Source organism: Guillardia theta (genome assembly GCF_000315625.1).
Source record: "Guillardia theta CCMP2712 unplaced genomic scaffold GUITHscaffold_18, whole genome shotgun sequence".
Taxonomy (NCBI): Eukaryota; class Cryptophyceae; order Pyrenomonadales; family Geminigeraceae; genus Guillardia; species Guillardia theta.
In genome coordinates, this window is record NW_005434656.1 from 303,204 (window position 1) to 431,456 (window position 128,253).

Sequence of the window (128,253 nt, forward strand, 5' to 3'; positions counted from 1 at the left end):
TTGATCATACGAGTCAGCCAGGCATTGGACGGACTGTACGCCATCTTCACAAAATCTCACTGAATGGATCTATTTTCAGCCTGACAACAGCCAAACATGGACGCTTCAACCTTATAGTGATGATCTCATTGTCTTGCAGGACTAGTATTGTGCCAGGAATGTAGGTTATCTTGGATCGACACAAGGCAATTTGACCCCGGCCCGGTGAGTCTGTTCTCTCTGTTGAACCATATCAAGTTTATTTCACCATGTTTGGCTGCCATCGCCAAAAAACTTTCAATACGTCACATCACTGCCTTTTGCGTGAGATGCGTGCTTACAAACAATTCATTGTTGACGTCTGCAGCCTGCAAACTTCGGGCTTTAAGTGTCATTAAGGGCTCTAAAATACAAGGCCTAAACTTCTACTATGATACAAATGAGACGGCAAGGAATAATTCTGTTGCGTATTATTGTGCCCTTTACCTGTATTTGATTCATCATCAACGCCCAACCGATCCGCCAGGTTTCAAGACAGCTCGATAGGGAATGGTAGGTAGTCATGTAAAACCATCGTGCTGCATTTTTCGCCTCGAATTCAATCTGCGCTCATCTCCATCATGTGGCCGCGCTCATCTCCATCATGTGACCGCGCTCATCTCCATCATGTGGCCGCGCTCATCTCCATCATGTGGCCGCGCTCATCTCCATCATGTGGCCGCGCTCATCTCCATCATGTGGCCGCGCTCATCTCCATCATGTGGCCGCGCTCATCTCCATCATGTGGCCGCGCTCATCTCCATCATGTGGCCGCGCTCATCTGTATCATCGGAGGGATCGCTCTCTGAGGCCGGCCTGCTCAACAATAATAAATGTACCAGATATTAACCTAAATCAGGGCTGAGATGTCATGTTCCCTTATATCGCAACGTTTGGGATTGTTGCCAGTCAACCTCTGACCCTAACTCCTGCAAGATAGAGCGGTTCGTATTGTTGCGTAGTTGCTAGAAACTTTTTCTCCTCTGCCAAATATCTGCTGACCAACCGTTGGTAAAGCTTCAACTTTTCGCATTGTTGCTAGCACGGTGTTGACTCCTTTGCACCTAGAATCCTCTCAAATAATCGATTCATCGCGTCGTTTCGGATTGTTGCCCCTCCTCCCTCGACTTCTTAGCTCCTAGTGTAAGGGTTGAAACCGGCTATAGGTTAACGTAGATTGGTCCGTCATGTTCACATGCTTGCATCGTTTCGGATTGTTGCCCCTCCTCCCTCGACTTCTTAGCTCCTAGTGTAAGGGTTGAATCTGATGCAGATAAACGTAGATTGGTCCGTCATGTTCACATGCTTGCATCGTTTCGGATTGTTGCCCCCTCCCCCTCGACTTCTTAGCTCCTAGTGTAAGGGTTGAAACCGGCTATAGGTTAACGTAGATTGGTCCGTCATGTTCACATGCTTGCATCGTTTCGGATTGTTGCCCCTCCTCCCTCGACTTCTTAGCTCCTAGTGTAAGGCACGGGGGAGGAACTCCCAATAAAAGGGTCTAGTACCGGTATTTTTATGATATTTTGGGGGTACCTTTTCAGGAGGGGGTGGGTGAGTTTGCAGGAAATCGCAATGGCAGCAAGGCGGCGACCAGGTTTAAGGATGATTTACTCAGCCTGTGCAATGATGACAATCGTGAAACCACCATAGCCTTTCAGGAAATTGTAAAATCTATATCATGGTATCAATCATTTGAATTGCATCGTAGCAGTGTTTAATATTTTCCACAATACGTATCTCTCTTTTTTCTACTTGCAGCCAGCAATGCTACGCAATCCCCGGAACCGTTGCATATTACCTGTTAATCCTTCATCCCATTGCCCTGATTTAGCATATACTCGCTTTCGATTGTTCTTCTGCGTACTATTGTCTGGCTCCACATCATGATCAGATCCATCCCGTGCATTGAAAGCTTCACGGTCGTGCGGTTTGCTCAGGACAATTCGCTTCTTCGAATGCTCGTACACAAAAGGCAGGTTTGGATCCACCTTTTTAGATAATTCTATGCATGCCTGATTGAATTTTCTCAGAAAATCCTTCTTGTTCAGATGGCCGATCAAGGACCACAGATTCTCTACACTATCCGTGCAGAGAGTTCGTGAATTGAAGTCATAGTCTCTATCACCCAGCGCATGATTCTTATCCCTCACATACTGTTGTACTTGCAGATGAGTATCAATTGCAACTATGAAGCCTTCAAATGTTACAGATGATAGTCCCTTGACATGTTTTTGGCTGACACTGGTCCAGTCGATGCCTTCCAATAGCCATCTTCGACCCTCTTGAACGAGACGTATCCTCTCTGAAACTTTCAGCCCTCTTTCATCGAATGCTTTGTGCAGGCCAGACATGGCCTCTGCCATTCTTGCTGTCGCTTCATGTCCTTCTGCCCTTAGTAGACTGATGGCCTTGTCACTGAACATCTTCAGCATGATATCCACCGATTGTGGATCGGCGGTCCCGTCGACTTCCATCTGAGTCATCCAAGCAGGATTCTTCTTGGCGATATCACTGTAAGCTTTATGCCATATCTGGGCTTCCGTAGAAGACGATTGAGACTTCCCTGATCCAATGGAATGCCTGACATTCTTCAACAAGTGATTGATGCACGGCGAGAAAAACAACAACTTGTTCGTAATTGGAGAGAGGACGGGATTGGATAACCATTCGTCGAATTTAAAGCGGATCTTGTGTTCATCAAAGTCATTTAGTCCATCAGCTATTCTTCGCTCCATCTCCCAAGGAGTGAATGTTTCCCCCCCCCTCTTCATTGTGCTTGGCCAATGAAAGAACTTCTTCATATCCGTACCGTCTGCAAAATATTTGAAACCTGCAAAACATCTCTTTCAGGGTCGCTCTGGGCCTCTTGCTCGTGTGGCATCGTAGCGTCTTCTCCTTCTGAACTTGCCATATGGCCTGGTTCTGTCGTAACTGCAAAACAAACTGTTTGATTTCTCTCATTTCAGCAACATCCATGTGTACAATTCCTTGCTGAGGTGTGATGGGCAATGACGACAAGTCATCACCATCGTACTCATCTGGATGGTCCAATGTGCACTCACTCTCAATGTCGTGCTCTGAAATTGGAGGTTCGAACTTGAATATCCCCGAAATGTATGCTGAAATAGATGTACATAAATGTCTATATTCCATACTGGTTGCAGTCTTGTTAATGGCCTTCACTTCCTGAATGAATGTACTTGGCTTGTCTTGGTAGAAATAACGATATATACAGGCGAACTCCCCATCGAAAGACCACACATTGAAGTTCACGCCTCTCTTCCAAGCTTCATTGGTGACAGCTAAAAAAATATCCTTTCCATCTTTGGAACACAAACTTTTATGGGCAAAGCCGATGTAAACAGGCGCAGGAGGCATATGCTTTTGTCCATCCTGTGCAACAACACATATTGCATCTTCTGCTAGTTCGGCGATCGCCGTCTTGTAGTACAAGTCATTGTATACATTTAATTCATCTTGAATTGAACGCTGCTCGTCCTCGCTTGGTGTGGCGGTACTGATGTAGTTGTTCAGACGATCAATCAGTTGCGGCACTTGAGTTTGGATCTGACTACATCCCTCAATGACCCCGGCCATGTACAATTGATGTGGCGTAAACCTGACTTCATTAGAGACATTCCTTCTCGTATCTGCGTTGTTGCTAATCATTTTTGCAACATACTTATCACGAATTTTCTTGTAGTCCCGTTCAGTCGTTGATTTCCTTTCATTGATGTGATCCAAGTCAGTTTTCAATAAGCCTATCACATGCTCCCGAATCGATTCAGCGGTTGTTCCCTCCAAACAAAGCTGTGCCAACCGTCTCTGTCGCATCTCAAGCCGTTCACACAAATCCATTGTTTTCCCCGTGACTCCACCTAAATCTGCTTCGCAGTCTTCGAACTGTTTACAAAACCCAGCATTGATCATCGTCTTGTCCATCGCCAACACATGAATACCATCTACAAGGTTAAAATTCATTTCACCGTAATCATGCAAAACCTCGCTGCAGATTCTTGACTTGTTTAGATCACGTGTCTTCATGTCTGCACTCTGCAGCTTATGAAGAGTAGATATGGACGGTAGAGGCAAGTTATGCAAAGCCTGATCAGAATGGAAGTTTCTCGTATACTTGTTCCCTGGACCTGACAGTAAACGGAACGTACTCCCGTCGCAAGCATTGAGAATTGTTGATGCGAAACTCAAAACCTCCGGAGAGAATCTCATGCCCCTCGAATCTTTCGCTCTGAAGCTCTGTTGACACCAATCCATGACGAGGTAAGGCATGATTCTATGTGTGCTTTTGAAAGCTTGGATGTCGTTTCTGGCAAAGATTACTAACTCCGAAAGTATATCCGGCAATCCAGCAGAATGCAGATTTGAAACAGCATTTTCGAATTTACATATCGCAGATAGCTCATGCTCTGTATTCTTGTCATGTGTTTGACACAGAGAGTCGTGTTCACTCAAAATCCTTCTAATCATGTCACATCGGGTGTGGCTGTCAAGGGTTCTAAAAGTTTCAAGGACTGTCTGAATGAACAGTTCGGATTGCGCCTTGGCATGTTTGTTTGGAAGACTCTCACTTGTGTCAACATGTTCATCCGACATTCTTGCATACCTGTACAATGAACGTCAGGTCACTGGCATGGAAAGAAAGCAACATCTCAGACTTACTTCACAAAGTAATCGTGTATAGTAGTTTGCAATGAATTCAAATTCTCGAAGTGAGCAGTAGACCATTCTTCCATGCGAGAAAGAAGGTTTCGATTCTTCCTGTGAACGTTGCCAATACGTGTACGAAGTCGATTCAAGTGCTCATAAATGGCCTTTGTGCCTCCATGTGATTTGCCAGATGCTTGTTGTTCGAAAACCTGCATGTAGTGCTGGAGAAAACATCTCGAAAATCCTTCTGATGTAGGCCCATAGACATCTCCGAGGACCTTTAGTTTGTTCTGGACTTCATACAAGGATACAGAACGAAGACTCCACTTGAGGTAATGGGTCACTGAAACTAAAAGATTCTCGTCTTCACACTCCACAGATAAAGTTGAATGGCCATGACATTGCAAGAAATCCAACAGCTTGAAAACCAAGGCATCATCCCATTGAGAGAGCAGGATCTGCTCAAGATCATTGCAATCCTTGTTTTTTTTCAACCCTCCAAATCATCCTTGTCTATAGTGATGTGTTTAATAAATTGTATCCACGTCGATGTATCACCCAGGGTGTTTTCATTCCTATATGCAATATTCTCGTAGACCCACATCCAATTGACAAAGATCGGGGTTCTGTATTCATCTCCAAGGTTATCTGTCTCTTCTTTGTAGGTTTTTAGTAGAATCTGTTTCACCTTTTCGTAGGCCTCGCTAGGTTCCTTTTTATTGTTTGCATATTGATCCAAATCACATTCGGTTGGATATTCTTCCAAATCTGTTTCGGTAACTTGGGACAGTGCATCCGATGACGCATCAATAGATTCCGTTACACCCGTGTCTGTCTCGGTGGACACGGATTCCGTTTCATCGTATTCACGCGTCAGGCTCTTGAACCTCCTTTCGAGGTCTGATATGCTGATTTCTCTATTGAAAGACGGTGTGCTCTGATCTGCGTCCTCGACAAGTTTCATCCCCCTGTCCAACCTCTTCTTGTGCGCCATAAAGTGTACCTTGACATGTCTGATGTTCTTCATGCAGGATATGAGGAAGGGGACGATGCTGTCTGGATCGCTGTGGTCTATGCTGATGTTCGAACAACCCTCAATGTACTTTGCCACAAGCTTCTCCATCATCACCTTCCTAAGGCACTCATCGGACAAGTTCTTGATGGGTTCGGCCTTGGGTTGTGAGCACATTCTCTCCGCCTGTTTCCATTCCTGTGGGGTGATGGAGAATGCGGATCTTGCCTTTACATCCTTTCCAAGCACGCGGAAGGGCATCTTGAACGTGCCAAGAACCTTGATCTCCTTCACATGCCCCTCCAATGCAGCCCTATCAACGTGACTTATGTCTAGCGATGGTGCTTTCTCAATCGCACTCCTCAACCCCGCCTCCATGCTGTTGCTTTTCCTATCATTCATCGCTCTTGTTAAGGGATACGGCGATGGATTTAAATGACAAGACAATGTCTACAATCATGAACCTACCTACGCTCTGGTATCTGTACTGTAAGCAACCTAGACATGCAAAAGGGGTCCTGATTGATCCTGACTATGTGGTCCACATCGTGTGGCACGCTCATCCGAAGTTGATCAAACTTAGAGATCACGCTCTTTTCAAACCCCACCCATTGGATGGAGTATACCGGGTTCAACCTCTTTGTATCGCACTTGGAAAGCAGTAGCTTGTAACGTTCAAATGGATGCGTGTCGAACAGGTAAACAGATTCCATCAAGACTGCATCGAATATCAAGATCTTGGGAATGTACTTGTCGATCGTGACTTGATCCTCCGTATAGTGTGCCAGTACGCATGAATCCATGGGGAGTGCGTTATTAAGCATTATGTCGGCCTGTGAAAGGTAAACCTTGCCGTGCAGGCCAATGAGAGTGAATCCATTCTTGTCCGTGTATAGGCTGAATGTGACCCGATTCTTTGGTAACCAAGTTGCAGTGTGTTCCTTTCTATCGTCTTCACATCGTTTAAAAGGCTTGTTATCGATCTCAATAACCCTTGTCAACTCCAACGGGATATTGAATATGTGCGACATTTCTGCAAGGCACATGTTCACAATAAACCGATCCAACATGCCTGAATCCATGTGTGAAAGTCGAAAGCTGTCATGCAAGCCTTTGTTTATATCAAAACCAAAAAAAAACAACAGCTGTATTTAAGCGAATCATGACGAAACATTGTTTGAGAAAGTCGAGATGTCGGATAGCTCCTGGCCTATACAGACCTTTAAAGTCTTATCGTTGTTGACGAACCTTATCGCCCCCATCTTGAAGTCGTTGGGTATCTTCTTTCCTCAAATCGAGGTGTTGAAGAACTGCAGTCCATCGGCAGTTAAGACATGGAACTTCTTTGCATGCCGTCGTGGTATCACCGGTGGTTTTTCACTTTCCAGTATCTTCTTCTCGACACTGGAGGGTTATAGCTACCATGCAAGTGCCGTGTACGGTATTCACTTCGCCGCAATACTTTCATTGCTTTTCTTCCTTTACATGACAAGGGATGCTGACAAACTCCTTGATGTCTGCTACAACATCAACTTCATCAACGTAGTCAATGCGTTATTTGTCATTTTTGACATGTATTTTGGCTATGACCACGAAGTAGGGATTCAGAGTTCTTTCTTTGGATTTATCGTGTGTGATTTAATATGCCAGATTATCATCACTGCACTGATCGTTTACGTACTCCGTGAAGTTGCCCCAGATCTGGGGAGTTTGAAATCGGATAACCCCAACAAGCAATATTACATCAACACTTTCCTGTACCGGATGGGACCAAACCCTTCTTTATGGATGCTGGTGAACGCCATTAGCATGCAATTGGTTTACTTGTGTACCGGGCATGATGTATCGTTGCTTATACTTCGCATGGTATGTGTCGCTCTGTGCTACCTATCCATGTTCAAGTTCAGGATGTTCTTTTTCTATATGCAATATTCAGGTCATCAATCCGAGTACGTTTCCCTCATGCACTGGCGAGATGTCGTCAAAGCATTCAAAAATACCACCAAACATTTCAATATCATAATGGAAGATGATTTCAGGAAGGATAGGATTGAAAAGTTCTTCGGTAATATAAATTCGCCTTTCTACGTGATCATCAATGCAAATATAACTACAGCCAATTGCACCGTTCTGAATCCTGATGAGATGATCCTCATGGCCATGTACTGGGATAATATGGAACAGTTCAGGAAAACGTTCCAAGACGCGGAATTATTCATCCAAGGACTTAAGACTGGAACTGCTGCAAACGGTGGGAGGGGGTTCATTATAAAGACGCGTGAGAAAATTGAAGAGAAGAATAAGTCAAACATAATCTATTACCCAACTGAATTCACACATATGCATACCGTGCGTGAGTTTCAGCTCAAAAAGGTTCCGACGACGTTTGACTATGAAAAGCATGGGGATAGTATCAAAAAATCTCCGACTGTACTCAACTACATGTTCATTGCGCAAATGATGGGATCGGAACAGACTCGAAAGATAAGGAGTAGCAAAGGTGCAATCTGAGTGTAAGAAAACACCCAGATCCTTGAGTTATCAATAAACGTCCGAATCTAACACATACGTGCCTAAAAACTATTTGAATATAATGTTCATTGAACGAGACAAAGTAGATATAGATGTCAGTGAAGCTGTTATTATCAAATCAGCTAGATATTGTGAAGCATGATGATCAGATTATAGTGGAGAACGTTGCGAGTGTCATCCTGAGTCTTGGGAAAGAGTATGCCTTCCATGACTTTGACATAAAGAAACACGATAGTGGATATGTTATGAGTGTAAAGACATCCCCGCACGCAAGCATATCCCTTGTAGACATGCAACTTATCAAAGACTGCAACCCAATAAGGGTTCAAGACGTGTACGTGAATGTTATCGAAGGTGTGATTCGTGTGAATGTGATCATATTGAATTCAGGCATACCCGTTGTGATCACGGATACCGACGTGATAAGGGTCAAGAAGAGGAAGATATGGAATATATTTCAGCGGGCATAGTCTATTCATTACAATCTGTCCACCTTTAAGGCTGGGTTGTGACGTATAGATTTGGGCGGTGTTTTAGATCGAAATCGTTCAATGACCTCTACAACCTCCATCTTCATGTTCCTCCATGGGCAAGGGCATAGATCGTCCACTGCACATGGCTTTCTTTGCAACGGGCAGTAAATGCATCTTTTGGATTTAGGGTATACCCTACCAAAGACGTTCTGAACGCTTCTGCTTATCTTTTCGTAGGGTGACATGCCTTGCTATCGAGGGGTCGTTGCGGTCTTAGTACTTTATATCGACACTAGTAAAACCCATGACATCTATCTCCTTATTGGTCAAATTACGTATGCACATCTTAATAAGATTTTCAACCTCGGTGATGAACTTACACTTTATCTTAAAATAGCATTTCAGGTGGGCCTCGATGGGCAGCAGGTGCTGTAGCTCGTGTATCTTGGGTAGGAGTATAACGTTTTGCATGGTGATGCCCATTCTCATCAGGTATACGATCCCTATGAAGAGCACGTTTTTCTTGAACATCCCAAGCTGTGTACTGAACTTCTGTGACAACATATTCAAGAATCGGACAATGTATTCTGAAGCGGTGGAAGCAACGGATCTGCGCATCTCTTCGTCCCATTCGGGATAACAGATCCTTATCTTGCTACATTGGTGCAACATGTTGGTGACTATGTTGCAAAGCCTCGGTACTTTTCCTGGATTATTGATCTTGAAATCTTTTAAAAGTTTCCACATCACTTGCCTGTGCTTGAGCATCATTCTATTCTTTTCGTTCATGTAACTCTTCTTACAAACATCGGATGACAATATCCATACAAGGCATTTATTCACTTCATCGAAACTGTAAAGACTATCCTCCACTGTTTTCTGTGACATGACCTTGTTGTAAAAGTCCCTGTTGCTCACGTTTGAGACCAAGATGTCTTCATCTAGCATCATATTATCCATGAATTCATCCATTGGGAACACCTTCTGTTTGACACAACACCCTGTAATGAAGCATACACGGCTATCGTTCTCATCGATAAGGTCACAGCTACTTTCATCTTTGCAATTATGGACTTCACCACATTCCAAGCATCCTGCAAGATCCATATCGAATATGTCCCAATGGCTGCACTTGTGTCCACAAAGACCCCTGGGTATAACGAATGGGCATCTTATCATCCTCCATATCCTAACCCTGTGGTCAAGTTCTACCCTCTTCTTGTAATACTTGCTATCCGCTTTGGGTCTGAATTGAAACGCGGGCTTAAGATTCGTTACACTCATACTGCAATGCCCCCCTTCGGTAGATTAGTTTTTATTGTTTAAAATCACAAATCAAAAAAGGATTGCTCTTTAAATCACCCGGTTGTCATGATCCTTCTCTTTTTACCACACCTCCTTCTACTTTCCCTGGATCTATCATAGTTGACACAGGCACGGGCGAGGTCCTTGATGTCGATCACAAACTTCATGATGTACCTTGGGAGCATGTGTTTCATGCATAAGTAGAGCTGTATGTGAACCCCGTACTTTGCGTTCAATACCACCACCCTCTCAAGGTTTGATGTCTTCCCACACCTTATACACTCCTTGCAGCATGCCCTTCCATTCTTGATTAGGGTAGAGTTTGTGTCCGATGCCTCGAACTTGAAGTAACTTGACTTGCTCGACTTCCTATTCTTTATGTCATTGTAATAACCACCATGGTCACTGCTCGACATTTTGAGTATGGAGCTGAGTGAAGTCCCTATCCTTGGGTTCGAATAATGATTGGCGAACTCACATGGCTTCGTGAACTCATTTCCGGTATGGTTCCATCTCTTGAAGGTGCCGCAACATGGGCAGAGTATGTAGCTAGCGCCCTGTATGACGAGTATCTTGCCAAGCATGTTGACGCTTATGATAGAGTTATGAAGCCCACAGGAAGCACAGCGCAACTGGTTGGTCTGCATACATAGTCTGAGTTTCGATGAGACGGTAAAGCCATTGAGTTTGTTGCAGCACTTCATGCAGATGTGGACCTTCATCATGTTCTCCATTTGGAAATGGTCCGAGCTATATCTCTTTAGTATTGCAGAGCATTGCATCGCTGTAAGGTTACATGGAAGCGGATACACCTTACATCTAGAATGCAAGTGGTCTATGATGTTGAATTCTTCCACGGTTATGTTCGGGTTGTCACGGTGATAGATTTTCCAGAGCAGGCCATTGATATTCACAGGGTTCATGGATTTTGCTGCATCGAAGAGATGGTCCATATCATCCGTAATTCTCCTCCATTTTACCACGACCTCCTTGGATGGTGCATGTCTGCCAGACCTGAACTTACATGTCCTGACACATCGATCCACACACACAGTGGCGACTTCATCCAATCTATCCCACGTCCAATCTCCACTCTGTAGGGTCTCTTGTCGGAATGCATCGGCGACATTGGGACAGATGTCAAAAAACGTCTGCATGCCTTGTACAGAACAAATGATCTCCTTCTCCGACACTATGAATGTGTTGCATGCATACCAGACGTACTCCATGATCGACAACTTTAAAAGATTGAGGTTTGAATAGATGAACCTTGCCTGCTCTTGTAATGGTCTTGTCATCATCGATCTTAACTCACTCGCGCATCGCACCCTCTGTTCGAATGATGGCCTCTTCGCAGTATTGGGATACAAGCCAAGCAGGAGCCCGTGCATTATGTTGACTAGAACAGGTGTAGAAGGGTCAACAAAAAGCTCCTCTGCAAGAAAGGCGACCCTGTTCCTCTTCAAGCACGGGATACTGTTGCATATCACATTCAATATGAGGTTTGACTTCCAGTCCTTCTGTATGAGACTTTGTGATATGAATCTTCCGATATCTGGTAGGGTGGAATGGTGGTAGGTGATACTAGGATGTAGCAACCTTGCATCGTTTGGTATGCGGTTGTATAGATCTGGGAACTTCTTGGCGATCCAACAAGATATCAGGCTTCTATCAATCATCACTTGTGCATCGCGGATCCCGTGCTTAAGGTCTTCGTGTGTCTTCCTGATGTAATGATCCAGCACCGGATCTTCTGGCCTGAATAGCGTTTGAATAGCTAAATCGCAACGTTTCGACATCTCGGTAAAAGCCGACGACCCGCCCGCAGACAGGGCGTTCCACACCGCGTTAACATGGCGTGAGCATGCTCGCCCGACCTCCTTGTCGTGTACCTTGGCCTCCCCATCTGACTGACAACATGACGTCAACACCCATCCTGTCAGAAAAGACTCGTGCAAGTATGCAAGCATGAGCGTACCCTGACTCTTTATAATCGGTTCTCGTCGCTCGTTGAACATCACTGAAACAGCAATATTTTGATGATGACTGCTTCCCTGTTGTGTGCTCAATGAGGACAATGGCTCTGAGATTCTGAATGACATCGTTTACTTGAACATATGGCCACATACAGAACGTTTTCACAGTAACATACATAGGTTGAAGAAAAAGCAGAGGTAAAGCGGAAATTGCAACGGGCAAACGTCGCTGCTTTCTGAGAATCAGTGTGTCAAGCTATGCAGATTCCAGTGAATTGCTCATTGGAAAGCGTGCATTGGAACCGCAAATCCTAAATGGAAGACCCAGACATCGAGAACATTCGCTGGAAGTGACGAAGTTCATGCAATAAAAGACTACCGTTTCATGTTGTTGATGTTCTGCATGACTGCATCAGGCATACCACATGAGAGAATCATGCAATATACGTGATGCTGGAACCTCATACAAGTGTAGCATGACCTTTGCATGCGAATCCGATCTTCATTCTGTCCTCATTGCATGTCTACCTCATGAACTTGAATGCATCGGTGGAACAAATTCCTAACAGTTCAAAAAAAGAGTGGGTTGTGGTACAAATTGATAACTGGAGTCTTGAACTGGGATCACCTATGGATTTAACCTAGATCTTAACCCCTTTCTCCAGGTTAACTAAAGTGGGCACACTACGCTACGCTATTCAGAAGGTCATCCATAAAACCCCTAGTGTAAGGGTTGAAACTGATGCAGATGAACGTAGATTGGTCCGTCATGTTCAACTTTCAAGGACATATAGGACACGGTTCCGACTTCAAACTGAAGCCTAAAAGTTCCCCCCGCCGCCGGCCGCGCGGCGCGCGCCGGCCGCGGCCCGACTCGCGACTCCGGCCTGAGTCTTTACTCAAAGTTAAGTTGGCCAGTCCGACGGTCCGACCGGTCACTCGCCCAGGGCGCCCGGCGCCGGGGACTCGACTGAGTCGGAGGGCCCGGCTTTAAGCCGGGCCGCGGCAGCCAAGTTAAGTGTGAAGGTGATGCCGATCAGTTAAGTTGGGGGACAGCACTGCACAGTAAAAGGGCTCGTACTGTTTTTAACTTAAATTTGAGTAAAGTTTTAGTACAGTGATGCGACTTTGCCTAGTTTACATCTTTCGGAGGGCTCCAAGTTTTACGCCCCCAGGCGGGACGGTCGCATTTCAACTTTTTTGAAAAACAATAAAAACGAGCATAAAACAATCGACAGAAGGGGGACGTTTAATACAGCTCAATAAATACCGGAAATCTGCATTAAACAAAGGTGATCGGGAAGCTCGCATGTGTGGAATGAATGTTGACTGAAACTGCGATTGACAATAAAGAATAGATAATGTCGATATTCTATTGGACATTTGTAGTAAGCAATAAAAAGTTCACATCCCCGCAACTTGTAGATTCCTCATTCCAGGGGAACGTGAGTAGAAGCGGCATGGTACCGAGCTCTTGTTCACGGAGCGCTTGCTGTCCCCTCCTCGTCTCGAGCTTGCTTACTATCTCGTTCTTGATCTCGCCTGTCAGGGCTGAGCTGTCCATTGTGGGTGCAGGATGGGGGCGTACAGGGACGATGAGTCTGAAAGTGGCCCTGGACAAGTTGGGGTACAAGACCTACCATATGATCGAGATCATCGAGCACAATTCCCATCATCTTGACCTGTGGATCGAACTTGCTGAGCTCCATTCCCAAGGCAAGCCTTACAAGCATGTCATCCACACCATCTTCGAGAACTACACCGCGGCTGTGGACTTTCCTGCTGCTGCGTGGTGGAAGGAGATTCTGGAGACCTTTCCGAATTCAAAGGTCATCCTCAGTACAAGAGACCCTGAAAGATGGTACAACTCTGCTAAGGAGACCATCTTTCAGGCGCTATGGCACCACAGGATCCTTGGGCTGTTTGTTCCTCTCTCGCGCAAGTTCACTGTCATGGTGCCATCCCTGTGGGACAAGGTTCTGGGAAAAGGGAGGCGGCCGACAGACTCCAAGGAGGAGACGATCAAAGCATATCTCCAGGACGCGGAAAGATTCAGAAAGTTGAATCTGCCCAAGAGGAGGAAGTTGGAGATCGCAGTCGGCAAGGAAGGTTGGAAGCCTTTGTGCGATTTCCTAGAGATTTCGCCGGGGTCATGTCCCACTGAGCCTTTCCCTCGGCTGAACGATCAGGCCGAGTTCAAGATGAGAGCTCTCCTCCCTTTGCGCACTGTTGCTGTCATGGTGCTGCTGTCTCCTGTCGGACTTGCCTGCCTTGTATGGTGCTTCTTCTTCAGGTCCAAAGGCAAGTCGGGCAAGAAGGAGTGAACTCACCAAGGTTTTTCATCTCCTAGTGCGTCTCAACGATCGAATGCATATGGGGAGCTTTATCGTTTTATGAGGAAAGAGATTTCTGTGAGAAAGGAGATGAGGTTAATTAAAGATGATCGAAAGAACTTCCAGGGTTTTCTTCCTTAACTGACGTGACCCCTTCCTAGCACATGGCATGTCCAGTCGCTCTGGGGAAAGGGATGACGTCTCCTGCAGTGCATGGGGGAGTCAATCTCGATTCTTCCACATATGGTCTGGCTCACGTATGTTCTCCAGGCCCGTGGCAAACTGCACGAGGCGGTCAAAGCCCAGCCCATAACCTGGAGGGGCACGGTGAGACGCTCCCAACCTTGGGAGGGAGGGAGAGAGAGGGGGGGGGGGAGGGGGAGAGAGAGAGAGTCTGTCTGGTGAGAGAGAGCATGAGTCCTGGTCGAGATCGTCTCACCAGCATGCGGCACCCCCCCAAATCTTCGAAGGTCGTTGTACCACTCGAGCGATGAGCCGTCGAGGCCCAGCTCCTCTATGCGCCCGAGAAGTCGGTCGATCCGCTCCTCCCTCTGGCTTCCTCCCACCATCTCTCCACATCGCGGGAAGAGAATGTCCATGGCAGCCACCGTCTTGCAGCAGCTCGTCAGTGGGAAGCGAAGGCTTGCGAGGAGGAACCTACCTTGTCATCGTCGTTGAGCCGCATGTAAAATGCCTTAATGTCCATCGGATAGTCTGCATCTCAGTCACAGAATGACATGCTGTGATTATATTCTTCACCATACACGATGACCGGCCCACCAAAATGCTCCTCACACAAGTATTTTTCGTGCTCGGTAGCAAGATCGTTCCCCCACTCGGCTGGCATTTCGAATTTTTTGCCACTCTGTCGAATCACCGTGAGCGATTCATCCTAGGAGGTTGTATGCCTTATTCACCCTCTGCAACAAGTCGATAGCATCGCCATACGCCAACCGAACGAAAGGTTTTTCTATGATGTCCCTTGATCATAGTTACATGTTCTAGTCACAACCTTGTGCAAAAAGTACCGGATCTGTCCAGTCAATGAGACGTTGGAGAATCCCTTCATGCCCTGAGCACGAAAAGTAAGCAGTCTCCTTGAATAACTCTCCTGCACCTTTTGGCATGCGTTGTCAAAAAAGTTCAGATCCTGCTCGTTCCTCTGGACATTCTTGATAAGGCTCATCGAGACTGAGGGTTGCATAACACTACCAGCATCAACTCCTTCAGCACAAACTTCAGCAGGCCCTCAGCATTCTCCATTACGTCCTACAATGACGTGAGGTAAATCAAAGGAGAGGCACGAGATTTACTTGGAGGTTGGAGAAAGCCATTTCAGGCTCGATCATCCAAAATTCGGCAAGGTGCCTGAAAGTTGGAATCCATCATGAGCGCGATTGTTCCATATATGGTTGGTTGCCTCTTTGTATGTGATTCTTCAGCCCGAAAAGTTGGTCCAAAGGTGTACACATTTCCCAGGGCACAAGCATAGGCTTCTGCCTGAGAGCAATCAGAGTGGTTGAGGCGCATGCAAACTGTGATACCTGAAGCTGACCAGATACCGTCAAGAACGTTGGCCTCTTGAAGAAATCTTGATTGTAATCCCAGGATCGATTTTCAGGGGTGTAACATGTGTCTGCCTGCATGCAGCCGCTTAGCGCCTTGTCCACTCATAACGAAGGAAATTCAGTCGACCCACCTTAGACATCAAAGTAGATACAGAGAAGAGCTCTCCTGCATTGCAACCACCAGGTCACAGACACTCCGATGAATGTCAAACCCCACCAGCTCCTTCACAATTTGATGTTGTGATCAACGGCGTGTGCTGCCATCAGGACTTGTCAACTTGGTCGTCGTTCCAACACAACTCGGCTCACCACATATTGGAACCCGTGCTCCTGAAAGTATTTATGCACAGAGAAAGCCAGAGTGCTGCAAGAGAAATTGGTTCATCACTGGCTCATCTCAAACAAATTAGCTGCCATCAACCTGCGGATCCTCGAAGCAGCTCCGTAGGTGTTGGATCGAGGTCGGAGATGTGGGATCGTACGAAGGAAGTCGAGGGGCAGCCTGGCCTGTTGCAGCCTCCTTCAGCCCGGACAGACGCACAGAGGAAGCTGCTACCTTTGCTAGTGGATAGGAGTCAGGAGAGCAGCTACCCAGCAGCTGAAGCCCTTCTGCCTGTACCTCAACACTCTGGCCGCTACCGGGGCTTTCGACGAGTTTCCCTGTCACTCTCCAGGAAGTGTGCGCGTGAGTGTTCTTGACGAGCTCTTGCCATCCTTCAGTATTTGGGTCGGCAAACACCTGAAGGCTCTTGAAGCAAGATCCGTCGTTGAGCTCCAGGAATGCGAATTTGCCCGACCCTTGCAAACGGATTGTCCTGGCCCAGCCACAAACAACAAGACGAGTGCCGATAAGGAGAGATTCACTCGCGAAAACGTCCTTGATGAGGAATCTCTGCATGAAACCTCGGGGAACTGGAGGCGAGGAACCAGAATCTCCCCCTGCTCGCACTGATCCGTCCTCACCACCCCTGAGGCGTAGACTTCCAACCTTGGCATTGTAGGGACTGGAAGGGTTCAGAAAGAGAGCATGACCAGTGGAGGTAGGAGAGACAGACGAGCAGACACGAGTGAAGGAGAGACAGACGTACAACAAGGGCAGGACAAGGAGGAAGCAAGCATGCGTCGCAGTTCCCATCGTTCCGCCCCTGGAGTGCATGCTGCGCTTTTCGGGCCTGCCTCAGGTGGCCGCCCGGGCTCCGGAGATTCGCCCCTGCCCGGCCGGGCCCGGCACGGCTCAGTTCGGAACTTGCCGCTGCCGCAGTGCCTGAGTACGGTGATTGTCTTCCGGGAATGATTTCACTTCTGAACCCCTTCTTTACTCAAAGTCTGAACAGTCTTGACAGTGTCAGGTACAAGCCTTCTCGACTCTCCTGATTGTCCTCGTTCAGTTGCTAATTGAAGCCTTTGAAGCTCTATTATTTATTTCGTAGTCGCCCCATTGATGCTGCATGACAGTCTACGAACAGAACTCCGTAGATGATCCGTACTGAAGTTACGAATCTGATCCAAGAAGTTTGCCACCCCCTCCTTGAGAGATCGCTTCCTCGTTCCCTTCCTCTCGCCTCTCTCCTGCCATTCACCTTGCATCTCATCAGGCAGGCAAGCCTCTGCTTGAATCCTCATTGCACCAGTGGTCGCAGATTTTTCTCCTTCCGAGCAAGCTGCTGCTGGATTGAAGCAAGCTTCAGTTGCTCCTGCTCTGTGTTACCTACATGATATTGTCTGGGAGAGTCTCAGACTCGCATGCTGTGATCTCCCCATGAGCCAGGACTGTCAACGTGGTTTCCTCCTCCTTGAACAGTGATTGCTCCGCATCTTCTTCTCCTCTGTACTGCTGTAACTCGTGGACGTCGTTAGGCGTCTCGTTCTGGTTGTAATACAATCCTCGGCCCTCACTGTCTTTGTACTCCTTCCAGCTGACCAGATTGCGGGCGCTTGTTGCCTTGTAAAACTCGCCCTGGCTGTGATCATGAGCTCTCATGCCCGGCAGAGGGATAGAGAAGGCGCTCGTCATGGTGACGTCATCATCCGAGACGATCTTGAGGCAATGATCAAAGCCCAAGTGTGACGTTGTCTGAAGGAGCTCTGTGTTCTGTGTAGAGAAGGGCAACGCCATGTCCGGGTCGAGCTGACGTAGAGACGACGTCTGGTCATCCTGACTTGTCCGTTGCTGAGTTTGGTTGAAAAGCGAGAAGTGGCGAAAACCAAATACCCCCAGCCCGAACGTGAGCAATGAGAGTGAGGCAGCAAAGATCATGCCATCTGTCAGCATTCTTTGAGATTTCTCTGGAGTCGTTGAAGCAGAAATTATCATGATCAGTGATGTGTCATTGAACGAGGCCATGGCTGTCCCGTTCAACGAGGCAATCGCAGTCCCGTTCGACGTAGCAAAAGCTGTTGAGGAATTGTACTCAATAGATGCATTGGGAATTGGAAGATGAGATGACGTCCGGGTAACAACACAAGATGATAAGTTTGAATCTGGAAACGAGCCTGTAGGACACGCCGTACACGAAGTCGAGCCCGCGCTGCCCTGCACATACCCTGCTGGACACTCCATACACTGAGACGACCCGGTCGTGTTCTGATAGGCGCAAAGTCAGCAAGCAGCAAGCTAGCAGGTGGCAGACGCCTTGCTTTGACCTGATACGAGCCTGCAGGACACGCCGTACACGAAGTCGAGCCCGCGCTGCCCTGCACATACCCTGCTGGACACTCCATACACTGAGACGACCCGGTCGTGTTCTGATAGGCGCAAAGTCAGCAAGCAGCAAGCTAGCAGGTGGCAGACGCCTTGCTTTGACCTGATACGAGCCTGCAGGACACGCCGTACACGAAGTCGAGCCCGCGCTGCCCTGCACATACCCTGCTGGACACTCCATACACTGAGACGACCCGGTCGTGTTCTGATAGGCGCATAGTCAGCAAGCAGCAAGCTAGCAGGTGGCAGACGCCTTGCTTTGACCTGATACGAGCCTGCAGGACACGCCGTACACGAAGTCGAGCCCGCGCTGCCCTGCACATACCCTGCTGGACACTCCATACACTGAGACGACCCGGTCGTGTTCTGATAGGCGCAAAGTCAGCAAGCAGCAAGCTAGCAGGTGGCAGACGCCTTGCTTTGACCTGATACGAGCCTGCAGGACACGCCGTACACGAAGTCGAGCCCGCGCTGCCCTGCACATACCCTGCTGGACACTCCATACACTGAGACGACCCGGTCGTGTTCTGATAGGCGCAAAGTCAGCAAGCAGCAAGCTAGCAGGTGGCAGACGCCTTGCTTTGACCTGATACGAGCCTGCAGGACACGCCGTACACGAAGTCGAGCCCGCGCTGCCCTGCACATACCCTGCTGGACACTCCATACACTGAGACGACCCGGTCGTGTTCTGATAGGCGCAAAGTCAGCAAGCAGCAAGCTAGCAGGTGGCAGACGCCTTGCTTTGACCTGATACGAGCCTGCAGGACACGCCGTACACGAAGTCGAGCCCGCGCTGCCCTGCACATACCCTGCTGGACACTCCATACACTGAGACGACCCGGTCGTGTTCTGATAGGCGCAAAGTCAGCAAGCAGCAAGCTAGCAGGTGGCAGACGCCTTGCTTTGACCTGATACGAGCCTGCAGGACACGCCGTACACGAAAGTCGAGCCCGCGCTGCCCTGCACATACCCTGCTGGACACTCCATACACTGAGACGACCCGGTCGTGTTCTGATAGGGCGCAAAGTCAGCAAGCAGCAAGCTAGCAGGTGGCAGACGCCTTGCTTTGACCTGATACGAGCCTGCAGGACACGCCCGTACACGAAGTCGAGCCCGCGCTGCCCTGCACATACCCTGCTGGACACTCCATACACTGAGACGACCCGGTCGCGTTCTGATAGGCGCCCCAAAGTTCGGTGGTTTTCAGCAAAAGGGCAGCCAAAAAGCTAAAGCAAAGGTGGCAGACGCCTTGCTTTGGGTGGCAGACCGCCCTGTGATACGAGCCTGCAAGGAACACCTGCCGGGCCACGCCGTACACGAAGTCGAGCCCGCGCTGCCCTGCACATACCCCTGCTGGACACTCCATACACTGAGACGACCCGGTCGTGTTCTGATAGGCGCAAAGTCAGCAAGCAGCAAGCTAGCAGGTGGCAGACGCCTTGCTTTGACCTGATACGAGCCTGCAGGACACGCCGTACACGAAGTCGAGCCCGCGCTGCCCTGCACATACCCTGCTGGACACTCCATACACTGAGACGACCCGGTCGTGTTCTGATAGGCGCAAAGTCAGCAAGCAGCAAGCTAGCAGGTGGCAGACGCCTTGCTTTGACCTGATACGAGCCTGCAGGACACGCCGTACACGAAGTCGAGCCCGCGCTGCCCTGCACATACCCTGCTGGACACTCCATACACTGAGACGACCCGGTCGTGTTCTGATAGGCGCAAAGTCAGCAAGCAGCAAGCTAGCAGGTGGCAGACGCCTTGCTTTGACCTGATACGAGCCTGCAGGACACGCCGTACACGAAGTCGAGCCCGCGCTGCCCTGCACATACCCTGCTGGACACTCCATACACTGAGACGACCCGGTCGTGTTCTGATAGGCGCAAAGTCAGCAAGCAGCAAGCTAGCAGGTGGCAGACGCCTTGCTTTGACCTGATACGAGCCTGCAGGACACGCCGTACACGAAGTCGAGCCCGCGCTGCCCTGCACATACCCTGCTGGACACTCCATACACTGAGACGACCCGGTCGTGTTCTGATAGGCGCATAGTCAGCAAGCAGCAAGCTAGCAGGTGGCAGACGCCTTGCTTTGACCTGATACGAGCCTGCAGGACACGCCGTACACGAAGTCGAGCCCGCGCTGCCCTGCACATACCCTGCTGGACACTCCATACACTGAGACGACCCGGTCGTGTTCTGATAGGCGCAAAGTCAGCAAGCAGCAAGCTAGCAGGTGGCAGACGCCTTGCTTTGACCTGATACGAGCCTGCAGGACACGCCGTACACGAAGTCGAGCCCGCGCTGCCCTGCACATACCCTGCTGGACACTCCATACACTGAGACGACCCGGTCGTGTTCTGATAGGCGCAAAGTCAGCAAGCAGCAAGCTAGCAGGTGGCAGACGCCTTGCTTTGACCTGATACGAGCCTGCAGGACACGCCGTACACGAAGTCGAGCCCGCGCTGCCCTGCACATACCCTGCTGGACACTCCATACACTGAGACGACCCGGTCGTGTTCTGATAGGCGCAAAGTCAGCAAGCAGCAAGCTAGCAGGTGGCAGACGCCTTGCTTTGACCTGATACGAGCCTGCAGGACACGCCGTACACGAAGTCGAGCCCGCGCTGCCCTGCACATACCCCTGCTGGACACTTCCATACACTGAGACGACCCGGTCGTGTTCTGATAGGCGAAAAGTCAGCAAGCAGCAAGCTAGCAGGTGGCAGACGCCTTGCTTTGACCTGATACGAGCCTGCAGGACACGCCGTACACGAAGTCGAGCCCGCGCTGCCCTGCACATACCCTGCTGGACACTCCATACACTGAGACGACCCGGTCGTGTTCTGATAGGCGCAAAGTCAGCAAGCAGCAAGCTAGCAGGTGGCAGACGCCTTGCTTTGACCTGATACGAGCCTGCAGGACACGCCGTACACGAAGTCGAGCCCGCGCTGCCCTGCACATACCCTGCTGGACACTCCATACACTGAGACGACCCGGTCGTGTTCTGATAGGCGCAAAGTCAGCAAGCAGCAAGCTAGCAGGTGGCAGACGCCTTGCTTTGACCTGATACGAGCCTGCAGGACACGCCGTACACGAAGTCGAGCCCGCGCTGCCCTGCACATACCCTGCTGGACACTCCATACACTGAGACGACCCGGTCGTGTTCTGATAGGCGCAAAGTCAGCAAGCAGCAAGCTAGCAGGTGGCAGACGCCTTGCTTTGACCTGATACGAGCCTGCAGGACACGCCGTACACGAAGTCGAGCCCGCGCTGCCCTGCACATACCCTGCTGGACACTCCATACACTGAGACGACCCGGTCGTGTTCTGATAGGCGCAAAGTCAGCAAGCAGCAAGCTAGCAGGTGGCAGACGCCTTGCTTTGACCTGATACGAGCCTGCAGGACACGCCGTACACGAAGTCGAGCCCGCGCTGCCCTGCACATACCCTGCTGGACACTCCATACACTGAGACGACCCGGTCGTGTTCTGATAGGCGCAAAGTCAGCAAGCAGCAAGCTAGCAGGTGGCAGACGCCTTGCTTTGACCTGATACGAGCCTGCAGGACACGCCGTACACGAAGTCGAGCCCGCGCTGCCCTGCACATACCCTGCTGGACACTCCATACACTGAGACGACCCGGTCGTGTTCTGATAGGCGCAAAGTCAGCAAGCAGCAAGCTAGCAGGTGGCAGACGCCTTGCTTTGACCTGATACGAGCCTGCAGGACACGCCGTACACGAAGTCGAGCCCGCGCTGCCCTGCACATACCCTGCTGGACACTCCATACACTGAGACGACCCGGTCGTGTTCTGATAGGCGCAAAGTCAGCAAGCAGCAAGCTAGCAGGTGGCAGACGCCTTGCTTTGACCTGATACGAGCCTGCAGGACACGCCGTACACGAAGTCGAGCCCGCGCTGCCCTGCACATACCCTGCTGGACACTCCATACACTGAGACGACCCGGTCGTGTTCTGATAGGCGCAAAGTCAGCAAGCAGCAAGCTAGCAGGTGGCAGACGCCTTGCTTTGACCTGATACGAGCCTGCAGGACACGCCGTACACGAAGTCGAGCCCGCGCTGCCCTGCACATACCCTGCTGGACACTCCATACACTGAGACGACCCGGTCGTGTTCTGATAGGCGCAAAGTCAGCAAGCAGCAAGCTAGCAGGTGGCAGACGCCTTGCTTTGACCTGATACGAGCCTGCAGGACACGCCGTACACGAAGTCGAGCCCGCGCTGCCCTGCACATACCCTGCTGGACACTCCATACACTGAGACGACCCGGTCGTGTTCTGATAGGCGCAAAGTCAGCAAGCAGCAAGCTAGCAGGTGGCAGACGCCTTGCTTTGACCTGATACGAGCCTGCAGGACACGCCGTACACGAAGTCGAGCCCGCGCTGCCCTGCACATACCCTGCTGGACACTCCATACACTGAGACGACCCGGTCGTGTTCTGATAGGCGCAAAGTCAGCAAGCAGCAAGCTAGCAGGTGGCAGACGCCTTGCTTTGACCTGATACGAGCCTGCAGGACACGCCGTACACGAAGTCGAGCCCGCGCTGCCCTGCACATACCCTGCTGGACACTCCATACACTGAGACGACCCGGTCGTGTTCTGATAGGCGCAAAGTCAGCAAGCAGCAAGCTAGCAGGTGGCAGACGCCTTGCTTTGACCTGATACGAGCCTGCAGGACACGCCGTACACGAAGTCGAGCCCGCGCTGCCCTGCACATACCCTGCTGGACACTCCATACACTGAGACGACCCGGTCGTGTTCTGATAGGCGCAAAGTCAGCAAGCAGCAAGCTAGCAGTGGCAGACGCCTTGCTTTGACCTGATACGAGCCTGCAGGACACGCCGTACACGAAGTCGAGCCCGCGCTGCCCTGCACATACCCTGCTGGACACTCCATACACTGAGACGACCCGGTCGTGTTCTGATAGGCGCAAAGTCAGCAAGCAGCAAGCTAGCAGGTGGCAGACGCCTTGCTTTGACCTGATACGAGCCTGCAGGACACGCCGTACACGAAGTCGAGCCCGCGCTGCCCTGCACATACCCTGCTGGACACTCCATACACTGAGACGACCCGGTCGTGTTCTGATAGGCGCAAAGTCAGCAAGCAGCAAGCTAGCAGGTGGCAGACGCCTTGCTTTGACCTGATACGAGCCTGCAGGACACGCCGTACACGAAGTCGAGCCCGCGCTGCCCTGCACATACCCTGCTGGACACTCCATACACTGAGACGACCCGGTCGTGTTCTGATAGGCGCAAAGTCAGCAAGCAGCAAGCTAGCAGGTGGCAGACGCCTTGCTTTGACCTGATACGAGCCTGCAGGACACGCCGTACACGAAGTCGAGCCCGCGCTGCCCTGCACATACCCTGCTGGACACTCCATACACTGAGACGACCCGGTCGTGTTCTGATAGGCGCAAAGTCAGCAAGCAGCAAGCTAGCAGGTGGCAGACGCCTTGCTTTGACCTGATACGAGCCTGCAGGACACGCCGTACACGAAGTCGAGCCCGCGCTGCCCTGCACATACCCTGCTGGACACTCCATACACTGAGACGACCCGGTCGTGTTCTGATAGGCGCAAAGTCAGCAAGCAGCAAGCTAGCAGGTGGCAGACGCCTTGCTTTGACCTGATACGAGCCTGCAGGACACGCCGTACACGAAGTCGAGCCCGCGCTGCCCTGCACATACCCTGCTGGACACTCCATACACTGAGACGACCCGGTCGTGTTCTGATAGGCGCAAAGTCAGCAAGCAGCAAGCTAGCAGGTGGCAGACGCCTTGCTTTGACCTGATACGAGCCTGCAGGACACGCCGTACACGAAGTCGAGCCCGCGCTGCCCTGCACATACCCTGCTGGACACTCCATACACTGAGACGACCCGGTCGTGTTCTGATAGGCGCAAAGTCAGCAAGCAGCAAGCTAGCAGGTGGCAGACGCCTTGCTTTGACCTGATACGAGCCTGCAGGACACGCCGTACACGAAGTCGAGCCCGCGCTGCCCTGCACATACCCTGCTGGACACTCCATACACTGAGACGACCCGGTCGTGTTCTGATAGGCGCAAAGTCAGCAAGCAGCAAGCTAGCAGGTGGCAGACGCCTTGCTTTGACCTGATACGAGCCTGCAGGACACGCCGTACACGAAGTCGAGCCCGCGCTGCCCTGCACATACCCTGCTGGACACTCCATACACTGAGACGACCCGGTCGTGTTCTGATAGGCGCAAAGTCAGCAAGCAGCAAGCTAGCAGGTGGCAGACGCCTTGCTTTGACCTGATACGAGCCTGCAGGACACGCCGTACACGAAGTCGAGCCCGCGCTGCCCTGCACATACCCTGCTGGACACTCCATACACTGAGACGACCCGGTCGTGTTCTGATAGGCGCAAAGTCAGCAAGCAGCAAGCTAGCAGGTGGCAGACGCCTTGCTTTGACCTGATACGAGCCTGCAGGACACGCCGTACACGAAGTCGAGCCCGCGCTGCCCTGCACATACCCTGCTGGACACTCCATACACTGAGACGACCCGGTCGTGTTCTGATAGGCGCAAAGTCAGCAAGCAGCAAGCTAGCAGGTGGCAGACGCCTTGCTTTGACCTGATACGAGCCTGCAGGACACGCCGTACACGAAGTCGAGCCCGCGCTGCCCTGCACATACCCTGCTGGACACTCCATACACTGAGACGACCCGGTCGTGTTCTGGTAGGCGCAAAGTCAGCAAGCAGCAAGCTAGCAGGTGGCAGACGCCTTGCTTTGACCTGATACGAGCCTGTAGGACACGCCGTACACGAAGTCGAGCCCGCGCTGCCCTGCACATACCCTGCTGGACACTCCATACACTGAGACGACCCGGTCGTGTTCTGACAGGCGCAAAGTCAGCAAGCAGCAAGCTAGCAGGTGGCAGACGCCTTGCTTTTGACCCTGATACGAGCCTGCAGGGACACGCCGTACACGAAAGTCGAGCCCCGCGCTGCCCTGCACATACCCTGCTGGACACTCCATAACACTGAGACGACCCGTCGTGTTCTGATAGGCGCAAAGTCAGCAAAGCAGCAAGCTAGCAGGTGGCAGACGCCTTGCTTTTGACACTGTATACGGAGGCACTGCAAGGATCACGCACGGTACAACAGAAGTCGGGAGCACCGCGCGTGCCACTGCACATACCCTGCTGGGACACTCCATACACTGAGACGACCCGGTCGTGTTCTGATAGGCGCAAAGTCAGCAAGCAGCAAGCTAGCAGGTGGCAGACGCCTTGCTTTGACCTGATACGAGCATGCAGGACACGCCGTACACGATGTCGAGCCCGCGCTGCCCTGCACATACCCTGCTGGACACTCCATACACTCAGACGACCCGGTCGTGTTCTGATAGGCGCAAAGTCAGCAAGCAGCAAGCTAGCAGGTGTCAGACGCATTGCTTTGACCTGATACGAGCCTGCAGGACACGCCGTACACGAAGTCGAGCCCGCGCTGCCCTGCACATACCCTGCTGGACACTCCATACACTGAGACGACCCGGTCGTGTTCTGATAGGCGCAAAGTCAGCAAGCAGCAAGCTAGCATGTGGCAGACGCCTTGCTTTGACCTGATACGAGCCTGCAGGACACGCCGTACACGAAGTCGAGCCCGCGCTGCCCTGCACATACCCTGCTGGACACTCCATACACTGAGACGACCCGGTCGTGTTCTGATAGGCGCAAAGTCAGCAAGCAGCAAGCTAGCAGGTGGCAGACGCCTTGCTTTGACCTGATACGAGCCTGCAGGACACGCCGTACACGAAGTCGAGCCCGCGCTGCCCTGCACATACCCTGCTGGACACTCCATACACTGAGACGACCCGGTCGTGTTCTGATAGGCGCAAAGTCAGCAAGCAGCAAGCTAGCAGGTGGCAGACGCCTTGCTTTGACCTGATACGAGCCTGCAGGACACGCCGTACACGAAGTCGAGCCCGCGCTGCCCTGCACATACCCTGCTGGACACTCCATACACTGAGACGACCCGGTCGTGTTCTGATAGGCGCAAAGTCAGCAAGCAGCAAGCTAGCAGGTGGCAGACGCCTTGCTTTGACCTGATACGAGCCTGCAGGACACGCCGTACACGAAGTCGAGCCCGCGCTGCCCTGCACATACCCTGCTGGACACTCCATACACTGAGACGACCCGGTCGTGTTCTGATAGGCGCAAAGTCAGCAAGCAGCAAGCTAGCAGGTGGCAGACGCCTTGCTTTGACCTGATACGAGCCTGCAGGACACGCCGTACACGAAGTCGAGCCCGCGCTGCCCTGCACATACCCTGCTGGACACTCCATACACTGAGACGACCCGGTCGTGTTCTGATAGGCGCATAGTCAGCAAGCAGCAAGCTAGCAGGTGGCAGACGCCTTGCTTTGACCTGATACGAGCCTGCAGGACACGCCGTACACGAAGTCGAGCCCGCGCTGCCCTGCACATACCCTGCTGGACACTCCATACACTGAGACGACCCGGTCGTGTTCTGATAGGCGCAAAGTCAGCAAGCAGCAAGCTAGCAGGTGGCAGACGCCTTGCTTTGACCTGATACGAGCCTGCAGGACACGCCGTACACGAAGTCGAGCCCGCGCTGCCCTGCACATACCCTGCTGGACACTCCATACACTGAGACGACCCGGTCGTGTTCTGATAGGCGCAAAGTCAGCAAGCAGCAAGCTAGCAGGTGGCAGACGCCTTGCTTTGACCTGATACGAGCCTGCAGGACACGCCGTACACGAAGTCGAGCCCGCGCTGCCCTGCACATACCCTGCTGGACACTCCATACACTGAGACGACCCGGTCGTGTTCTGATAGGCGCAAAGTCAGCAAGCAGCAAGCTAGCAGGTGGCAGACGCCTTGCTTTGACCTGATACGAGCCTGCAGGACACGCCGTACACGAAGTCGAGCCCGCGCTGCCCTGCACATACCCTGCTGGACACTCCATACACTGAGACGACCCGGTCGTGTTCTGATAGGCGCATAGTCAGCAAGCAGCAAGCTAGCAGGTGGCAGACGCCTTGCTTTGACCTGATACGAGCCTGCAGGACACGCCGTACACGAAGTCGAGCCCGCGCTGCCCTGCACATACCCTGCTGGACACTCCATACACTGAGACGACCCGGTCGTGTTCTGATAGGCGCAAAGTCAGCAAGCAGCAAGCTAGCAGGTGGCAGACGCCTTGCTTTGACCTGATACGAGCCTGCAGGACACGCCGTACACGAAGTCGAGCCCGCGCTGCCCTGCACATACCCTGCTGGACACTCCATACACTGAGACGACCCGGTCGTGTTCTGATAGGCGCAAAGTCAGCAAGCAGCAAGCTAGCAGGTGGCAGACGCCTTGCTTTGACCTGATACGAGCCTGCAGGACACGCCGTACACGAAGTCGAGCCCGCGCTGCCCTGCACATACCCTGCTGGACACTCCATACACTGAGACGACCCGGTCGTGTTCTGATAGGCGCAAAGTCAGCAAGCAGCAAGCTAGCAGGTGGCAGACGCCTTGCTTTGACCTGATACGAGCCTGCAGGACACGCCGTACACGAAGTCGAGCCCGCGCTGCCCTGCACATACCATGCTGGACACTCCATACACTGAGACGACCCGGTCGTGTTCTGATAGGCGCAAAGTCAGCAAGCAGCAAGCTAGCAGGTGGCAGACGCCTTGCTTTGACCTGATACGAGCCTGCAGGACACGCCGTACACGAAGTCGAGCCCGCGCTGCCCTGCACATACCCTGCTGGACACTCCATACACTGAGACGACCCGGTCGTGTTCTGATAGGCGCAAAGTCAGCAAGCAGCAAGCTAGCAGGTGGCAGACGCCTTGCTTTGACCTGATACGAGCCTGCAGGACACGCCGTACACGAAGTCGAGCCCGCGCTGCCCTGCACATACCCTGCTGGACACTCCATACACTGAGACGACCCGGTCGTGTTCTGATAGGCGCAAAGTCAGCAAGCAGCAAGCTAGCAGGTGGCAGACGCCTTGCTTTGACCTGATACGAGCCTGCAGGACACGCCGTACACGAAGTCGAGCCCGCGCTGCCCTGCACATACCCTGCTGGACACTCCATACACTGAGACGACCCGGTCGTGTTCTGATAGGCGCAAAGTCAGCAAGCAGCAAGCTAGCAGGTGGCAGACGCCTTGCTTTGACCTGATACGAGCCTGCAGGACACGCCGTACACGAAGTCGAGCCCGCGCTGCCCTGCACATACCTTCACAGAATAGCCTGACCATCGTGAGACGACCCGGTCGTGTTCTGATAGGCGCAAAGTCAGCAAGCAGCAAGCTAGCAGGTGGCAGACGCCTTGCTTTGACCTGATACGAGCCTGCAGGACACGCCGTACACGAAGTCGAGCCCGCGCTGCCCTGCACATACCCTGCTGGACACTCCATACACTGAGACGACCCGGTCGTGTTCTGGTAGGCGCAAAGTCAGCAAGCAGCAAGCTAGCAGGTGGCAGACGCCTTGCTTTGACCTGATACGAGCCTGTAGGACACGCCGTACACGAAGTCGAGCCCGCGCTGCCCTGCACATACCCTGCTGGACACTCCATACACTGAGACGACCCGGTCGTGTTCTGACAGGCGCAAAGTCAGCAAGCAGCAAGCTAGCAGGTGGCAGACGCCTTGCTTTGACCTGATACGAGCCTGCAGGACACGCCGTACACGAAGTCGAGCCCGCGCTGCCCTGCACATACCCTGCTGGACACTCCATACACTGAGACGACCCGGTCGTGTTCTGATAGGCGCAAAGTCAGCAAGCAGCAAGCTAGCAGGTGGCAGACGCCTTGCTTTGACCTGATACGAGCCTGCCGGACAGGACTCGCACTGGAGAGGGGCCAAGCCATTTCTGCGTGAGAAGGTCCCTGGAGAGCATCCATCGCACATATAGGTGCCGGTGGTGCCGTCGGGACAGCCTTGAAAGTCAAATAACATCTGCTTGTTCGTGAACAGAGGAAGTAGAGTCTGCGGATCGAACTGCCTGATCTCAACCGCCAGCTCTCCTCTGGTCAAAGCCGTGAGCGAGCTTGCTGCAAGAAACAAAATCGGAGAGGACAGATTGAGGCTGGGAGGGCCGATCCACGTCCAGTTGGAGGAGACCCTGCCGCTCAGCTCAAGCGCCTGCGTGACATTGAGCAGGTTCGATCGCGTCGCGATCAGGCCGGCGGTCGCCGAGTTAGTCAGCTCGAATGAGAGCGAGATGAGGCTCGTGCTCGTTGACCTGAAGGAGCCGACGACGTTGAGACTCATGTTCTCCCCAAACGTCAGCCGTCCTCCTAGATCCACGTCTCCCACGATGCTGCCGCCCGGAAAGAGAGAACCTTGTACAATGCTCACATTGCCCAGCAGCTGCCCCCCGCAGAGATTGAGGACAGCGGCTTCTCCGACCTGGACGAAGCCTCCACGGAGCGACAACACTCCTCCGCAAGCGACGCAAGACCCGACGTTGCGGAACGGAGCCTCGCTCACTAGCTCCTGGCCTGCAGCCACCGGACCGAAGGAGAAGCTGTGAGAGATCACCGTGCCGTTGCCCAGGAAGGTAGACGTGTTGGCTATCGAGATCGCCCCGAGGAACGTACACTCACCGACACACCTCAAGCTCGTGTAGGAGAATGATACATCACAGCCATGGGTTGAGTCCGCCATCGACGCCTGGACGACATTCTTCATCTCCAGACTACAAACGGAAGTGTTGGACGACAGCGAGATCCAGGATGTTCCAGGAAGGAGGTCAAGCTCAGCGTATCCTGACAACGTGAAGCTTGGACTCCCACCATACCCAGGTGAAGCAGCTACTCGCACACTGGCACTCATGGCGTTATTGACGATTGTGGCAACGACACCTGATTGCTGCATGAAGGAAGCCGTGGAGGACAAGGCGAGCGACAAGGAGCTTGACTGGATGATGATGACTCGCCCAGAGTTTTGTACGGAGCTGAAGGCGCTTGCCGTCATGACGAGCTCGCCCGCATTGGTCAGGAGGAGGCTCGACGCTTGATCCTGCAGTCTTGTCTCTGTAAGGCTTACTACGCCTTGAGCCTGATTTGAGATGATAGTCTGGCTCGCAAACGCCATGCTGAGCAACGCTACATTCCCGGCGTTGCTCAGAGTCAGCGACGAGATGCTACAGGCAGTCGACCCGTCAGATCCAAAGACCCCTCCGCTCAAGACGGATATCGAGGAAGCAGACACGCCTGCTCCCTTGAGGGATCCGGCGAAAAGATCTGTCGCCCCCATCGTCACAGTACATCCAGCTTTGACCTGGAAGAGCTGGGCAATGGTGGTGGGCCCATGGACAAAGAGCTTGATGGAGCTGCCGCATGATCCTGCAAGAAGCACGCTGTTGATCGACTGGAGATACACAGAGCCGCTGCCTTGCATCGTGTTAGAGACGAAGTTGTAACTGTTGGTCACGTTTAAGGAGCCGTCTACGCCCAGCAGCCCTGTGTTGGTTCCACCACCCGCGAATACCACCGTGCAGGGAGCGTCGATCTGAACGGTGCCTGAGTTGTTGAAGGCAGACATAAACCTCATGTAGTACTTGGTCGAGGAGCCATCGTTGGAGAAAGTGATGGTCCCCGTAACATCATTCTTCCAACTACTGTAGGCGGCAGGGATGAAATTGGAGATTTGAAGATACAGCTTGTTGCTGTTGACCAGGTTCCCTGACATGTAGACGCTTTGGCCTCCGTTGATTTGCATGCTGCCGGAGTTCTTGATATTCATGGTGAGGTAGACTGTGTCCAGGGCGCTCAAGGGCTTGAGCAAAAACGTGCTGTGCCCGGCGACAGTCAGAGTTCCTGTAGGTGCACAGGATGCGCAGCTTGAGCTTCCGATGTTGGAGCCGTAGCAGACGAGCTGCGACTGAAAGGAGGTCGTGACCTGCTGACTTGCAGCGATGTTGAGTGCTAGTGCAGTGAGCGCAATGTAGTTCCCGACCGTGATAGTCTGCACGGTGAGCGACGGCTTATCTTGCAAGCTAGAAGCTTTGACGAACCACAGCTGCAGCGGAGAAGAAGGGATTGGCGCGGAGATTGACAGAGACAGCGTGATCGATCCAACAGTCACAGACGCGTTGCTGAAGGTCACATTGCAGTTACTGGCCAGCTGGAACTGCGCGTCGTCACTGCTTCCCGGCATGTAGTCCCAGCAGTTGGGATCGAACCAGTCTCCGTTGCAGCAGCTCCAGACGGAGCACGTAGCCAGTCGTGCGCAGAGCGCAAGAAGTACACAGCAGAGGGCGCAGGGTCGCATCAGACTGTTCCCTTGAGGCTAGGGCAGAGAGAGGAGGACGCGGGAGGAGAAGGCAGGGGAGGCAAGGAAACAATCGAGAGGAGGAGGAGGAGAGGGGAGGGAGAGAGAAGGGGAGCGACAAGATGTAAAAAGACACCGAGGCAGTCAGGACCGGCTTGACCGTGGCTATGACGTTGGGTAGAAACGCAAGCGCTCTCCAGCAAAGATGAAGAGACGGAATAAAAGGATCGCGAGAAGGGAGGACAAGAGCAAGGCTTATCAGAAAGGTCCGGGGAGGCGCTAATGCCGTGACAGCATGCAGAGAGGAGTCCTGGTATCTGCTGCCATGGGCTGGGCTCGACAGCTTGCGGCTGCTGCTTGGCTGCTTGGGGGAGCGGGGGAGCATGGTTTGACCGCCCCTCCCACAACAAACTTTGCGGAGGTGGCGAGTGCCCAGTCTGACCGCCACTCGGCGTTATCGGCCCCGGGGCCCGGAGGAATATATTACAGCCTGAGGCGGAGCCGTTTTCATTGCCTTGACAACGGTTGAAACGTTTTGACTGCCGCAGGACATGACGACCTTGCCAAGCAGGAACAAGCAACGAGACCACTGACTGCTCAGGGCAGTGCAGAAGACATGTTCTTGAGGCACAAGATGGATTGCTCATTTCTGATATTGAAGTTCTGAAAGGTTGCACCATCCTCCTCCAGCACGGCAGATGTTTGACCTTCCAACGGAGGTGGACGCAAGGAAGACAAATTCTTCTCGCAAAACGCTTCCTCTCTATTTTCCTCATAGATTTCTTGAGGCGTGTGACGATTTTGCGGCGACTTCTCGCTCCAATGCTAAAGTTGCAAAAGACCTGAAGGATGGAGTAGGTGTATACAATAGAAATTCCTTTGCAGACAGTGTATCAGCTGATCACATTGCAATAAGTTCAAATTCTTTAGAGAACATCAGTAAGCGACATGCATTATTGTCTGTGGAGCACTTGGTATCTCCAAGAAAGAAGTTGGTACTGCCAGGATTGAAAACGAGAAGCACCTTAGCAACCCCACAACAAGCTCCTTTCACTGTAAGAAATTCGACAGAATCAGGGCGGCATGGTGATCTCGCTTTGTCAAATCAAATTCCACGGAGTATAGTCTATGCTTTGATCAAAGAAAACGAAAGGCTCAAGAGCGAGATTCTTGAATATACCAAAAGAGACTCCGGGAACAGAGATTCCGGCAAGGGAGACGTTGCACAGGAGTCAAGAGCCTCTATGTCACTCCCTCTTCCACAAGAACCAGCTGAAGATGAGCGCCCATCGAAAATCACTGTCGACGCCAGTGATGAAGGCAGCTCGACAGATCTTCAACAGGATGATGTTACTTCAAAGGCCAGTCAGGCCCCGCTTTCTGCAAAAATGGTTTTTGCTTCATCAATACTGGCAAACAGCTTTCGCGAGAGAATCAAGTACGGAGCGAATGAGGGAGGTCGTATTAGTGACACGATCGTAACGAATCTCCTGCTGGACAGCGCTGATAAACAGGTCGATTCTCTGTTATTATGCATGACAACTATCTGAAGTTCTGTAATCCTCCAGATCCATTTGCCGAATCCCTTGTCCAAACTTGATTCTGCTTTTCATCGCGAATTCGATAGGATACATCGAAGCTGTCAAACATATGCTTACGAAATAGATGAGGAAAGTTTGAAGGAGTCATCATTCAATGAGAAACGCGTGGCTGAAATGCTACAAGCAACAAGCATGCTGCTTGCAAAGGCAAGGACGCAAGAGACCATTATGAAACAGCGGGAGCTGGAAGCAGAGCTGGAAGATCAAAAAAGAATAGCCCGTGCTCAAGAATCAATGGGAGAGGTTGGGAGCACGGCTGTAATGGAGACTTCAGCTTTGATTTCCATGATGAACGAGGCAATTTTTGTTATGCAAGGCGTTGTGAATAAGAGGAATCAGGCAATAGAAAGCGCAAATCATACAGCGGGAGAGTTAAGTCAATTAGCAAAAGAAAACAAGACATTAAGGCAAACCATCAAGAAAATGGAGAAAAAGGATCTTGAGGCGAAACGAGTGGATGCTACTAATATGGCCAAGATTAGCGCACTACAGAGCAAATGTAATTCTCTCGAGGCTGCTCTCAACAAGTTGACTGAAGAACACAAGAACTTAGAATCAATCGTTCGGAGCTCGCAAAATGACAGTGCTGCGAAACTAGCTGAGCAGAAGGCGATGCTCGAATTGGAATTCGAGCAGAAGATGACCAAACTACGTAACAGATCCATGCAAGCAACCTCTGAGATGGTGGAAGAGAATGCAACTCTCAACAGACGCATACAAATGCTGGAGAAGGAGATCGAAAGACTGACGGACGAGAATAAGAGCTTGAAGTCCAGAACATACAACAATGATTTCGATGAAAAAGAGATTCTGGTTTTCTCACCCAGTAAATCTGCTTCAGGTAACATTCTTTGCTCGAAAATCTTGTCAACACGATTGGATGTTCCGTGATAACTTGCTTTTGCAGTTCATGGGGTTCAGGAAGATTTAAGGGTCTTCCCTGATTCTACCTAAGAGTTCTAATCATCCTCTATCCAATGAACCTGGTATCTAGAATGCAAGGATGCTTCAGCAATACCGAACCGATTGGTGACAATTTATGTACAGATGTTCTCAAGAGGAAATACCAGTGAACAATCTATCCTAGCCATTGACTACTTGATGGCTAAATCCATATTCCCACAGGCGTCCAAATACGACCTGTATGCAGAAACCGAATTCCACATAAGCACGCCACAGCCCGAAAGCTCAACCACTGAAACTCGAATACATTCTATTTCGTAATTCAACCATGCCCACAAGGCTTTCTGTATCCACACAGTGCTAACTCTTGTTTGATACCTTCTCAATCTTTGATGTACTCGATCTCCTCCGCCTTATCTAGTTGTTTTCTTTCTTCACTTCCTCCTCCTCCTCCTCCTCCTCTGCTCCTCCTCCTCCTCCTCCTCCAACTTTGTCTGATGCGGTTTCCATCCATTTCCCAACAAAGCACGCCTCGGCTCAGTAGTGTGGGTCAAAGCGAGGATTGATTATCAAAGTAAAGTTGGCTGGAAGGGTTCTGGACCACCCCTACACCAGAATAACAACATGTCTCCGGAAATCTTGGTAGGCAGCCCCAAGGGTGGTAGCAAGATGTTGGGGTAACTAGATTTCAGACTGAAACCTAAAATTTGAAATATGAGAGAAAATTCAAATTTGAATATTTCAACCTGTAGAAAAATTTCGCCAACTTTCAGGAGAACAAGCGTGCCACGTGCCCCCATCGCAGAGGCAATGCTAATGCTCGATAACGGAGTGGGCGAGAGGGGGGCGAGGGGGGGACGAGAAGGGAGGGGCAGATAGCAGGTCCATGCGGATGTGTAGTCAACTACTTGCCATTGTTTTGGCGCACAATTCATGATAATACGTCTCATGAGCTCCGTGTGAAATAGCATGGCTGTTTCGGCTGAATCATGTTGCAAATTGGTTTCGGTTCAAGAAGGATAGTTCGTCGTTATGAAGATATCGTACAGTTTTTCCTCACAAGGCTGAGCATTGCGCACAGATATTCCGATGGTTTCCATTGGTCTTGCTGCCGTAATCAGGCGAATCCCTGCCGCAGCCACCATCACGGTTTGAGCAGAGTTGCTGTTTGTTATGTCCTGTCTGATTTGGGAACGTCATTAGGGGCGCGCATCTTGGTTGAAAGGCAGACTTCCTGTTTCTTCAGTGAATGTGATCTCAAGGACCTTTGCTACTTATGAGCGCACCAAGGTAAACACTGGTTGGGCGAACACAATCTCCCTGATCCGAGTTTCAGCCCCACTTGAACATTGGTACCATCGGTCACGTCGATCATGGCAAGACAACGCTCACAGCAGCAATCACGAGAGTCATGGCCGAACAGAACAAGACAGTGAAGGCTATGGCTTTTGATGACATTGACAAGTGATGCAGCTGTGACCATGAAATCGAATGACCCGCATTCCAGGGCACCAGAGGAGAAGGCTCGTGGTATCACCATTGAAGCTGCACATGTGGAGTATGAGACCGAGAAGAGACATTACGCTCATGTCGACTGCCCTGGACACGCTGACTATGTCAAAAACATGATCACTGGAGCTGCTCAGGTCTGTAGTATTACTTTGAAATGTTTCTGGCAATGATTTTTCTGTGTCCAGATGGAAGGCGCCATTTTGGTGGTTTCAGCACCAGATGGACCCATGCCACAGGTTCTTTGATTGAGTTCAGTCTAATTAGAATTTGACAAGAGTGCAGACGAGGGAGCATATTCTTCTCGCTCGTCAAGTTGGAGTTCCTGCAATGGTTGTTTTCCTGAACAAGTGCGATGCTGTGGACGACCCGGAGTTGATAGATCTTGTCGAAATGGTTTGATTTGATCATTGCATTCGTATCTCGCTGACAGACTCTCGGTATGTAGGAAGTGAGGGAACTCCTTACCTTCTACAAGTTTCCCGGAGACGAGATCCCCATCGTCCGCGGCTCTGCCTTGCACGCCTTGAATGGAACTGAACCCTCCCTGGGCAAGGATAAGATTGTCGAGCTCATGAAGGCAGTTGATGATTACATCCCGGAACCTGCTCGCGACATGGACAAGCCATTCCTCATGCCGGTAACATCTCAGTAGATTTATGCAGACCGATTTTGAATTCGCTCGTATGCCACAATAACTTGACTTTGCCAGGTTGAGGATATTTTCAGTATTGCGGGTCGTGGTACTGTTGTGACCGGCAGAATTGAAACTGGTACAATCAAGGTTGGTGAAGACATTGAAATCATCGGTATCAAGAATCCAGTCAAAACAACATGCATCGGTAATGTCTCAATTTTTGTTTTGGCTTCTTTTCCTTTTCCTAACAGTTGCATCCAGGGGTTGAAATGTTCAAGAAAGAGCTTGGTCAGGGACAGGCTGGCGATAACTGTGGAGTTTTGCTTCGTGGTATTAAGCGTGAAGATGTCACCAGAGGGCAGGTGAAGTGTTGCTTTTGTTGCTATCCGATGCTTTTCTAAATTCCTGAAATAGGTTTTGGCCAAACCTGGAAGTGCAAAGACTGCAACGAAATTCAGTGCGGAAATCTACTGCCTGTCAAAGGAGGAAGGAGGTCGCCACACTCCCTTCTTCAAGAAGTACAAGCCCCAGTTCTTCTTTCGTACTGCAGACGTCACTGGCACCATCATTCTTCCGGATGATATCCAGATGGTTATGCCTGGCGACAATGTCAGCTGTACTGTTGAACTTATCTGCCCGATTGTCATGGAGAAGGTCTCTCAGCAATCGATTGTTGTTTCTGCGATTAACTTTCTGGATCGCAGGGTTTGCAGTTTGCTATCAGAGAAGGTGGCAAGACGGTGGGTGCCGGAGTTGTATCGGAAATTTTAGCATAAGCACAGACTTCCACATACGTCTTAGGAAGACTATGGTTCTGAAACGCGTCAGCTGAGTCGTTCCTTGAGCAATGTTTCAGAAATGAAATATACATGTCGACCAGACACAAATCCGTGAAAATTTCACTTGCGCACTCTCTTTACTGATTCAAGTTTGTGAGATTGCCGTCATCAGTTTTGCGAATGATAAAGCACCATGAAACCATCTACACATTTGAAACTTGAGAACGAGCATTTTGAAATAAAGAAAACGATTCCAAATACAGGTTCGAAAAACAGCACTCGCGGCTTTCGAGCAATGACCTGAGGCGAGCTTGGAGAACCAGAAAAAGTTTGTGGGAGGGGCGGTCAAACCATGCTCCCCCGCTCCCCCAAGCAGCCAAGCAGCAGCCGCAAGCTGTCGAGCCTAGCCCATGGCAGCAGATACCAAGACTCCTCTCTGCATGCTGTCACGGCATTAGTGACTCCCCGGACCTTTCTGATAAGCCTTGCTCTTGTCCTCCCTTCTCGCGATCCTTTCCTTCCCGCTCTTCCTCTTTGCTGGAGAGTGCTTGCGTTTCTACCCAACGTCATAGCCACGGTCAAGCCGGTCCTGACTGCCTCGGTGTCTTTTTACATCTTGTCGCTCCCCTTCTCTCTCCCTCCCCTCTCCTCCTCCCCCTCTCGATTGTTTCCTTGCCTCCCCTGCCTTCTCCTCCCGCGTCCTCCTCTCTCTGCCCTAGCCTCAAGGGAACAGTCTGATGCGACCCTGCGCCCTCTGCTGTGTACTTCTTGCGCTCTGCGCACGACTGGCTACGTGCTCCGTCTGGAGCTGCTGCAACGGAGACTGGTTCGATCCCAACTGCTGGGACTACATGCCGGGAAGCAGTGACGACGCGCAGTTCCAGCTGGCCAGTAACTGCAATGTGACCTTCAGCAACGCGTCTGTGACTGTTGGATCGATCACGCTGTCTCTGTCAATCTCCGCGCCAATCCCTTCTTCTCCGCTGCAGCTGTGGTTCGTCAAAGCTTCCAGCTTGCAAGATAAGCCGTCGCTCACCGTGCAGACTATCACAGTCGGGAACTACATTGCGCTCACTGCACTAGCGCTCAACATCGCTGCAAGTCAGCAGGTCACGACCTCCTTTCAGTCGCAGCTCGTCTGCTACGGCTCCAACATCGGAAGCTCAAGCTGCGCATCCTGTGCACCTACAGGAACTCTGACTGTCGCTGGGCACAGCACGTTTTTGCTCAAGCCCTTGAGCGCCCTGGACACAGTCTACCTCACCATGAATATCAAGAACTCCGGCAGCATGCAAATCAACGGAGGCCAAAGCGTCTACATGTCAGGGAACCTGGTCAACAGCAACAAGCTGTATCTTCAAACCTCCAATTTCATCCCTGCCGCCTACAGTAGTTGGAAGAATGATGTTACGGGGACCATCACTTTCTCCAACGATGGCTCCTCGACCAAGTACTACATGAGGTTTATGTCTGCCTTCAACAACTCAGGCACCGTTCAGATCGACGCTCCCTGCACGGTGGTATTCGCGGGTGGGGGAACCAACACAGGGCTTCTGGGCGTAGACGGCTCCTTAAACGTGACCAACAGTTACAACTTCGTCTCTAACACGATGCAAGGCAGCGGCTCTGTGTATCTCCAGTCGATCAACAGCGTGCTTCTTGCAGGATCATGCGGCAGCTCCATCAAGCTCTTTGTCCATGGGCCCACCACCATTGCCCAGCTCTTCCAGGTCAAAGCTGGATGTACTGTGACGATGGGGGCGACAGATCTTTTCGCCGGATCCCTCAAGGGAGCAGGCGTGTCTGCTTCCTCGATATCCGTCTTGAGCGGAGGGGTCTTTGGATCTGACGGGTCGACTGCCTGTAGCATCTCGTCGCTGACTCTGAGCAACGCCGGGAATGTAGCGTTGCTCAGCATGGCGTTTGCGAGCCAGACTATCATCTCAAATCAGGCTCAAGGTGTAGTAAGCCTGACAGAGACAAGACTGCAGGATCAAGCGTCGAGCCTCCTCCTGACCAATGCGGGCGAGCTCGTCATGACGGCAAGCGCCTTCAGCTCCGTACAAAACTCTGGGCGAGTCATCATCATCCAGTCAAGCTCCTTGTCGCTCGCCTTGTCCTCCACGGCTTCCTTCATGCAGCAATCAGGTGTCGTTGCCACAATCGTCAATAACGCCATGAGTGCCAGTGTGCGAGTAGCTGCTTCACCTGGGTATGGTGGGAGTCCAAGCTTCACGTTGTCAGGATACGCTGAGCTTGACCTCCTTCCTGGAACATCCTGGATCTCGCTGTCGTCCAACACTTCCGTTTGTAGTCTGGAGATGAAGAATGTCGTCCAGGCGTCGATGGCGGACTCAACCCATGGCTGTGATGTATCATTCTCCTACACGAGCTTGAGGTGTGTCGGTGAGTGTACGTTCCTCGGGGCGATCTCGATAGCCAACACGTCTACCTTCCTGGGCAACGGCACGGTGATCTCGCACAGCTTCTCCTTCGGTCCGGTGGCTGCAGGCCAGGAGCTAGTGAGCGAGGCTCCGTTCCGCAACGTCGGGTCTTGCGTCGCTTGCGGAGGAGTGTTGACGCTCCGTGGAGGCTTCGTCCAGGTCGGAGAAGCCGCTGTCCTCAATCTCTGCGGGGGGCAGCTGCTGGGCAATGTGAGCATTGTACAAGGTTCTCTCTTTCCGGGCGGCAGCATCGTGGGAGACGTGGATCTAGGAGGACGGCTGACGTTTGGGGAGAACATGAGTCTCAACGTCGTCGGCTCCTTCAGGTCAACGAGCACGAGCCTCATCTCGCTCTCATTCGAGCTGACTAACTCGGCGACCGCCGGCCTGATCGCGACGCGATCGAACCTGCTCAATGTCACGCAGGCGCTTGAGCTGAGCGGCAGGGTCTCCTCCAACTGGACGTGGATCGGCCCTGCCAGCCTCAATCTGTCCTCTCCGATTTTGTTTCTTGCAGCAAGCTCGCTCACGGCTTTGACCAGAGGAGAGCTGGCGGTTGAGATCAGGCAGTTCGATCCGCAGACTCTGCTTCCTCTGTTCACGGACAAGCAGATGTTGTTTGACTTTCAAGGCTGTCCCGACGGCACCACCGGCACCTACATGTGCGACGGATGCTCTCCAGGGACCTTCTCACGCAGAAATGGCTTCGCCCCTCTCCAGTGCGAGTCCTGTCCGGCAGGCTCGTATCAGGTCAAAACAAGGCGTCTGCCACCTGCTAGCTTGCTGCTTGCTGACTTTGTGCCTTGCAGTCCAACGCTGGTCAGGGGAGCTGCAGCCCGTGCATGCAGGGGCAGTATCAGAACACGACCGGGTCGTTTCAGTGTATGGAGTGTCCAGCAGGGTATGTGCAGGCCAGCACGGGCTCGACTTCGTGTACGGCGTGTCCTGCAGGCTCGTACCCAGATTCTGGTTCGATTCACTGTTTATCCTGTCCAGCAGGACATCATTATGTTTCACCAGGAGTTTGCCGATCAAATGTTCCGGAGAATATGGTCAATCAATCTCAAGTCATCAATAGCAATACGACTATCCTTCTCACTAATGTGTCCCACGATTTGCTAAATTTGTCTGTTACCTTGAACATGTCGAATGAGCTTGAAAGGGTCTCGCCAGTGTCTTCGCGTCCTCTCTCTCCCTCGACTTCGCCTTCACAGCAAACAGTTCATGCGTTTTCTGATGGAATGATCTTTGCTGCTACATTTTCTCTGCTTGGTTTTGGCCTCGGATTGTTTGGTCTTTGCAAACTAAGAACGTTCGGAAGATGCAGAAAAAAACGGCCCTCAGCAAGGCAGGATGACCAGACGTCACCTCTACGTCAGTTCGACCTGGACAAGGCCTTGCTCTTCTCTACACAGAACACAGAGCTCCTTCAGACAACGTCACACTTGGGCTTTGATCATTGCCTCAAGATCGTCTCGGATGATGACGTCACCATGACGAGCGCCTTCTCTATCCCCCTGCCGGGCATGAGAGCTCATGATAACAGCCAGGGCAAGTGCTACAAGGCAACAAGCGCCGGCCATCTGGTCAGCTGGAAGGAGTACAAAGACAGTGAGGGCCGAGGATTGTATTACAACCAGAACGAGACGCCTAACGACGTCCACGAGTTACAGCAGTACAGAGGAGAAGAAGATGCGGAGCAAACACTGTTCAAGGAGGAGGAAACCATGTTGACAGTCCTTGCTCATGGGGAGATCACAGCATACGAATCTGAGACAGATACCAAAGAACAATCACATTCAGATGATGAGAGCGAGGGCCATATCGACCTAGATGTCGACGAAGAAGATGAAAGACAGCAGGAGGGATCTGCTCATGATTTTGAGGGAAAATCAGAGAAGGACAATGAGGAGTTTTCCGAGGGCGAAAGCAAGAAAGAGAGCGAGTTTGACGAGGAAAATCAGAGTGAATTACGAGGAACCCTCGAAGATCACGAAAAAAACCAGGAACAATACACGATCGAACAATATCAGTTTGATGTTGTCTCGACTTCCGCAGCAAGCATACGGGAGCATGAAGACTGTGCAGCGGAGGAGAGCCGAGAGGGCCACGAGCAGACCTTCGGCTCCGATGACCTTCGAGTCAACATTTTAGACGCGAGTGAGAAGAAGGCAACGAGGAAGCGATCTCTCAAGGAGGGGGTGGCAAACTTCTTGGATCAGATTCGTAACTTCAGTAAGGATCATCTACGGAGTTCTGTCCGCAGACTGTCGAGGAGCAACAAGGGTGAGAGCGAGCAAATCAACCGCAACAGCTCGGTAAAGGGTCCAGCACCGACCAACCAACCTAGGAGGCAACTCAACGTGGCGGCCTTGGCAGGTTTGCAGGCAGGTGAGGCATTTTTGACGGGAAAGTTCGGTATCTGACAGTACGTGCAGCGCTATCTCGGGCAGCGAAGGCTTCCGGCAATGAAGACAACAAGGATGCCGAGTGGACCAGTGACGATGAAGGTTAGCAATTCGCACCAACCGTGAGTGAAGAAGTCTCTTCTCCCAGTGTGCAAGGCAAAACCAGTCCTTTATTGTCGGCTGCTGGCTGTTAAGCCCCCCCTGTCTCCCGCCTTATCCTTCGAATCAGCTGGCGGAAGTCTTCACTCTCACGGTTCATTCGTGCCGTTTGCACCTTTAGGTCTTGGCAACAAGTCACAGAAAAGTCGGAGATGCCGATGAAGAGCGTCACCTTCAGAGATCTTGCGGATGTTTGACTCAGTCGCGGCGTCTGTCCGTTCAGGGGACAACCTCTGAGAAATTCGTGAGTGTCGCTGGTGTCAAAACAAGAAGTCTCTCACCAAGGAAGGTTCCAACGGCCGCACAAAGAAAGTGCCTGTTCCTCCTCCTCTTCTGAATCCTGCTGCTTCTCGCCTCCTGCCCATCCACATGGGACCATAACCATCATGTTGGAAACGACTGAGTGTCTGCCTCTCATCCAGCAGTCTCTGCTGGAGGTTCTGGCCATCGGCCGCCAGTCGCTGAGCGAGATTGACATAGTAGCGCGAAAGCCTTCGCATGTTCTCCTGACGCTGTGAAAGCACTCGACCCCTCAAGCCGGCCAGCTTGCGACGAGCTCCCTCCTCCAACTCAGAAGCTTTTTGCTTGAGGCTGTGGATCTGAGCGGAGGTCTGGTCCTGCATACTCACTTGGGAAGGGGAAGCGGACGAAGAGTCTTGCAAGGAGGTGGAGGAGGCGTTGGCTTGTGTCAAGTTCAAGAGGAGGGACTCCTCAGCGATAGCTGTGAGTAAATGCTTCAGAGTACGAGAGTCCTCAATCACTTGCTCCTTCTTCAGCTTCACTTGATCCTCCGCTTGAGCTCTGAGAGCCCCCTTACGCGCATCCTCTCTGCTCTGGCTCGCAGCTTCTTCGCTGCAAGCTTCCCCGCAATCTTCTGGTCGGCTCCCTCGCTTCATCATCTGAGGATCTTGAAGCTTCCATGCCTCTTCCAAGGGCTCTGCTCTTTGACCTTCGGCTCCTCGTCCCCAAAGGGCTCCAAGAAAGTCCACCCAGCTTCTCCTTCCTGGCCTCTGGCTGGCGCTGCCTTCTTGTTGATCCCCAACCCCAGCCCGTAGCCGTTCGAGTAAGCGCGCGGCTTGCCGACCAGCGGGGAGACCCACTGGCGTTCCTCAGCAGGTCCTGAGGCATCTTGCGAGTGGACGGGGATGGAGTTGATCCTGTCCTCCGGGTGGGAAGCTTTCCCGCTTAAGATGTCTTCGAAGTTGGAATGAGATCCCCCGCCAGCACCTGTAGTGCCAGTAGAGCTAGTGATGCTCGTCTCTTGGTGGAGAGCCTGCTGCAGCTGCTCCTTTCCGTGCGCGATGTCTTTTGGTTTCTCCTCCTGTTTTCATCGGGGAATCAGATTGGGCATCGACAACAGCAAAAAGTGGTACAATTTTCAGACGCTCAAAGCCGGCATGCCTTTCTCCATGTCCACCTTCCTGCCTTGCGGCGAGACGATCGATCTGGGGAGAGCCCAAAGTCACGTACGCAGCGCTCGGGATCCTCTTTCACCTCGTCGTGCAGCTCTGACTTGATCGCCCGCGTGATGGAGTTCTGGTCCTCCCCCGACGGCAATTGAAGGTGAAACTTCAAGTCCAGGGTGCCGATCCTGCCACAAACATCAGCTGGACTCTTGACAACTTCACAAGGGCCACCTGCTGTCCTTCCCTACTGCTAGCAAGCGCCGTCTAGGAGAGAACCCTCCATCCTTGCGGAGAAAACTGTCGAGACGAGGTTCCTCTGGAGCGACCCCGTACACGAACTCGCGCGACCTACAGATTGGAGGAGAGATTAATTACCGAGCGTTGGCAATAAATCTTTCACGATTACCTGTCCCTCCTGATTGGTTCTTTGCGCTTCACAACATGACGAGCAGGAGAAAAGTCAAAGGATTCCAACTTCACTCTCAACGCGTCGGCAGGCTGTAGGAATGTAAGACAAGCACTGAGAAAGCCTTCATTCATCGACCTTCTTCGTGGCCTTCGCCACTGCCTTCCGCAAGATCTCGTCCAGCTGCTGCCGGGTGATGCCATTCATCGCAACTCCTTCCAGGGAGAGAGAGACATCCACATGCTTGTCAGACGCTCCTGCCTGCTGGGCCTTCACATGAGCTAGTGGTGCAGCAGAGGCTTTTACATCTGAAATCATCCCGTCAGCCTCATGCTGGTGCGAAAGAAGCATGTCCACCTGAAGGAGCCGTCCTGTGAGCTGACTTCTCTGGGGGAGAGCCCGAATGCACCTTTCCGTGCTCACTTGAAACTACCTTCTTCACATCTGCCTTGTCCTGGCTGCAAGTCGAGCAGCTTCTAGAGCACATGACTGACATCCACTGGTTGTTCGAGGCGCATTGACCTCGCCTTGCCCAGAAACTGCAGCAGCTCTCTCCCCCGCAGCTCTCCTTGTGATGATCCTTGCAGCCTCCGTCGAGAATCTCTTCGCTCCTGACGAGAATGCTCTTCTCCGAAGCAGCAGCTTTCTGCAGCTGGAAAGCATTCATCATGCCCGAGGAAGCAGCACAGCATGCAAGACCTCATCTCGGAGTCGGAGCGCTTCTTGAGCAACCCTGTGCAGCTGCGAAAAGTCCTCGTCATCTATGTCCACGTCCTTGTACGCGCTCATCTTCTGTGCCTTGTGGAGCGAGCCCCACATCTTGTTGCGGATAGTGTCCAGAGTGTGTACCTGGCTGTCCAGCTGCTTTATCCCCTCAGATACTTTCCTGGAGATGATGGAGGGATGCAGCATCTCTCTCCCACCGCCTGTTCCTTGCAACGATACTTCACCTCGGCCATGAAAGCCGCTGAATGGCAGCAGCAGCAGCGCGCAGCCGCAACAAGCAAGGGCGAGTATACTGTACAGAAAAGCTTGCTTCCCGGGCTTTGCACTCGCAAGCCACGAGGGAGAGGGAGAATCCATGGGATGCTCACTTCTACTTCTCTGCCATACCGCACTCAGTGATGCACACAATGAAACGGTTCAATGCCGTCCTCTCATTTCAATGTTCACAACCACAGCCTCCTTACAAGTTCACTGCCCGAGTTGCTCTACCCACATCCGAACTATCTTTCTTCAAAAAATCTCATTCATTCTGCACGCATCATAAGGCAACCCATAAAAGAGGAGAAAAGTCCAACTGACACACTGAAATTGGAGAGAAAGGGATTCTACATTGACCAAGCTTCAATCAATATTCGTTATCCTCATCTTCTTCATGCTTGCTTCATCTTCTCTTTAAAGCTCACACCTTTTAATAACATCCCCGTCTCAGCCTCCTTCCCCTTCAATTCTTCCATCTCCCTCCCCTCCCCCTATCTCTTCCTTCCTCCCTCGTCCTCCCTCTTCACTCTCCCCCCACTCCCCCGCTTCCTCCCGCGCTCAGCAGCCCCATGAAAATGATGGCCCAAGAGTCACTGGGCCTCATCCCCGTATGTCCCAGTGGAATGTATTGACTATTTTACCAGTATTATTGACTATAGAAATGTTGTAATCAAGATTTGCCTTGACTACCCCTACCCCTGATTTCATCTTGGACTTGGAAGTACCCGGTCCATTTACCAAAAACTATCCCATGAAAGACCGGGTCTGCGAAAGATGGGAAAGAATCCACCCCTTCTCCAAACAACATGTAATGGAGCGACCCCGTTCCGAGGTTTAGCCACAGAGGTTTAATTATGGTGAAATATTTGATAAACTTACTGTTATTATTCAAAATAAAATAAATTAAAATTTCAACAATATGTTATCGATAACGATGAGACCCTGAAGGAGAAAAATTGTGCGCTAAGGGGGTGGCCATGGCATTTCAGCAACAGCAGGAGAGGGAGTAGGAGGGCTAGGAGGAAGAGGTGGAGTTAGGAGACAGATCAGGTGACAAGAAAGATTCTAGAAGTATCTGGAATGCAGGATCATAGGAAGAATGGAGAGGGGAAAATTGGCATGAACGACGACGCAACAGTGATTAGTTGTATCGCCACATGAAATGATTTATAATGAGGAAGATGGCAGGGCAAAAGAAGCAGGCGGCACAATGCCAAACAACGCAGGATTATTCTGAACAATCGTTCACTTCGTTAGTAATGACGTCTGAATGTTTTATTCAAATGATGATTTAGAACTCAATTCGGCTTTCTCCTCCTTGGACTAACTGTCTTCGTGCTTCTTTGCAGATTATTCCTTGCCAAGAGACATGACAGAACGACTAAGGACAGCCCTGCTCTTGTCTTTTGTCTGCTTGTTTAGCGTTTCTTGCGCAAGCCCCACTTCGATGTTACACCCTGGTCTTCTCCTCCAGCCACAGTTTGACGAGGTTTTGCTTTTCCATCTGCCCACACAGATCGGAGAACACTACAACCCGTATGAAGGGAAGGCGCTTCCTAGCGAGCACTTTGTGAACAGACCGATCTACTCGCCGATCAACAGGAAGCTGCAGCAAGACATCACCAACGTGCTCGACGACGAGCCGTCATCCCTGCACTGCCATGCTGGGAACTGGATCAACAAGCATCCTGACGACATCCCCAACCTTGAGCTGGAGCCCATCGGATACTCCCGTCGCTGGTTGGGGGAAGAGAGGATGGGAGGGGGATGGTCGAGCGACATGTGCCCTCTGTCGGGGGACAGGTGAGGAGGTTCGCATGCTCTACATGATTCGCTTAGATGGTTGCAGGCACGCCCTGTGCGACAAGTTGAACAAGCTCAGCCTGCAGGAGCCCAGGTGAGAGAGCGTGCTGCTGTGAGGTCTCGAGTGCCTGAGCCGCCTCGTACAGTGAAGCGGATGAGGACGAGGACATGGTCGTGAGAAGAGATGCCGAGGGCAATGTGCATCTCATGCCTCGCAAGAAATAGAAGCTTGATCGAAGACTATCGACATTCGTCTCGAAAGATACTGAAAGCATCCTTGACACGCCGATCGACGCCCCGCCGGCATCGTCGGGTGTCACTCAAGAAAATTTTCCTACCTCCCTTCGTTGATGACTCGATCTTTAAGTCTTAATGTATTTTCATTTCAGTTCGAAAAGGCTTCTCATTGCCTCTTTGCACATCAAACATGGTCAGCCTCAGTCACGCGTGAGAGTTGGAGATGCAGTCGTCGACGCTACTCCCCACCGCGTTGAGGAATATCCTCACGATCTCCGAAACACTGTCGCAAAGCATCACAGCAGGCAGCACGTCGACGGCATTTCCCTCACCTCAGTGGCGCAGCCAACATCTCAACCGACTCCTTGAACTTCATCTCGAACACGTGAGCTGACTGCAGGCCCTGGAAGACTGAAAGTAAGCCGAGAGAATAGAGGCGACTCGTCACCCGGTCCTGTCCGACCTTGTTGAGGCCGAGGATCTCGTAGTGGGGCTGAAGGCGAGGATACCCTTCGAAGCCGTCCCAGGATGTCACCGTCAACAGCAACTCTGGGCCCATCTTCTCTTCTCCAGCTTTACATGTGAACAAGATGTCGAAACCCACGGTCAAGTTGTCATGGCATCTGGTCGAATTTGTCAGGCACAGAAGTGTCAAGACTGAGCATTGCCTGGAAAACTTCGCCGAGAGGAAAGGAGAAAAATCCTTTAGGAGCGCATCAACCTGTTCAAAATATCAACACCATCCATCAAAATGCTGAGATCAAGTGACAACCTCGGTCCACATCTTGTCAAGACATGACAGGTGTTGTCCTAACCCGTGAACTACGTTCTTCTGCACCGGGAACAAGTTAAGAATTGTTGCTCAAGGGAGGCTGAATTGACCAGCCACTGCCCAGGCGTATGGGGTGTTGCCGTTCCCTTCTCGTACTTCGTCCCACCCTTCTGAACCAGGGCACTAACATCCACCTACGTTGATTCACATCAGTTTCCAGCAAGATGAGTGAGAGATTGAGACCAAACAATCCGGAGAGACAGAAACAACAAGCGGAAGTTGCCGAAGGCATGTGATCCTGTTCGCCTGTCACATCGAGAGGGGCGCGAGCAAGAGATCTACTTGCAGTCCCACGGGAGAGGATCTTTCTTGTCGATATCGCGGAAAATTCTCAGTACGGCAGTGTGCTGCTGAGACGTTCCATCCCCGCTACGCGATTTTTCCTACAGCAGCATAATGAGACCTGAAACTTTACACGAGATATTCTGACCTTCTGTCGGATCATGCATTCAGAATAGCATCGATCAACTTGGTCGAGATCAGCGTCGACGAGAGGTTCCGGGTCAAGAAATACGGCATCTCGGACAGTCTGCACAAAAACATTCACAAACCTTCGCCAGTGAAAGATGTACCCTCACAAAAGCAGCTAACTTCAGCTGCTCGAGGGCTGCCTCGAGGGACAAGGGCATTTGAATGTTTGGAACCTGTCAACATCTCAACATTTGTAGCATTCGAAAATTTGCGATAATTACCACACTGAGAAAATCTGTGTGCTCGCTATCATTGGGTATGTCCTGGTCGACGTATCCCTTGCTCTTGGCGGTCAGCACTGTGATTCATGTCAGGATCATCAAATTCATACGGCACCGCAGCACTTACTGGGGGCAGACTCGATGTGGCTTTCCCGAACTGAGGGTACACAGTCCACGCCTGTACAAGACATCATACACTAGAACTTGACTGGGAGAGAGGAAGGGGAGGAGAGAGTCGATCGGAATGCGGACGAAAATTGTGGGGGATCGATGAACCGATTTTACCTGAGCTGCAAAAGGGACGAACTCTGCCGGAGTGAACGACTTGTGTAAGCAATTGGTCGCCCTGTTCGTTTTCACTTGTCTTCTCCTTCTCCTCAACCAGAATCTTCCTTCTTTTCGTGACTCGCTGTCATAAGAAAAAGTTCAGTCCGTTTCAGGTCAAAAGCACTCAAACAAGTTTTGACATACCTGTGTTTCATTAGCAAACTCATCTGTCAAAGCATTTTGCAAATCTTCATTAAGCAGAACCTGAATTCTTGTGAATGAAACATATTCATGTAAGAGGTGTGTGATGTATTACAAGCTCTGGAGGCAGAGGAGGCTATTGGTTGAAATAGTCAGGCCCAACAGCAGCTTATTGAAAACAACTCACCACAAGTGAGGGAACTTCATTTTCGACACTCCACGCAAGATCCTGCAACAAGATCAGGCAAACATCTTCTTATAGATCAACATTTTGCACCGTTACAACGATTGGCCTCTCCTTGCACAACTTTCGAAACTTTTCCACCGCTCTTGCCCCAACCTGAGGCAAATTTTGAATCCATCCTTTGCAAGGATCAAGTTTACAATGTTACCTGTTGTGTTCTATCGTTTTGTTTTTCCAGTGTCTCTTTCGAGACAAGAGATCGACCTGATTTGTCCACCAGTCAACCAAGACCCACTGTCTCAACAGCAAACTTTTACCAGAGCTTGTACTTCTGCTGGAAAGTCGGATGCGCTCAAGGTGTTCATCAACTTTGTTCAGTTGATCTATGTCAAACGGGCCCTGAAACCATCCGCCGTCAACTGCGAACCCTGACACAGCGAAGGCTTACCCTGTCTTTCGCTTGTGCCAGGGACCTGAAGGTTGCGATGACTTGTCTCGTGGATGTTGAGTCTGCGGGGTTTTGAATTCTATCTTCTTGCTGTCTGGCAAGTAAAACAGCTGCTGATGTTTCTTTTCCATGTAGAGAATCTGGAAACCAAGACTGGTTTATTTGCCTTTCAAGGCACACGTTTTCCTCACCTTTTGAATGAACTTGGATCGTGCATCCGAGGACTGGCTTGACTGATTTGTACTTCCACGAGATTCTTCAAGAGCATGCAGATCTCCAGATGTTTGAATTTGCGATCTGAGTGCCTTTCTCTCCAGTTCTTTCCTCTGGGTTATGACGTTCAAATCTCGCTGAAGCAACGAAATGTATTCAGTCTTGCTCGACGAACATTCATAAACTCCATGTTCGACCACCCCTGCTCTGTAAGCAAGTTTTGCTTCACTCTCAGTTGGCCAGAAGTGTCTAAACTTGGTGACAATAACTCTCAGAGCATTCTTGCGCGTCTTTATAGTCTCTTCCGAGTCTGCTCTCCATGGCATGCTTGCTCCAGATGAGCTTCTAGATTGACTTGAAGATCCACCTTGCGAATGCGAGGCATTCTGGGACGACGCGTGTGGAGCTTGAGGTGCATTCGTTGCTGCATTCGTTGCTGCATTAGGAGCATTGGCAGCTCCTTGAGCTCCGCCCGCTGATGCTGTTTGGCTCTGATTCGCTCCAGCGGCTGTGCCAACTCCTGGAACTGGAGCAGTTGCAGGAGGCATAGGGGGCACGCGCTGAAGGTTGTTTAGCTATCTATCCTTGATGGCACCCGCAGGGCATCAAATGCATGAAATCATCAAATCTGCGATCAGACAATCAACTCTAACATTCTTCAAATTCACAAGGCGATTACATTGAAGATGGGCTGAAAGCTATATACAAGGAACGTTTGATCAAAACAGGACCAACCACTCTCTCACACCAGGTTCTGACATGAACGGAAGAAAGTCAGAAAATCTTGATACAATTTCAGAGGGTTAGTATTCGAGGTTCATGGCTCGCGAATCAGGCATAGATCAGATGAGGACATGATTGAGAGGATCAGTCTTGCTCAGACATGTCATCTGCGGAGTGAGGACAAGGCAAGGGAGGAGAGAGACGGGAAGAGAACACAAGGCAAGGGAGGGGAGAGGGCAGGGAGGGGGCGGAGCGACTGGCGCCCGCTTGCATTCAACTTGAGAGCGCGCGGAGGCGACTGTGAGAGGGGAGGGGAAAGGGAGGGGTGGTATCCAAATCGGGGGGTGGGGTGATGATCACCAAGGTGTATATGGAAAAGGGTGAGTAGTTTTCTTCTAAATTGTCATAAGACCCATGGGTGGGTCATTTGCAAATCTACTGCGGTATGGGTAGGGTGGTCAGATGAAGTGGGAACTTGAACCACGAACTGAGTGACTCCGAGAGTCACTGCCGCCGGCCCGGGTCCGATCCGATCGGACGCGCGGCCCCGGCGGCCGACGGCGGGCCCGGGCCTGGCCGGGCCCGGTGACCGGACGGTGCGCCGGCGGCGCGGACGGCGATAGGAGTGCGACCGCCCAGCCGCAGAGCCACTCAAACTTCCAGTTCAAGCCTCGGTAGTACGGCGGCCCGGCCCGCCGGGACTCAGTGACTCCCGGTCCGTCACTGAGTCAGCCGGGCGGCCTGCCGGCCCGGGGGCTCCAGCTGAGGGGCCTCTGTTCGGGCTGAGTGAATTTGAGTCACCTGCCGCCGGGGGGCACCCTCGGTGATCGCCGAGTCACAGTCAGTGTGCGGAACACTGCTTGGGCACAGTATGCGGCCCCTCGTCAGGCTAACAATTGTCACGTGTGTGCATCGCAACTGGCGTCAAGCGAAGGCTGGTCCCTTTATTGTACTTTCACACGCGGCGTTACTAGATACGACACGGAGATCAGAAACGTTTGTGTTGGAGTCTTCGACGAACTCTTGAGCTTGTCAGCTCTTCACTTTGAGCACAACATGATCCAAAGTCTTCCAGCTGGAGTGTTCGACGGGCTTTTGAGCCTGACAGTTTTGTCACTTGACACGACAGCATTTGCTTCTAACTGGCAAGACGACGAGTCTTTCAGGGGCCCTCACTGCATCAAGTTACTCTTTGTAATAATTCCAACCAAAGGTGATTCCCGTTCGAGCAGCCATATGTCCCGGAACATGACCAGATTGACCTTGTTGTCACTTGAAAGTTTGACGAAGCTTTCTTTCAAGACAACATCTCGACAGTCTTTCGGACCCAGGGATTCTAGAATGTGCTATGGAGACGCCTTGCCTTTACCAGCAACATCGTCTGAAAACTCGACCGAGACTACCGCAGCGGCCCCTGCAGACTTGTGCGCCTTGAACGCAACTTGGGAGTTCTTGTCAACAACGAGCTTTCGTCAGCTTATCCAGGAGGAGAGACCTCTTCCATCACAGGTAGGCACCTCTCTTCCCCCTCCCGCAGGGGATGCGTCTCTTGTCAGGAGCTGCGAATTCGGGCATCCATGTGCGACGATACAACAAGTCTACGAACTAACTTCAGGATGGAGGAAGAGGCTGACATTCATATGGCAGAGGAGGAACGAGTTACTAGTCGACGCATATTGCTTCATCTACAATAAGATCCAGTGAGAGCCACTTTCTGCTCTTGGAACACACCATTGGAATAGCGTCAGAACTGAGACGATTATGATCCAGAACGAGTCAAAGTCTTATTGCTACCTGTGCATTGCGTGCATTTTTAATGAGAGAGAAAACGGGACTGCAAAACAAGCAAGAATCGAGCAAGAGGGTTTGACGATTCTCGTAGATCACCCTTGTCAACGCTGTACATGATGAGACCCCGTGAACGCCCTCTCCTCACGGACAAAGTCATCGCAGCTACTCGCCAGTGCGACGTCTGTTCCTATACGTGTTTCATATCTTTACAACCTCTGTTATTCTATGTGTTTCATATCTTTACAATCTCCCTAGTTTGCCTGTGACGTCTGTCGGCCGTTACTCATACCGCATCCACTTGGTCTCTCACGCAGCCGCTGTCTCTCTCGTCGCGCTCCTCTCAGTCGACCTCCTCCCTCGTCCCTTCAGCCGTCGCTCGTCACGTCCAGCTTGCTCCTCCCCGTCCTCTGCCTCGCGGCTGATCGCTCGGCGATCAGCGATGGGAGGGGGTCGAGCCGGCGCTTCTGCGTCTGCTCATGGCAGCGAGCGGTCAGGGTCTCCTCGCGCGCGCAGCCTGTCGACCTCTTGGGGCAGCGGCTGCATCGGCATCGGTACCGAGGCTCTCTCGAAGACGATCCGGTAGGCGGGATACGCGCTGGCGCTGTGCTGGAGGAGGCGTGAGGGGGTGGAGGGGCTGCCGGGAGGGGGGAGGGATGGGAGGTACCGGGATGACGAAGATGGAGGGGTCGTGGAGGGTATCGACCATGCTGTGAAAGTGCTGCCCGGGGCTGCCTGCTCGCGTGACACGTGAGAAAGAAGCCAAGACGGGTACAGGAGGTGCACAACCAGGAGGAGGAGGAGGCAGGGGCAGGGGTAGAGGAAGGGGCAGGGGTACAAGGCAGGAATACGGGCAGGGGCCGGGCGCAAGGCTGCCGTACCGGTCGGGTCGACCGGGGGCACAGCACACCAGGAGTGTCCTTGCGCGTATCGTCCCAGCACAACCTGCCACCAGCCGCATCGCTCAGCCCCCCGTCCGCGAGACGTCAGAGGGCTTGACGCACGCGCGCTAGCAGCATGGAGCAGGGCTGATTGGCTCTCGTGTAGCCGCAGTAGGACAGCGAGTACCTGCGATGGCACGAGCCTCTCACTCCCTCGGTGTTCGCGTCTCGGACTCGGTCGCCTCCTCTTGCTCACCTCGCGTCTCTCGCAAAGTAGGAGCCTGCCCCGTACACCCTCCCGTTGCTTGAGCCTGCTCGCGGGGCGTGAGAGGACGCATGGCTGCTCGCTGCCGGTGTGCCTGAGAGGGTGACCATGAAGCCCTCGCTCATGATGGCGGACTCAGCGTCCTTGTTCTCCCTGCAGCCCCTCGGGCGTCACGCAGCTCGTCTTGTCGGCCCCTCCTCGCCCTCACCTGGTCCCGTCTCGAGGCTGTACCCCGTGAAAGCCCCAGCGCTCCATGGAGGCGGCACTCCACGCCAGCCCTCGTCTCTCCACGTCGCTGCGCATGCGATCTCTCTGATGCGCCTGGTCAGTGCCGTCGCCGACAGCTCGCGGGCCCACCTGCGCTTGGTAGAGGCGGCGGAGACCGGAGTTGCGCACGCGGCTGATGCTGGCGATCCTGAATCTGCGACACGTCGTCGCTGTCAGTCGCTGGTCCGCCCTCGGCGGGCCCTGAGGCCGGGCGTACAGGTACTGGGAGACAGTGGCGTGGAAGAGGTCGGACACCATCTGGTATTCCTCGCTCTCCCCCGCGAGCTCCTCCGTCAGCTGCTCCTCGTCGCTGAGCTGCGTCAGCCGCGCTGCGGAGAGACGAGACGGGAGCCTACCTGTCCGACTTCCACAGCCTTCGCGGGTCCCCACAAGCACCCAAGCCCAGCAGAGTCACTCGCGTGCCTTACAGGCCTCTCGCGCTCTCGCGGCGTCTCTTCCTCCTCGCTCACCAGGGATGTCCGGTCACCGGCGTCTCGCCATCGTACTCAACCTCGTGAGCCCGGCCGTCGAAGGTCTGCAGGGTGCCGGAGAGAGGCATGTCCTTGGCAAAGCTGCCTTGGAAGATACGGCAGACGTGCTCGCTCTCGTCCAGACACTCGTACACTCCCTGCCAACGTCCCCACTCGTCACGCGTCCTCGAGCCCCTTCCTCCTTGCCTCCTCCCGTCACCTCGCCGTCCATCATGTCTTCCCTCCAGCTCCCGCTGTACTGCCAGCTTCGCGCTCTGTAGAGTCCTTGACCTGAGCGACGCTCGTCACGGCTGGGCGTCGCGGCCTGACGGGGAGCGGCTCCCTCACCATGGCGCTGATCGTGGACGTAGTCGCCCTCGTAGGAGGAGCCGTCGGGCCAGCGGTAGGTTCCGTGACCATGCCGCTGGCTGCCGCTGATCCCTCCTGCCGCGTCTCTCCGTCAGGTCGCGCTGCCAGCACGTGCTCACGGGGGTCACCGTGATAGCTCGACCCGTCCGGCCATATCGCTGTCCCTACGCCTTCCATCACCCCGTCGGTGAACCGTCCCGTCATCCTGCGGGGAGGTCAGCCTTGGCCTTGGAGGCAGCCTCGCCGTGTCGCTCGCTTGCTCGACGACTCACGTCAGTCCCGACGGGAAGTACATGCTCCCCTCTCCTGTGAAGGGTCGCTCCCCTTGCTCCCCCTCCCAGCATCTCCCGTCTGGCCAGATTTGCCTGCGCAGGCGGCATGAGGCATGGGGCATGAGGGGAGGAGGATGGCGTGCCTGACGCGAGCGTGGGGGAGCTTCTCGGAGAAGACGAAGGAAGGAGAGAGGAGGAGCTCGAGGTTGTCAACGTTGACTGCTGTCGTATCCACAACCAACATTCGCTGCCACAGGTGACGGCAAAGTTCCTTATGGAGGGGTTTCCGATCATATCAGTACCGGTGGTTTGAGAGTGATCATGACGGGTAGCACGATCTGTTTGTGGGATGCTCCCATCAGTTCACCACCCCCTGTTACACACTCGATTTAACCGGTACTTGCCCCTCACCCGCAAAAGCCTTCATAAATGCCCCTACCCGATTTCATGCCACATCGAAACCAAAGGTGAACCCCCACTACCTCCTCCCCTCCCCCTCCCCCTCCCCCTCCCCCTTTCCCCTGCATCTCTTCCTCATCTTGTGAGCGACCTGCCTCTTCCCCTTCCCTTCTCAGATCTCGTTGTTCCATAGCAACTTCTCCCCGTCATGAACCCGCTGACTTTCATGATGAGAGTGTACGTCAGCGAATGTTGGTTGTGGATACGACAGCAGTCAACGTTGACAACCTCGAGCTCCTCCTCTCTCCTTCCTTCGTCTTCTCCGAGAAGCTCCCCCACGCTCGCGTCAGGCACGCCATCCTCCTCCCCTCATGCCCCATGCCTCATGCCGCCTGCGCAGGCAAATCTGGCCAGACGGGAGATGCTGGGAGGGGGAGCAAGGGGAGCGACCCTTCACAGGAGAGGGGAGCATGTACTTCCCGTCGGGACTGACGTGAGTCGTCGAGCAAGCGAGCGACACGGCGAGGCTGCCTCCAAGGCCAAGGCTGACCTCCCCGCAGGATGACGGGACGGTTCACCGACGGGGTGATGGAAGGCGTAGGGACGGCGATATGGCCGGACGGGTCGAGCTATCACGGTGACCCCCATGAGCATGTGCTGGCAGCGCGACCTGACGGAGAGACGCGGCAGGAGGGATCAGCGGCAGCCAGCGGCATGGTCACGGAACCTACCGCTGGCCCGACGGCTCCTCCTACGAGGGCGACTACGTCCACGATCAGCGCCATGGTGAGGGAGCCGCTCCCCGTCAGGCCGCGACCCCCAGCCGTGACGAGCGTCGCTCAGGTCAAGGACTCTACAGAGCGCGAAGCTGGCAGTACAGCGGGAGCTGGAGGGAAGACATGATGGACGGCGAGGTGACGGGAGGAGGAAAGGAGGAAGGGGCTCGAGGACGCGTGACGAGTGGGGGTGTTGGCAGGGAGTGTACGAGTGTCTGGACGAGAGCGAGCACGTCTGCCGTATCTTCCAAGGCAGCTTTGCCAAGGACATGCCTCTCTCCGGCACCCTGCAGACCTCCGACGGCCGGGCTCTCGAGGTTGAGTACGATGGCGAGACGCCGGTGACCGGACATCCCTGGTGAGCGAGGAGGAAGAGACGCCGCGAGAGTGCGAGAGGCCTGTAAGGCACGCGAGTGACTCTGCTGGGCTTGGGTGCTTGTGGGGACCCGCGAAGGCTGTGGAAGTCGGACAGGTAGGCTCCCGTCTCGTCTCTCCGCAGCTGACGCAGCTCAGCGACGAGGAGCAGCTGACGGAGGAGCTCGCGGGGGAGAGCGAGGAATACCAGATGGTGTCCGACCTCTTCCACGCCACTGTCTCCCAGTACCTGTACGCCCGGCCTCAGGGCCCGCCGAGGGCGGACCAGCGACTGACAGCGACGACGTGTCGCAGATTCAGGATCGCCAGCATCAGCCGCGTGCGCAACTCCGGTCTCCGCCGCCTCTACCAAGCGCAGGTGGGCCCGCGAGCTGTCGGCGACGGCTCTGACCAGGCGCATCAGAGAGATCGCATGCGCAGCGACGTGGAGAGACGAGGGCTGGCGTGGAGTGCCGCCTCCATGGAGCGCTGGGGCTTTCACGGGGTACAGCCTCGAGACGGGACCAGGTGAGGGCGAGGAGGGGCCGACAAGACGAGCTGCGTGACGCCCGAGGGGCTGCAGGGAGAACAAGGACGCTGAGTCCGCCATCATGAGCGAGGGCTTCATGGTCACCCTCTCAGGCACACCGGCAGCGAGCAGCCATACGTCCTCTCACGCCCCGCGAGCAGGCTCAAGCAACGGGAGGGTGTACGGGGCAGGCTCCTACTTTGCGAGAGACGCGAGGTGAGCAAGAGGAGGCGACTGAGTCCGAGACGCGAACACCGAGGGAGTGAGAGGCTCGTGCCATCGCAGGTACTCGCTGTCCTACTGCGGCTACACGAGAGCCAATCAGCCCTGCTCCATGCTGCTAGCGCGCGTGCGTCAAGCCCTCTGACGTCTCGCGGACGGGGGGCTGAGCGATGCGGCTGGTGGCAGGTTGTGCTGGGACGATACGCGCAAGGACACTCCTGGTGTGCTGTGCCCCCGGTCGACCCGACCGGTACGGCAGCCTTGCGCCAGGCCCCTGCCCGTATTCCTGCCTTGTACCCCTGCCCCTTCCTCTACCCCTGCCCCTGCCTCCTCCTCCTCCTGGTTGTGCACCTCCTGTACCCGTCTTGGCTTCTTTCTCACGTGTCACGCGAGCAGGCAGCCCCGGGCAGCACTTTCACAGCATGGTCGATACCCTCCACGACCCCTCCATCTTCGTCATCCCGGTACCTCCCCTCCCTCCCCCCTCCCGGCAGCCCCTCCACCCCCTCACGCCTCCTCCAGCACAGCGCCAGCGCGTATCCCGCCTACCGGATCGTCTTCGAGAGAGCCTCGGTACCGATGCCGATGCAGCCGCTGCCCCGAGAGGTCGAGAGGCTGCGCGCGCGAGGAGACCCTGACCGCTCGCTGCCATGAGCAGACGCAGAAGCGCCGGCTCGACCCCCTCCCATCGCTGATCGCCGAGCGATCAGCCGCGAGGCAGAGGACGGGGAGGAGCAAGCTGGACGTGACGAGCGACGGCTGAAGGGACGAGGGAGGAGGTCGACTGAGAGGAGCGCGACGAGAGAGACAGCGGCTGCGTGAGAGACCAAGTGGATGCGGTATGAGTAACGGCCGACAGACGTCACGGGCAAACTAGGGAGATTGTAAAGATATGAAACACATAGAATAACAGAGGTTATAAAGATATGAAACACGTATAGGAACAGAGGTTGTAAAGAAATGAAACACGTATAGGAACAGACGTCGCACTGGCGAGCAGCTGCGATGACTTTGTCCGTGAGGAGAGGGCGTTCACGGGGTCTCATCATGTACAGCGTTGACAAGGGTGATCTACGAGAATCGTCAAACCCTCTCGTCTGATGCTCGTTCCTTCACACATCTTTCCTTTCTGTGTCCTTTCTTCTCTCCCTTCCTCCTTGTCAGCCCTTTCATCCTCTTGTTCTAGCTTGCCTCTTTCCCGTTTTTTCGTCACCTCGTTGTTCCAGTCCTCTTCCTATCCATCTCAAAGCACTAGTCCTCTGCCCCTCTTCTCTCTGCTCCTCCTCTCCTCTCCTCCCTACCTGATGGATCGAGCTCCTCCTTCGTTCATCATTGCAGAGCACCTCTACTACAACCACGCTGGAGCTCGGCCGTCTCTGAGCAAGAGGACATCAGGGCCAGCAGACGGTAGACATCAACACGAACCTCTCGGAGGTTTTCTGACGAGTTTTCTTCCACACCGACTTTTCTCCTGCTTGAGAACCAGGAGATTCCTTTCTTGGCTTCCTTCTCGTTCTCGCCGCCTTCCTTCTTCGTCTTTCCCTCCTTGTCATTCTTCTTCTTGTCCTCCTCCTCGTCGTCCTCCACCTGAAGGTCCTGCACCTGATCTGTGACCGCCTGTTCTTGTGATAGCTTGCTCAACAAGCCCTGCAAGAGATGTCGCCTCAGTCGAGGGACAGGATCGACTTTAGACTCACTGTGATAAGTTTCATGGCAGAGGCCACTTGCCCGACGAGACTGGAGATGAGCATCGGGACGAGAGAGAGGAGCGAGAGGGCGAGGAACGACTTGTCAAGGGAAGGTTGAGATAGAAGTCCTTGTGTGTAGGAGCAGATCACGGCTGCGATTCCCAATCTTGCCATGCTCGCCTTCAGGGACACGCGCGTCAGTGACAGGGAGAGAGCAATAGGGGAGATGAAGCAAAGAGAGAGGGAGAGAAGGAGAGAGGGCGAGGAGAGAGGGAGGGAAGAGAGGGAGGGGATGGATTGATGGAGTGAGTGAGTGAGTGAGTGAGTGAGTGAGTGAGTGAGTGAGTGAGTGAGTGAGTGAGTGAGTGAGTGAGTGAGTGAGTGAGTGAGTGAGTGAGTGAGTGAGTGAGTGAGTGAGTGAGTGAGTGAGTGAGTGAGGGAGGGAGGGAGAACGAGAGAGAGGGAGGGAGGGAGGGACTTGAGAGGGAGGGACGGAGGAGTTCAGGAGCGGAACCTCGAGCTGCTTGATGAACTCGAACCAGTCGTCTTGAGGATGGAGCAGGAGGATGATCAACAGCTCGATGGTGTAGACGGTGATACACAGGGCTGAGTTGAGATGCCCGTTGGAGGCGAAGCCAATGATGAGGCCGATGATCAGCTTGGTCCCGATGCCGAACAAGCCGAACCACCAGGCTCGGCCATGGTTGCCCTCTATGAGGACCCCGTACCTGTCCATGAACCTCTCGTGCAGTATGCTCCTCTCCTCCCTCACTTCCGCCACCTTCCACGACCCTCGCATCCTCAGCTGGTTCAGGGAGCTCGTGAAGCTCTGACCCTTGCCCAGCACGCCCTTGCCCTCCGGGTTCCTCAAGGTGACGAGGAAGGTCTGGAGGTTCTCGCGGAAGGAGACGTCCTTCCATGCTACCGTCTGCTTCTTCACTCCCTCGAACGAGATGAACACAAAGAAGGCAAAGGCGCCGAGGAGGAAGAGGAAGAGGAAGCTGCCTGCTATCTGATACTCGGCGCACCTGCTCGCCATGGCGCTGGAGGCAGCGAGTGAGAGACCCTGGAACTGGGCGACGAAGACAGTGAGCTCCCACTTAGGGAAGGGGATGGGAGTTTCTTTCATGTCCTTCCCGTCCAGCCTCTTCTTGTACTTGATCGCCTCCACGACGAGCGACCGGACAGCCACGACGACCAAGGAGACCAGGAAACACATGAGGACTGTGGAGAAGAATTCGTAGGGCGAGTTGTGTGCTACCAGGCAGTCGGCAGCACCTCGTCGGGCTGGGAGGGAGGAGTTGTGCGAGTAGAAGGCGAAGAGCTTGAAGTTGGACCAGGACAAGCCGTCTGAAAGCGCCTTCACCCCATCCGACTGATCCCTTCCTCCGATCCCACCGGCCAGCGCGACGAACTGAGTCTGGAAGATGAGGCTCATGACTGCCGCGCCCGACGCTCCTCCCCCGCCGGTGCCTGCGGAGCCGGAGGAGGCCATGGAGGAGGAGACGGCGCCTCCTACACTCGCCCCAACACTGTTGGCAACTGCCGTGGCCACGATGACGGCGACCGCAGCAGTGACAACCTTGCTGGCTGTCTGCATGCTCTGCTTGATATCCTTGAGAACAACCTGTTCGGACAGACACTGCATCTTGTCCTCCAGTGAGGATTTGGTGTAGCCATCCATGCACTCGCACATCGCGATGGAGCTGCTGAGAGCTGGAGAGCTGGAGAAGGCAGGGCATCGAGTGCAGAGAGAGTCAGTGACGTTAACGAAGGCGTCAGAGACGGAGCCAGCAGGGCAGGAGGAGCATACGAACTGTTCTACCTCCATCTTCTTGCTCGTCAGGTTCCTTAGGATACCCTCAGTGTCCGAGTAAGAGCCCTCACCGCAGGAGACGCAGGATGGGCACTTTGGGAGGAGGGACCGCCGGTCCTGAAGGCTCCCAGTCAATACTTCCCCCTCCTTGAGAGGGGGCTCGCACTGGAGGGGGTTGCTGGTCATGGAGACGTAGTGCATCTTGAGGTCTTTTAGGGTGGATCCGTCCATGCAGGTGAGACTGTTCTGGTCGAGGTAGAGGTACTTGAGGTTGGTCATGTTCTTGAAGAGAGCCGGGGGGACCATGGAGATGGAGTTGTGCTGCAGGGACATCATGAGCACGTTGTAGAGCTTGTCGAAGCACCCCTCGCCGAAGGATGCGATCTTGTTGTCCATGAGCTCGACGATTTGCAAGGAGCTGGCGGTGTCGAACAATCCCTTCTGCAAGGAGGCTATCCTGTTGCTGGACGCCCGGAACGTGAGGAGCTGCTTGGTACCGGCGAACAGGCCGTCAGGGAGCGAAGGCAGGCTGTTGTTGTAGAGGCTGAGGTACTGGAGGCTCGTCATAGAGGAGAAGACTCGTGGGTCGATCTCCACCATCCCATTCCCATCGAGTGTGAGCGTGTAGATCCAGGAAGGGAAGGACATCCCGTCGTAGCTGAGCCGAGTGATGCGGTTCTTGTCTAGAACCAGTGTCTGCACGTACTCCATGCTTGACAGGGCACTGTAGGGAACTGCCGCCAGCTCGTTGCCTGTGAGGTCAAGCCTCTCGACGTTGAAGCCCTTGAACACGTTAGCATCCAGGTTCTTGATCCCCTGTCTGGACAAGTCCAGGTAGGTGCAAGATGCGCACTCTCCGTACTGCCTGAGAGTTCCCAGCTCGTCGAGGCTGAAGGAGCAGCACTGCAGCCGGATGATCTTGACCTGCGGGATACAGAGCGAGTTGCCGACCGTTGGCTTGTACGTCCCCTCGGAGCAGGCGGAGCAAGAGAGCGGCGAGACGCCACCATACCCGATGTTGCACTGGCACTTGTCCAGCGACATGCTGCCGTTGGGGGAAGTGGAGAAAGGCGGGCACGAGGGGCATGATGAGGTCACGTTACCGGCGATGTTGGAGAACATCCCACTGGGACATGCAGGGCAGCCGTAGAGCGTCGTTGAAGCTGCAGTAGCATTCTTGAAGTAGGTTCCTTCTCTGCACGACAAGCAGGACGGGCAGGTGGGATACTGCTGGGCCGAGTTGAACTGTAAGACATTCAGCGACACTGCAGGCACGCAGTTCATGGGGTTGCCGTTGAGGGAAACAAGGTTGAGTTTCAAGCTGTTCTCGAATGCAAGGCCGTCAATGCAGGAAAACTTGTTGTTGTTGATGTAGATCTGAATGAGGGAGGACAAGGACTTGAAAGTCCTTGCTGACACGCTCGTCAACTGATTGTACTGGAGGCTCAAGACAGTCAGCTGCTTGAGCGAATCGAAGATCCCGTCAGGAAGGGCCGATATCTGGTTGCTGTCGAGGTAGAGGGCTTGCAGGCTGGTGAGGTCATCGAACAAGCCGGCAGGAAGTGACGTGATCGAGTTGTAGTTGAGGTACAGGGTAAGCAGCGACGTCATCCCAGAGAACGCTAATCTATCAACAGATACGATGTTGTGCTCCGACAGACTGATCATAGTGCACTGCCCCGTAAGGTTTCCTTTCCTCGAGAGAGTTCCGTTGGAATCCAAAGTGAACGTGGCACAGCTCTGCTCGATGACAGTCTGGGCGCAGCATGGAAAGGCGATAATGACAAGAAGGAAACACTTGAGTTGCGTGGCTGAGCTGTGTCTTTGATGAAGAAGCATTCTATTGCAAGATTCACTTTTAGTTCTTCTCGACGCCCTGACATCGGTGTTAGGTCGAATAAACAGAACTGAGCTACCAAATATCAATCAGTCAATTTCCTTCTTAGCCCCTTTCTCTCTCGCTGATTGCTGATGTTCTCCATATTCATTAAGGACACATCGCACTATACCCTGATCTTTCATCTCTTTCTTTCTTCTTCTCCACGTCATCCTCGTCCTCCTCGACCTCTTCAAGCTCCTAAAGCTCTGCGTCCTTCTCATGGTTCTCATCCACTTCCCCTCCTTCTTGCCCTTATGCTTTTCCGTGTCCTCAGCATTCGCCATTTCTCTTCCTTCCTCGCAATACTCGTCCTCCTCACCTCCTCGTCCTCATCCTCCTACTCGTCTTCCTCGTCCTGCTTTGCCCTCCCCCCAGATGTACCTCGTCGTTACTTTACTCCTCTCGTCAGCAAAACATTCTTGTAAACTCCAAAAGATGTCTTTTGACAACATTTGATTATTTCTTTTTAAAAGACCCCCCCAAGCCTAGTAATAAATCCACCCACCCCCTACTCTGGTCATTGATCACATGTGTTTTTAGCCCTTCGTTGCCCCACCCCCTCAGGGACAATTTCCCATTCCCACTCATCTCACTACCCCCAGTAGATACTGAAATGACCCCCTTTTTCCGCAGGGTTATCCCCACTTCTAGTACCCACCACCCTCCATTCCTCACTCGGTTTGCTCCAGCGCTCCAACTCCTTCCAGTCAAAAGAACGAGCCCAAAAAACGATATGTAACGGATATAACGGTCAATACGCAACGGAGAAGTAACGTCGTAATAACATCTAGGCGGCTGTTCACGAAGAGGCAGCAGTTCCAGCGGCAAGCATGGATCGCAGGGCAGCAGGAGCGAGGAAGTAAAGAGATTGGGATCCATGGATGACCTTGGGAGGATAGAGGCAATTTTTTCTCAGTGAAGGGAGAGAAGAATGAAGTGAGACTAAGAAGGTGGCTGGTTGAGGTAGATGTGTAGGATATCTGGGGGAGATGCAGCATAGGATGCGGTGCTCACGTTAGGAACGAATTGAGAATGGTTATGTTGCCTTATCAAGGAGCAACAGAGGATCACCTCGGTTAACCTTGGATAGCCTGATGGATAAGTCCATTCTTAAATGTGTAAAATCTGGACAGCTGAATTGAGTTCGCGAAGTTCGTAGAAGCGGTGTACGTTGTTTCAATTCTCTTGGTCAATATATGTATGATTCATCATAGGGTGTGGAAGAATTCCTTTCCGTATCTTATGAACATGTGGTGAAGTTACAAGAAAGTGTTATGATCCATGGTAGCTGTGACATACTGCTTATTCGAAATGTGTTGCCTTCAACACTTGTGTAGCTGGTTTATGCATCTGACCATTTGTGATCAGATGCGCACCATTCTCTACGGCAAGAAGGCAGCAAACCTCTACACTCAGGCGTTTGTCCAGAACACCCAGGCTCGTGCTCTCTACCAGGAGTCCGAGGACACCTACTACCGCGCCAACGACGCCGCCTCCTACGATGACTGGCGCCGCGCCCGCCACCAGTGGGACTACTTCTACAACCGCCACTAAGCAGTATGTTGTGTGTAGTTCCACAGAAAACCTTTGAGGACATGGTGTTTGAATGAAAGTAGGTTCTCTTCACATGCTTAGTCTTTATTCAATTACAAGTTCTCAATCTCATCAAGTATTTGATCCATCAGACCTTCATCATGGTGATCCAACTGCGAAACAAGAGGCCCATCTTGCTCTTCATTCGTGCTCAGTTGAGGGTTGGGTGGATTCAAATCGAACTCTGTCAAGTTCAACTTCCGCCCTGCATATTCCTCAAGTTAAATGCAATTCAGAGACATTGAAGAGATGCCCACCTCGTGAGTTTTGACGTCTAGAGGGAGCCGCTTCCAGAGTCGGAACAAAGCTTTCCCTGTCACAACGTCAATATTTTGAGTCAGCACTGCATGAAAATTCTTACGAATCAGGTTGTGGCATCGGGTTAGCCGGAGGTGACTCTGTTGTCCCACAAGTTTGAGTCAACGCCCTGTACATGTAAGAACAAAACATACTATTCTCAGACTTGTCTGACTCTGGTGAGGCCTGTGATTGGCCTGGCATTCCTTGTGAGCATGGACCAGCAACATCCATTGACATAGCACCCAATCGCTTTCCACATGGTGTTCCTTTGCGCTCCAGTTCGTCTGCTTTGTACCCTGAAGATAAAATCAACTTGCCTTCACTTTAGGGCATTGTTTACACACCAACAGCTGGGAGGCCCAAATGCATACAAACTGTGGTGCAACGATGTCGAGTCAAAAAAGCGTTTAGCCCTGCCATGTCAAGGAATCAAAATGAAGATGAGATAAACAGATATCACCCGCTTGTCCAAGATTTCCTCTTCCAAATCCCTTCCCAGATTGCGTGTGAATCTGTTGATCACCGTTGTCATTCAGAGCATATACCGAGATGGTTTTTGAGGGGGTGGCTGGAAACCTGAGGGTCTGTGTACAAATCTTCCACTCCCTGGTCAAGCTATCAGCGATCTATCGTACAACATGTTTAGGCAATTGTGCCTGAATATCGCAGACAAGAAGCGAATGGTTGCTTGCTTCCCACGTAAAGTGGCTGCGAAACGCAATGAAGCAGGGAATCTTAAAAAATGGCATCAACCTGAAAGCATTGGGTGTTGCTCTGTCACAGTCGCCAACTGTTCCACCCACGTTGTTGTTATGCTTTTGAAATACTCCCTGCATGCACATGAGGAATTTTTCGGAGCAGAGCCTCAAGATTCAACTCTTACTTCAACAAACTCTTCCACCCCAATCAGCGGCCGACCAGGTCGATCAACCAATTCAAACACGTAGGCTTTGACGAAGTCTTGGAACACCGAAGTTCAATGAGCTCAAAATCGATTGCACTTGCTGTTGCACATACCTATACTTTTTGGCACATCGCATGCATTGAACTCAATTGCCCACATTTTGGCACACATTTGTGCCTATCATGAGGCAGATGTGAACCGCAAGTGGCACGAATAAGCGCTCATCACAAGAACCTGAACATCTCTGTAGTAAGTATTCTTGTCTTCATCTGGGTCCTTAGAGATCTGGGATAAAGAAATCATTCATTCCTGAAATGCTGCGAGAGTTTTGTGGATTCACCTTGGCTACCACGTTCCTCCTTGTACCATCCTTACTCACGATCTGCATTCTATAGCATTCACTGCCCGAAAACCTCAATCCGTTATTATTTCACAAGAGATGGCTCCTACCGAAGAGCTCCTTCTGCAAAAGGAAGATCATCGATGACGCAGTTCTCCACCGACTTGACCCATTCACCTGTTTCAAGGCAAAAATCACCTTGAACACAGCAAGGTGTTTCGAACAGTGGCAATCGTTCACACCTTGACAATATCGAAATTCTGGAGGTCCTCCTGATCGAGGAACAAACTCATGCCTGAGAAAGTGTCACATCCACCAAATCCGACTCGCCAGGTGCAGAGAGGGGGCAAACAATGTTTCAGTGGGGATTTGACTCCGGGAGGGAGGAAACACTGCACAGAGAGCAAGAAGCATCTAGGTCTCACTTCAAGGCTCTTTCAACTTGTCCTTGAAGCATGCTGCCGTGTCTCTTCTTCCCCTACCAGGCACCTTGCGTTCCTTCTATGCTCGCCATCGCTTCCGATTCCCGCCACTTTAAAGTTGGAGGGCAGTGCGCAGCTCGAAATGAACCGGGTGGTTGAGTAAACGACTTGTGAGCACTAATAAAATGAAAGACTTCCGCATGCTCGGCCGCGTGACTGCGGCACTGACGCCGGTCAGTGCCCGGCCGGCCCGCGGTGCAGCCCGGGGCCAGTGACGGTCGGACGGTCGGAATGGGTGGCTCGGACCGCCCGCCGCCGTGGCTGCTGTGTACTAGCTATCAACTGCCGCCGGCTCCGCGGCGGTGGCCCGGTGCCGCCCGGCGGCGGGGATGTCGGCATAACTTGGTAATCACTGCCGCAAGCTGAGTCGGCGCTGGACCCGCCGGGCCCCAGGCGGCGGTGACTGGCCTGAGGGCCTGAACGGTGCGCGGCGGGCCGGACGGCCGGGCCGCGGCGGCCGCCCGGCCCCGGACCCGCCGCCGGTTACTTTAGTTACTAATCGTTACGGGCGGTCATTCGGTTTTTCCGTTATTATGACAGTTACAGGGCTGGTAGGAGCTCATAGATCTTGAAACCATAGGAATGGTTACATTGAAAAAGGTAGGCAAGTTTGGGTAACAATTCAAATATTTCCCCAATTTTATTTATTCAACTTCGAAAGTATACCACAATCAACATTCAAAATATGACAAAAATTTGAACAATTGTAGCTACATGGTACCGTCCAGCGGAAAACTTGGTATCGGCGGGAAAGTGCGCGAAGAAATCATGGAAGCTGAAGAGGCCGGTGAGGAAGCATGGTGACCTGGCGATGCTGAACCCTTGCGAAGAGACATGATTTTCAGTAGCAAACTGTCTTGCATCTGAATGTGTCTTATTCCTTGCAAGGCTCTTCTTGATTGTTGCCCTTGTGCTGGTGTGTGGTGGTCTCCGGTGAAAATATTTGCATTGCGCCCTCGCTGACTTTTGAAGGAAAGAGAGTTGTTTATCTGTTTGTTTTGTTGTGCTTGTTTTGAATTTACTTCTGGTCTTGCTTCACCAATGCTTACGTGGAGGATATGGAAACAGAGCAATGACATTACCGTGCTTCACAGCAGGTCAGGACTCGGTGATATGCTTAGAAGCCCAAAGATCTTCCAACTCAAGTATAATCGAAGGGCTTGCCAGACTCTGGAAGGTGAGCATTCATTCCCCTCTTTTACTAACCTACCCTCGCTACAATTTATCTTCGTTTTCCTCTTGAATGATTCGTTCTGGTGACAACTTTGTCGCAGAGGGAAGAATTCATAGATTTATATCTCCAAGTTGGCGGCGCCTGCTCTGATAACCCCGAAACGAAGCTGATAGGAGCTCACAAGATTGTAGTGTCGATGATAAGTGAAAAGCTGAAACGGATTATGACAGAAGAACATGAAAGAAGGCGCAGAGACAGAGAAGACGCAATGGCAGCCATGCGTGCACAAAAACGAGAACATGATGAAGAACGACAGGAGAGAACTGACAGACTAACTTCAGACAGCCAAGGATTACGCAGAAAGCGCAACCATAAGCAGAATGGCATGGGTGCAGACTTTTCTCATTCAGACAGAAGTACGGATGCTGGTTCTACGCTGAGCATGCAACTGGATTCTAACTCCGCTGGCAAACTCCAGTCGGACAAATTTGACGACGGAAAGGCTCATAATGGTGCGAGCAATCATTTTGGCAAAGATGAACAACGGGGCAACGTTCAAAGAAAGGATGAATCTCGAAATGGGAAACATGCACAGGGTTCTGACTTTCATGCTGCCAATTCTGCCGATATTTTGGATGGGAGTGATTATCAAATGTATTCGTTTGGAATGCCGTATGGGCCTGGAATAAACTGTATGGCAATTCGTATCAGAGAAAATCAGCATACTATCGCTTTTGATGATCGAAACACCAACATCAAATATTCATTAATGGAATTAGCAACCAACATGAGCAATATGGGCTACCTTGAATTTTACGAATGGTTTCCTCAGCATGATTTGGATAGAGCCGGCATCACCGGAATCAACACTTCTCTAGCGAACCAATTGCTAGGCGAAAACCCAAAGAGATACTTCAGAAGCCCTCGTTTGCGAAGAGTTCTCCGATGCAGCTCCGAGGGGGAGCAACCTGACATGGGTAACGGAGAGATATGGAATGTGGGAGATCTCATATACGAAGTGAAAACTTTTCATAACGGGTTGCTGACGCTGCCAGGCTCTGCAAACTTTGAATACTGCGAAATAGAAAACGAAGAGCAAGAAATTGTGAATGCTTGCCGTTTGCATGCGGAATGCGCATCATCTTCCACCAGGGTTGCAGTTGACGACGATGTGATCATTGTGCCTGAAGACGACATGGAGCCTGTATTTCTTCGGGTTGATCGTATTCTAGCAAAAAACGGAGTTCCGATTTCAGATCGTACAGCTGCAGATGAAGAACAGATTGGAATGTGTAGACCTTTCTGCTCTCCCCAAATGCCTGACGTCCCGGGAAGCAAGACTGCTGAGTTTTACATCTCTGGTCATCAATTTTATGTGGTAGATGGCATGAGCGTTCCTGGTCCAAGTAATTCAGCACAGGAAAAAGTATATTTCCGACTGAGTGATGAGAGGAAAACTTTTCCCTTCACAGATCTCGTGAACCATATAGTGCTCAGTCAAGAAACTGATCCCCAGAACAAGACCTATTCTTTGACAAAACTAGACCAGACGATTGTGTATCGAAAGATTGTTGAACGACAAGATCTTTTGTCTTCCAGAAAGATGATCTGCAAGTCATGCAAGCAGGTTTTCCAGGAAAAACATATTTTTTCTAAGCACATCGCTCGATGCCAACGAGGGAAGAATATTGGGAGTGAAAAGCTTTTAGACGGTTTCAATCATTTGGGTGGCAATCAGGATAGCAACAAGCGCAACGACAAGCCACTCTCAGATGCGAGAAAGAGTGCCAGTGAAAGGAAGCAAAATGATCATCACCAGACATCGACTAACGAAGGTTTCCATGACATGGCATGGATAGCTCAAGCATTTGAAGCAAGGTATGGTACTGGAGATAGCATGGACACCGGCGCTTGTGATGCCTCGTCGCCCGTTCTAAGTCACCAAGGGTCTTATCATGTCGACGATCTTCACTTGGGACTCTCGCCTCCGCGCCCTCAGAATGTTTCAAGAGTGGCCGATCCTGGAACCAATACAGGTGATCACACAGACAGAAACAGGCATGCTGAGAACGACGAACAATCTCTATCCATCAGTAATGTCGATCTGGGAGTAGATGCCAGTATTGAGGTCTGTGGGCCCATTGTCCTGAACTTCCCACAGGTACGTCGGGTGTTGTGGTTTAGCTGCTTTTGCCTGAGCTTGTTGACAGATTCACCCAAAAGCTATGTATTACATACTTGAATACCATTACTATGGTCAGACTACGTTACCAAATTTAGAAGTTCTACTTCTATTCGCAAATGCTGTGAAGGAACTGGAAATTGATGAGCTTATCAACACAGTGAAGGACAAAATCTCTCGGTCTGTGAATGCAGAGACTTGTGTACCGATAATGCAGAGGAGTCCTCCAGCGGTATGCCATCTTGATGGCTTTGCATTCTTAGAGAGTCTTATTTCTGCCTGCCAGTGGACGGAGCCTTTCCATGTCGCATGGAGATTCGCACTTTCCAATTTCGAAGAAGTGGCGAAGTCAAGCACATTTTTACATCTTGATGCACATGTCTCTTTTCTATCCTTGTTATCTCGCTCTCTGTCCCCCTTTCCCCTCTCGCTTGGCCCCCCTGCCCTTCCCCCTCCATCCTCCCTTCCCTTTGCTTTCCTCTCTCTCGCACTCTAATATGGATCGCAGAGGCTAGAGGAGCTGCTAAAACAGGATCAGCTCAACGTGAACTCGGAGTGGGACTTGTATCAACATCTTCTACGATGGATGTGCTCAGGCGATGCTGAGGACATCTCACATGCAGAGGTTGTAGAGGGTTTCTTTGCCAACAATGGAGTGGCAAGGAGGGGACACTCGTTGCTCTCTCTCGTTCGCTGGCCGCTCCTGGGATCGGAGAAACTCACCAGATTTGTATGGAGAGACAAGCGGCTCATCGGAAACTTCTGGTCAGAGGTAACGTCAATGAGATAGCGCATGCCTGTCAGGTGATTCTTGTCTTGATCCTCACAGGCACAACCGTACGTGGAAGAGGCGATGGCTCTGCTTCTTGCTGGGGCCCAACGTGACGAGATAGTGGCGGCTCACCATGCAGGCGAGAAAAGCTGTGAGCTGCACCTCTCTGAGATCCACTGGACGCCGAGGATCGGACAGAACTATGCTGAAGTCATGGAAGAAATCTCGTCTGGGATGGTCGAAGCTCTCTCATGACAAGGTGGCCTCCTGCCCTCAGCCGCCACATGGTCATCAAGGGAGATGACAAATGTTGAATATATATGTTTAGACATGTTGATAGTTGGTTGTAGTCTTCAAGGGATATTAACATTCAAAATGAACTGTTCTATCATTCTACATCCCCGCATTCCGTATTCTTGCGCTCTTGCAGTTGATGTCGGTGTGTGGCGGCTCCTCCTCTCCGTCAGTTGTCGTCCACCATCCTAAGAAGGTTCTCATCGGACAGGCTGTCGGTGACTCCATCCGTCAGGGCATCCTTGGGGCCCTCCTTGGACAGCAAGATGCGCGTGATGAGGTGAAGGAGTAGTCCAATAGGCCCGAAGAGCATCGTCGCTATCAGGCTCAAGGTGGCAGGCACTCGGTTCCTCAGCGCATCGAAGAAGATCCAGCGTCCGACGAAGAGGTCGAAGCAGATGTGATGAGACCAGCTGGAAGAAACAACAGCTTGATGTGAGAACAGAGCTGCAAGCCCAGACAAGGATGAAAAACTGGAGGCCGCTACTGAAATCTCCGGCTTGGTGAAGGACGTGATGAGGTTAAACACATACAATGCGATGAAAGGCAGGAAGATCGCCATGGAGCTCATCACAGACTGAGCTTTCCTGCTCTTGGGGAACAAGATCATCAGCGACCAGAGAGGAACAGCAGCCAGGTTGTTGGCCACGAACAGAGACTCGGCACCGACCATCCGAACACGTACATCATCCCCTGCCCTCGTCGGATGCCTCGGCTTTTGGTGGAAGGGGCGCGGGGTGAGGAGACGTAGAGGATTCGAGGTATGACGGAGACCAACCGGACCAGCAGGAGGAGGGCGGATGCTCAAGACCTCAACCTCGTGAGGCAGCAATAGAGCCGCGAACGCCACCATCGCCACCCGTGCCATGCCTGCGCCGTTACACAAATTAGCCTGTGCCCAAGTCACGACTGAAACGACGGACGGTCGGACCGGCCACCCCAGGCCGGCCCGGCGGCCCGGCCCGGGCTGCCCGGCGCGGCCTTATCATCGGATCCGACGGACTCCGGACTAAGTTGACTCTGTGAAGTTAAGTCCGACTCGGCGGCAACTTACCCGCCGCACCGGCGCCCGGGTGACACCGGCGCCATCCGGCCCGTACGCTACTACGGTACTTGAAGCCTTGACCGACGGCGTGACTGAGTATTTACCTTTGAGTAAAGGAGTATTTACCCACCGAGTTGTGACATCCGGCCTCGGAGGCTCCTTCAAGTATGGCCGCCCCTGTGGCCGCCCGGCCCGGGCCACCGCTAGCACTGCGGCCGGGCTGCTGCATCTACAAATGGCACTTCAGTAGTAAAAGCTTTAAAAAAGGATCTTTTACACAAGAGGTCAAAAGTTAGATGAGGTGAAGGTCCAAACGCTGTGATATCAAAACGTATCAGATCTGCTGAAAATAAGAATAATACTTATTGGTACGTAACCCCACCCCACCTCCAACCCCTTGTCAACCATGCTCGACACCTTGAGCTCTCGTAGACTAGCGATAGAGATAAACCTTCTACCCTTACCCCTACTGCACAACATTCCTCAGGCTCTACCCCACCCGTAGACTGCCCGTGTTTCAGTCATTCTACCCCCACCTTCTCGTGAGACCACAGCGGAACCCCACCCCGAGCCTCCACCCTGTGCTCGTGGTCACATGAGATAGAACTTTTACGATACTACTTTCTAATTTTAAATTTGTTCTCAATAATTCTTTTCTGAAAATTCAATATTTATACAACAAATTAGAAAATGTAATGGAACTTTTGAGTAATCGCTGGAACTTTTCGATTACTACTACCCGGAAAAATTGATTTTACCAGGCAGGCACTGCGAAATGCAGGGCGCGTAGCCTAGTAGGATTGGAGGAAGGGTGTCCCGAAGCCGCAACAATGCAGGAAGGATTCGGCCGAGGAAGATAAAGTGAGTATCAGTATGAGAAGGATGGAAAACAAGTTGAGATGGAAGTGAGGGCAAATGTGTTGAAGGAAGGCCATACGTATGTTAGAACCTGCGCAGGCCCCCGTTTCGTGCATCACGGATAGCAGCAATTATAAGGTAGGGAGACATCAGTACCATGAGTTGATGAGCAGAACACTTTAAACATGGCCGGAGAAGATGCATGACCTCCTCCATGATTCCTCGAGCAGGGCATTCACCTTCTTCGCAACTGCTCAAGTTTTGAAGGAGTAAAAGAGCTGATTGCTTTTGTAGCAGGACATGCGAGAGGAGACTGAGCTGCACAGGAACCGCGAAATGAAGTTCAGAGAGTGAAGGAGAGTCTTGTCTCCATGTCTGTGCTCGTTTGATACAGGAGATGGGCGGGGAGTGCCGGTGAGCAGACAAGCCAACGGAAACATGGAGACAGCTTGTAAGGGTGAAGGGCAAGTGGCAACGCCATCCAAAGAGACCTCAAGTGCTTTCTTGAACCTGGATAAGATTATGTTCTTTGGTGGGTTCCACGATAGAGAGATGGAGCAGCAGTTGCGGAACGACCTTGACGACGACGCCCAGACTGAAAGTGCTGCACTGCAATTGGCGTCCCTTGTTGCGGCTGACCTTCATGCCAGGCCATGTGCGTCTGTGGGGTGTTGTCATCATGAGCATCGACTGCTTTTCCATGGTGTACCTGTTTGCTGTCTCCTGCGTTCAGACGTACCTCGCGCAAGACTGTAAGAGCGACTGGAGTTCACGGATGGAGGTGGTGTCGTGACAGTGCTCGATATGCATGACTCAGTATGTCGAGCAGGTCTATCTTAACGGGGCTCAGAGTGTCATGTCAGCTGCCAGTCTTGTCTTTCTCACTTACGACAACATTCCGGTGAGATAGAGCTCAGATGCCAAAGAGCTTAGCGGGATTGACATGCACTGATATGCTCTGTACAGACAAGGACGAGGTTCCGAGGTGTTCGGTGGCTTCTGAGAATGAGGAACGTTGTGCTCATCTTCTGTGCTCTTCAAGAACAGGCAACATAAACGTGTTGGCTGCGGTTTGAAAGATCTCACCGTTGGACAGCTTTCTCGCGGGAAAGTGGAATGGGCCTCGGGGCGCTACTTGCACATCCACACCCTCGTTCAGGTGCCGTTGCTCCAGGGAGCTAGTAGCAGGGGATGAAGAGGTTGTAGGTGTTGTGCGGTCATATCATATGGAGGTCGCAACTGGAACACCATGCATGGATCTTGTCCTTGAACTGGATGAAACCTCTGCTCCGAGCCATGTTTCACCTAGTGGTGCGGATGTTTGTCTGATCGACGCTGTGGTACGCATGTTGGTGCGTGTGACTGACAGTCTTTGCAGATGTTCAAGACGGAGCTGCAGAGAACAGGTGATGTTCATCAGCATCGTTGTGTGATCAATTGAAGGAACAAGCAGATGCGTTGATGTTCCTGAAGAAGATCTTCTCCAAGCACGAGAAGGTTCCAATGTCAGCGGACGACATTGTGAGTTGCCTTGCTGCTCTTGACTTGATGCATTCACCAATCTTTCTTGTATGTGTCATTTGTCTGATGTCTGACATGTCTGGTTTCGGGCCTTCCATCCTCTCATCTCTTCCTCGCAGTACGAGCTCGTAACCATCGTGGGATTCACGATTTTATCGTTCTTTGTGCTCCACCGCAGCCACATGTCCGTGAGACGGAACTGGCTGCTAATGTTCAACGAGCCCAGAAGAATCATCGGGGGAGTCGTGAAGAATGCCGAGTCGAGCTGGTTGAACAACATGCAGCACGCCAGCTTCATGGAGCAAGAAGATGAATATTACACGCCAGGAGATGTAGAAGTGTTGAAAGGAAAGGTGGGTGTGCGGCGTTTCAAAGACGGGACTGGCTCTCTTGAGTTTTGACGTCTTGCTCCCCCAGTGGCAAGCTCAAAGCTTCACGTACGGGAACAGCGGATCTCCGACTGGAGGTGAGAAGGCTTGCGGCACGTGGACCTTCAACGATGATCGTCCTCTCACAGCAGGCAGCATGAAGCATGGTGTCTACGGGGAGGATTGGCACATGACAGACGTAGTGGTGTGTATGGAGGGAGGCCGCCGCGACCTCTGCTGACCATCTGGGTTCTTAGCTGGGATCCGGGACGTATGGATGTGTCTACAAGGTGATGATGTGAAAGAGGACAGGAGAGTAGGAGAAGGAGGGGGACGGGAAGGAAGGGAAAGGGGGAGAAGGGAGCAGGAGAGGTGGGGGTGGGGTGGGGTGGGGTGGGGTGGAACGAGTGTGTGAGAGCCGTCGAACAACCAGGGGCTGAGCATAAAGACTGGGGAAGAGCTTGCGGTGAAGACAACGATCGTCAAGGTGAGGGCGAGAAATTTCAAGGCGTGCGGGAGATGAAGGGAGACGCAGAGGAAGAACCTTGCAAGCGGGATGACTCAGCTAGAGCGCGAGCTCAAGATGTTGGAGGTGCAGCATGGAGGTTGTTGCAGTCGGAGTAGCTCGTGACCTCCCTGCCAGAGGTTCTCCCACAAGAACATCGTGCAGTACAAGGGAGCTTGCTTCCGCGGCGACCAGCTCTACCTCTTCCTTGAGTTCTGCCATGGCGGGAGGTACCTCGCGCTGTTCTCCTGGAGCGCACGCCTCTGAGGGTTTCCCGCTCCTCTCCCAGCTTGTCAAGGTGCCTGGAGGTCTGTGGAGCTTTCAACGAAACTCTAGCTCGTGCCTTCGCACGGGATGTGACAGAGGTTTACCTCCTCCTCTCTTCTTCTCATCTTCTCTGCTCTACTGCTTTCCTGTCCTATCCTGTCTCGTCCCGTCCTGTCCTGTCCTGTCCTGTCCTGTCCTGTCCTGTCCCCTCCTCTCCTTCCCTTCCTTAGCCCTCCTGACTTCAACGCAGGGGTTGGCTTACTTGCACTCCCATGGCATCGTTCACAGGCTTGAGCAGTGCTTGCTCCTCTTGCCTTGAGTGACTCAGCGCAGAGACGTCAAGAGCGGCAACTGCCTCCTGTCGCACGAAGGGATTTTGAAGCTCGCTGACTTCGGGGCGGTGAGAGAGAGAAGTTGAGGGAGCGACTGAAGGAGTGGGCAGGAGGAGAGGAGGGGAAAATGTAGCATGTAGTTGGAGATGGAAAGAATATGACAGATCAGGATTTATTGGGAGAACAAACAGGCGCGCTGAGGTGGAGTGTATGAGATGGTCTGAGCGTGGAGGATGTGACAAGAAATGAAAGGAAGCAGAATAGAGGAGTAAATGAGGAAGAGGAAAACAGGTGGAGCGAGGAGAGGAGGAGAAGCTGAGCGGAGGGAGGAGGAGGTTGACGTGTGAGAACTGCAGGCCCAGAGTGTAGGAGACGACGTGAATCAAGAGCTTCAGGGGACTCCGGGGTACCTCGCGCCTGAGGTGAATATGCGCTGCATGCTGGAGTAGAGGGGAGGTGGAAGACGAGGACAGAGCATGCCTTGCTATCTCTCAGCGTCATATGATGATACATCGATGATGAGGAGGAGCATGTTGATTGTGAGCAGCGCGTGTTGAATCCATTGATGTTGATGACGTCGACCCCGCATCTGTTGTTGTGAATGAAACCGCTGCAGGTGATGCGCAAGACGGGGATGATCAGACAGAGCGATATCTGGAGTTTGGGGTACGAGAGGAAAGGAGGGCAGGGGAGAGGAGAGCAGGGAGGGGATGGGGAAGAGGAGGGAGAGGAGGAGGGGGCACAAGGAGGAGCGATGTTGAGTGAGCCATGCAGCGCGTGCGTGATGGAGATGTTGACGTTGGAGCTTCCGTTCGAGGACGCGGACATAGATCCGCAGGCCATGCAGGTTCATCGACTTTACCGACTCTCTCAGGTCACCTCAAGTCTGTTCTACTTCCTCTTGCCTCCCTCCTTCTCCTCGATCTTCTTCCTCCTCCCTATTTCTCCTCCTTTTTGCCCCTTCCCATACCTCCACGGTCTTCTCTTTCTCTTTCATTCTTCTTCCATTCTCCCTCTCCAGCCTCCGTCCTTCCCTCCTTCTTCCCTTACCTCTGTGCACTGACCTGCTGCCAGGTGACCACCGATCCTCCGCTGCCCCCCAATCTTGGGGAGGAGGCGAGGGAGTTCCTGCAGGCGTGTCTGCGGGTAAGGAGAGCAAGTCGCCTTGCCGGCCATGACGGAGCCACCAGGTCGATCCGAAGAAGAGGCTCAACACTCTGCATCTCAAGATGGTGATGAGCTCGGAACCCTCGTTCGCTCCCCTCCCTCACCAGCTCTCCCCCAGCTCAAGTTCCTGCGCCTGCCCGACGACCCGCAAGTGGAGGAGAAGGAACGAAGATCCGTCGGTGAGCATGCTGCTGTCCTCGCTCGATGCCTCCCTACTCACCCTCCTCCTCCCTCCCGCCCTCTCAGTCGGGAAAGTTCTCCTTCGCAGCAACTCAGGTGCGACCCCCTTGACCGCTCGCGGCCTGCTGTCTCATCTTCCTGCCAGATCACAAGATGGATGCAACTTCCCAGTGGCTGTCTACCGTCCTCGCTTCCTCCTGGATCCCTGTCTTTCTGTACACCTCCCTCCTCCTCTGCCCTTGTCGCTCACAGTGTTTCAGCCGCTCCTGGCTCATCCGCCTCCACCTCATGGTCATTCAGATCGAGGGATGGGACCGAGAAGACGCCAAGTGAAGAAGAGCGACGATGCTGACTAAGCTGACCCGTTGCAACAGGTTCGCCCTCGCCTTCCAGGAGAATTTCCAGTACCATTCCCTCTGCCAGGTCCCCATTTCATGAACCCATCCCTTCCGTCCATCCTTCCGTGCCCCCCCCCCCCCCCCCCCCCCCCCTCTCCTCCTTCCTCTCTCCCTCCCTCTCCCTCCCTCTCCCCCCCTCCCTCTCCCTCGCTCCCTCTTTGTCATCCTCGTCCGTGAATGTGAACACCAACATGCTTGTTTGCTCATCTGACATTCCGGCAGACCATTCGCGCCTTGAGATACGCCCAACCTGTTTCCACCACCCTCGGTGCCGCACCCTCTCCCCCTTTCCTCACCTCACAGACCTCCAGTCCTCCTCGACAAATTTTCCATGCCCTTCCCCGACAAGCTCTTCGATCAAGTGAGTTCGTTCAGCCAGTGAGGGGAGGTGGGAGAGGCCTGAGCCTGTCGCAGTGCGTCCTTCTCGTGTTCGCCTTGTTCCAGATCCTCTGGGCCTACGTAGTCTGGACTTTCAGGGGTGAGAGAGATGTCGAGCAATGAGGAGACACTGAGACTCGTCCTTCTTGCCCTGCAGCCGATGACAAGAACAAGTCTCATTGGAAGTTCTACTACAAACTCCTTGTGAGTTCCTGGGAGCTCCTCCTCCTCGCTGACTGGGCCATCGCAGCTGTTCTTGATCAGGATGTCGGTCATCACTACTCCAGGTCCTGCTCTCTCCCTCCTCCCCCCTCCTCCTTCTCCTTTCCTCCTCCTCCTCATATTCATCTCAGTTGTCATGTGGAACCAAGCCGACGCCTTCTCCATCATTCTGATTCTCCTCTGCCCCATCGGTGAGTCTGGGCAGCTGCGGCAGCAGCTGCTCGTTTCCCTGAGTCTGCTTGCAGTGGGCAACATGTTCCCTACCATCCTGGAGAGTTGGATGTTCATTACGATGGTGGCATCCTCCAGGCTCCTCAAGTGATCCCCTGCCTCCCATCCCCCGCCGCCGCTCCTCTCCCTCGCCTTCCCGCCGTCTCTTCTCCTCCCTCCTCCCCTCCCTTCTCTCTCCTCCTCCTCCTCCTCCTCCTCCTCCTCCTCCTCCTCCTCCTCCTCCTCCTCCTCCTCCTCCTATGTTGTTGTTGTTGCTGACGTTTGGAAGGGCTTCCTTCGAGCTCCGAGAACTTCTGAAGCAAGGTTCCCCACCTCCCCCTCCCTCCTCCTCTTCCTCCGTCCTCCTCCCTCTTCCATCCTCCTCGCGAACATCCTCCTCGTTTCGCGCCGCTTTTCTGACTTGCTCTTGCAGATGAAAGTCTGAATCTCTTTGACACGCGAATTCTCGAGGAATACGTTCCAAGGCATGCAAGACATGCTTTCTCCCTCGCCTCCCCTTCCCCCTTCCTTTCCCATCTTTCTCCCCCTACTCCCTAATCCTCTTCTCCCAATATCACGCTGGCTCGTCTCTTGACCGATTCCCGCGGCAGGATCGGCGTGATGCTCCTGACCTTCCTCTTGTCTGTTTTCATCATCAGGTCCGAGGCTGGAGGTTGGAGGAGAGGTACCTGCCGTCTCCTGCTCGTCTCCGGGCCGGGTTGACCCGATCGCCATGGCAGGTCGCTCTTCCGCAAGAGGATGTCCAAGCCTGCTTTCCGACGCAAGGCGCTGGACTGATTCGCGTCAAGTTTAACTCTGATGAGAAAGTGCAAGTGAACTAGGTTTGATAGCCGCAGTAGCCTCCCGCCAGTCCAGTAGGGGGCCCGGGCCCGGCTCTCCCGGGAGTCCGCCGGGTCTCGGGCGCTGGCACTGCAGGCTCCGCCTCTAGTCAACGGTCACTCTGTACGGGCCGGGCTGACATCTCTCTCGGAACGGCCTCGACGGCCATGACGCCCGGCCGGGCCCGGCACACTCAGAGGGCCGGGGCCGGTTGTGTGCCGGGGCCCCGCCGGCCCGGTACGGGTCCGACGGTCAACGGTCCGACCCGGGCGGGTCGATCGGACTCGGCGACTGGCAACATTGAGTTGAGTAAAAGCATTTGGTAAGAGATCGTGCTGGGGTGGTGTTAGGACTTGTGAGGGGTACTAGAGGGAGAAGAAGGGGGTGGGGGTTATAGCCGAGGGGCGTCCATGCGATAAGAGGTGAACGCGATGGCGGCGGTGGGAGGAGAGGTGGGAGGGAAAGGGAGAGGAGGAGAGGAGGGGGGGAGGAGACAAGCAGAGGCAATTCTAGAATGGACATGAGGCAAGAGGAGATAAGAGAAAGAGAGGGCGGAAAGCAGGAAGGCATGTAGGCGGGAGTGAAGTGAGGCATAAAAATTTGAGTCAAGGACTCCAGTGAGGCATACTAGTGATTGAGCTGGTGAACGACTGAGAAGACACTATCCGAGATCAAGTCCAAGATGAGAATAGCTAGGAGCAGGGAACGCTGACGAGAGGAAGGAGTGTCTGATCACTACCAGGGGAGGAAGGGAATGGTGAAGGGATGTGCCAGTAGAGGAGGGAGGTCGCTACCGAGCTCAGAACTTTCAGGGTCTCAGTATGTTGAGAAAACTCTTGAGGGCAAGGCAGAGAAGAGGAAGGAGTGAGGGAAACAGCACAAGCATGAAAGTTTGAGGACGCCAAGTCAGAGCCCGCGCAACAACTTTGACCTCGTTGGCCACTTCCAGGGTAGCTCCATTGGCAGTTTGAAACCATGGCAAGACGCCTAGCCGACCATCCCTTCTATGGTCTCTTCGTCGCAACGGCGTACGGTAGAGGCGCTTCCCATGTTGCTCTCCCAGCTGACGCCCGGCAGGCATTGTTTCAATCACCATCACCCTCTTCAACAAAGCCGTCTTCAGCTTCTACAAGTTCAAGTACCCCATGACCCTCTTCGTCTTCCAGGTGAACGGAACTTGCCTCCCCAGTCCTCCTCTTCCTCCATCACTAGCACCTTCTCCACCACCACCACCATCTCCTCCTCCTCCTCCTCCTCCTCCTCCTCCTCCTCCTCCTCCTCCTCCTCCTCCTCCTCCTCCTTCACTACCACCATCCCTGCTTGCTCCTTCTCCTCTCCTTCTCCTTTCCTCCACCACCACCACCACCACCACCACCACCTTCTTCTCCTCGTTGGCCGCCACCGTGATCCCACGCTCTTGTGACTCGCACTCTGTTGGCAGATGTTTTCTCCCTCGTCTTTGTGTCCCTGTTGAAAATCATCTCTCCCAAGCAATTCGGGTTTCCCGGACCGGAGTGGAGTATGGCCAAGAAGGTTAGCGCAAGAACAACTACTCCCTCCCTCCCTCCCTCCCTCCCCCGCTCCCTCCCTCCCTCCCTCCCTCCCTCCCTCCCTCCCTCCCTTCCTCTCTCCCTCCTCCTTCCTTCCTTCTTTCCCCCCTCCCCCTCCCTCACTCTCCCTCACATGCACCCAGTTAACGCCCATGGCGCTCGGCTGGTGGGTCTACGGGATCTCAGGGGTGATAGCTCTCAAATACCTCAACGTCCCCATGTTCAGGTTCAGCCCCCGCGCTTGACCTCGGGCGACTGATGCGCTTCCACGGCAGCGCATTCAGGCGATTCACGACCGTTATCGTCATGTACGGGGAGTACAGGTTGTACGGGACCAAACCTCCTCCCGACCAGCGCAACGCCGTCTTTGTTATGTCCGCTGGAGCCGCCATTGCCGGGCTCACCGACCTGACGTTCAGCCTGCCCGGATACTTCTGGGTCCTTACCTGCGCCATCTCAACGGCCTTGTACCTCCTGTTCATTAGCAAGCTGGGGAAGGAGTCCGGGCTGAACGACTTCGGGTAGAGATGCAGCGAGTGAGAGGCGGTGGGGAGGCTGAAGTTGCTGCGTCCTCAGGCTTCTGTTCTACAACAACCTGCTGGCTCTGCCCTTCATGCTCATTTCCCTCTTCCTTAGCGGAGAACTCAATCACGTCACAGAATACCCCAACCTTCACGACCTCGACTTCCAGGTATGATGGACATGCGCGGTCTCCTGGTATGACCTTTCCTTCCGACAGATCTTCTTTGTGGTGTCAGCCATGCAAGCGTTTTTCCTGAACTTCCTCATCTTCTTCTGCACACGAGTGAACTCTCCGCTCATTACCTCGGTGACCGGCACTGTGAGTCTGCCTGCCACCATCTGCTCGCCCTCCATTGGCTCTGACCGGCTTCTGAATGTCAGGTCAAAGATCTGGTCACCAACGGTCTCGGAATGACTTTGTTCGGAGACTTCCCTTTCAACATCCCAAACATTGTAACAGTTCGCCGTGTCGTCTCCTTCCCCTCACCGTGGTTCTCTCAGATGTCTATCGTCGTTTGCTTTGCTGGGAGTGTCTGGTATAGTCGGCTCAAGTACGTTGCAAGCAACCGTCCACGTGCAGAGGTTGTTCCTCTTCTCCCCCCCCCCTCCCTCCCGCTCCTCCAAACCTCCTCTGACCTCGTTCCTGCTCCTCTCGCTCCTCTCTTTGCTCTCCCCCCGCCCACGTTCCGTTCTACACACTTTCTCCTCCTTCACTTTCCTCCTGTGAATATTGCATGCATGCTGCTGCCTGCTCGTTGCTCACTCTGCTCCCAAAAGCAGGCATCGAGTCTGAACGAGTGAGTATTCGTGGGGTGTGGGAGAGCAAGAGGGTGCAAGAGGGGATGATGCGCTGCTGTACTGTCATCCTGCGTTGAACGTGACGAACACTGAAAGCCTTTGCTCCTTTGACTGCATCCAGTTTGGTGTAACTCTGGGGAATTCTAGGACAAAGGTTGTGGAATTGGAAGAAGGTCTGGAGCAGCAGGCCACAACCGGAGGTCCGATACAGGCCCAAGAGGCGGCAAAGTACACCGCATCCGAGAAAAGTAGCGCTCCTCCTGAGGGAACCTCGAAGCCCCAGCAGACGGTGCAAGATCAAGCGCTGCTGGACAGGAAGAAGGCGCTGGAGCAGCAGCTGAAGGAGCTCGAGGCGCAGCTCAACGCTCAGCCGGGGAATGTACATCACGACGATTGAGAACGAGGAGAGCAGGGGATGCGAATATTTTTATTCTTCGTTGATGGGATCGAAAACTCGCGAAAACGGGGGCTGTTATGAACAAGGACAAGGCAAGGAGCTGAGAGAGAAATCAATCTACACTTAATGAACAAGTCGGCTCGACATGTCTGGGATCGTTCGGGAGGGAGAGGAAGACTCGGGTGCTCTTAGGCAGGCTCTGTGAGAGAGGCATCGTACTGAGACATCAACTTGGCCATCTTATCCTTGATCCGCTGTTTGGATTGTTCGATCTTCGCTTCTTCCTCGTCAAACTTTGAGGGTAACCTCCCCCCCGAGCCAGCACGTGCTCCCTCCTTCTCCTCTTGACCTGCGCCACCGTCAGACAGTGTCGAGGAAGCCTGATCCCATCACCTGCACTGCTGCTCGCTGAACCTCTGTGCAAGCGAGCTTGTTTCACGCTCCCCGTCGACCCCCTCTCGTTCCTCTCAGGCTGGTGTGATGCCTGCGCGGTCTGTGCCTTAACGTCAGGTCGATGTCTCCTCGACTCGGCATTCGTTGCCGCCCCTTCCGGTTCGAAGCTTGTCGCTCGGTCAACATTCCCCCAGACGTAGGCAGGATGTGGAATATCCGACGCCTCTGCCTTGTTCCAGGGACCCTCAGCCTTGTCAGTCTGGACAGGCACAAGCCCCGTCACCCTCCCTTCTCCCAGCCAGGCGCCGCCCGTTCTTTCCTGGTAGGTAGGTGGAACATGGATGTGGCAACGCACTCCAAACGCGCAAGGGATCTGGAACTTCTGGTCGTTGGCTATCATCTTGATGGCTTCGCTTTCACTGCCTACAAACCTCTGATGGGATTGAGAGGCGAGGTATGCAAGAGGGTCCATGTAACCACGAGGAACCGAGGAGAGCTCAGCTGCTCGCTCCCTGTCAGAGAACTCTCATGACACGTTGGGTATCAGCAGACTTCGGGAATGAGTCCGCGAGCAGGCATACCTATGACAGCATGCGAGGACAACAGCCAGGGCAACAAAGATCCCGGAAATGACGACAGCAGCTTTCCTCTGCGATGCTGCCTGAGAAGACAAACGAATCAACAAGTAGTATGGAGCGGCTAGGGCAAGGGGTTGGTGAAGGGAGTCAACACATCGACACCTACTGTATCATCTCTGCCTCCTCTCTCCTCCTCCTTACCTCCATTCTCGCCGGCACCACAAATTCTGCCATCGTCCTATTTCCGTCACTCTGCCGGCCCGGGCCGCGCCTCCCGGTCCGACGTCCGACGATCCTCCCTGACTCCGGACCGCTGAGCCGCCGGGAGTCCGCTCGGGGGCCGCGCCGGGCCGCACCCGGTCTCGGATCCGCAGCCACCGGGGGGCCCTCAGTCGACCGGGAGTCCAGTCCCGCCGGGTGATCATCGGATCACCGACTGTACGGTCCCCGTCCGATCCTCTTCTTTACTCAACGTTAAGTTAAAAATCCGGTACGGTGACCGCCCGGGCCGGCCGCGGCGCCGCCGCGGCCGGAGTCACTGCCGAGTTTCAAGTTTTCGGATCGAACCGTGCGCCGGGGCCACCCGGCTCTCAGGCGACGGGCCGGGCCTCGTGACCTGACCGGGACCAACGGTCACACTGAGTTACGCATGGCGGCCGTCCGGCACGCTGGAGAGTTTTAACCTTTTGAAGGAGGCTATAATAAATTTATAACTACACTGGAATAAATCTCAAGATCCGATAATCTCGTGATCAGGGTCAGGCTGTGTTGCATGAGTCTCGAAGGAGGGTCGCCGGATCTCAAGGTCGCCGGATCGCCCATATCGGCTGGTTCCAGCTTAGCAAGAGGAACAGTGACGGTGATGGATTCCTCAGATGAAGCAATGCTGTGATGACCATGTGCATGAAGGATCGGGCAACCAACAACCTCGGTCACGAAACGTTCTTTCATTACATTCGCATTCGCGACTGAATCGATACAGGTCAGCAGCTTTTTATTCCTATTTTCGAGGTGACAGATATCATGAGAAGTGATACAGTGAAGGTCTCATCTCTTAGAGCATGCTACGCAGACATTCACTATACAGCGCCTACAACAGTTGTCTCAACCCAGACCAGAACCTTTCCGAGTAAGAGAAGCAATCAAAGCTAGATCCAGTGTTTGTCGATTGGAAGGCCTGGTAGTCTGTGCTCTAAGATGCATACTCCTGTGTGACACAGTGGCAGTCTTTCTGTAGTCGTAGGTTCGAGCAATAAAAGCACTGGCCCTTTGAGCTCCTTAAGTCACTGTCTGATCAGTACCTCCCCGTCCAGAGTCCTGTACCTTCTGGTCCGGATCATAACCTTCTCGCATGACATTTCTTCATGTTGTAAAGACATCAGACCCATTTTTTCCACGTGAGCCTTGTGCTATCAAGAGCTTATCACTTCTCTGCAACATTGAGCACATTGAGTTGAGGTGCGTGTGGCATTCGACACCGTTGACTCCCCGAACCGTAGAGCTTGTATTGTTACACTTCTTGTTTTTTCACAAACAACATTGATAATTCTAGCTTTAAAAATTAACTGCACACTTGTCGACTCAGAGATCTACAGTGGGTGATAAATCTTTGGACTATTACGCAGAATTTGCGTTGAGATACGATTTCATTCAATCTTATCACCCATCAACCTTGTTGGGAAACCGATCGCTATTGAGGTAATTGGCAATATATCTCGATATGTCCATACGTTTAAGATTCTTCATCTGGCTTTGTAGGGACAGTATCCTCCCTTTTCTGTTTGGAGCAGAACTTCATCTTGGCTTTCATAATATTCTCGAGGCACTCTTTGCCAGATACAATTATGGATTCACGCGTCCTCGGTAGCTCGGATGCATTGAAGTCAGCCGATTGACGATCACGAATTTCATTGAGATAAAGGAGCTGCTTCGCAGACAGCTTCAACTTGATGCGTTGGTTATGTGAGCTGGTGACCTCCGATGTCTGCCCCCCGTCAAAGTGAAACCGTGTAACTTTGATCCGGAGCATCGCAGCCTCTGCGACGAATCGACTCTACACAGCCATGTCAAGCTTGTCGCTCAGTTCTGTTCGGGGACAAAGTTTCTACAGGCCGTCAGGATGTGTCTGCCCAGCTTCATGCAACTATCTTCGGCTCACGCTCTGGTCTCAGATCTCAAACTCTGGTACAGGTGAATCATCTACCAACGTAACTGAAAATATGAAGGTCATGTGTGCTAGGTATAATAAAGTGTCAATAAGACGCAACAAAAGCAAAAGGGTAGGTAGGGTGGTTTGGATACCATCTCCATGACTATTTGTCGTATGGAAAAGTGAGGGTAGGGTACTGTGTTTGATGGGTACCTTGTAATGTCGGAGGCAGCTCCGAGAAAGTCGGTATGTGGCATCCGTGACGCAGAATTAGATCGAAGAAGATCTCAATCGTTGTTATTTCACAACTGAAAATCTGAATATCTGGAGATTAAAGATACGAAAAAGAGGGATTTGGAAGATCGATGGCTTGTGACTCCCGCGTGATTGGAACTGCTTCGGAGGTCCTGGCCCCGGATGCCACTACGAATCCCGATTGGACCATTTCCAACACTCTCTCATGAGGTACTATTAATTATCAAAAAATTTCATAGAATTTCAACTTTGAGAGAAAAGCGTTTCATCCCTGTATCAAATGATGTATGATAGATTACCCCACCCTCAAAACCTTCTTCATTCAAGAGCTACACTATAAATCTTGAGATTCACCTCCGCATCTTGTCCTCGTTGGACCTATCCCACCGGATATCTTGTTTCTTCTTACCACCCCTACCCTTATTCTGGGGCTATCAATTGGGAAATAGAGGGGTAATGAAAATGACTCTTCGGTACCCCACCCTCGAGGGCAGGACCTCGATATAATCCCGTCGTCGTCTGCTCCTCCCACAACCTCGCGGCCACGACTTGGTGCTTGTAATAAGCATCAGCACAACTTACACACAAGAGATCGCGATCAAGCTGGATTTTTTCCTTGCTCCTACAATCAGATTCACATCCGTTCATTACTGTCTTCAGCTTCTTTGTTGATCTGCACACATCCCACTGCAATGGTTTCGGCTCCTGCACTTGTTATCCGTGTTTCTGAGTTCAGCTCGGTCTCCTCCACGAAAGGACGACGCAATCTTCCCTCCCTTCGGCTTACAGCCTCTCAGCGAGATTTCCTGGATCGCTCCCGTACAGAATCGCCGATTGCAAATGGCAGACCTGCAGCATGCATTGTGAAATCAGATGGTTCGGAGTGCCTGGACAATGTTTTGAGAGCCAAGATGAAATTTACGGAGAGAACAGATGTCAAGCTTCACTGAAAGTGATTCTTTAAATTGCTTTAGGGGGATGAAATGTGTAGGATTATGTACATACAATGAAATAAATGGTTGGACTACAACAAATGTAATTCGACTGACTGCTGCTTGCGGAGTTTTGTTATGTGCACTGCTCGCCGATCGGGAAAAGAAGAATTGTACCAAAAGTCCGTGAGTTGTATTGCGAACAGACTGGCTGACAGGAATGGATTTGTGCTGAATGTCTGATGTGAATTGATTTGATCATTTATTCTTTCAGTTGTCCTGAAATGAGACCGACAAGCCGTTGTTTCAAAATCTGCATGGCAATCGTTAGCTCTCGATCAGAATTGGTGATGTTTGTTATACTTCCTCTCCATGAGGTATTTTTTCGACACACCTGTTTCATACGTCATTGAAAACATCGATAACAACCCCCTGGTCCGGCAACGCTTACGCGATCAATTCAATTCCAACAGCACTATCAAGAAGGATATCCACGGTGTCTTCAAACGATGTTTCCAGATGCTGAAAGCGGCAGAGTGCTGAGAGGCTTTACATTAGATGGAGTAATGACGCTGAGATGAAACACGTCCAGATAAACGTGGAATTGTGATCACTACGTTGTTACATGACTGTCATTCCATGAACAGCACGACAAAGGGGAAAAGAAAACGATGATGGCGGGACACGATATGAAAAAATATAGCTGGCAGAGGGTAAGCATAGATAAACAGAAAGCAAAAATGAAACACAGTTTGAGCAAGCGAAGTGAGTGAAACAGGTGATCAAGATACATCATGATTCAAGCAAGAGGTCATGGACGTGAGTGATTGAGTGAGTAAGGAAGAGAGTGAGACATCAAAAAGCAACAAAAAGAGTGTTCGCAAGGGAAAAAATAGGATGGGGAACACAGTAAACTAAGCCAAACAGGAAATGCGAGAGCCTAGCGCTTTGAAAGAAGATTGAGCCAGATTATGATCACATATCGACAACAACAAGAAGAGCACCGTTAACTAAAGTCTCATCTGATAAGACAGCCTTGTGTGATGCAAAAACATCCTCGTATGACATCCCCCGTATCTCAGCATTCTCATTTGCTACAGCAGATTGTTGTTTTTCTGCAAAATATTTCAAAAATGAAGAGTCATGAAAGCAAGGCAAAAACCCGAACTATTGAAGGATTTGATTGCGATATCTGAATTGCTCGCATGCAACAAAGAGTCGTCGATCGGCTCGTTCACTGGCTCGTCTTCATCGACTTTGACGTCCTGGACCGAACTTCGGGTTCTTCTTGCATTCTTGACTTTCGACACGGGATTCTTCATACGCTCCATCAGCCTAATGAAAACCACCGAAATCATTCAGCCTGCAAGACTCAGAACAGACACATTACTCGTTGAATTCCTTCGTGGCAGTCTCATTCCACCTTTTCTGCTCTTTGATCGCCTGAGAAGTGCTTTCTTGGATCTCTAAACATGTTTGGTTCAACTCTTGTACAAAGTTCAAAAGAGCTCTTCTGCTCGAACTTTCGTCCTCGCCCTATGATCCTCAAGGTCAGCAACACAAGAACCGTCGACTCCCTCAAACCGACCCATCATTTCATGTCTTCCTCCTTTCATTTTCCGGTCCCCTGGCCTCTAGCCTTGGTTGTCGTCTACTCTCCTTCCTTGCCTCAGTCTCTCTATATCACTCTCCGGTTCCTCCCTGCCTCTACCTCCCTCTCTCCTTCCTTCCTGGAAGCGCCTTACCATGGCGGAGGCGCCGCCGGGCGTCCTGATCATATTTCGCTTTCCTGCAAGGGATCGGATCAAGTCAACTTCACCGGCCGGGGCCCGCCATGACTCTTTCAGTAGTGACTCACCCGGGCCCGGGCCCGGGCCCGGGTCGCAAATTTGGGCGAATCTGTGGCAGCACCGTGGCACTGCGGCAGGCTGGCCCAGATTTCGCGGTTCCAACAACAGATTTGTGATGGTCCTGAATATTTGAGTGCAATTTTCAACTTTAGTCGAGATATTGCTGATCCTCAAGTAAAACCTGGTCCACCTCGACAAAACCACCCACCTATCCTCTGTTGAATCAGCCGGGGGTAGGGATGGGGGTATGGGTAGTACCCTACCCCATGTTGCATTTCCCAAGAATCGAGAACAAGTTGCAACCTCAGGTACCCCCATTGTATTGTCATAACCCACCTCTTTTTTATTGTACCCCTTGTCTGAACATCTATTCACCCATACCCCTGTGGTATCAGATACCCCCATTATTTGTGTTACCCTTATTTATTGTACCCCTACCCTCCCAAATCCACCCCATCTTGTTTCTTCTTTCGATACCCCGGTACTCACCACGTTCTTCACTTTGGTCGCAATGCGCAGTGCGGTCGGGGCGATGTTTGGATGCCTTATGCTGTTAGTGATGATGATCAACGAGACATCATCATCGTCATCGGCCCATGCTAAGATGTTACATATGGAAGCAGATGTCAACCTCATCAATAGCGTGATACATCCCCGGCCTTGCTCAACTCAGACACGTCCCCGAGATGTTCCTCTCTTTGTAGCTCTGCTTCCTCCTCGCAAGTCGTTTGTTCGAGACGCAGAAACTCGCAATGAGGTCTGCGCGATCAAAAATTCATTCCAATCTCTCTCAAACAAACACGTAAACATGCCACTTCCTCCACGATCGCGACGTGGGGGCGGAATCTCTGCAAATAGTAATCAGGAAGGCATTGCCTACGATTGGTTCCTGAAACAAGCACTTCTATCTCAAGTCTACGATCTCGTGAAAGAAACTCCGATTCAATACCTGCCAGTGATGTCAAACGAGTTGAACAATCAGATTTTTGCGAAACGGGAGGAGATGCAGACTGGATTCTCTTTCTGTACCCGAGGTGCCCATCATCTCCTCCTGAATCTGACCCTGAAGACAAGGGTGAGTGAACATGAAAGCATCGCTCGTCAATGTTCTGATTTGTCACTTTGATGTTGAAGCCAACTGGTATTGTGGTTGCGAGCGCAGGCAACTACGGGAATGGAGTTGGACTTAGTGCAAAGTATCTAGGGATTGACTGCGTGAATGTGGTTCCAGAGAATTCAAATGGTATCCACATTATAGATCAGACGACATGAGTGTAGCTCTGATGCGTGTTGACAGCTGTGAAGATACGAAATCTCAAGAGGAACAGCGACGTTATTGCTTTCGGCAGCAACGTAGATGATTCGATCAACTTCGCTAAGCAGGCAACTCGAACGTGGGGCTTGCAGTGTGGAAATAACTGATGATGGTGATGTTCAGCTTGCAAAGATGAACGGATATACGTTTGTGTCCCTTGACGATCCATTGATGATCGCAGGCCATGCTACAATAGCAGTAGAGGTATTCCTGCATTCTACTTCAAATTTGAATGACACAATGTTGCAGATTCTCCGCCAATCCAAACAAAACTTTGATTACATCTTCGTCCCAATAGGTGATCTTGATCGACAGAATTCTTGTTGGCAACAACAAACAAGAATTTGACGTCTGGAACCTTGCTTTGCCAGGGACTGGAAACTTAGCAAGAGCAATTGGAACATACTTGAAACGGTTGAAGCCCATGACCAAAATCATTGGGGTGGCAATGCAGAACTCAGATCTTCAATCTGTATTTGCTTGTGATCATACCTCTCTATTGAACATGTTGGATGATGTTGTTTATGTGGTAAGAGCTTACCCCATTCAAGCTCTACTGCTTAACTCTCCATTCGCGTGCATGCAGGACTCTACGGAGGTTAAAAATTCAATCCTTGATTACTATGAGGACACCAGGACTGTCCTTGAACCATATGGCGCATTATCTGTGAGCTCGCATGCAACTTCGATCGTAAATGCAGAAACTGAGATTCCGACAGATTGCAGCGGCAAGGAAATGGCTTTGGAGGGAGCAAGTAGTGAACAGCCGCGTGCTACTGCTGACAACGGGCTCGAACGTTGACTTGCAAGACGCCTCGACTTCGCAACTCGAGTAATATTCTCAGCCTCTGAGACCTGTTGTCGAGTCGTTGATTTGATTGTTTGTCGCTCAGTAACCCCGGGCGATGGGATGAAGAGAAGGTGGACGAAGTAGCGTCAGGTGCAATCTCCCATGGGATCATGCCTTCAAGTTTCGTCCGATTCGTTCCCAAGCAAAGGTGCGGTTGAGCTGCCTGCCATGGCGTGTGGAGTGGTTCTGATGCCCCTCTCGTCCACAGCAAATCTTGCAAGTATGGGTTACGGATCGTGCAGCCGCAGATCATTCATTCCACCCCCAGCAAGGTGAACCAAGCTCTCCTGGTCTTGTACTGCGACTGAACACGCTCTCTCAAGTTTACTGTCGGACTAGGAGTCAGTCAAATTTCTCGATGGGACGCTGCTGATCATTTCGCAAACCTCGTGTATGAGGGGAGATCCTAACGCGACCGCCAGACCTGTCGTCAGTATCTGTTCCCAGAAGTCGTGATCTTTGCTCGGAGAGCACCCGCCGTTCTGACTTCGATCACCGTCCTTCACTTACCTCCCCGCATCTCAACTGCCATGGATTATGCCATGACCTATTCAAGACTTGTTGTCAACCCGAGATGCCAAAACTCACTGCCGAAATGCTGCCGCCTTGCATATCAATGAAGATTTGCAGGCGGAAAACGAATGACGTTAAGTCAGAAGTGTTCGTAAGTGGTCCAAATGGTTCAAAAAATGAAAGTTAAGGCCGTCTCTTCGAAACCATGACATTGTCATCTGATCATAACATTGTCGGCATCCTCGCTCGCCCGTGTTCACTCCTACCGCCTCCTGCCGTAGCCCTTGCGCAGCCATTCTCTACTCCCGACGTTTCTTGTCTTTCACTGCGGGGACTGGGGATTCAGTGAGAGGGTGTATGGGATGGGAACAAGTAGGGTAGGGGTCATAACGGAGTTCGGAAAGAAATTTCGGGGGGTGGGTCATGAAGAAGTGACTAAGGGTCCCGGGTCCAAGGTATGAAAAGTAGGTGGGGTACTTTTGACTTCTTGAGACTTCCCTTACATTGGGTGCAAACATGGCCTTAATGGAGGGGTACGGAAAGATCTCAGTCATCTTTCCAGGGGGGGTGGGGTATAATTTTTTTTCAAGTGGTGGGGTGGTGTCAGGGGGTAAGAGGGTAGAAGGGGTTCAGGTCGCTGGGCTCACTGACTCGGATAGCGGAAGTTGTATGCGCACTACGTTGGCAGGCGTGAAGTGGCAGGAGGAAGGGGGAGATGAAGAGGCCAGCGAGCACTTGAAGGAGCACAGGAGAGGAGAGGAAGGATACAAGAGGAGAGGAGAGGAGAGGAGAGGAGAGGAGGGATGGGATACAAGAGGAGGGGAGGGGAGGGGAGGGGAAGGGATACCCGAAGAGAGGAGGGAAGGAGAGGAGCAGTTGTTCAAGAGTCAGGACATGGTAACAAAACGGAAAAAAGGCCCACTTACTATCATCGATATGGTTGACAACATAAGGATAAGAGTTCTAGATAAGAGGGCAGACTTACCGTATCGTCTCACACTTGTGTTGAAGGTTTCGCGATAGGCATGCAGATTTCGTCGGAATGGCCCTTCTTTGCTTTGGGGTCCTGGCAGAACTGTATGAGCGGCTGCCAGGGGGAAAGCAGGAGAGACCGTGACTTGTTTGCTGAGGGACGAGGTCGTGTTCTATCTAAGACGTGCCCTGCTGACCGTTGCTCTCTTACCGAGCAGGAATGGGGAGCATCGAGATTCGCAGCAGAGGGATCAAGAAGAGCTGGGTGGAGGCACACGGAGCTACCGACCACCGGGGTGTGAACGGGAAGACTTCAAATAAGTTTGCAGGCCTCCAACAGAGCGTTCAAAGCAATGTGAGGCTAATGTGGCAGTCTCAACAGTGTCTCGCGCTGATTAAAAAGCATCACGCGAGCGGGTTCAGCATCGAAGATGTCAACCGCGTGTTTGAACGAGAGTTGGGAAAGCTCCCTCGAGGGGGAGCTCAGCTGAGGTAGTTCATGGCTGGTCTCGTCTCCGTGAATGTCAATCTGACATGATGTGGGCCAGCGCATTGTTCGGAGAGAGTACAACCGCAAGAGAGATCTTCAAATTGCAGCAACACCTGCAGAACGCAGAGCAGCTGGAGAACGAAAGTTTGATTGTCTACAAGCTTGACGTGTCGAACAAATCTGAAGAAGCGGTTGAAGCGAGAGTCAGCCTGTACCCCTTGCCCGACAAGCTGGGAGGCATGACGTACTTCCTGCTCAAGTTTGAGCAGCTCCGGAAGCCGTTGAGCAGCTATCTCATCCATTGCAAGCGCGTGAATGAATGGTCTCACTTCGACTCTCGGCTGACCAACGAAACCTACGTGAGGCAAGAGAAGGATGGCATGCTCGTGCAGCTGGCTACCCGCATGATCGACTCTCACCACAGGAACGAGTTCCGTCATACCCAAATGACCAACCAGGTGCTGCTCTTGCCGTGCAGTGGTGGCGCCTGCTGTTTGCCCTCTGACCAGGAGCTTCCTACCAGTGCGACCCTTACATGAGCATGGAGGGACAGACGGTGGTGCAGGTCAAGAGGCGCAAGGATGAGATCACCGTCACGAACCTCCGCAAGCCGATGGACTCAGACAAGGGGCAGGAGCACGGGTTGGAAGATGGGGTGACTTTGATTCCTCCCCTCCCTTGTCTCTGACCCGTGAGTGTGGTCTGGGCAGGTCCTCAAAAACACCAAGCTGATGACCTATGGGATTTTGTATCAGCAATCAGATGCGACTAGCACCAAGGATAGATCTTCGATCGGAAAGGAGGGGGAGGTCTGGATTCAGTCTAACGCGTCCTTTTTCAAGCCTGTCAAGGAAAAGGGATCCTATGAAATCCAGACGATAGCTGGGGGGAGGAGCCTTCCATTGAAGGTCAACCTCAGGTGAGCCGTTAAGCCCGGGGACCGGCCCGGCTACTGTTTCCTTGCAATCAGTGCGGCCAGACACGGGCCCGGCCAAGTAGGCTATCCACTTACTTACTGCTGCTCTAGATCCACAGTGGACTCGCTCCCGACTCACTTTGAGTGACCTGGGCCCGCCCGGTTCCCGGAACTTGAACTTCTGAACTTCGGAAGTTTTCCGAAGTCTCAAAATCCTCGGGACTTGAGAGGCTGGCCGCAAAGTTGCCGGGCCTGGGCCGGCCAGCCCTGGTACTCCGGCCTGACTCAGTGACCTCCACTCAGTAAACTCCGGGAACCGTAAAACGGTTGAACCGTGCGTTCACCGCCGAGTCACCCTGAGCACTAGTATGTGACTGGAAATGATTTTAACTTAACTTTGAGCAAAGAAAATGAAGTGCAGTAGGACAGAATGTGGTACAGGTACACAATATAAAACGAAAATGGTGATGAAAAGAGATACCAAAATTATATATGACTGAAAGTTAGTATGACAATAAATTACATCAAAATAGTTTTATAAGTAGGAGGTTGGCTCTTCCAGGAATAGCCGATAGCATGCTATATAGATCATATATCAGTTATAACAGCCTCACAATCTACATTTTTAGCCTTCGTCTTAACTTATATAGAAAGGATTTAGGCTATTAGCCTCAGAATCTCCTGGAACGTGGGAGCCGACATGGCACCAGCTGGCATCGGTAAGAACGAGGAGCAGGGGAGGAAGAGGGCGAGGGTGGAGGACTGGGAAGGGAATCAAGAGCAGAAGCAGCAGAAGCAGCAGGAGCAGCAGGAGCAGCAGGAGCAGCAGGAGCAGCAGGAGCAGCAGAAGGAGTAGGTGCAGCAGCAGCAGAAGGAGCAGCAGCAGCAGAAGGAGCAGCAGCAGCAGCAGAGGGAGAGGAGGATCGGTGGGAGGTTGGAGCAGGAGAAGGAGAAGGAGCAGGAGCAGGAGCGAGAGCAGGAGCAGGAGCAGGATAGATGATGGGTAGACGAAAGATCGAGTGGGGTGATGAAGCATTGGACATGGGGGTGGGGATTTCATAGAATAGTGAAGGTGGGATGAACACAGAGCAGAAGGATGGTCAAGGTTGAGAATAGAAGATAGAGCTGGGGTTGCGTTCGAGAGGTGAAGAATGAGATGATGGGCGACGTTGAGGAAAGAGTGGGGATGCGTGATTTATGATGGGAAGGGCAAGGTAGTCTAGGAAAGGACTCAGGCTCTTTGCCATATTGAAGTTGAGAGACCTTGAAGTTGAGAGGCCGGGTTTTCGCCACATCCGATCTTGAGTGACCTGGTCAACAGGTGTTGGCCTTGCAGCAACGCCGGAAGGTCTCAAGGTCACTGAGGTATATGAATACTCACTCCCTCCCTTCATCAGTCCCTCCCTTATTCCATTCCTCCCTAATTCCTCCTCCTCCTCCTCCTCCTCCTTTTCCTACCTTCCTGCTATTCCTTTTCTTGTTCGTTCTCGTGATTTCAAACAAGCTTGTGCCCAACGGAGCTGCATATCGATGTGGGAAGATCCGCGTTGACGACATTCTCGTCTCCATCGATGGGCAGTACGTGACGAGCATTCAGGAAGCCAAGGTAAGAGGAGGACTGGGAGCTTGCAGCATGCTGATCCCTTGCGCAGAATCTGATCGTGGGAGAGGAGGGAACGTTCATCGACCTCGTCATTCAGAGGCGCGCGACTGGTGAGATCAAGCTGAGGATCGCTCGAGGGACTGGAGCTCTGGATCAAGGTGAAGCTCTGTGCATGCACTGCTGGAGGTAGGCTGGGGTCTGACATGGCCCGACAGGGAGCCAAGGTGGGCAGAAAACGCCTGCCAGTGGGGCATACGACACCTGGTCTGTGAAGGAGCTGAAGCAAGTATGCTGCTGCTGCTGCTGCTCCCATGGAGTCTTTCAGACTTGACCCTGCTCACTTCACGTGCTCAGGCTCTGAGCGAGGCCGGCATCAACCATACCTGGGTCTCCGAGAAGGCTGATCTGGTTAACCTCGCCAAGGAGAACAAGGTCGAGCCGCACAAGCATGCTGCTGTTGCCCGCCTCCTGACCCTCCTTCCTATTCTCCCTGGCAGGTCCCCCCTCCTGGCTCCCAAAGGTCCTCTGGTGGCTATGGAAATCGAGCTGGATCGGGCTTCGGAGGAGGAGGCAGTGGCAATTTCAGCGGGGTCAAAGTAACGCTTGCATCAGGAGACGACGACTACTACGGTGACCATGCTTGACCCTCCTCTCCTGCTCCTCCTTCCCTCCTTCCTCTTCCCAGGATTCAGTTGTACTCATCTCCTCCTAAAATCTTCTGTCCATGCCCCTCCTTGAACCCTCTCGACTGCTCAACCTGAGCCCTGCAGAGCTCTTGGGTGTGACGAAAGATGCGTCGGACAACGACATCAAGAAGGGCTACTACAAGCAAGCAAGGAAGTGGCATCCAGACAAGGTTGCCCTCCCTCCTTCTCTCCCTCCTTCTCTCCCTCCCTGCTTCCCCCCCTCCCTTCCACTTTTGTTTCCACCTTCGCTATCTCCCCTCTTCCCCCCAGGACCGACGAAGTAACGCATGGTGGGCGAGCAGAATCCGGACAACCCTGAGGCAGAGCTCAAGTTCAAGGTGACCCTCCTGCTCTGCGTTGGGGGCTGAACCGCCTGCTGCAGGCCATCAGTGAGGCCTACGAGGTTCTGTCCGACCCCCAGAAGCGTCAGATCTACAACGAGCGGGGCAAGGATGGGGTACACATGGCGCAAGCAGCGGGCAACGTGGACATCAAGGTGCTGAGGGCTAGGAAGAGTCTGGTGTCCACGTGCTGAAGTGGAGGGCAGATGGTATTCAGGCTCATGTTCGGCGGAGGAGCCTTCGACGAAATCTTCGGCGATGTCTGCGAGCTGCCAATGCTGAAGCAGGTCCTGCTCCTTCTCCCTCCCCTCCTCCTCCTCCTCCTCCTCCACCCTCCTCCTTCACCACTTACTCCTTCTGCTCGTGCTCCTGCTTCTCCTCATGCTCATCTTTCGCCTTCCTCTCTCCTCCTCCATGCTCCTCCTTCGAATCTCCCCGGACCCCCCGTCGAGCTCGTGGAAGTAAGAGGATGTGGTGCAGATGCTTTCTTCGATGGAAAGGCACATGCAAGGCAGGCCTGATGAGGACAGGTTCCAAGACATCGAGAAGCTGAAGCGGGAGGAGGATGTCTACTGTATGACTTACCTCCCACTCTCTCCTACACGCCCTTTCTTTCTATTGCCCCTCACCAGCATCGTACTTCACTTTCCTCCTCCTCCACGCGCACGGCTTATGGATTTCACCTCTGTACTCCTCCTCACTCCCACCATACCCTCCTCCTCTCACGTCTCCCTCGTCCTGCTCCTCCTTGAGCTCCCGCGCCCTCTGACAGCGTCGTCAGGCAAGGGTCTCTCCGAGAAACTCATGACCAGCCTCGAGCGAATCGACACGTTGGGAGCCAAGGGATTCGCCGAGGCCCTCGAGAAGCAGGCAACCGAGCTCTGCGAGGCACCAGGCGGCGTTGAACTTGTTTGCATGGTAAAGGAGGGAGGGAGGGAGGGAGGGAGGGAGGGAGGGAGGGAGAGAGAGAGGGAGGGAGGGAGAGGGGGGGGGAGAGAAGATCGAGGAAGGAAGGATGAAAGGAAAAAGGAGTGCCTGATTTGCTCTTGCAAGCTTGGGTACGTCTACTCGCAGGAAGGGAAGCAACACGCTGGTCGATGGTTCGGGCTGGAGGGATTCTTCGCGCAGGTTCAGGTCCGTGCGAGGGAGGGAGGGAGGGAGGGAGGGAGGGAGGGGGAGTAAAACGATGCTGTAGGAGAAAGCTCACGTCGCCTCGTCTGGAGCTTCCGTGCTGATGGACGCCGTGAGGACTGCGAACATGGCACAGGTAGGAGGAGAACGACGGCGACGACGAGGAGCTTGGTGGTTGAGAACGGAGATTGACGGGTGAGGTCGGCAGGAGATGGGAGAGCCTCGAGGAGCTCGTTCGGAGGTGAAGAGAAGCTGCAGGGGCTGTGAGGGCTGACGGGGGGAACAGGCGCAGCAGCGTGAGATGGAGGCGAAGATGATGAGGTGAGAGGCCCTGCTGAAAGAGGAGACGAGGAAGGGGGGGGGGGGGGAGGAGAGCAGTTCTGAGACTGATTGTGTAGATCCGGGTTGAACGTCGTGTGGAAAATGGGAAAACTTCTCTTGGAGGAGCGCGTGCGACGTGTTTGCGAGATCATGTTCAGGTAGTCTCCCTCCTCCTCCTCCTCCTCCTCCTCCTCCTCCTCCTCCTCCTCCTCCTCCTCCTCCTCCTCCTCCTCCACCTCTTCCCTCCCCCCCCCCGCCCCCCCTTTTCTCCTTCTCCTCTCGCTCTCCTCGCCTTCTCCTTGTCACTCTTGTTGTCGCCTTTCTCTTCCTCCTCACTCCTTTCTCACTCTATTTCTCTCTTTGGTTTCTCTTCCTCTCTCCTCGTCCACCTCTGCGTCTCCTTCCTTTCCCTTCCCTTCCTCGCTGCTCCCCCGCCCAACTTTCCTCTTCCTCCCCCGCTTGCTTTTTACTTTCTTTCCTCAGCCGTGACTCTCGGAAAGTGGAGAAGCTGTCCAATGCGATGATTGAGGTGAGAGAGGAGGAGACGGAGAGAATGTGGGAGATGTAGGAGGACGAAGACGAGAAAGGGTACATGTACGAAACCGAGGAGGACGAGGCAGGACAGAGAGGGGGGGAGACAGTCAGCCAACAAAACACAGAGAGGCGAGGGAGGGAGGGAGGGTTGAGGAGGAGGAGGAGGAGGAGGAGGAAGGGAGCAGGAGGAGCAGGAGGAGGAAGGGAGCAGGAGGAGCAGGAGGAGGTGATATGGGATGCTGACGAGAGGTAGATGGGCGAGCTGTTCGAGCGTATTGGGGAGGTGGAGACGAGGAAGGCTCGAGCCAAGGCGATTCAGAACGGAGGGACAGGACACGAAGGGCCGCAGTTCCCCGGCCTCTAGAGGGAGACCTGTAACGCCCTGGAGGCTGTGCGAGGATGGAGATGTGGAGAAGGCACGGAGGAGAGGAGGAGGAGGAGGAGGAGGAGGTGACGTCTTGCGAGGTTGAAGCTGCTCAACTTTCTCTGTAATTTAAAAGTTGAAATGAATTCAACTATCAATAGGACATCTCCTGCCTCCTCCTCCCCCTCCCCCTCCCCCTCCCCTCATCCTCAATCAGCTTCTCTTCCCAGTTTTTGTCCTCTTTTCCTGCTGCCCACGTTCGATCTGCTGATCTATTTCCCCTCTCCTCTCCTCTCTCTCTATCTCCCTTCCTCCTTCTCTCCTCTCTCCCCACCTCTTTCTCCTTCCCCCTTCTCTCTCCCTCCCTCTCCCTCTGACATTTCTTTTTTTCTTCCTCTTGTTCTCGTCTTGTTATGACTTCAGTTGGCTCCTTGGCTGCCTCACGTGATTCTGCTGCTTCAGCTGGGCAAATTCCTGAGCCTGCAAAACTTCAGTCGGCGAGCTTCCTCAGTCCTTCCCCTTCCTCCATACAGGCACACACCCGCATCCTCCTCCTCCTCCTCCTGCTCCTCCTCCTCCTCCTCCTCTTTCTCTCTCGTTATCTATTTTCTCGTCTATCCTACTCTTCTCCGACTTGCCGCACAGGTCTTCCCCTCCCTCTCTCCTTCCTCCCCTCAGAAAGCCTCCCTGTCCACCTCGTACCTCAGAGGTCTCTGAGATTTCCTGCCGAATTTCGTCCAACGTCTTACTGCAAGGCATCGGGTGAGGGGGAGGGTGAGAAAGAGGAGGGAGGGGGAGAGGGAGGGCGACTGAGGATGTTCAACTCACTTTCCTTCCTCCAGCTCCTTCTCGTATCTCGACGTCTCTTCCGCCGTCGCCTCCCTGCCGCAGAGCTCGAGGACGAGCGCCTCGACCTCCCTGCGGTGGTAGGGACGGTCCCCACACATCTCCTGGTGGAACTCCGCACGAGAGATCTGATGGAGCTTTGTGAGCAAGAGGAGATAGACGCGGAGATTCAGAAGGCGGAGAAAGGAGGGGGGAGCAGGAGGTGAGAGGAAGGTTCAGGGAGGAGAAGGCGGAGAACGAGGGAGGTGAGGTGAAGGAAAGCGGGGGAGAGGGAGGAGGGGAGAGAGCGGAGAGGGGAGAAGGAAGGGGAAAGGGGGGGGGGGGGGGGAAGGGAGGAGGAAGGAGGAGGAGGGGACCTGATTGCTGGCGAGCTTGAGGACCCACATCTCGAACTTCTTCTGGTGGAGGGAGAGGGAGAGGGTCGGGCACATGCGATGAGCGACCTCGCGTGCAGCCCTCAGGTTGTCGTGGATGGCCTTGCGGTACTCGACGTGCCTGGCGTCGAAGTACTCGCTGACGGGAGAGAAGTGGAAGACATAGTAGATGAAGCAGAAATTGAACACGAAGATCGCCCCCACCACAACCCATGACAGCGTCGAGGGAGAGCGCTTCGGGTACCTCCTCCTGCCCCTCCCTCCTCCTTCTCCAAGGTATCCTGCCGCGACTTCGTTGAAGTGTCGCTGCTCCTCCCCTGACTGATCGTCGTCCTTGAACTTGGAAGGAGCCTTCCCGGTGTAGAGGAGGATGGTCTTCCCGCAGGCCATCAGCATCGACCAGCTCAGGAAGAGGGTCCCAACAACCAGGAGACCCTGTATGAACGCCTTGTCTCCAGGGGTCCTCCCTCCTGTCTCCCGCATGCTGGGGATGAAGTAGGTTGGCGTCTTGAAGGTAGCATCCTTCTCCTTCCCGCAGGGAACTTCTTCCTTCACCACCTCGCTCTTGAGCGCCCGAATCAGCTTCAGGTACTGATCGCCGTAGTGCTGCGAGGGCTCGACCTCTGTGCCGTCATGCCACTGGTTGAAGGAGTTGACAAGGACAAGGGACGGATATTTCTCCTTCTTCTCAGCCCCTGCCCTCAGAATCTTGGGCTGGCACACAGAGAACCATAGCAGCTGCTTCCACTGGTGCGCCAGCTCCGCCCCTCTAGCCCGCGGCACCGTCGGCCTCCCGCTCCCTCCCCTCCTCCGGTCGTCGTATCCAGGCATCACAGTCGGCACGACCATCATGCCGTGATCCCACGCCAGGGACACGAAGTCGTGCAGCAGCTGCGCCGCTTCCCACGCGAACGAGAGGCCCATCTTGCTCGGCTGAGCCGCGTCATAGAGGTTGTAGCCTGCGATCCCGCTCACGTTGATAGCCTGCATCCCCTTCCAGTCTGCCTGCTCGGGGGCCGGGTACCACCAGATCGTGTCGACCACCAAGTAGAGCTTGTGAGAGGTCGCCGACAAGATGCGGGACTGAGCCTCCTGCATGCAAGCCTGGAAGTTGCGATACCATCGGAAGCCGTACACGTAGAGCACAGGGCTCCCATGGATGCGGAGGTAATTATCTTTGGAGAAGTAGTGCTGAAGGGAGCAAAGGAAAGGGAAAGAGCATGAGTTCAGTCAAGACAAGAGACGACATGACAGACCTTGGCAGCGTACTCCCAGTGATCTTTCAGCCTGTCGCAGTTCTTGCGCTGCGGTAATGTCAGCACAGCAAGGAACGGCGTGGACTCGCATCGGACCACACTCAAGTCCAAGTCATTCTCGCTGGCGTCTGGAGAAGCAGCAGGAGTCATCCAGGAGCTTCAACATGCTGCAAGGATCTCACCTCCTAGGATGTCAAACGCCGTGTACATCAAGGCAACCTGTCCACGAACCCAACGGTCATGAGCGAAGGGGAGGCTGAGCAAGGGTCCAACCTTGACTCCTTGCTTCATGGTGAGGTGTTCCTCCACTCGGCGATCGATCTCGACATCGCGCTCCGGCTGGCACCGGCACGTTCATGGTCCCATCAGGCAGCATGCATGGCACAGACCGCTTGCTCGCCCTCCCCCACCCCCGACCAGGGCATGATGAAGAAGTCGATGTTTGACTGCCTTGCCCACTCGTGATGCTTCTGCATCGTGCTGTGACATGCCGTCAGTCGTGCATCTCTACAAGTCCGTTCCTCACGATCTGTCTGAAAGATCGTATGCTCCAAGCTCAGGCTGTAGACGGTCTTCAGGGCCCCCACAGCTTTCACAGCAGCCACTGACCTCATGCGTCCGCGGGTGATGGCTCCATTGGTCATCCAGGTTGTACCTTGCCAGGCGTCAGAGGTCCAAGTAACCTAGCATCACTCACCAGTTGTAGTAGTAAGCTCCCAGCAGCGGCACCTCCTGGTGGCCTGCTCCTATAATGAAAACACATCAGATCCATGCGTTCCTGGAGCAACGATGATAGAGAAGCTTCAACAGGTCATCATGGAAACATTCAGCGAACCTTTTCTGACGCCATTCCCCATCTCTCTGCCCTCCGTGTCCATGATCATCACCGCCATGGTCGCCATACCCAACCACCACGCCGCCTTATGCCTCATGGTCCTCCCTTGTTCATGCATAATACTCATCGCCCAGTATGGGAACTTGAGTAAAAGATTAGGCTCAGAGCCTGTCTCGGGCGCGGCCCCGGGCGAGCCAGCCAGCCAGCCAGCCAGCCAGCCAGCCACTTTACTCAAAGTTAAGTTAAAGATCAGTACGAGGACAATCAGGAGAGTTAAGTCAGTACGGCGGCGTTCCGGGGCCGAAGCAACTCACTTGCCGTGACTTGACTAAGTTACTGAGCCTGGTTGACTCGACTTGAAGCCTCAGTGATCCGGGACGGCTCTGAAGTCCGGCGAGCGGTCAAATGGGCGAGGGACTCATGCCGGGCTCGCCTCACCGTTAGCCCCAGACAGAGGATGTGTGCGTGGCTCGAGGACTGTATAGAGGTCACCATGGTAGGGTAGGGTACTTTATGACCCCTACTTTAGTCCAAATTTTGATAGAAAAGTACGGGTATAATTGTCCGAAATGTTGATCTCCAGGGGTAGATTGTGAATTGGTGGGGTTGGACTGGGACCCCCTTGTGATGTTTTGGTAGGATTGAGACCAGCTCGGGGGGTGGAGGGTTCCCAAAACGCTTTGAGGTGGGTGGCCTGCAAGAAATGGGGTAGTCCCCAAAAGGAAAGTAGCGACAGGGGTGATTTTGACTAGCATTGAAGGGGTTACTCAAGACCAAGCCGGTAGCTGTGACCGATGAAACGGTGGGGTACACTACCCCACCTACCCAAAGACCCACCCACCCCTAGGATGTGATAAAAAAACGAGCGGGAAGCGCAAGGACCGCGATGCTGGCGGAGAGGAGCGACTGAGGCGAGGGAGTGAGGAGTAAGTACAGGAGCGAGGAGGACGATCCCTTCTGTAACATCTCTCGATAATTGATGCTCTTTGATGCCTGTTGTTCATGTGCCATGGCGTTTCCTGTCTTATGGTCCCCTGCCTGACAATTGTAGCAGAATCACTGGAAAATTCCACAATACCGTAGTTTCGGCCAAAAGGAGGACACAGCGGCGTTCATTGGACCCTACCAACTTTGTCTTGGAAAGACCTCATTGCTGCTTCTCTGATAGCAAAATAGAGTATCACAATGATGGTCATGGATATTTTGAGGCAAGTTATCGGCCACAAACAAGAAAGAGCCCAGCGCTTTTTCAGCTTTGATTGTCATGAAGTCACAAGATGGGCAGAGCTCACTGCGGAGCACAAGATTCGTGATATCGATACTTCTGCAGAATACAGCGATGTGATGGAATGGTTGGATACTTTCAAGAATGGAATCAAGGCAGACTTTGATCTCAAGTCGAGCTTACTGTACAGAGACAAGACCATGGCGGACTATGAGAAAGAGCTTTCGACGAAACATGGAGAAAGTCACCAACCTTCATCTTTGCATGAACCGCTCACTCCAACGGAACAGGGTAGCAGCGCAGAGCAAGGTGTGAAGGATAAACAAGAGGACAAATCGAATTTGTGATGTTCATGGTCGTAGATGAAGCTTTGAATGCTGATGGAGACGGACAGAATTCCACAGCTAGCATCAACGAGGTACTCATTCGTACTTCATTGCTAGAGTTGATCTTGTGGCGAAGGCTCTGAAAGCGCAATCCAAGATCCGAAAAGATAGCAAGCAAGACTCTGGGAATTGCGCGCTGGTCTTGAACTGCGGGGGAGAGGTGCCTGCATCAGCAGTCGATGTATTTTCTTGCTTGTTTTCTCTTTCCATGATTCCAAGAATTTCGTCTCCTCAGGCTCTTCACCCTCTTCTTTTGAATTGCAATGATGTTCCTCTGAGACTGTTTTCCTTGTGACAGTATGTAACGAGTACGTTGCAGTCGGAGGGGAGGAATGATACCGCAAGGTGTTGCGTTTGGAACTGAGCGTGCAATATTTGACAACTAGGCAGGCAATTTCAACATAGAAAGCACCTCATCGATGTGGATGATGAGACAGTCTTGACACTTGCTGTACGTGTCACTAGTTCGCTTTTCAAGTGTCCTAATTGCGTCACTCAAGGCTCGTTTCAATGTAGACCCTATGCATCTGTTATCTCTCGTGCAGCAGAACAAGAAAGACTTTTACAAATTGAGTAAGGTAATGGCGTTTGTCATCAAGATCCTCCTTGGTATTGCTAAGCATGCTACAGATCAAATGCCCAATAGACTCTCCATTGAAGAGGCATATTTCTGTAGATCTTCCTGTATCAACAGTGACAAGGTCATCCTGCATGTATGATAGGGGGATGCAAAGCATGATTTCATGATTTTAGGTATCTTGTGTGTCCCAAGTCAGTGGAGGGTTGGTATGCCTGGTTGAGCACTACCGATGAAGCATTCAAAGCTGGAAATATGGACATTTACATAACTGATTCCCAGAACCAGACATACTCAGTAAGTGACCATGAATTGATTTCATCTTTCTGATGCTACTACAGTCTTTGAACATGCAACGAGATAATTACTTGGTGTCGTTCGACATGGTAGCGATCGAGTCCTTGGGACAGCGCGAGAGGGATTTGATTCAATCTGATCTCAAGTTCGCCCGTGACAGATTGCATGTATGTTATTGTTTCATGTGGGTGCTGCTTCAACCTGACTTTTGGTGAAGTATTTCTTCTCGGGGTGGTGGAGATGTGAATTTTGCAACGAGTGTTTTCAGTCGCTTGCTGAAACTACTGAGCATGAAGAGATTTGTTCAAAAGCCGATCCCAAAGAAATCCAGGCTCGTAAATTGAAAGGCAGGCCAGATATTGGATTTGCAAATGCGACACCTTGTGGAAATCCAGACGAACGTGAGAAGATGGAAGACACCGCCAGGGCGTTTCTGGAGGCTGTGGTAGATGAAGACCTCACGTGGAGGACTTCTCTGCCTGCCGAGGTAATGTTGTACTTGTTTCGAAGTGTCTTGTGACCCAATTCTTTGACTAGGCTGAAGGAGAAGAGTTTACATTGTTCCACCTTTTTCGAACAGTGTTTCCAAGTTGTGCTCACCCAACTTACGGTTTGAAAATTGAAGACTTCAACGACCTTGCAAAGGAGCTTTTCCCTGTCCGAGAGAATGTGTTTCCAGGTACTTTTTCTTGTCGAAGATGCATGCCATGACAAATTGTGTAAGGAATCAAGAAAGTTTTCCTTGGAGCGAGCTTGCGAGATGTGAAGGAAGATGACAAAGAGAGCAAGTTTTGGAAAACATTTGTCAATTGTCTGGGCGTCAGCGAGAGCCGCGTCGAGGAAATCCAGGACATCATAGTTCAACAGAAGGAGGCTTGGGAAACGCATTTGGATGAGCTGTTGAAGAAACTACCATCTCATATGGAATTTCTTTCCTTGAAAAACCCCAGAAAATTACCGAAGTCCGATTCAGGTAAAAAGCAACCCAAGAAACCTGAACAGCCGAGTCCTCTTGGAAAGGCAAAGGATGTCGAGTTAGCCAACCCTGCGGCAGCGGTACCTTCAGATAGTAAGCAACTCCCTTGGCTCAAATAATGCTTAACTACTTGGTTGCCTTAGACCCCCATCCAAATTCGACGCCAGCGAAAACAGAAAATGCAAAAACACCGCCTGCAAGTGAGCCTTATCGTGTTGGGGACTGGGTCATGCTGCATTCACTGAAGACTAATGCGGATTACAACTCAAGGTGCGTTTTCGATTAAACGGCTTCCCAGATCCTGAAATGTGCAATAGAATCGGACAGGTCGAGAAATGGGATGAGAAGAAGAAAATGTTTCATGTCAAGCTGATCGAGGGAAAGAAATGTGCTTTAAAATCTGCTAATCTCACCAAGGTACCTGGACCGAATGGTACACAGCAGCCCCCCGAACCGGATTGCAATCCTCCTGAACCAAAGCAAGACAAAAATATCAAGATCACCGTTTGTCTGAACGAGCACACAAAATTTGAAATCAGTATCATGAGTTCAAGCAAGGTGTCGGAGATCATAGACAAAGTCCAGGCCTTGGAAACTACTGAGAATGCTGGAAGCTTTTCTGCATTGCATGCATTGACGAAGCAGGGCCAGAAACCTGTTATAAAACGAGGGGAAAAGTCCTTACCCTTGAGTGATATTTTGTCACAACTCGATGTGGTTGATGGAGATGAAGTTATGTTTGAGATGGGGAATACTGAGCAAGAGCAAAAGTCAGAATCGAATGTAGACGTATCGAAAGGTATATGATGGTAACCAGAGAAGGGATTAAAGCTAATTTGATGCAGGGTTTGGGAGCAGAAACAATGCAACAAAGGATGATCTTACTAGCACTGGATCAGATCGAAAAGACACGACTACACAACCAAATCTTGGCATGGCTGCCGCGACCAGTGGAACAAAGTCGTCAAGCAAGGAAGCTTCAGGTTGGTCGTGTTTCTAGGTTCGTTTCGAAGCTGAAATGTGATTTCAAGAAACGTTAAGCACAGCAAAAGCGGCGGGCCAACTCCAACCGAAGCGTGTCGATGGTGTAAAAGAGAATGATCCAGACAAGAAGCCAGAAATTTGTAAGTTTTTTCATATAGAGCCTTCTTGTATGTTGGATCGACACCAGAAGTGATCTTCTAATTTCAGCAGGCTCCAAGTTAGAAGGAGATACTGCTGGACGCAATGTTTCTTCTGAAAAAGCATCGCCCGGTGAAATGAAAGAGGCTTCTACAGAAGACAAGCCCCGACAATCGGTTGTAACAGATTCGTCGAATCCCCCTTCTGCTATGGAAATTGATGGTGCTATCAAGCCCGAAGTTGCGAAGAAGAAAGACGACGACGTCCCTATGTCGAGGACAAAGCGTACCGTAAGTACGAACAAGGTGGCAGGGAGTGATGTGCAGTCACAAAAGCCTCGAACTGAGGTGTCGGAGACTGAGGGCAGCACAGTTGACGTGAAAAGCACAGAAGAGGATGTTTCCAAGAACAAAGTCAAAAAATCTGCTAAAGGCAAACCCGCGGAAGGTCCACATAATACCCTATCGGACACAAAGCTGCCAAAAGAGTCGGAGACAAGTGCGTCAGGACCGCATTCGACGCAATCAGCTGACGCTGTTGGCGAGGGCCCGCAAGATGGCAAAGCTCTTCAGGAACCATCCAAGGCTGATGAAAGCTTGCCTCAGATTACGAGCAAATCCACTAAGGATGCAGACAAAGCTGCTACCTCGGGGGCAACACCGATCAAAGACACTTCGGATCGTGAGAAAAGTCCTCAAAAGCGTATGGAAGCCTCGAACGAATTGGCTGGCAAAGGGGACAACATGACCACAGCAGAGACCACACACAAACACGAACAAACGAAGAACGTCAAGAGATCGAAGCCCAATGCTCATGAGGTTTCAGAAGACTTGAAAGCTCGGGGCAAGGTCGTGGCACATGAAGTGAATTCTCAACCTTCTCAGCCACATTTGTCTGCGGAAAGTGACGAGAAATCCAAGGCTGAAGACGTGCCTGGCACACACACGAGTAACACGATCCCTCTACTAGCCTCTGATTCGCTATCCTCGCCCGCAGGTGCGCAAGGACATGTACAATCTAAGACTAAGGAGAAGGCTGGTGAAGACGATCATAACGATGATGTACCGATTGCAACTTTGGTAGGGACAAAAGGTAGCGAGTCTGATCGAGATCAAGGACTAGAAAGTGACAAGTCTAATAAGCAAAAATCACGAAGCAAGAAATCTAAAGACAATGGTAACGAGGAATTAAGCAAAGCCCCAGGCAAGCCCAACGACAACATCAGTTCTGTTGTCGATACACCTCATGGAGAAGCCGGACAGACTCAGCAGACGGCAAATTCGAAGCCACAACAAGGACAAGGCTCGGGCGAGAAAGTCGGGCAGAACCTTGAAGCCAAGACATCCGCACAAGTCTTGACCGGAACTCCGATTGATGAGCACAACGCGGCGAAACCATCAAATGCTGGAAAGAGCCGCAAGTCCCAGGACTCGAAAGAAGACCAAACGCACAAGGTTCGAAAAGAGGAAGCTCCCAAGGTACCAGAAGACAAGGCTCCCAAGGTCGAGGAGAAATCATTAGCAGTTAACCCAACCACCAATGCTCCCAAGGATTCTCAACCATTACCGCCGGTAAAGTCGGAATCTGGTGACAAAAAGGTGATTGAGCAGTCATTGACTCGTAGTGTTCTATCGCTCATACACAAGGCCGACGAAATCTCAGTTACCCCTGGTGCTTCGAGTGCTGAAACACCTGAGGAGAGCAAAAAGGTTGAACCGAAGGCAGCAACTAGGAAGGAGGCTGAAAAGGAGATATGTTCTGACGCCAAAGTTGGCAAGGACGGTATAGAAGAACATGCCGAACGTCAGTCCAACCAAGGATTGAATGCGTCGTTTATCTCCTTGGATAATTCCATGGACATCAGTGGCTTTCGTGATGAGATTATGGCGAGTGATCAATCAGAAAAAGCTCCTGCTCCAAGTGAGCCTACGGCTGCTGAGGAGATAAAAGAAAGCGTGACATCGGAGAACCTTCAGAAATCTGGAGCAGCGACGGTCAAGCATGCAGCGGACCAACAGCACCAGGAGAAGGCCGCTGAAGGAGACTGGAAAGTGGGAAGCTTTGGAACTGAATCGATTGAATCCGGGTCGCATCCTTCAAACTCTGCCAAGAGGAAGAGATCTGCGCACGAATCGAGCAAGACTGATGAGAGCATGGACAAGCCTATCGACAGCCACCGGCCGGAGGTGACGGAGCAAACGGCAGAGCAGCCAATACCAACATTGCACACCATGAGTCATGATACTGAGTCAGATGTGAAGAAATCCAAGGATACAACTCATGCAGCTGCGGACAAGAAGGCTTCCATGACTGAAAAAGACAGCAGCGAGAAAGAAAACTCTCGTGAGACTTCTTCCGAGAATACGGAGGGCGCAAAGACTCAGAGGAGGAGGCAGACTTCGGAGAGCGGGAGGAAGTCGGGCTCCGCACTTTCAAGGAACAATCATGACGAGGAAGAGCAACAAACAACCAAGAAGCGCAACAGGAGGGAGTCGAACGACGAAGCCGAGGAAGAAAGACAGAGCACAAGATCGAAGAGAAGGTGCGTGATGACGATCGAGAAGGAGCGCCAGGCAGAGAAAGAAAGGCAGCAGTCTCTCAAGAAGTACATCGGGATGGAGGTCCAGAAGGAATTCGATGGAGTGATGTACCGCGGCAAGGTGGTAAGGATCAGCTACGACAGGACAAAGAAGGGTCCTGAGGCGGAGGACTTCTTCAACATTGTGTATGAAGACGACGACAGGGAGCAGATGTGAGGCTCTCTCTCCCCTCTCTTTGCTTCTTCGTTCTGATGAAGTTGTACAGGGACTTCCAAGAACTTCAGCGCTACCTCGTCCGCAAGTGATGTCGTCTCAGCTCTACCGTACAAGGGCGTGAAACAGAGTGGGGGTGCAGCTGCTGTCATGCCATGCCCGTCATGCACACTTGATTTGATAAAGATTTCTTTGATGTACGAGGATGGGAGAAGGTCGGGCCCTCAGGCTCTCGATCAGTGGGGCTTCTTGTTCATCTGCTGCTCGAGGGAAGCGTAATCAACAGTCGCTCTCCTCCTCTTCCCTGCTCGTTGGGTCAGTCGGAGTCGCTCACAGGGTTGTAGTCACTTCTGCCCGAGCGGTTCAGCTCCTCCATCTTCATCGCCTCCTTCAGCTCTCGTGCTCGCTCGAGGCTGCAGCAGGGGTTAGGTCGTGCCCAGCTGGACCTTGAGGTCATCACCCAGCAGAGAGCGAGGTCAACCTGCTCGCGCTCGGCTCGTACTGGCCGCGAGAGACTAGCAGAGCTCGCACGTGCGCGGACACGCTGGCGAGGCGTGAGGAGGTGAAAGAAGGTCGAGAGTGGAGGAGGAGAGGCAGAGGAGGGGAGGAGAGAAGCAGATGAACCTGCGGGCGAGGGGAGACAGGGGGCCGCCGTTGGTGTTGTACCCTCCCTCCAAGATTGAGACTAGCTTTCCTCCACAAGTGACCTCGGCCACTTCACAGAGCTTGTCCGTCACCTGATCGACTCATCAGCCCTTTACACCCTTCACGCCCTCGCAGAGACCCAAAAGAAATCGTCCTCGGTGAGGGACACAAGACCGTAGTTCATGAAGTCCGCTTCATGCCCGTCAAAGCCAGCGCTAACCAGCACCTGGACCCGCGAGTTTGAGGTTGAGGAGGAGGAGGAGGAGGAGGAGGAGGAGGAGGAGGAGGAGGAGGGTTCGAAGGCTGAATGAAGAAGCAGGAGAAGGTCGACCAGGTCAGGCTTGAAGGAGTGAAGACGAGGGAGGAGCTTTTCCTCTACCACCTGCCACGTCATCAGCCGTCATGGCACGAAGATGGGCCATCACTTACCCTGCGGAAGTCTTGGGTGCCAAACTTGGGCCCGAGGGGGATGTTGAGAATGTTGGGCTCCTCCGTCGCTCCTCCCAAGCCCGGATAGAAGAGGCCCGTGTAAGGCGAACCCGTCGAGTACTTGGCGCCTGCCGAGCACCTTCAGCCCAAGGTCCTGCGATGCTCACCGGCCTCACCCAAATCCTCCTTGACCTCGCCAAAGCCGTGGATGGAGCAGAAGAAGACGTTCTCGCTGTCCCGCTCTGTGAGCCAGGGCTGGTGGAGCAGAGGAGGGGAGAAAGCAGGTGAGTAGAGGAGAAGACAAGACGAGACGACACCTTGTAGCTCCAGCTTGTCACACAGAACTGAAGAATCCCGTCAGAGCCCAGCACACCCTCAGCTAAAGTGTCAAATGCTACCTCGCCGAGTGGTGTGTCTGCAACGTGCTTGTACCTCCAGGGCTTCAAGTTTCGAATCACCTCCTGCTCTCCACGACTTTACCTCTGCTCCCTCTCATGTCTCTCCTTCACCTCCGTCCCGTTCCCATGGTGAACGTCGAAGTCAACGATAGCGACGCGAGCGGCCAAACTGGAGGACGCGATCAGAAGAAGAGTACGGGAGGAGGAAAGAACCGATTTGCCATGGCATGCGCTGCGCCGATTGCCACGTTGCTGAGGAGGCAGAAGCCATGGGACCTCGTCTTGCTCCCCTGCTCCACCATCGCCTCAGAGGCTCCTTGAGGCCCAGCATGGTGTCCAGCAGGCCTTCATGGGTTCAGGAAAGAAGCAGCAGCTGGGGTCTGACCTGACCACACAGAAGGCGTTCCTTCCCTTCCCCTCCATGACGTCTTTGATCGCCTCGATGACGCATCCTGCCGCATTCACAGCGGCATCGTAGGACTCGGCGGTCAGGACGGTGTCGACGTCAAGTCTCTTGCTCGACGACTGAGCATCTTGGCTGCTCTTGAGAGCCTCGCACGAACTTGAGATCTTCTCTGTCAGCAGGCCGTCAAGTGCTGGCGGGTAGGCCGCATCCTACCAATGTAGTTGTAGTCGTGGACGCGGAGGATGTCAGTGATCAGGGCCGGCTTGTCCAGGTCTCGGAGCTCGACCCGGCCCTGAAAGATCGAGCCCCGCAGAGCTCCGAGCTGAGGGTCCAGCAGAACCTTGAGGAGAACGTCACACAGCCGGCAACTTCCCAATCTTCTACTTTGATCCGATCCGCGTTCTCTGGCCCGAGGAGCTTCGAGGCCGCGTGATGGCTGCACTTTTCTGACGAGTAAACCTAGGAGGCAGACCTGAGGAGGGTACTTGATTACTCGCCCGTTACCAGAGTAGCCGCTGCTTGCTCGCTCGCTGTCTCTGCCTCCTTGTTCAACTTCTCGCAGATGAGATCTACACGCAGAGTCACGTCAGACTGGCCAGCATTCTTCGATCGGACCTGCAGCTTTCTGATCGCCACACCGAAGTGCGAGCGAGAGAGGCGACCCGTACGACAACGACTCGCAGGACAGCATGTCTATGCTCGTCACTTGCAGCAGCAGCTCCACCATCTTGCAGCCTAGAGGAGGCCGTCAGGCGCTAAGCGAACAGACGAGGCCTGGGGCACTCACTGCGAGCACCATGGAAGAGAGCGTAGTGGATGGGGAGGCTGAGCGAGAAGTCTTGAGCGTTAGCGTCGCCTCCCTCTGCCATCACGTCAGCGCTCACCCTGAGCATCGTGAACTCGCAACCCTCCAGGAGGATCGCGACCACTTCCTCGTGCCCCGCCAGACACGCGCGGTGAAGGGCGGTACATCCCATGGCGTCGGTAGCCTACAGGTCAAGGTCAGCGGGCAGGAGGGAGGAGGATGAGATGTCGACAGTCGCGCTGGCGCCTCCTTTGAGGAGCATCCGAACCATCTCCGAACAGATGGACTTGCGCTCCTCGAACCCAGCTTGAGCCAGGGCCAGGTGAAGGCAGGGGAGCTCCTGCGAAAAGGAATGAGGGTCAGCTGCCTGAAGGATGGGAGGAGAGGAGGGAGGAAGAGAAGGGAGGGAGAGGACGACGTCACTCACAGCATACACGAAGCTGACATCGGACCCGTTGTCGATCAGCAGCCGAACGCACTCCACATGCCCTCCCACCAGCGCGCGAGCGAGGGCGGTAGACCCCTCGTGGGCCTCGGTAACGCCCTCGATGTTGTTGCCGACGGAGAGGAGGCGAGCGAGGAGCTCGTGGTATCCTCGTTCTGCTGCCCAGTGCCTGCAACCCGATCAGCCATGAGGAGGAGCATGAGGAGGAGCAGAGGAAGGGGGAGGGGCTTACAGGGAGCAAACCTTCCTCTTGTGAATCTCCTCCGCACAATCCTCCTCCACCTTGGGCTCAAGTTGCTTCCAAGCCTCCTCGTCATCCAGTTTTGCTCCCTGCTCGTTCAACTTCTCTCCTCCTCCTCCTCCTCCTCCTCCTCCTCCTCCATACGCCTTCAGGAGCTCCCCAGCGCCTCGTACCATGTCAACCAGAGGATACGGTGAAAGGATTGAGCTAAATTGGTTTACGAGGCTTGAAAGGGGCTGAGCTAATTGATACATATAAAACGAGAAAAGGGGCATGGAGGATGCCATGGGGGAAAGGAGGGAGGGAGAGAGGAAGGGATGCTGGGGAACAAGGGACGTGGAGGAAGAGAGACTAGGATGAGGACGAGAAGGGATGAGGGAGAGAGTGCTAGGAGGAGGGCCAGAGCGAGGGTGGTGCTGCAAGGAGTAGGTAAGAAGGGCATCAAAGTGCAGAAGGGAGACAGTAGGAGGGGACGCTGCTGAGAGACGGAGTGTCGATGAGGGAAACAAGCGTACCAAGACTGATCTAGAGGTGGGCAAGCGCAAGTGTCAGACAGGAGGAGAAGTGAACGAGCATCTGATGGCTACCATGTGAGGAGCTCGTAGCAGACAGGATGGTCAACCTTTGGGGGGTTACACTCCTCGTGCTGTCCACAGCTGATGTCGTCCTTGCAACCATCCTCCTCCTACACGGCAAGTTCGACCATGCCAGCATCGCCCTTGCCTTCAGCGGGTACAACGTCGTCAGTCCGCTCGACCTCTGGTTGGTGTGTTGGGTTCGGCTAATCTTCACGTGCTGCCTGCTCTCCATGGAGACATGCCGGGCAGTGACGAGGAGGTACGCTCAGCCGAGCCTCGCTCCAGATCTCCTCTCCCTCCTCACCTGCGTCGACCTCTCGTTCCTCGTCCTCGAGCTTGACGTGTGGATGAATCTCTTCTTCATGCTGTTCACTACCGGCCTCCTCTTCAAGCTCGCTTTCTTTGCCTGCTTCCTTGAGCTGATGCCGCCGGATCAAGGATGGAGCTGGGCACTCCTTGCTCAGTCTGCCGTGTTCATGCTTGCAGAGTTTCTTGCAGCAAGAAGGTACCTGAAGCAGAGGAGCCAACCAGGACAAGGGGACGCGAACTCTAGCGACGGAGGATACTCGCTGATCCCGCAGGAGGAAGTCGGGCAGAGCCCTGGCTCGTGCTCCAACCTCGAGGAGGAAGAAGTCGATGCGGACAAGGAAGGGTCGCCCAAGGAGGAGGGAGGAGTGACGTTGAGCAGCCACAAGAGGATCCTATGGCGGTTGTTCGGCCTGGCCATGCAAGAATGGTCCTACCTCGCCCTAGGGCTTGTCTTCCTCGTGGCCGCGTCCATCTCGCAGGCTCTCCTTCCTCGCCTGACGGGCGACGTGATCAACAGCATCGTCATCGACAAGTCGGAAGAGGACATGGAGGAGGCGCTGAGGAGTCTGACCTTGTTCTCGCTCCTCTGCGCGCTCTTCTCCGGCCTGCGAGGGACGTGTTTCTTGGTGGTAAACACCAAGATGAACATCAGGATAAGGAAAGACCTGTACCAGTCCATGCTCAAGCAGGAGATTGGTTTCTTCGACCAGAACAAGGTCGGAGATCTCACGAGCAGGTGACGCTGAGCCTGCCGATGGCGTTGAGGGCGCTGAGAGCTTGTCAGGTTGTCGTCGGACACAAACAAGATGAGCGACCAGGTGCATTCCTCCCCTCACTCCTCCTCTATCTCCTCCTCTATCTCCTCCTCTTTTGCCATCCCTCACTCGACTTTGATGTTTCTTTCCTCTCCCCCATCTCCTCCTAACTTCCTCCCCAGATCGGCCTCAACCTCAACGTCTGCCTGCGCAGTGTCGTGCAGAGCATCGGCCTGCTTGCCTACATGCTCCTCTCCCAATGGCGCCTCACCCTGGTCACCTTCATTGCCGTCCCTCTCGTCTCCCTCCTCTCCAAGGTCTACGGCCACTACTACCACCTCCTTGCCAAGGCTGTGCAGGACCAGCAGGCGAGGTGCAACGCGGACGCGGAGGAGGTGATCGGGTCGATGAGGACTGTGAGGTCGTTCGGGTGCGAGGAGGAGGAGGTGCGCAGGTATGAGCAGGAGCTGCAGGAGATCCTGCGGCTGGGGATCAAGCAGGCGTCAGCCTACACCGGCTACATGTTCTGCTTCACGGGAGCTCCGCTACTGGTGACCGTCGCCGTCCTCTACTTCGGGGGGCACATGGTCTTCACCCACCTCCTTCAGCCCGGCGACCTCGTGGCATTCGTCTTCTACCAGCAGAGCCTCTCCCAGGCCATCAACAGCATCGGCGACGTTTACGCGGGGCTGATGCAGGCGGCAGGGGCAGCCGACAAAGTCTTTGACATCATTGACAGGAGGCCTGCTACCTGCCCTCCCTCCAGCTCCTGCTCCTTCTCCTCTGCCTCCTGCTCCTCTCCCACCCACTCCTCTCTGCTTCTCTCTTCCTCCAGCGAGCTTTCCAAGGAGCAGCTCCAGGGCTCGATCACTTTCCAAGAAGTCTCCCTCGTCTATCCCTCCCGCCCGGACGCGCTCGTCCTCGACCGCGTCTCCTTCCACATCGATCCGGGGCAAGTCGTCGCGCTCGTCGGCTCCTCGGGCAGCGGGAAGAGCTCCTGCATCTCGCTCATCGAGAGGTTCTACGAGCCGACAGGAGGAGAGGTCCTCCTCGACGGCCTGTCCCTCTCCTCCTACGACAACTCCTTCCTCCGCCGCCATATTTCCCTCGTCGGGCAGGAGCCCGTCCTCTATGCCCGGAGCCTGCTGGAGAATATCGCCTACGGCCTGGGACGGGAGGTGGAGGAGGCAGAGCTGCGCAGACGGGTCACCCTCGCAGCCCGGCAGGCGTGCGCTGACGAGTTCATCATGAGGATGGAAGACGGGTTCTCAACGCATGCGGGAGAGAGGGGTAGTCACCTCAGCGGGGGGCAGAAACAGCGCATTGCCATTGCTCGTGCGCTGGTTCGAAATCCCTCGATCCTCCTGCTGGATGAAGCAACGAGCGCCCTCGACACTGCAAGCGAAGCACAGGTGCCTGTCCATTCTACCTCCCTTCCCCTCTCTCCTTTTCCCTCCTACCTCCCATCCCCTCCTACCTCCTCTCCTCTGACTCCTGTCGACAGGTGCAGAAAGCGATCGACGAATCAATGAAAGGGAGAACGGTCCTCGTGATAGCTCATCGCCTCTCAACGGTACGTCCACTCTCTCCCCTCCTTCCCCGCCCTCTCTCTCTCTCCTCTCTCTCCTCCTCTCTCCTCCTTCCTCTTCCTACCTCTCCTTCCTCCTCACTGCTCTCTCAGATCCAGCGAGCTGACAAGATCATCGTCCTTTCCAACGGCCTCGTCGTCGAGCAAGGGACGCACAAGGAGCTGTTGGAGGCGGGAGGAGCGTACGCTGAGCTCGTCTCGAAGCAAGTGTCCATAGACTGATGCAAGCCACGCTGCTGCTACCTCGTCCACATTCACTCGAGTAAAATACAAACCAAACCTCCCCTCCTCCTCCTCCTCCTCCCAGTCCCGCCCGGCCCGCCTTCCTCCTGCCTCGCGTCCCCCACAACCTCCGACCGCCTCACGAATCGCTCTTGTACTGCTTGCACAGCTCGCTGAAGGTGGGTCGCTGACCTGACAGGAGGTCACTCAAGCAGCTCCGGCATGTCCCTTCTCACCCGCATCGCTCGTCCAGCATCGCGTCATCATCGCCCAGTCATCATCCGTACAGCTTAAAAAGAAACAAAGTGAGAGGAGAAGGAAGGAGAGGACGAGGACGAGGACGAGGACGAGGCGAGGATGAGGATGAGGACGAGGACGAGGACGAGGACGAGGACGAGGACGAGGACGAGGCGAGGACGAGGACGAGGCGAGGACGAGGACGAGGACGAGGCGAGGATGAGGATGAGGATGAGGACGAGGACGAGCATCCGGTTGCTTACTCAGCAAGTCTTGTGAGCGTCGATCCCTTCAGCACCTGCTCAGCTCCTCAACGACCAGCAGACACCAGCTGCTCGCCTCCTCACCTTGACCTTCACCACAGACTCCGCAACAGACAGCGTGAAAGGAACTTCGCCGTTGGCATACACCTGCCATGCCCTGCCGAGACGTTAGGGGAGCCGAGGCAGCACGTGACTCCTCACGTGACTCCGAAGGCCCAGACGTCGCTCTTCTCCGACCAAGGAGCCGACCACCTGCCCAGCAAGTCACCTCCTGCTCCTCAGGCCCCGCGTCTCCTTACACATGCTGGGATCTAAGGATCTCTGGAGCAGCCCATCGCACAGCAATCACTTCCTTCTCCTGGCTCCCTGCTGCACCATCGTCACCCCCCGACCGAGACAAACAGGCGACAGACCTCCTGAGAACGGCTTGGGAGGAGGGATAGGGTGGCCCATTTTCACGGCCATGCCAAAGTCAGTGATCTTAGCGACGATGGGGTTCTCGTTATGGATGAGGATGTTGTGGGCAGCGAGGTCACGGTGGATGATCTTGCAGGACGCGACATGTCGCATGCCCCGGCAGACCTGATGGATGATATCGTGCTTCTGCGGTACTGTCACCTTGCTTCCCTTCTGCGCCAGCCAGTCGCTGAGGATGCCGTACTTGCACCACTCCAGCGCTATGCAGACGCCGCCATCGCCGTAGCGGAAGGTGCCGAGGCAGTGGACCACGTGGGGATGCTGGGAGATGCAGCCCAGGATCGCGACTTCCTTCTGGATTTCAGCGTTCCCCTCGCATCCTCCTCCTCGATGCTTCAGCACCAGGATCGTTTCATCCCCCATGGTCCCCAGGTAAGCATTCTTGAAGGAGCCGCACGCGATCGGGCTCCTCATATCTACAACGGCTGGTCCCAGCACTCGCGGTTTCTCCTGCTGCTTCTGTCCCTTCATCTGCTTCGCCGGGTCTTCCGGTGGTCTCGCAGCCTCGGGCGCAGCTGGGCTACTGCTGGGGGCACTGCACTGCTGCTTGACCGGGTTGCTTTCTACAGGCTTTGGCTTGGGGTTCCAGTAGAGGGAGGCGTCGTACCCGAGGATCTGCGACTGCTCCACTGGGTCCTTGACGCCGATGGCGATGAGTTGTGCAACTTCCCTTGCTCGCCGAATTTCCATGTCCTCGTCTGCCCTCTCACTCCTCAACGGCAAGCTGACCTGTGGCTGGCTCGCGGGTTGTGGGGAATGTACTGAAGTTCCAAGAATCCTTGCCTGCTCTTCTGGATCCGTGACTCCGATAGCTATCAGCTGCTCCAGGGTCACTTCATTCTTCCTCCTCTCAACGCTCTCTGACTGCACAGCGTCGTGATCTGAGTTAAAGCGTTGAGGAGCGCTGCTTTCTGAGTTTAAATACTGTGAAACAAGGTTGTCTGAGTTCAAATACTGTGAAACATTGCTGTCTGGATTGAAGTACTGTGAAACACTGTTGTCTGAATGAAATTGCTGTGGAACATCGATGTCTGGGTTAAAGTACTGGGCTACGACATCTTGATTTGGCTTTGCATCCTCTGGTTTGGGGTCCAAGGGAACACTGTTTGGAATGAATTCTTCTCCATTGTGGAATAAATCATCCTGAAGGTTTAGCTGCGACAGAGGCTTTTGCAGATCATCGGCGTCTCCATCGTTTGATAGCGATTGCACAATCGTAGCGTCCTTGTCTTCTCGACAAACTCCTGATGTTTGCTCGATGTTGACATTTTCATCTGCCACTGCAGGAGTCTCTTCCTTGATGCGCAAAGCGTTGGCTCCGACGGGCTCTGTGAGGCTTGGAGAAGCATCAAGATCGCCACTCAACGAAAACGCCTGCTCCTCATTTGAGTGCAAACTCCGCCCCCCCCCCTCCCCCGGCCCGCCACGTAAATGCAGGACTCACAATCGAATGATGTACTCCGCTCTTGTTGTAGTGGTTCCCAGACGTGCCTTCACACTGAACCAATGATTGCCCGCGCATCTACCCAACATCGAACTTAGAAGAAAAGCAATTCAACCGAAGATTTGAAGCCAAATCTTATAAACCTCCCGCTTACCTCGAAGCTACGGACAAGAGTTAAACTCGTAGTCTCAAACCCCTGCCAGCCATTGAGACACTGTTGCGTCCATGATCGATCTCGATTACCATGCTAGCTGTACATATCACCATGCTTACAAGTGATCCCTCCCTCCCCGACAAGAGATTGGCTACCTGAGAACACAGTCTCAGCTGCTGAATGTGGCATTCGCTTCTCACCTCCTTCTCATTCAAACCTCTGAGGATCTCCCCGTTGATTGCGTGCACCTGTACAGCTCACCTCACGAGTTCACAGGAACGGAGTGGCTGAGATTGGTCACCTCCACGCCGACAGAGAGCGCGTCATAATGTGTAGTCGACAACTCAGAACTTCTTATCGTGTATGCCCCGCTAGCGCACTTGTTGAGGTGCACACCGGGATGGTATGCTACAGCAAGACCGTTCGATGCGTGCTCATGGGCTGAGTTGACACCTGAATGTTGATCTAGTTGCGTCGTCCAACCAGCATCAAGAGCATTCGTTTTTGTTCTTGAGGTGGAAGGAGATGGGCTGTTCGACTTGCTGCTTCGTGCTGTTTCATCCTCTTTCATGCTTGCCGAATTTGCAAAGACAGCCCTAGCTTGAGAGAACGAGATTGAGTCAGTGCTTTGAGACGTGTCCGAATCGATCTTTGGGCTGGAAACACCAAACATCAAAATTGGACCAAAACATAGTTGAGTATCTAATCTCACCCAACTTCTCCCATCTTGTCCTATTCCCCAGCTTTGCGAAACGTTGCGCCAGCAAGAACAGTCACAGGAATTTTGAACTTGAACGAAAACTTGATGCGAAACGAATGGAAGCAAAGATTTTTGTACCAGACAGCAACTTTGGAACTGATGTTTGGAACCAGCAGCTCCAAGTTGAGAACAGGTTTAGATGCCAACGCGATGGGAGGCAAGGCAAGCAATACACGGGAAGATGAAGACTTTGACCAGGATGATTGTGATAATATCAACGAGGGAGATGACGAGGAGGCAGAGGAGAAGTTGGAAAAGTAGAGAGGGGAGGAAAGGGAGAGGAGGGAGAAGGATGGGTAAGGAGGGAGGAGGGAGGAGGGAGGACGAAGGACGAAGGACGAAGGAGGGGGGAGGGAGGAGGGAGGACGAAGGACGAAGGACGAAGGACGAAGGACGAAGGACGAAGGACGAAGGACGAAGGACGAAGGACGAAGGACGAAGGACGAAGGACGAAGGACGAAGGAGGAGGGTTGGAGGACTGAGGCGAGGGATGTTTCAGGTCATCCCCGCTTGCTCAGCCAACTCTCCTGCCATGGAGCCCTATCAGCTGGCAACTTACCACCCCTCTGCCATATCACCCCTACAGCATGCTACATCCCACATTGAGGCACCTACTCGTATTTTAACCCCTGCATTTCAGATTCATTTAATGGGATAAGTGGGGGTACTCAATTTAAAAGGGGTCTTTGACGGAGGGTAGTCTCGCAGGGGTAGTGTGATTCCAGGGGTGGAAGGATTGGAATGAACAGTAGGCTAGTCACGAGTGTGCCGTGAACGCCGGGTCGGACAGCCCGGGGCCCGGGCTGCGGCCCGGCCGGCCCGGGCCGGGTTCCGAAGTTCATGTCACTGTCAAGTTAAGCACCTGAGGCCGGGCGGCCCGGGGCCCGGCGGCGAGTACCGGCCCGGGGGCGCCACGGTAGGCTAGTACTACTAGCCGCGGAAGCCCGCGCTGCGCGGGTCAACGAAGTCGCGGGGGCCACGCTGCCACAGGCTGTAACCTGGCCACCGCTGGCTGCTCAGTTGCGATCCCCAGGCCCCGCCGCACCGTGACTGCTGCTGTGCCCGCCGGGCCCCGACCCGGCCCGGGGAGTCTTACTCCCGGGGCGTCCGGTGAAGGACGAACTTGAAGCTTGAGACTCCCGAGATGCTCTCTGCTCCGTCATCGACACGTAGGTGTTGTCTTCCCGCTGCTGTGACCTGTGAAGTCGAGGAGAGAAGTTGAGGGCGAGGGCGGCGGCTCCTCCTGGCACAGGGCGGTGAGAGAGAAGAAGGTTGGGGACGCCTGTCATCTGACGAGGCGTCAAGAGCATCTGTGACGGACTCGGAGGTTTGTGTGCTGGAGATGGATGATGAACCAGGAGGGCTGCTGGTTGTTTGCTCGGCCCTCTCTCGGGGCCTGTCAAGTTTGGAGAGCCAACGTCGTAGGTCGCGATGGTTGGGTTTGCAACGCTCTGCTGCAAGAGGATGGCTGGTCCGATGAGCTTCTGTTGCGGTGAGGTCTCCTGGGGCCCTTGCTCCTGCCGTGAGGGAAGAGGAGCAACTCGTGCTGGCAGGGAGGGCTGCTGCTGCTTCTCCAGCTGCTTGAGCAACTCTGCCTTCTTCTGGGCCTCCTCTTGCGCTGCCGCTATGATTTCAAGCTTCTTCCTGATGGAGTACTGCCAACACATGGAGGTCAACGACGCACCAAGAGCCCTTCACTCACCTCGCGGTACCGACGCGCGCTGTGCCCGTCTTCTTGGGCCACGTCGTCGGACCAGCGAAGCTTGGTTGCTTTGGAAGCAGCAGGTCGAGATTCATCGGTCGAGTCGTCTTGATAATCGCAAGGGAGGAGCTCTTCCCCTTTTCTCTTGTCTTGCTCCTCGTCTATGTCGTTCCCCAGCTCGATGGCCAGCACGGCAGCCTTGACAACTTCAGGCGGCTTCTCTGTCAGCTGGGGTCGATATTTGATGACCCGCATGGTCAGGAGCTGCTCCTGCACGAAAGGATGTTCGCTGGGAGGCATCAGACCCTTGGGTCCCACCACGCGGGGCCCGTCAGCCGTTGCCACGTGCTGCGGGGAGTAGGGCGATCGCTTCCCAGGCTCCAGCACTTCCCTCACCGCAGCCATGGCAGCTCCCAGCAGGTTTCGTTTGCGCGTGGCAGAGTCTGAGCTGGTCGTTGGCCTGTCGTTAGGAGGAGGAGACGCGCTTCTTGTTGCTCGGTGAACTTTCTTGAGGCAGCTGGAGGAAGGGGAGGCCAGGGGATTGTAGCGAGTCCTGGGCCCTTCCTCCTCTACCGCCTCGTCTTCGTTTGCGTCCAATTCTGCTGCTGTCTCTGCTTCATAATCCATGCCAGCGACGTCCAAGTCGAGGCCATTGAGCAGCAGCTCCACGCGTCTTCTCTGATGCTCGATCATCTCCGTGATGCTGTCAAAGATGTTGGCGACCTCCCATGGGCTCTTGTCTTGGTGCCAGGGCTCCCTTCCATCCCCAGGCCCTTGCAGCCTCAACTTGTCCGATGACGCCATCCTCAGCTTCCTCTCTCTCCTCGCCCTCAAGACTTTCTCCTTAGCCAGTTGACGTTCAATGTCGTCAATCAGCGCCTCCATCTTGTCTTGAGGGCTTGGCAGGAGCGTTGTGCTCCTGTTGCCTGCAACGGCGTCAGCACATCATACAGGTGGCTTCATAAGAGCCTCTCTCACCGGAGGGTGACGGAGAAGATCGATTGTGGAGGACTAGAAGAGTGATTTCCTTGCTAACATTCTCAACAAGCTCAAATGCTGAGATCAAGTCCATCCCGCGAACCTCCTTGTCATTGATCGCCAAGATCATGTCGCCAACTACAAGCTGACCACTGAGGTCCGCAGGCCCTCCTTCCTCCACGTCAGCCAACGCGGATAGCAGCTGCTCTTACCTGGGATGATCTCTGAGATCACCAGGTGCTCAGAGTGTCTCTGCCATTCGAAGCTAGAAGAGAGCATGAGAAGGAGAGGGAGGGAGGGAGAGAGAGTCAGCGGGAGATGAATCCATGAGAGCTACCTGAGGCCGAGGGCAGTGAGAGGCGTGGAAGGGATGCCATCAGCTGGTCTCAGGCACTTGAGGCGAACTTGCATGGGAGAGAGCAAGAGCTCGCTGTCACTGGACCCCCTTCCTGTCTTGTCTAGTTCTGTTGGATACACGTCACCGTCCTCTCGCTCCTGCCTCCCTCATCACCTTCGCGCACAGAGTCCACCAGCGCTATGGTCAGCTGATCAGAATCATCATGCTCGCTGGAGAACCGGCTGTTCTCTATCGACGTCCCTCTTGCAAGAAACTCTTCGGTTGACGTGTCATCCTCTGCTGCGACATCCACCCGGTCCTCAGTCTCTTCGCTCGACTCCACAAGCAGCGAGCCCGAGAAATCCACGGCATCATACACGTCGAACGCGTGTACTGGCGACGTTGGCGTGTCCTGCTCGTCGAGCATGGGACAAGTTGCAACGCAAGTACAAGGAGGTGACAGGAGGGGCGACTCTGAGGTTATCTGCGCATGAGCCCTGAGAGCGGAAGAGAAGGAGAGTCAAGGCAATGTCGTGCTCGATGACTCAACTCACACAAACTTGGAGCTCAGCAGATCAGAAAGCGGCGCAAGCCTGGCCGGGCAAGGAGCCGCCTGATCGGATCGTCACTCACTCAGCGCTTGCCAGGGCAGAGCAGCAGACCTTGTGAGCCCTCGAACGACTTGAAGATGAACAAGAGAGAGGAGACTGGCTCGAGACAAACTTTAGCCGCTGAGCCGTGCTGGGGAAAGAGAGCCGGGGCGGGGAGCTGGCAGTACGGCGTAAGCCCCGTGGCTACCGTTCAACGTCACGGTACGGTCCCTCCTATGACGCCCTGCTACAAGTGGGGCGAAGTTTTATGCTCTGCTCAGTGCTGCTCAGCCTGCCGCCCGTGTGCGCAAGCTCCGGGCCCTCCGGGCCCCGGGCCAGGCGACTCAACGGCGGCAGCCCGGGCCGCGGCTGGGCGACCGGCCGGCCGTGCGGGTTAAGTTGACTCCCCTGGCAGAGTTGACACTGTACCCAACCCCAACCCCATGTCGCCTCCACCACCCCCACCCTTTCATTACACCTCTTTTAAGTATTGATTACCCTACCATTCCAGCATTTTCATAACCACCCTACCCCTACATTCCCTGATGTTTTAAGCTTTCGTCGACTACAATTCTCAGGGTATATTTTATTTCACCCCACCGAGCAAGAAACCTTTAATGGTACCCCTCATATTTAGTACTAATCTCACGTAAACCACCCGTACTTGGTAGACCCCCCACAATCCTCACCCCCTCTTGATCATCACCTGTTTACAACGGAAACCGATGGAGTACCCCACCCTCTATTACCAAGTACCCCTTCCAAATATGCCTCAGTTATGGCAAAGGGGTGGGTAGAAAGAGTTCATTGCAGGGGTACACTGTCTCCAACGCTTCCTTCCCCTAAGAAACTTCACGCTCGTTCGAGCTCTGCCCCTTTCGTCCTGCCCCCCCTCCTCCTCTCCTTCTTTTTCCGTCCTCTACCCTCCTACATATTGTTTCCGACTGTGTAACAAGTCTGTCTCCGCTTATCTTTCACTCACGTCCTTCTTCCTCTACTGATTTCTTCTCTTCCCTTCACTAATCTCATTGACACATCCAATATTAATTCAACCCTCCATTTTATTCGTCTGCGTCTTCCCAAGCAAGAAGTGTTAATCCTCGAATCTCAAACAGTACCATCTTGCCTTGATTACCATCAGTGAAGATGGGTTGTGGATCAAGTACATCTGCGAGAGTCGCTCCTATCATCCCCATGGCAAGAACAGGAGATGAAGGGCACAGGAAGCTTGCCTTCGCCAGCAAGGAGGAAGTCAATGAAGTCAGACATGCCGAGATGACGGATGAGGAGCGATCCCGAACAAGCACACCGCAAACCCAACTTGACCACGATCGTGCTCAAGGCTCGCCAAACCGCGAATCTGCACATTGCGATCGAGACCCGGCGACAGCAGATGTGCTTGTTACAGACTCACCTGAAGAGAAGAAGCACGGGTTGTATCCCAAAGTAGATGGAGGAGAGCTTCCTACCATCATCGAGCCTCTTCCTCCGCCCAGCGATGTGGACAGCATGGCCCTCCCTGTAAGGAACGACACCGTCCCGCACTGGGAGCGGGAGGAGGCAGCGATCCCAGCGACACCGACGTTCAGCTCGAAGAGGCCAGGAAGCTCTTCTGGAAGAATCGTGGTGTACAAGACGGAGAAGTCCAAGAAGATGGAGGAGGAGGCGAAGAAAAGGAGGAACAAGGTAGCGGAGCCACTCGAGTGTGCGGACCTAGTCTCACTACTTGTTGCAGAGCAAAGAGGCAGGAGGTGATATCAAGTCTAAGAGACTGCCCCCTCTCAAGGAGTGGAAGAAGAAATGTATGAATCAGGAGGAGGCGGGGAGCCAGTGGTTGTCGCAGTCCGAGATGAGCAGGTCGCGAGTTTGAGAGTGTCCCGCATGCTGTCTAACTTGGCTGCAGGAAGTGGACGGGAAGCTCTGGAGGAGAAGCCTGGACTTTAGTGACCAAGGACTCGGCAGAGGAGCCTGCAAGCTCGGAGGACTGACGAGGAATGTTGATGAATGGGATGTGTGCCAGGAATTCGAACAAAGAAAATCTTTTCAATATTATTCTACACAAGAAGCTCCATCAGCAGCTGCTCTTGAAGCCAACCGCCCTCCCCGGATGGAGGGAATAACAGATTGTACAGACTAAATTGACACGACCAATGGGATCACTCTGCTCTTTCCTCGATCCCCCTTGATCCCCATACATCTTGAAACACGCGCCACCCCCCGAGGGCTTCAGGTATTCCGGGCCAACACAGCAGGGTGAGGCTGCAGGTATGCGGAGGCTGCTTGCAGGTTGTACGCCGAAGCCTGACTCAAGTCCATGGGATTCACCTAGCAGTCATGAGGATGCACATGAAAGTTGGAGCACGCGTTACCTTCGCCATCCCCGCGCTGTTCATGGCGCCCATCACTCGCTGGTATCCTTCTACCTGCGGCCTTGGACCCACAACGGCTGTCGCCGAGAGGGGCAGACCATGCTGGGGGAGGCCGGCTATGTGTCCTGCAGTACGTGAGTGAGACTAGGTCGGATTGAAGACGATTCTCCCTCCCCTCCTCACCGTATGCCTGCCATGCGTTGGGCTGCATCGCTCGAATGTCGTTGTTCATCACCATCCCCATTTGCACGAGGTTATGATCTAACAACCGCACATGTCAGGAGATGAAGCAGCAGACATTCGTCACTAATACCGAGACTTCGCTTTGCCGCCTGCTCTGCCCTTCTCTGTCGATACCTGTAGGCTACAGACATAGTCAGCAATACCCCGTGACCAACTTCCATCTTCACCTTTGCAGTGTCGGTGCGCGCGGTTACAAACTTGAATAGCGCAGCAGCAGACCTTGCGGCATATCGGGCACAACCACTTCCCGTCGCAGAGCTCTTTCAACCCCCTGCAGCGAAATCAGACGAGCAGAAAGCACACAGGGCAGGTGCTCACCGGCCATCAGGAGGAACGACGTCATGCAAGTGCGTCATCAGGCAATGCTCACAGAAGCGCCTGGCAGTAGGATGAGCGCATGTTCCGACGATCTCACTTCTTAAGTCACCTTGCACACTCCATGTTTTCGCAAGCCAACATGCTCGTGATCCTCTTGACCTGCAGTTCCTTGTCATCATCACGGCCCATCACAAGCGTCCTGCTCACCTTCACATGCTGACAGAAGTGACAGTATTTGTTGTGCTTGGCATCGGCCGACTCCCCATCCTTTCGTGACAAGCACTCAGCCCGCTTGAACTAACCTCAACCATGAAGCAGTACCTGGCTCTCAGCTTGGTGCGCTGAAGCCTGAGTTGCAGTAGCAGCTGGGCTTGCAACCGCAGGACTCTGCGCAGAAACCTGGCTCACTGGAGCACTCACACTCGGCGATGAGCTGACTGCTGGTTCCCTCGCTGCTGGTCGGGGGTCTGGAGGTTGACTGGGTTTCACGTTATGGGAGGGGGAGAACGAAAGAGCTTTGAGTTGGTTCGCCACGTCATCGTTCACTGTCAGAGGTGTCAGCTCATGATCAGATGAATCACACGACTACTCACAGGCATTGGCTTGCGTAGCAGCGATGAGGTCACGGAGAGGCGGCAGCACGATAGGAGTACCCACATTCTCAGTGACATCAGGAGGCAGAACATTGCTCTCCCTCTTGACGTTACTCTCCTTCTTGACGTTACTCTCCTTCTTGATGTTGCCCTCCTTCTTCGCTGCTGTGGACTGGTTCTCAGTCGAGCTGAGCTGCATCAGCGCGGATGCTGCCTGGTTCTCGCCCCCGTCCGAGAGGGAGCTGGAGCGACTTCTCGGGACGGACTCGACGAGGGCGGATAGGTTCGAGTGCGACGAGCTGGTCGCCAGCTTCCCTCCGTTCTCTCCCCTCCCTCGTTTCAGCTCCTCGTATCCATGCTGGTCCGAAGGGTTGAACGAGAGCCCGAGAGAAGCCAGGGACGGCAGCTTCGCGGCGTCCAATTCCTGGGTGCTCCCAGGCTCCTCAAGGCAACCGAGTGACTTGGACCTGCGCATGGTAGCAAGGGGTGTGAATGTCGCTCCGCTCGATGAGCGTGGAGAGTCTTTCGTGCTGCCAGCATCGGACTGGTTTTCGATCGCGTTCTGCAGCTCCTTCAAGCTGAAGGATCGCTTCATTTCGCACTTGCACACGGGTGCAAGGTTAGCAAGGAACCCTTCAGAGTCGGGCGATCTTCATCAGCATGCTTGCTATGCTTCTGTTGTTGGCCTGCAGGGCATTGTGTTAGTCATGCAGGCATTCCACCACTTTCCCTCTTCAGCAACCACTGCATGTCGTATTTTTGTCCAAACGAACAACACTGCACCCCCTTCCCTCCCTATCCTTCCACCCTGTGAGTTCTCCAGCCCTCAAGGTGCTCGCCAAGAGATCCTGTATCTTTCCTTTGAGTTGCTTGTCCCACTCCTTCCTGGAAGATCTTGTTTCTCCGGTCACATCGTTTGCCCCGCTTCCACCGTAAAATTCCATCACCTCCTTCCCTGCAACCTGTATTCGCATGCTGCTTTCCTCTGCTTGGCCTTAGTCCACCTTCTACGCAGCTGTTCCTCTTCCTATTCCCACTCGCTCCCTACTCGCTCTCGCTCCCGCTCCTCATCCCCCTACTCCCATCTCGCGCTCCTTGCGCTCCCTGACCCCCCTTTTCATCCCCCTCCTGGAGACGCACAGCGACAATGGGGGCAAGGTACATACACGGAGAATGGGTAGGGGTGGTCCTATCGGGGGCTATATGTGGGGTGGGTAGACGTGATTTGTCCTCTAAAGGGGTGGGTGGAATGGATGGTTGGAATATGTTAGTACCAGGTGGGGTACTTTATGTGTAAAAAGAGGGGTGGATACAACTCACGATATCTACGACGGGCTCGTGGGGTATAGATGGTTATGTGAATGGTGGGGTCCAGGATACGGAATGGGTCGTGGGTGGGGTAGCTGTCATACAAGAGTGAAAGGGTGGTACTTGAGTGAAATTCACTAGGGGTAGTCAATTGAGACACCGGTCCTCTTTAGTTCTTTTTGGTGCCATAAGTAGGGGTATTTCATCTGACAACTACCGGTGTTGTCCCTTTGTCTGTACCCGATCGCCCTTACATCAACTACCCCTTGGTGCCCTATTGAATCACACCCCACCCCTTTAGAGTCTATTGTCACACTACCACTGAAAATCCATAAAAGGACCCCGTCCTAGTCCTTTCTATCATACCACCCGTAGTCTAATGGCTGACCCCCTGCACTTTGAGTTGGAACTTGTTCTTTCCGGATGATCGTAACCACCCCACCCCTATAAAGAACCCCCGTTGGGTTTCAGCCCCCAAAATTGATTTACACCCCATCAAGCATATCACAGTACCCACCCTACATACCCACCGTACCCCTCCACTGTGTGAT

The 128,253-nt window shown here is 53.2% G+C and overlaps 36 protein-coding genes across 37 annotated transcripts; 15 read left to right on the forward strand and 21 right to left on the reverse strand.

Moving 5' to 3' along the window:
- Nucleotides 1-1,769: 1,769 nt before the first annotated feature.
- GUITHDRAFT_104842 (hypothetical protein) lies at nt 1,770-6,768 on the reverse strand (the record flags this gene model as incomplete). Its single annotated transcript, XM_005836237.1, has 6 exons — nt 1,770-2,601; nt 2,852-4,642; nt 4,699-4,907; nt 4,965-5,029; nt 5,245-6,011; nt 6,167-6,768. The coding sequence occupies 6 exons, from the start codon at nt 6,766-6,768 to the stop codon at nt 1,770-1,772; spliced, it is 4,266 nt and encodes a 1,421-aa protein (XP_005836294.1).
- Nucleotides 6,769-6,889: 121 nt separating this feature from the next.
- Nucleotides 6,890-8,700, forward strand: GUITHDRAFT_104843 (hypothetical protein; the record flags this gene model as incomplete). Its single annotated transcript, XM_005836238.1, has 2 exons — nt 6,890-7,949; nt 8,387-8,700. 2 exons carry the CDS (start codon nt 6,890-6,892, stop codon nt 8,698-8,700), a joined length of 1,374 nt encoding a protein of 457 aa, XP_005836295.1.
- Nucleotides 8,701-8,976: 276 nt separating this feature from the next.
- On the reverse strand, nt 8,977-9,810 carry GUITHDRAFT_104844 (hypothetical protein; the record flags this gene model as incomplete). The annotated part of the gene is made up of 1 exon (XM_005836239.1): nt 8,977-9,810. The coding sequence occupies one exon, from the start codon at nt 9,808-9,810 to the stop codon at nt 8,977-8,979; it is 834 nt and encodes a 277-aa protein (XP_005836296.1).
- Nucleotides 9,811-10,061: 251 nt separating this feature from the next.
- Nucleotides 10,062-11,978, reverse strand: GUITHDRAFT_104845 (hypothetical protein; the record flags this gene model as incomplete). Its single annotated transcript, XM_005836240.1, has 1 exon — nt 10,062-11,978. The coding sequence occupies one exon, from the start codon at nt 11,976-11,978 to the stop codon at nt 10,062-10,064; it is 1,917 nt and encodes a 638-aa protein (XP_005836297.1).
- A 1,442-nt stretch (nt 11,979-13,420) lies between these two features.
- On the forward strand, nt 13,421-13,972 carry GUITHDRAFT_151503 (hypothetical protein; the record flags this gene model as incomplete). Its single annotated transcript, XM_005836241.1, has 1 exon — nt 13,421-13,972. A coding segment is annotated over exon 1 (393 nt), but the record flags the coding sequence as incomplete, so codon positions are not given.
- Nucleotides 13,973-14,474: 502 nt separating this feature from the next.
- GUITHDRAFT_157412 (asparaginyl-tRNA synthetase) lies at nt 14,475-17,020 on the reverse strand (the record flags this gene model as incomplete). 2 transcript variants are annotated; one of them, XM_005836431.1, is made up of 15 exons in its annotated part: nt 14,475-14,521; nt 14,575-14,631; nt 14,757-14,928; nt 14,979-15,031; nt 15,077-15,182; nt 15,235-15,298; nt 15,549-15,586; nt 15,631-15,685; nt 15,738-15,817; nt 15,862-15,957; nt 16,017-16,051; nt 16,103-16,142; nt 16,195-16,249; nt 16,307-16,392; nt 16,442-16,783. In XM_005836431.1, 15 exons carry the CDS (start codon nt 16,781-16,783, stop codon nt 14,475-14,477), a joined length of 1,326 nt encoding a protein of 441 aa, XP_005836488.1. The 2 variants fall into 2 exon arrangements, with proteins under 2 accessions (XP_005836488.1, XP_005836489.1); XM_005836432.1 differs by lacking the exons at nt 16,017-16,051; nt 16,103-16,142 and adding exons at nt 15,346-15,389; nt 15,435-15,488 and having other exon boundaries at nt 15,077-15,209; nt 15,530-15,586; nt 15,788-15,957; nt 16,442-17,020.
- Nucleotides 17,021-18,382: 1,362 nt separating this feature from the next.
- Nucleotides 18,383-20,116, reverse strand: GUITHDRAFT_60952 (hypothetical protein; the record flags this gene model as incomplete). Its single annotated transcript, XM_005836242.1, has 8 exons — nt 18,383-18,418; nt 18,529-18,630; nt 18,690-18,791; nt 18,851-18,952; nt 19,012-19,113; nt 19,173-19,274; nt 19,334-19,435; nt 20,036-20,116. Coding segments are annotated over 8 exons (729 nt in total), but the record flags the coding sequence as incomplete, so codon positions are not given.
- Nucleotides 20,117-21,811: 1,695 nt separating this feature from the next.
- On the reverse strand, nt 21,812-26,417 carry GUITHDRAFT_48955 (hypothetical protein; the record flags this gene model as incomplete). The annotated part of the gene is made up of 9 exons (XM_005836243.1): nt 21,812-21,910; nt 21,970-22,071; nt 22,131-22,181; nt 22,292-22,393; nt 22,453-22,554; nt 25,350-25,451; nt 26,018-26,119; nt 26,179-26,280; nt 26,340-26,417. Coding segments are annotated over 9 exons (840 nt in total), but the record flags the coding sequence as incomplete, so codon positions are not given.
- Nucleotides 26,418-33,591: 7,174 nt separating this feature from the next.
- GUITHDRAFT_136008 (hypothetical protein) lies at nt 33,592-34,413 on the forward strand (the record flags this gene model as incomplete). The annotated part of the gene is made up of 2 exons (XM_005836244.1): nt 33,592-34,300; nt 34,367-34,413. The coding sequence occupies 2 exons, from the start codon at nt 33,592-33,594 to the stop codon at nt 34,411-34,413; spliced, it is 756 nt and encodes a 251-aa protein (XP_005836301.1).
- Nucleotides 34,414-35,441: 1,028 nt separating this feature from the next.
- On the forward strand, nt 35,442-37,390 carry GUITHDRAFT_85736 (mitochondrial translation elongation factor Tu). Its single transcript, XM_005836245.1, has 11 exons — nt 35,442-35,511; nt 35,566-35,652; nt 35,699-35,826; nt 35,870-36,008; nt 36,060-36,110; nt 36,157-36,267; nt 36,320-36,511; nt 36,584-36,713; nt 36,770-36,870; nt 36,923-37,162; nt 37,213-37,390. The coding sequence occupies exons 1-11, from the start codon at nt 35,452-35,454 to the stop codon at nt 37,282-37,284; spliced, it is 1,311 nt and encodes a 436-aa protein (XP_005836302.1). The 5' UTR covers nt 35,442-35,451; the 3' UTR covers nt 37,285-37,390.
- Nucleotides 37,391-38,024: 634 nt separating this feature from the next.
- On the forward strand, nt 38,025-42,246 carry GUITHDRAFT_104851 (hypothetical protein; the record flags this gene model as incomplete). Its single annotated transcript, XM_005836246.1, has 3 exons — nt 38,025-40,481; nt 40,541-42,122; nt 42,170-42,246. The coding sequence occupies 3 exons, from the start codon at nt 38,025-38,027 to the stop codon at nt 42,244-42,246; spliced, it is 4,116 nt and encodes a 1,371-aa protein (XP_005836303.1).
- A 44-nt stretch (nt 42,247-42,290) lies between these two features.
- Nucleotides 42,291-45,367, reverse strand: GUITHDRAFT_162138 (hypothetical protein). Its single transcript, XM_005836247.1, has 10 exons — nt 44,810-45,367; nt 44,544-44,762; nt 44,249-44,467; nt 44,111-44,202; nt 43,936-44,052; nt 43,793-43,889; nt 43,248-43,619; nt 42,580-43,197; nt 42,471-42,531; nt 42,291-42,421 (listed from the first exon to the last, which is right to left on the reverse strand). Exons 1-10 carry the CDS (start codon nt 45,191-45,193, stop codon nt 42,330-42,332), a joined length of 2,271 nt encoding a protein of 756 aa, XP_005836304.1. The 5' UTR covers nt 45,194-45,367; the 3' UTR covers nt 42,291-42,329.
- A 1,174-nt stretch (nt 45,368-46,541) lies between these two features.
- Nucleotides 46,542-47,122, forward strand: GUITHDRAFT_104853 (hypothetical protein; the record flags this gene model as incomplete). The annotated part of the gene is made up of 3 exons (XM_005836248.1): nt 46,542-46,897; nt 46,944-46,991; nt 47,044-47,122. 3 exons carry the CDS (start codon nt 46,542-46,544, stop codon nt 47,120-47,122), a joined length of 483 nt encoding a protein of 160 aa, XP_005836305.1.
- A 139-nt stretch (nt 47,123-47,261) lies between these two features.
- On the reverse strand, nt 47,262-47,755 carry GUITHDRAFT_151505 (hypothetical protein). The gene is made up of 3 exons (XM_005836249.1): nt 47,598-47,755; nt 47,467-47,537; nt 47,262-47,417 (listed from the first exon to the last, which is right to left on the reverse strand). Exons 1-3 carry the CDS (start codon nt 47,691-47,693, stop codon nt 47,339-47,341), a joined length of 246 nt encoding a protein of 81 aa, XP_005836306.1. The 5' UTR covers nt 47,694-47,755; the 3' UTR covers nt 47,262-47,338.
- Nucleotides 47,756-54,579: 6,824 nt separating this feature from the next.
- Nucleotides 54,580-54,935, reverse strand: GUITHDRAFT_52583 (hypothetical protein; the record flags this gene model as incomplete). Its single annotated transcript, XM_005836250.1, has 2 exons — nt 54,580-54,806; nt 54,854-54,935. Coding segments are annotated over 2 exons (309 nt in total), but the record flags the coding sequence as incomplete, so codon positions are not given.
- A 1,034-nt stretch (nt 54,936-55,969) lies between these two features.
- Nucleotides 55,970-56,325, forward strand: GUITHDRAFT_47598 (hypothetical protein; the record flags this gene model as incomplete). The annotated part of the gene is made up of 2 exons (XM_005836251.1): nt 55,970-56,059; nt 56,116-56,325. Coding segments are annotated over 2 exons (300 nt in total), but the record flags the coding sequence as incomplete, so codon positions are not given.
- A 4,723-nt stretch (nt 56,326-61,048) lies between these two features.
- On the reverse strand, nt 61,049-62,401 carry GUITHDRAFT_67980 (hypothetical protein; the record flags this gene model as incomplete). The annotated part of the gene is made up of 2 exons (XM_005836252.1): nt 61,049-61,655; nt 62,055-62,401. Coding segments are annotated over 2 exons (954 nt in total), but the record flags the coding sequence as incomplete, so codon positions are not given.
- Nucleotides 62,402-64,037: 1,636 nt separating this feature from the next.
- Nucleotides 64,038-64,223, forward strand: GUITHDRAFT_151506 (hypothetical protein; the record flags this gene model as incomplete). The annotated part of the gene is made up of 1 exon (XM_005836253.1): nt 64,038-64,223. One exon carries the CDS (start codon nt 64,038-64,040, stop codon nt 64,221-64,223), a length of 186 nt encoding a protein of 61 aa, XP_005836310.1.
- A 63-nt stretch (nt 64,224-64,286) lies between these two features.
- GUITHDRAFT_151508 (hypothetical protein) lies at nt 64,287-66,317 on the reverse strand. Its single transcript, XM_005836254.1, has 17 exons — nt 66,232-66,317; nt 66,049-66,101; nt 65,917-65,983; nt 65,807-65,867; nt 65,701-65,751; nt 65,580-65,643; nt 65,446-65,522; nt 65,316-65,392; nt 65,219-65,270; nt 65,139-65,168; nt 65,023-65,074; nt 64,907-64,975; nt 64,805-64,858; nt 64,715-64,756; nt 64,624-64,660; nt 64,520-64,575; nt 64,287-64,467 (listed from the first exon to the last, which is right to left on the reverse strand). Exons 1-17 carry the CDS (start codon nt 66,261-66,263, stop codon nt 64,316-64,318), a joined length of 1,026 nt encoding a protein of 341 aa, XP_005836311.1. The 5' UTR covers nt 66,264-66,317; the 3' UTR covers nt 64,287-64,315.
- Nucleotides 66,318-67,002: 685 nt separating this feature from the next.
- On the forward strand, nt 67,003-70,537 carry GUITHDRAFT_136018 (hypothetical protein; the record flags this gene model as incomplete). The annotated part of the gene is made up of 6 exons (XM_005836255.1): nt 67,003-67,075; nt 67,383-67,465; nt 67,563-69,623; nt 69,673-69,876; nt 70,153-70,409; nt 70,474-70,537. The coding sequence occupies 6 exons, from the start codon at nt 67,003-67,005 to the stop codon at nt 70,535-70,537; spliced, it is 2,742 nt and encodes a 913-aa protein (XP_005836312.1).
- Nucleotides 70,538-70,754: 217 nt separating this feature from the next.
- On the reverse strand, nt 70,755-71,566 carry GUITHDRAFT_151509 (hypothetical protein; the record flags this gene model as incomplete). The annotated part of the gene is made up of 1 exon (XM_005836256.1): nt 70,755-71,566. The coding sequence occupies one exon, from the start codon at nt 71,561-71,563 to the stop codon at nt 70,880-70,882; it is 684 nt and encodes a 227-aa protein (XP_005836313.1). The 3' UTR covers nt 70,755-70,879.
- A 1,339-nt stretch (nt 71,567-72,905) lies between these two features.
- Nucleotides 72,906-79,328, forward strand: GUITHDRAFT_162143 (hypothetical protein). Its single transcript, XM_005836257.1, has 37 exons — nt 72,906-73,214; nt 73,264-73,394; nt 73,443-73,514; nt 73,580-73,660; nt 73,710-73,772; nt 73,820-73,924; nt 73,992-74,019; nt 74,067-74,134; nt 74,254-74,487; nt 74,552-74,600; nt 74,652-74,707; nt 74,760-74,792; nt 74,936-74,989; nt 75,038-75,094; nt 75,146-75,237; nt 75,306-75,372; nt 75,603-75,674; nt 75,963-76,028; nt 76,223-76,272; nt 76,381-76,453; nt 76,681-76,752; nt 76,797-76,952; nt 77,020-77,049; nt 77,099-77,168; nt 77,214-77,282; nt 77,328-77,376; nt 77,574-77,619; nt 77,663-77,712; nt 77,766-77,829; nt 77,887-77,933; nt 77,980-78,016; nt 78,083-78,142; nt 78,197-78,269; nt 78,451-78,485; nt 78,595-78,646; nt 78,773-78,846; nt 78,902-79,328. Exons 1-27 carry the CDS (start codon nt 73,052-73,054, stop codon nt 77,587-77,589), a joined length of 2,076 nt encoding a protein of 691 aa, XP_005836314.1. The 5' UTR covers nt 72,906-73,051; the 3' UTR covers nt 77,590-77,619; nt 77,663-77,712; nt 77,766-77,829; nt 77,887-77,933; nt 77,980-78,016; nt 78,083-78,142; nt 78,197-78,269; nt 78,451-78,485; nt 78,595-78,646; nt 78,773-78,846; nt 78,902-79,328.
- A 648-nt stretch (nt 79,329-79,976) lies between these two features.
- GUITHDRAFT_136021 (hypothetical protein) lies at nt 79,977-82,268 on the forward strand (the record flags this gene model as incomplete). The annotated part of the gene is made up of 9 exons (XM_005836258.1): nt 79,977-80,034; nt 80,079-80,167; nt 80,493-80,534; nt 80,695-80,777; nt 80,827-81,072; nt 81,128-81,242; nt 81,291-81,392; nt 81,455-81,655; nt 81,993-82,268. 9 exons carry the CDS (start codon nt 79,977-79,979, stop codon nt 82,266-82,268), a joined length of 1,212 nt encoding a protein of 403 aa, XP_005836315.1.
- A 161-nt stretch (nt 82,269-82,429) lies between these two features.
- GUITHDRAFT_162144 (hypothetical protein) lies at nt 82,430-83,488 on the reverse strand. Its single transcript, XM_005836259.1, has 4 exons — nt 83,441-83,488; nt 83,243-83,322; nt 82,662-83,173; nt 82,430-82,617 (listed from the first exon to the last, which is right to left on the reverse strand). The coding sequence occupies exons 1-4, from the start codon at nt 83,471-83,473 to the stop codon at nt 82,457-82,459; spliced, it is 786 nt and encodes a 261-aa protein (XP_005836316.1). The 5' UTR covers nt 83,474-83,488; the 3' UTR covers nt 82,430-82,456.
- Nucleotides 83,489-86,826: 3,338 nt separating this feature from the next.
- On the reverse strand, nt 86,827-88,350 carry GUITHDRAFT_151512 (hypothetical protein). Its single transcript, XM_005836260.1, has 5 exons — nt 88,321-88,350; nt 87,966-88,111; nt 87,027-87,910; nt 86,939-86,969; nt 86,827-86,888 (listed from the first exon to the last, which is right to left on the reverse strand). The coding sequence occupies exons 1-3, from the start codon at nt 88,321-88,323 to the stop codon at nt 87,703-87,705; spliced, it is 357 nt and encodes a 118-aa protein (XP_005836317.1). The 5' UTR covers nt 88,324-88,350; the 3' UTR covers nt 86,827-86,888; nt 86,939-86,969; nt 87,027-87,702.
- An 883-nt stretch (nt 88,351-89,233) lies between these two features.
- GUITHDRAFT_136023 (hypothetical protein) lies at nt 89,234-91,000 on the forward strand (the record flags this gene model as incomplete). The annotated part of the gene is made up of 11 exons (XM_005836261.1): nt 89,234-89,500; nt 89,560-89,668; nt 89,723-89,778; nt 89,864-89,944; nt 89,990-90,038; nt 90,112-90,269; nt 90,327-90,407; nt 90,460-90,572; nt 90,634-90,738; nt 90,799-90,862; nt 90,914-91,000. The coding sequence occupies 11 exons, from the start codon at nt 89,234-89,236 to the stop codon at nt 90,998-91,000; spliced, it is 1,170 nt and encodes a 389-aa protein (XP_005836318.1).
- A 1,295-nt stretch (nt 91,001-92,295) lies between these two features.
- On the forward strand, nt 92,296-93,629 carry GUITHDRAFT_136024 (hypothetical protein; the record flags this gene model as incomplete). The annotated part of the gene is made up of 5 exons (XM_005836262.1): nt 92,296-92,567; nt 92,624-93,023; nt 93,131-93,220; nt 93,276-93,484; nt 93,593-93,629. The coding sequence occupies 5 exons, from the start codon at nt 92,296-92,298 to the stop codon at nt 93,627-93,629; spliced, it is 1,008 nt and encodes a 335-aa protein (XP_005836319.1).
- A 2,224-nt stretch (nt 93,630-95,853) lies between these two features.
- On the forward strand, nt 95,854-96,230 carry GUITHDRAFT_42983 (hypothetical protein; the record flags this gene model as incomplete). The annotated part of the gene is made up of 3 exons (XM_005836263.1): nt 95,854-95,940; nt 96,073-96,108; nt 96,153-96,230. Coding segments are annotated over 3 exons (201 nt in total), but the record flags the coding sequence as incomplete, so codon positions are not given.
- A 2,642-nt stretch (nt 96,231-98,872) lies between these two features.
- On the reverse strand, nt 98,873-101,830 carry GUITHDRAFT_136026 (hypothetical protein; the record flags this gene model as incomplete). Its single annotated transcript, XM_005836264.1, has 11 exons — nt 98,873-98,941; nt 99,164-99,209; nt 99,290-99,435; nt 99,664-100,872; nt 100,938-101,065; nt 101,120-101,276; nt 101,327-101,417; nt 101,464-101,498; nt 101,547-101,592; nt 101,635-101,683; nt 101,773-101,830. The coding sequence occupies 11 exons, from the start codon at nt 101,828-101,830 to the stop codon at nt 98,873-98,875; spliced, it is 2,034 nt and encodes a 677-aa protein (XP_005836321.1).
- Nucleotides 101,831-109,623: 7,793 nt separating this feature from the next.
- GUITHDRAFT_68111 (hypothetical protein) lies at nt 109,624-111,090 on the reverse strand (the record flags this gene model as incomplete). The annotated part of the gene is made up of 9 exons (XM_005836265.1): nt 109,624-109,845; nt 109,893-109,979; nt 110,085-110,126; nt 110,183-110,302; nt 110,375-110,437; nt 110,554-110,643; nt 110,692-110,749; nt 110,794-110,925; nt 110,966-111,090. Coding segments are annotated over 9 exons (939 nt in total), but the record flags the coding sequence as incomplete, so codon positions are not given.
- A 2,441-nt stretch (nt 111,091-113,531) lies between these two features.
- Nucleotides 113,532-115,929, forward strand: GUITHDRAFT_68014 (hypothetical protein; the record flags this gene model as incomplete). The annotated part of the gene is made up of 5 exons (XM_005836266.1): nt 113,532-114,100; nt 114,149-114,182; nt 114,302-115,531; nt 115,624-115,692; nt 115,801-115,929. The coding sequence occupies 5 exons, from the start codon at nt 113,532-113,534 to the stop codon at nt 115,927-115,929; spliced, it is 2,031 nt and encodes a 676-aa protein (XP_005836323.1).
- A 13-nt stretch (nt 115,930-115,942) lies between these two features.
- GUITHDRAFT_85743 (hypothetical protein) lies at nt 115,943-117,269 on the reverse strand (the record flags this gene model as incomplete). Its single annotated transcript, XM_005836267.1, has 7 exons — nt 115,943-116,121; nt 116,166-116,218; nt 116,430-116,464; nt 116,514-116,586; nt 116,631-116,681; nt 116,729-116,798; nt 116,843-117,269. 7 exons carry the CDS (start codon nt 117,267-117,269, stop codon nt 116,069-116,071), a joined length of 762 nt encoding a protein of 253 aa, XP_005836324.1. The 3' UTR covers nt 115,943-116,068.
- Nucleotides 117,270-117,316: 47 nt separating this feature from the next.
- GUITHDRAFT_136030 (hypothetical protein) lies at nt 117,317-119,230 on the reverse strand (the record flags this gene model as incomplete). The annotated part of the gene is made up of 8 exons (XM_005836268.1): nt 117,317-117,322; nt 117,345-118,280; nt 118,351-118,428; nt 118,505-118,546; nt 118,594-118,659; nt 118,705-118,752; nt 118,806-119,160; nt 119,217-119,230. The coding sequence occupies 8 exons, from the start codon at nt 119,228-119,230 to the stop codon at nt 117,317-117,319; spliced, it is 1,545 nt and encodes a 514-aa protein (XP_005836325.1).
- A 665-nt stretch (nt 119,231-119,895) lies between these two features.
- GUITHDRAFT_151516 (hypothetical protein) lies at nt 119,896-120,750 on the reverse strand. Its single transcript, XM_005836269.1, has one exon. The coding sequence runs from the start codon at nt 120,551-120,553 to the stop codon at nt 120,281-120,283; it is 273 nt and encodes a 90-aa protein (XP_005836326.1). The 5' UTR covers nt 120,554-120,750; the 3' UTR covers nt 119,896-120,280.
- A 1,457-nt stretch (nt 120,751-122,207) lies between these two features.
- GUITHDRAFT_151517 (hypothetical protein) lies at nt 122,208-123,096 on the reverse strand. Its single transcript, XM_005836270.1, has 3 exons — nt 122,944-123,096; nt 122,456-122,894; nt 122,208-122,408 (listed from the first exon to the last, which is right to left on the reverse strand). Exons 2-3 carry the CDS (start codon nt 122,706-122,708, stop codon nt 122,278-122,280), a joined length of 384 nt encoding a protein of 127 aa, XP_005836327.1. The 5' UTR covers nt 122,709-122,894; nt 122,944-123,096; the 3' UTR covers nt 122,208-122,277.
- Nucleotides 123,097-123,761: 665 nt separating this feature from the next.
- On the reverse strand, nt 123,762-127,082 carry GUITHDRAFT_162149 (hypothetical protein). The gene is made up of 12 exons (XM_005836271.1): nt 126,395-127,082; nt 126,123-126,346; nt 126,009-126,068; nt 125,911-125,960; nt 125,802-125,861; nt 125,651-125,754; nt 125,554-125,604; nt 125,424-125,501; nt 125,241-125,365; nt 124,775-125,196; nt 124,607-124,728; nt 123,762-124,557 (listed from the first exon to the last, which is right to left on the reverse strand). The coding sequence occupies exons 1-10, from the start codon at nt 126,987-126,989 to the stop codon at nt 125,098-125,100; spliced, it is 1,446 nt and encodes a 481-aa protein (XP_005836328.1). The 5' UTR covers nt 126,990-127,082; the 3' UTR covers nt 123,762-124,557; nt 124,607-124,728; nt 124,775-125,097.
- Nucleotides 127,083-128,253: the final 1,171 nt, after the last annotated feature.

Bases quoted from the DNA above. Each gene is read 5' to 3' on its own strand.
- GUITHDRAFT_85736 (XM_005836245.1), top strand. From the start codon at position 35,452: ATGGTTTCCATTGGTCTTGCTGCCGTAATCAGGCGAATCCCTGCCGCA. The intron at 36,111-36,156 runs GTTCTTTGATTG...ACAAGAGTGCAG, and splicing joins CAGATGGACCCATGCCACAG to ACGAGGGAGCATATTCTTCT. The intron at 36,714-36,769 runs GTAATGTCTCAA...AGTTGCATCCAG, and splicing joins AGTCAAAACAACATGCATCG to GGGTTGAAATGTTCAAGAAA.
- GUITHDRAFT_162138 (XM_005836247.1), bottom strand. From the start codon at position 45,193: ATGGATTCTCCCTCTCCCTCGTGGCTTGCGAGTGCAAAGCCCGGGAAG. The intron at 43,890-43,935 runs GTGGCCCTTGTG...TGTTTGTGGCAG, and splicing joins GCAGTAGGGAAGGACAGCAG to GATCGGCACCCTGGACTTGA. The intron at 42,422-42,470 runs GTGACGCTCTTC...CTTGTTGCCAAG, and splicing joins CATCCGCAAGATCTCTGAAG to ACCTAAAGGTGCAAACGGCA.
- GUITHDRAFT_151505 (XM_005836249.1), bottom strand. From the start codon at position 47,693: ATGGGCCCAGAGTTGCTGTTGACGGTGACATCCTGGGACGGCTTCGAA. The intron at 47,538-47,597 runs GTCGGACAGGAC...TCAGTCTTCCAG, and splicing joins AGATCCTCGGCCTCAACAAG to GGCCTGCAGTCAGCTCACGT. The intron at 47,418-47,466 runs GTGAGGGAAATG...GCTTTGCGACAG, and splicing joins ATGTTGGCTGCGCCACTGAG to TGTTTCGGAGATCGTGAGGA.
- GUITHDRAFT_151508 (XM_005836254.1), bottom strand. From the start codon at position 66,263: ATGCTTCAAGGACAAGTTGAAAGAGCCTTGAA. The intron at 65,393-65,445 runs GTAAGAGTTGAA...ATGTGCATGCAG, and splicing joins GGGTGGAAGAGTTTGTTGAA to GGAGTATTTCAAAAGCATAA. The intron at 64,859-64,906 runs GTGTGTAAACAA...TTTTATCTTCAG, and splicing joins TTTGGGCCTCCCAGCTGTTG to GGTACAAAGCAGACGAACTG.
- GUITHDRAFT_162143 (XM_005836257.1), top strand. From the start codon at position 73,052: ATGGAGACAGCTTGTAAGGGTGAAGGGCAAGTGGCAACGCCATCCAAA. The intron at 76,454-76,680 runs GTTCATCGACTT...ACCTGCTGCCAG, and splicing joins TAGATCCGCAGGCCATGCAG to GTGACCACCGATCCTCCGCT. The intron at 76,953-77,019 runs GTGAGCATGCTG...CCGCCCTCTCAG, and splicing joins GAAGGAACGAAGATCCGTCG to TCGGGAAAGTTCTCCTTCGC.
- GUITHDRAFT_162144 (XM_005836259.1), bottom strand. From the start codon at position 83,473: ATGGCAGAATTTGTGGTGCCGGCGAGAATGGAG. The intron at 83,323-83,440 runs GTAAGGAGGAGG...TTGTCTTCTCAG, and splicing joins TGGTGCCGGCGAGAATGGAG to GCAGCATCGCAGAGGAAAGC. The intron at 83,174-83,242 runs GTATGCCTGCTC...GTTCTCTGACAG, and splicing joins GTCCTCGCATGCTGTCATAG to GGAGCGAGCAGCTGAGCTCT.
- GUITHDRAFT_151512 (XM_005836260.1), bottom strand. The intron at 87,911-87,965 runs GTAATGTGTCTG...GGTTTTCATTAG, and splicing joins GCCACGAAGGAATTCAACGA to GCTGATGGAGCGTATGAAGA.
- GUITHDRAFT_151516 (XM_005836269.1), bottom strand. From the start codon at position 120,553: ATGACAGGCGTCCCCAACCTTCTTCTCTCTCACCGCCCTGTGCCAGGA.
- GUITHDRAFT_151517 (XM_005836270.1), bottom strand. From the start codon at position 122,708: ATGCTCGACGAGCAGGACACGCCAACGTCGCCAGTACACGCGTTCGAC. The intron at 122,409-122,455 runs GTGATGAGGGAG...TGTATCCAACAG, and splicing joins GGTGGACTCTGTGCGCGAAG to AACTAGACAAGACAGGAAGG.
- GUITHDRAFT_162149 (XM_005836271.1), bottom strand. From the start codon at position 126,989: ATGAAGCGATCCTTCAGCTTGAAGGAGCTGCAGAACGCGATCGAAAAC. The intron at 126,347-126,394 runs GTGAGTAGTCGT...CACCTCTGACAG, and splicing joins TGCTACGCAAGCCAATGCCT to TGAACGATGACGTGGCGAAC. The intron at 125,755-125,801 runs GTGAGCACCTGC...ATTTCGCTGCAG, and splicing joins GTCGTTCCTCCTGATGGCCG to GGGGTTGAAAGAGCTCTGCG.